The sequence below is a fragment of the Amphiura filiformis genome, chromosome 11 (assembly GCF_039555335.1).
Source record: "Amphiura filiformis chromosome 11, Afil_fr2py, whole genome shotgun sequence".
NCBI lineage: Eukaryota > Metazoa > Echinodermata > Ophiuroidea > Amphilepidida > Amphiuridae > Amphiura > Amphiura filiformis.
The window spans coordinates 11120624-11264802 of record NC_092638.1 but is presented as its reverse complement, the minus strand read 5'-3'; the positions used below and the strand labels follow the sequence as shown (position 1 = coordinate 11264802).

Genomic DNA, 144179 nt, shown 5'->3' with positions numbered 1-144179 from the left:
TTGATCGTGTATGGGCCCGCCAGGGAATGTTTAATATATACGCTGGAGGTGGAGTGTTAGTTGACAATAAAATCGTCAAAAAATTTCCCATTTAAAGCTAACATTATGCCCTCATGGTTCAAGTAAAAACATTTAGATTACCCCCTCAAGACCACAAAAATATTCGGATTCCCTCAAAAACAAAAACAAAAACAAAAACAAAAACAAAAACAAAAAACAAAAACAAAAACAAAAACAAAAACAAAAACAAAAACAAACCTGCCAACCCTAGCTTTGATCTTTGTGGCTCTAAATAAATTCTAGCAGAAATTTGACACTTGTGTTTTAAATTACCCTTACGCGTATCACCTTTTAATTTTTTAAACCTGACAAATCCATCATTAGACACCTTTGGACCTTAAAATAGGGGTCATTAAATGATAGAGAGGGTGGAAGCTACACCTCCTTACACTCAAAACTATATCAACTTTTCTATATCCGCCCAAAACCAATATCCCCATTTCCTGCGCCGAACTTCGATGAGCATTTCGTGCCTCTTTGAAATAGGCAGTTGCCTCATTTGCGCGCACATTCAACTCAAACACTGGACAATTGTTTTTTAACAAAGAAGCGGAATTGTGCATCATTCTGTCTCTCTAAGATATACCATGCAGCTAATTGGCAAGCGCGACTGAAGTATGAACTCAACTGAAGTTATTTCTCTGCGGAATAATGCTAGTGTTTGCAAGCTCCGACCCATAAACACTTGCCCTACATTAAGAAACTGGCTAGACTACGCTAGTCATTAAATTCTCACGTTTAATTGTGCATTATGAAGCGTTGTGATGCTTAGTTGATATTCAAAGAAGCAACATAATAACATTTGAAGTATGCACAAGATGAATTAATTTGAAGGGATAAGGCGCGCGTAATACGGTCTGGTGGTCAGTTATGTACCTGGTCAATTCCAGCGAAAGCGGACAAAATTCTCTCTATGTTAACTTTCCACTTTAAAATGTCATTAATAAAGGAAATCACGTTATTGATGGAGCATATCATGTCACGTCCAATGTGCTCTCTTTGTGCATATAGGCCTTTACTAGCAAGTCATACCAGGAGACAAGTTATGATAGCGTAAATGAATTGGCGTTACCCACGAATTCAAAGATAAAGCACCATATATGTCATTGAATGTCCTTCAATCAAAATGAAATTATTACCGTTAGAAAGACGTTTGCATGATCTCTCATCATATGTAAAACGATTGAATTCCACCAAAGTTTGTGGACTCTAGAGGCCATTAACTCAATTTGGCTAATAATTTTGTTACCCGCGTATCAAAAATAAAATGATCGTTCTGAAAAATGTTAAATGAATATTCCATATCATGAAACGAAGTTTCGTTCTATAATTCTGAGGTCCAAGTGATTATTTTATGCAAATACGTTTTACCCATAAAATTCCATAAAATCAAATTTGACGTTACCCACGTATCAACTGTTACCCACGAGTCCAGCAAATATAATTGCCATAACTTAAATTAACATTTAATGACTTTAGACACTGAATTTAGTTTGACAAGCGCTTAAAATTGTAAATCGTAAAAATACGTTCACCGCTTTAAAAAAGAATCTACGACGGTTTAAACTTTTGTTACCCACGAATCCCGAATAGATGCTAACCTTGAAAAATAAGGAGATTGTTTATTTTAAGTTTAAATCAGCACATATTCAAGCCATGGGTATGCTATAATTTTGACAGTACTTACAGTTTATACACCTAAGAAACGCAAACCCCAAGCGGTACTATAGTACTTATAGCTTTACCCACGAATTCGGCGTTACCCACGAATCCAAGGATTTACTTGACCCAGTTGATTAAATCGGCGCTAATGTCATCTTATTCCATTTTCATCGCCAGATATGAAACATCTTGGAATGTAAATGAAATTATTTAACTTTTTTCTTCCCGCCATGAGTATTTCCAACTTTGTTTATTTATTTAAATGTTTGTATTTTTGTCCTGCCTTGCCTGCAACCGGAATGGGTTGCAGTAGATCTGGGCTTTATATGTGTTTTTCTTTATGTTGAATAAAGATGATTTATATATATATTCTTATGCATCTTAACATTTTGAAAACATGCGAAATAGGTTCCAAAACAGTCCTGTTTAAAAGCGTTCTCTTGAAGGTATACTGAAGCTGCATCATGAAGTTTTGATTGATTATCCTAAATTACCATTTTGGGGTAAATGCAATTGGTTAGAGAAACGGGAATCATTGAAACACAATGGAGGAATAACCGCATGGTGGTTTCCAACCTTCTGTAATATTTTCTATTTTGCCGCTTACCAATACATACCTTCAAATATGTGTTACCCACGAACATGTTGGTTACCCACGAATCCCTACTTAAATTATAGTTAATAATGTATTGATAGTGTTTTTAGTTCATAGGAACTGTCAAACACGAGTTAATAGAATATTGCTGCATGAAAATATGGAATGATTTTACTAAAATAATAATATAAAACTGTTTGCTCTGTCTATTTGAAAATGGCAACTTCATTATTCTCAAAATTTTTATACCCAAAATGCCATAATGATCCAATTTAAATATTCCATGTAGTCTGTATTTTGATTAAAATTCATTTTAGTGCCATTGCAGCCTGAATTATTGACATACGGAAAAGTATTTTTTATTTTTATTTAAAAAAATTAATAGGAATTGCTATTTTCCAGACGCTGTTACCCACGAATCCATCCGAGATTCTCATCCTGCGACGAGATACAAAATCTAACTTTATATTTATATGAAGCATTTATTGTAATCTTTCGAAATAATACAGTAATGTTAAATGACAGCCACTTTGGAAAGAGTTCGAAGAATTGACACAATCTTAACTGTACACCTGGTTCTTTCTTAAAATTTGTAATAACCAAAATATTTCTTTGTAGATATATGTAATAAAATTCTATTTTACGTTCAAAGTCTTCACCGATTTCTAGTGTATATGAGTCACACATAAAATATTGAAAGATATTAAAGAAAGTGAAATTTTATGGCGTACAACAGGTGAAAAATGCTTGAATTCGTGGGTAACATGCATATGCGCATTTAACACTTTATTGTCTAGCAAGAAAAGTTATTTTTCAATCCGATGGCACTTCCACCTGATGATTCACTAGACATGATCGTCTCATTTGATAAGTCTAGAATTGAAAAGGAAAACATTTTCAAAATGGCCCCAGAGAGAATTTTGGCCCGCTTTGGCTGGAATTGACCACCTACTGTTTTCCTCGTCAAATGCAATAGAAGTTTGCCAAGTTTTAAAAATGCAATTCGTAAACATCTCTCCAACAGCTATTTCAAATGACGTCCTTCAGCTGGTGTATTTTTGATGTTTCCTTTTCTCACCTACTTCTCACTATATTGTTTATTACCGTTTTGTTGTCGCTCTGTTGCCCTATGACCCATATTTAGCTGCTTCCATTATTAGTATATTTTGGAAAGCCAAGGAACTCATTGAATAAAGCTTAAAGGCTTCCTTGAGTTCTACGGGTAATTTTTCTTATGCCTTCATAGTAATAATAATAATAATAATAATAATAATAATAATAATAATAATAATAATAATAATAATAATAATAATAATAATAATAATAATAATAATAATAATAATAATAATAATAATCATAATAATAATAATAATAATGCCGCGCAAGTATCCCTAAATATTTACGTATAATAGTAGTTTTTAAAAGACCGAAAGCAAACTCCAGTATCAAAATTATACATAGCATAATAGCGTGACTATTCCAAATTAGTCTTAACCTTGCTTTCAAGAGAGTCATCCTTCATACAGCCTTAATCAACAATAATGGCATACGCATACTACCAAAATTAATTTCGTAAGCGAAGAAGCTTTTTAATTATACTACGGTGATTAATTTTGATGTGGTTTACATCGTCAGATAAAACAACCGGGTAATCAAATTTAATATGAAAATACTAACCTGGCGAATTTAATTGTACGGTATATGTTGCGCAATATAATTTAGTAAATGCGGGGGAGCAGGAGGGGGACGTAGGAGGTGAAACCCGAATCATCTACGATGTAAACTACAAGTTAATGACGGCTGTTGACTGAAGGGGCAATTAATCCCCCGTTCCATCACGGGAAAATATTTTGTCGCAATAAGAAGTATAATCAAATTAAGTAATAACATGAACTTTAATTCGACATGATGCTTTAAATGGAAGCCTTGAGAGGTTAATATTTAATGAAAGTTAGCATAACAAAAAAGAAATTAAGGTGAGTATTATACAAAAGATATATTTGTAATAAGTACATTAGAATTATGTGCATTTGATTAAGATTGTGTCAGATTAAATGTTCGTGTTATGGAAATATGTAGAAAGATATTTATAAAATCACGTTAACTCTTTGATATTCTATTTTACTATTATTAAGCCTACTTCACGATAATCATCATCTGGTCTTCCTTTTAATTCATGAATATAATATTAAGTTCTCCAAAATGCACTGGTCGGACATTATTTGAAATAAAACACGAACGGTATATGCATGCCGCAAAACAGTACAATAATGTAAATAAAAATATTAAGTGGTGACATTAAGATAGGGATACAAATCCTGCTTATAATTACTAAGAACACTTTATTAAAGATTGTGGACACCTGTACAGTTTATTGAACTTGCGTTTCATAACTTTGTTTACAGTACAGAACACCCTGCAGACTTGTTTGGCAAACTTGTGATTGCTTTAAAGCACCAAGTGGAATTGCCCCTGATGCTATCTGAAATCCAAAAGTTTTCACAAGTCCTCCTGCAGATCGCGATAAACTCCACAGACACATAATTGCACAAGTTGACATTCAGGCAGCACCGACCTCTCATAAGACGTGGCGTGAATGCCATGTTGAGGAGAGCTGATATCTGCGTATAGAGGAATGGTGGCCATGCCCTGGTGGCCACGTGGAAGACTAAGACTGTCAATTACTGTAACGAAAGTGGTCAAACATGTGATTTTCATGTTGCTTTCATTATTGTTGACTTTGCGCAACTGCATTTTTTACTCGGTTTACAAAATTAGCCGCCACAAAGTCTAATGCTTATTCCCTTATCCCCAACAATAAGAACATATTCCTGAATAGTAAATCGGAGGTTGAATTTGTCCAATCGGCAAATGAACATCATTACCTATGTATACCGTTGGCTCCATGATTTTCATTTTTTATGAATTGACTTTTCAAAAGTCGTCAAATATTGACCCAGTTTCCACAGAACCGTGATGCTTTACTCTGAACATCTTTTCCTGACAAGATTCTATACTTCAAAAAGCTCCCACTGCTCCTATGTTTGTGATTTATAATGCTCACTGAAATGGATGATGTATTTTATTAAGTTACGTTTTTAAATGTCAACTCTCAGTATACAGCCTGTTTTACGACGTGAAATAATCACCACTCTGATGTATGAGAAGGATTTGTATTTCATATTGGTAATCCTCGTATGATTTATTGCTATATTTTTGTGTCGTAGGCGACAGTATATTGCTTCCAACTCTTTCTTTTCTGTGGGTTCAAACGTGAATATAGTAAAATAGAACTACATTATGGGCTTAAAATTGCTCTCACCTTTTGAAGTTAAAGTAACGTTTTGGGGAAAAAACACCCTTAATACCATGACAACACGCTCGATTTTCAGTGAAATAATAACTTTGATACATACTGGTGAATAATAATGATAAAGTAGTTTACATTTATCTATATCCTAGCAACGAGTAACTCTAGGTAGTATTAAAATTACATTTTTGGAGAAGTCGCGTGATAATGTAAAATAGTCTATTTCCAATAACTATATTTTGTCCTTTAAACACTAACACTAAAGTCCGACTCCGTGTTCAGAAACGAGTCCTCAATGTTTTCACACAAAAGACACCGACTTTACTACCCATATCTTAGACATATTAGTCCAGCTGCCAAACGTAACTTTTACACAAAAGCTTGTTTTGGTGTCCATAGTTTGTTTTTTGTGGATTTTGCTTTTCAAGACCAGAAGTTTTAAACATAAATTTACTGGATCTCTTGTCAGCATTGAGCATTTGGAGATATGGACGGTCAAAGTTTATATACGGAGTTCAAAATTCAAAAATGCTCAAATGTTATTAAAAGTTAACCAAATTATTCCTCTCGTCATAACGGTCCAGGAAAGTATATTTTTATCTATCTGTGACATACTCTTCGGGATGTATAAGTGAAAAGGTCAAAGGTCACGATTCGACCTCTACATTGGTAAAATCTAAAAACGTTACCAACACAGCAGCATGGATACTGATATTGGACTCTGTCATTCTTGACATTTGCTTAAAAAGCTACCTTGTTCAGAGTCTTGGTTAGCAGCGACGTAACTTGCGACACCATTACGGCGTCTTCATTCAGCGCAGTGTTTACAATTACAAACACAAAATCTATCCAACAACCGAGGAAGTACCTAAAGTGTACGACACTCCTAAAATCCATAAACTAGATGCTCCACTTCGACCAATAGTGTCTAGCATTGGTAGCTTGACATACAACGCAGCCAAAGTCCTTGCAGAAATTTTCAGTCCCTTGGTCGGCAATACTGAACACCACATTCACAACAGTGATGAGTTCGTGGACAAAATTAAGAACTTAGAAGTACCACCTGGACAAAAGCTGATATTGTATGATGTCTCGGCCCTGTTCACAAGTATATCCGTACCGGACGCGATTGAAGCAGTCAAGGATAAGCTGGAGAAGGACGCCACGCTAAAGGATCGCACTCCTCTCAAAATCAACCATATCCTGGAGCTCTTCACTTTTTGCCTCAATACCACTTACTTCGTATACAAAGGACAATACTACAAACAAACCCATGGTGCGGCGATGGGTTCCCCAGTCTCCCCATTGTAGCCAATCTGTACATGGAGCGTTTCGAGACCAAGGCTCTTGCTACGGCGCCTCGCCCCCCGTCGAAATGGTTTCTGACAACAGGAAACGAGCCACGTTAAAACTGCACTTAAGGCAAACGGCTACAAGTCCTGGATGTAAACCCCCAAACCAAAGAAAAAGAAAGATCGCAAGGAAACAACTGGACAGTATGAGCGTAAAATCAACGTCCCCTTGCCATACATCAAAGGATTTTCTGAGAAGTTATCTTACATTTTCCGTGACAACGGGGTCAACGCTTATCACAAACCGGTCAATACCATCAGATCTTTTTTAGTACACCCGAAGGACAAGACCCCTAACACCAACAAATGTGGTGTAATTTACATAATCAAAATGCAATGAATTTTAATTTTGTATGACCATAGTTTCGAGTTATAGTTTTGGTTCAGTGGTCTCTTAGAATATTTGATTACGAGAATCAATGATGGTTGAGCCATTAGCATTTTGCAATTAAATATAAATGTATCAATTTACATCAATAGCAAAACTTAAGGTTATCTCATGTATCTAATCACCGACAAATTATTTCTTAGAAAGAAAATCAATAATTAAAAGACAAACATGGTCGCTCAAAATACCAGGTGCTAAAAGTGTGTAGTCTTAAGATGAAAAGAGAAGTAAACACCTTTTCCAAATGATGATCATTTGCACAAATTTAATTAAATTGATATTCATTGCAATGACAAAAAACAGTTCTATCAGATCGATTTGACTCTGCATCTCTTTGTGCTACAAACGATCATGTTCATAAATTTCCAATTTGTCGTTAATTGAATAGCGCGGACATAACTAAGTCTTATTGATGTGGTGTGTGCTAGGGACTCAGTATTATAGATACATAGGCAGACAAGATACATACAACTACGATGCAAGTGAATCATTTCCTACTGAAGGTGCCCCTTGTGCGTGTGTTTGGTGCACACATTTTTGCAAGATGACAAAGTTAGGTAATAACCCAACACATGTTGTAAAATTTTCTTCGTCAAACGCAGGTCGAACATTTTGACGTTTAAATTATCGTATATTGCATTTATTATATCTTTGTAGCTAGAAAACCTCTCGAAGGTCGGAATGCCATACGTGATGTCATGTGATACTAAATCGATGCAGTCGTCCAAGGACGCGAGTAAACGCAGAACAAATCAATGGCACAATATTGCAAGCGGAAACACTTTTAATAAGTCAATTTTTCAAGACTCAAGTAAACCATTTACAGGTAGCTGTCATTTTTGCGTTGCCTTTCCATCAATTAAATTGCAGGGGAAAATAAAATCATGTATATTGAAAGCTAATAGCCTGAAGGTATGTTATTCTTCTTGACATGGACTGCTTAATTAACGACCCCAGGGTAAATGTGTAGCACCTTAGAACCTTAAAGTAAAATATGGCAATGTTTGTAAAGTAAACACGGTTATTTGGTCATTAAACCCTAGAATAATACGTGCATTTTACTACGATAACCTAATTAAAGGTATTTGACCGAATGAATAGTATCATCGTCTACCTAAAATATACATCAATCAGATAAAAGCATTTTTTTGCCTGAAATTTGAGGCGTGAGTTATGTTACGGTTTAGGCGGTATGAATAAGAACATATGGTAGTGGGTTTTTACCACCTGAAAGTCGCATACTATTCTATTGCCCACAGTGACGCACACTTTTGCCTTAAGAATACAAACCACAGGGAAAATGTAATCAAATCTAAACCGGGAATAAACATTGTTTGGGTAATGGGCTTCATAGCGAGTTAGAATGTGTTCCAAATGGCCACCCACCTTTAAGACACTATATTTTGTCGGGGGGGGGGGGGCAGTCTTCCCCTTGCCCACTTGCTGCCTTCGCTACTGCGGTTTAGGCAACACCTTTTAGAACACACATGTGTGGTAGTTGGTGGTTACCAGCTGGAAGTCGCATACTATTCCATTGGCTACTATGACGCCAATTTTCTAGAATACAAAACGCAGGAAAATCTAGTAAAATATTAACCGGGAATGACAATGTTTTCGTGATGGGCCGCAACGTGAGGTAGAAAACACCATGTGTTATAAATGAACCATTAATTTATGTGCAAACAATACAACAAACATTACCTTTAATGAACGTTTGTTGCACTTGTAATCAAAGAAAACAATGTAAATTGCATCATTTTTTACAGTTGGGAGCGTATCAAATATACTTTGCATGCTTCCTTCTAACCCAGTTAACCTCATTGCCTCTCTGCTTGTACAGGATTGTTTTCATTTAGGTCTCCATGGTTTAGGCTGATAATACAAAAAAAAAGGAAACGACGGTAGGATTTCAACAACGAATGATGGTAGAGGATTAAAACGTTGTCGTATTATATTAAATAAGGTTATAATACCAAGTATTTTTCGATCATCATTTGATATTATTTCTTATCCATTCAACATTGTTTGTGTGAGTGTAGTACGCTTGGAGCAACCTTGGACGACACGTATCGATGAAAACACATCTCTGTTTAACATTGGCCAAAATAAAGCGATATATTATCATACCTTGCGTCAGGAAAATACTATGATTTTACTGGTATTTAAATTTAGCAAAACTAAAAATATTGAAACAGATGAAACGGTCCATATTCCATTGATTATTCACTGAGACACGCACGCCAGGAATAGGTTAGAACAACAGCATACTATTTATTAGCTCGGCTTGTAATGATTTTCCGTATCAGACTAAACACACATATGTATAAAAACGTATCCATTTCATGAAGTGTATGGAGAACCCGAATTTAAATATCACAAAATACGGTTATAAACGTTTCCCAACTCACCCAATAATCTATGTGATTATCAAACTATACAGACAGGTCATTGCTGTTCCTTTCCGTTTCCTTGTATTTTCGCCTGTGATCTAAACATTAATTTACCACACATTTTCAGTCACGACCTTTAAGTAGTAGCATCTTACTTCGGTATCAGCGACAGTTTGGACAGTTGACTCCAATCCCGAGTCTTACGCTTTTCGCAACCTGTTGGACCGGATTTAGTTGAGAACAGCTCCTAGAACCTTTTTGGAAGTGTCACAAGATAAAATTGAACTAACAGCTCACCAATCATGTGCTGATTTGAAAGGTGTGTAAAAGACACCCCTACGCCATTTTGTTCTTATTTTTTTCGGCATTTAAAAAAAGTTCTTTTGTTCAGTCCGTGCATATTTCTTTAAAGTGCTATAAAAAAAAAACCCACCCTAATCATTTTGAGATTGTACTTAGTAGTATAGGAGCGGGTATAGGAAAAGGTCTATTTTGGCATAATGTCTCGCGAATCACAACCCCTGTTGAGCTGATTATATTACTATTTCGTAGATCTTCTTTTAATGTTTTACGTTTTTTTTTCTTCATTCTGCATATTTGAATTCCGACATTTAAATATAATAAAAGCTGTACAGAACCCGTTGAATAGCTACAACAATTTCTATACCGGCATGCTGCTTCATCGGGCATAAGCAATTATCTCTATATTCATACTCCTGCCGCTCTGTATTAGTAGATTACCTAGAAAGATATTGCCTGATCATGCTGATTGGGACCTTAAGACATTGTTTATCTAACGATGAACTTAATCTCGTGTGATATCGCGCAAAGCTGCGATACTATACCAAAGTTAAAGTAAATCACCTGTTCTCGTGGTTTTAATTCATTTGGATAGCTTCGATTTGATCATAAATGCAAATACAATATGATATTAAAATAAATGATATATTGATCTATTTCAATCAACCAAGCATATTTTGTTAGAGTAAAAAGAATAACCAATTTGACGATTTCTAAATGGTCGATTTGTAGAGAAATTATCGCTGTAGAAATAAGAACCTTTGAAAGTAGGTCATCCAATACAACAAATACAGAATGTCTTCTACCTTTTTGAAAGAATGTTAATAAATATGTAAACGTACAATTATTCTTAAACCTAGTTTCACTGCAAAGGTATTAATAATGACGAAAAGGTTATTTCAACCCAAATTGTTTTCAATGTTAATATTTGATCTTTACATGTTTTTTCTAACAGTATAACAATATATAAGCTTTCGAAATCCGTCAGGAGCCATAATATCTTGAGCACCATGGGCATTTGAGCCTGTAATTCCTCTAAGAAAGCACGGTTAATCTTGTCATTCAATCAAATGTCCACCTCAGCGGATAGGATCACTGGAGCAATCCCTTGTCAGTCCGCGTTAAGTGTGTGGACATGTATATTTGTTTACGCTAAATGTGTTAATAGGTAGACAATTTAAATTGTGAAATTTCGTTGATATTTAACCTTCAACAATCATTTTTGAACGTAATGACCAATTTCTAATGATATTTGGTCCTAGTGCCTTAGCATATGTAAATTGTGCTTTGATTTGTCGATCGTCCGCAAATACTTGATACTTTGAATATGTTGATTAAAAAATCTGACAGCAAATTGTTTCGACGCCTGTTGACATGATGTCATATGATGTAAAATAATTTTCAATCCAGTAAAATCACTTATTGATATTTTTTCAATGGTGATCATCCCCAGTGTTCAATTAGTACCACTAATTAAAAAAATTGTCACTTACAATGCTTAACAAAAAAGTATTTGATCTTTGCATTCATCAGCGTGGTAGCTTCAATCGAAACGTTTCTGACGCTCAATATTATTTTGTAAGTAATTCGTGCTAAATCATGCAACTTGTTAAATCAGCTAACATAACATAATAAGATATCTAATGACTTAGCTACATTTAAGATACATTGTTGAACGATCATATAATACATAATTTGATATGTTAATGATTTTTAAATTAACTCCTAAACGATCGATACGTTTACATACTTAAATGGCATTAAACATTAAATTACTTCTTAACGATCAATAAGCTAAATATATGCAGTAAATGTACAACACAAATAACTCTATTAACTATTTTAATTGTAAGAGAAAACCAGTAGCAGCTAGGATTAAATGGATCCATGGATTTAAATAAATTGAACAACCACCAAAAATGTTCACTGTTTGGTAATATTAAAATATAATGGTTTTTTTTTAATTATATACATGGCATTTCAGAAGGGGATACAAGTTATGCTTTCGCGGTAATGCTCCTCTTAAAAATAATTTAAAAAAATCGGATTTAATCTTGGTCGTAACTATGCATAGTGATAAGGTAGTTGGTCCAATATGCTTATTAAATCAGACCTATTTTATTTAGTACGTTGAATATTGGGAATTTAATCGTATAGATAAATGAGCATCTTTGATCTTCTTAACAATATTTACGTACTGCTGTCATTGAGTGCTGCTGAGATAATCAAAGAAGAAAATCTGATTTGTGTCTATCTTTCAAACTTTAATATCCGCAAAATACCATTGGTATATTTCTAAGCATTGGTGATGATTGAGAAATTCAATATCAGGCGAATAAAATTACATTTAAAAAACCCTTTACGTGGTTAAAGGCGCTATCAGGATATTGAATTATGAGAAAATTGAGGAAAATAGCAGTAGTGTAAAACAAACGTAAGCTCGCTTCCCATTATATGTAGATATAAATGTCCGTACCGATAGACTCCTTCAGGATTACTTTAATACTCTACTCTAGTAATGACATGTCAATATCCAAATGGCTACCTTACTGACATCACTAAAAATGCACTGGCATTGAACCACTTGCTGTATCACATGTAACAGCGTGGACATTACGGCAGCGCGTAAAGCACTTTTTAAAGTTAAGAGCACGTGAAGAAGTCAAAACAAATGAAGGTAATCGTGAGAGGGTGTTGGGCGCACGGGGTGATATGTGTCCGTGTCCGCCTATGTCGGGGTGTCTTTATGTTCGTTGGGTACTAGTGTTATTTTTGTGAGGCAATCATGAGACAGGAAAGTCCACATTGCTGTTACAATTGCTTTACACACACATCAAATGTGGTCCAGGAAGCTGATCCATGTCAGGGCATTTTGCTGTTGTGCCAGTTGTGCAACTCCTTGGTTACTGAATGTGTGTAGAGTAGAGTATTGAAGTAATCATGTGTGTAATTTTGGTTCATTTTGAAGGACATGATTATAATTGTAAGTTTCTTTTTGAGACCATTTTTTTTTTAATGGGTCATCTTTTATGTCTAAGTATAATACTCTAGTCAAAAATTTGTCAAAATAAATGATGTATTTATTGTGTGTGCAGCGATTTCAGCCCCCCGGTGTCAAAACATGCATCATGCATATTCACTGTCAACCTCACTTCATCAAAGTTGTATACATTGTTGCTATATATAATATACCGGAAGCTAAAGAAATTTGGATGTTCAAAATGAAGTGGGTCTGCTTTATCAATACGTTGACAAGCTTGACATGCAATGGCGAGACATACTACGGAGGATGTTGACACGCACCAATGAGAGGAAACAGGAAAATTGCTTTAGTCTTCACGTAATTGTCTTCCGTTTCAGAAACGTATACCCAATTCAGACCGCAAGGCATACATGACCATTTGATGGATAGTTTGACAGAAATGCCCTCAATATCTGAAGATACCTATTCAACGAGGCATCGTGCAAATTGAGTGTGCTTACTTTAGGACTGAACTTGCAGTTGTCTGTTACATGCTTTACCCAGTGTCATATCACTACTTTATGGTTCACTTACCTCGTTGGTGTATCAAATAATGTATGATCGGGCACCAGTGACTACAATCGGGTAACGATAACTTGATTTACCTTACTGAAATTCAATGACGTATATGAAAAGAGGCTAGCTCTATTGCTTGAAATGTTGTTTACACCAATTGCTTCAGGTTGAATTTTAACAGCCTATTTGGAATTTATAAATATTGTGGATGAAGTGGATAGCCATTGCGGATCTAAACACCATCATTCGGGCCACATTTTAATAACATTCATGGATACTAATTTGTCAACCTATTAAATGCAAGAAAGTAAACACACAAGCAAAGTAAATAAGTCGGATGTATGTAGTAGTCTTCAATAGACCAAGCTATCTTGCTGTGATATGGATTCTAATAAAAGTGCAAGCCAGGCTTAGTCAGGGTTACACATCTTATGTTATAACTAGTAATATATCTTGAAGTGGTCATCCTCTATCTGAAAACAAACATACGTCGCATATTCCTTAGTTGGCATGCAAATCTTGAATTTTCAGTAGAAGGTTTATTGAAGAATTTGACAGATAAGAATAAAGTTGACACAGCTTTCAGTGTTATACAATTAAGCACCGTAATTTGCCTGTTAGCCTTTTATTTGGATGTTGGTTTCATAACATCGTTGTTTTAGGGTTTTTTTCTTCGTCAGGGAAATACAATTCGCCTTCCTGCCTTTTCCGCCATATATATATTTTGTGTTTCTTTTGTACTTTATTGTAATTGATATGTGTTTTATGTTGTTGTATATTTTATACATGGAGATAAACCAATGAATGAATGAATTATATAACGCGCTAGCATATCAGGATTTGTTTGGATTAAATTTTGTATTTGACCCTTGCCGATTCTTCTTCTTCTTCCGGTACTGTGCAAAACCTCAAAAGAGTATTGACGCACATTGGTTGATTTGCAAGCATACAAGCGCACAACATGCTCCACTTGAACAGCATATGTACAGGATAAAAAGTTTGATGTGGAAGAGCATGGAGCCTACTGCCCATCTAGCGCCACCTGTAAAGAAAGTAAACATACTTATGAGACCATTTGTGGACCATAATGCACATAAGGATTAGTGATTACACTGACAAAATTTCATCGATATAGCTCCTTCACTTCAGGGTGATTTCAAAAACTTTTGGATACCCCTCGTAAATAAAACTGGTTGTAGTAGGCTTCAATATACCAGGATGCTGTAATATGGGTTCTATTTAAAGTGCAATATTATGCCAAAAACGATGAGGAATTGGTAACGAATAACTTCGATGAACCATCTTTACTTAGCCAGGGTTGGCCATCTCACGTTATAATTAGTATACTATTTTCTTGAAATGATCATCCTCTGAAAACAAACATACGTCGCATATTCCTTAGATTAGAAAATAATTATCCTTTTTGACATCTTGAAATTTTCAGCACAAAGTTTATTGAAGAAATGGTCTAAACAGTCCATGTTTGACAATATTGTGCTCTTAACGTATGGACGCTGGACCAAATAGAATTTTGACCTCCAATAAAATTACACATCTCTCACACTCTGAAAATTCTAATAAATTTGCCACTCCTTTGTACCACTGATATATGTTTGGTGTGAAACCAGTTTTAAAATTTAAGAAAAAGTATCAACATTTTTTATATTACGTTTTTGAGACAACATGTATTATTAGTATCATTCAACGTTGATGATACAGCATATTGCTTTTTCTTTTCTTTTTATTTACATTCACGAAACGGATACAGAGAGAATAAGAAGCCGGATTTCGTAAAGCATTTTTCTACTTGTATACCGTGAAATTGACCTAAGATTACGGATTTACTCAGATGGTATATCTATTTTTTTTCTTAGAATCCTCTCGAGACTTTCCTTGATATCTCGATTTATCACCATGTGGCCAACAATTATGGATGACCAGCTGATGGCCTTATTTAGGAATCAAATATTTAGATATAATTGACTTCTCTCTGCCCCCAAGCCGACATATAAAACAGTGGGAAGCCCTAGGTGATGAAAAGGTGGTACTATTTTTACTGTATACATTCGCTTATTACATTATTTAATCTGACGGTATTTGTTTGTCCTTATCACCCCGGCTTTTCATCTTTGGTCTTTGATATTCTTTACATTAATGTTTCGTACAGGTTACTTACGATGAGTCGTAGATGGTTGAAAGCTGGTGCCAAAGGCATTACCATTTATTAGTCAGCATTTGCAAATCGAGGGCTTAAAGCCACAATTTAACGATACTAAGATTGACCCCACCTCTTTAGCATATTAAATTTGAATAGTTTGCTGCACCAGAGGTGTCTATGTGCTATGTTTAAAAATATTACACGAAGGCAAAATGAAGAATTGTGTTTTTTGCTGGGATTTTTGACTTCCAAAAGAATCAGATGTTTAACTGATTTTTGTACACTTGTATTTAGTTTTAAAATTACCTTCATAAAAAATACCCGGGTATGTATCGCTATTTTCTTATACACTGGATGTAGCAAGAATAAGAGGCGGATTTCGTAACCCTCTTTGTTTCTGTACCGTGTGTAACAGTGGATTGACCTAAGTGATAATAAATGAACACTTTAACCCTTATCCTACACATGTTTTAAAGCCAATGCATAATAAAAAATAGTAAAAGAGTAAAATAAGTATTCTTATTGATTGTGTGTCCCACTTTGCTCAATCATCTTCATCAATCAAGAATATGACACTTCATACGAGAGTAAACTCTACGCATCTACTTTGAGAGCTTATTTCCGACTTCCGTTTCATCTCATTATAAAAATGTTGGTCTTTGTCTTTAGAAGAATTTTGCATCTGCAACTCAATTATGCAATATAATATATAATATTTGTGTCATGGTATGCAAATATATAGAACTCGGAATATTTATAAAAGACTAAATTGACCGCAATAATAAGAATAAGTAATTGAATCGTGTAACGGCTGACTGAGTTTGTGGACATGTGATACTCCCTTCGGAGCACAACGAAACTGATGTTTACTGTGTCTTAATTGTATAGTGTCATGGAACTTGATTCTTTGGTCTTAAGGGAAGGGGTATGAACGTTTGGACAGTATTTATTGTGGGACATTAGAGCACATCAGACATATCGAATTGCATTCTGAATACGAAGAATGTCCTTCTGATATCAAATAATTTTGATTTTTGAAATTCGCAATGTAATACACATTTTATGGCAAATCATTAAAATTGATATTTTTGATATTTAACAGTACTTGAAGTAAACTTTATAAATCTGATGATTTATACTTAAAGTGTATGTAGGTGGGATGAAAAGCCGACGATCAATTGACAATTTTGACCTTTCGTATTGAAGATATGGATTTTTTCCCCAAAACACCACAAAAAAAAAGGTCGTTTTGGGAAAAAATTCCATATCTTCAATATCAAAATTTTCAATTGATCGTCGGCTTTTCCTCCCAGCTACATACACTTTAAGAATATATCATTAGATTTATAGAATTTATTTCGAGGACTGTTATATATCAAAAATTTGAAAAATATCAAATTTTAATAATTTGTCATAAAATTTGTATTATATCGTGAATTTCAAAAATGAAAATTATTTGATATCAGAAAGACATGCTTCGTATTCAGAATGCAATTCGATACGTCTGAGGTACTCTCATGTCCCACAAAAAATACTGTCGAAACGCCATAAACGCTCATTCCAGATCCCTTAAACATAACTAAATAAAAGATGTGGTTGAGGAATAAATCAGCTATATCAATTTTTGGATTTGACAGTTAAGAAATATAAGAATATAAGAATATTACGAAACCGTCTCATTTTGAAATATCAATCAGGAGTATCAATCACTGAGCATGGGGCCAGTTTTATCATTGATTGGAATTTAACTTCTTCATATTTCTAGAACGGAGTAGTCGATTGTCTAAATTAAAAATGTATGTAATGATTGTCTTAATTCTTAGCCACGTCAAATTTGTAGCTTTGCTTGGTTGACTGGACATTAAAATACCAAATAATGAATGTTTCCGACAATACACGTTTTTCAGGGACAACTTGTAGGTATTGTTAACGGATTACATTTGAAACCCTACCGTTCTCGGCACTTCTGTCTGACTGAGTAGGGTATGTCTCGTATGGAATTAGTCCACGATGTACCCCAACAATCTAGTTACTTATTCTGCATACCCGGAGTCATTCGATATGTACCTATGAAGTGTTCCAGTCACCGTATAGCACAATGACCGAGTAGTTTCACACATTCTCTACAAGTGAGATAGAGTTAAGGGAAAGGTGTTATCTGAATTAAAGGAAGGATCATAATGTACTTTATAAGTTTTAAGTAACGAATTGAAAGTGAGTACCAATGGTTATAGCCGTGAAAATATTTTTTAGTCATATCGTTGATACAAGTAAGTTAAATGAAAAGTGTTGACCGAAGTAAAGACAAAAATAATATTTTAAATTCAAAGGAGACGGTGTATACGAGTACGTGGCACAATACCTAATGTGGTATTGTTTTCGTTGTTGTAAACTTTGTTGCTAATTTTCTATATTGTACGATCAAGTCAAATGTTATTGTGGAACGTATGTATTGCAATGAATCAGGTCAGAAACAACGTCGCTAATAGCCACATCCCCAGAACTCAATATTTACCGGAAGTGGTATAAGTTTTGGTATCAAAAGAAAGATATTAATTTTTTTCATTCACCCTGTTAAATTTAGGGTTCAAAGATATTTAGTTTGGATGTAATGAATGGAAATGTGCACCTCTTTGGTCGACCACAGTGTTCCTATGGGGCTAGAAAATTACATTTTTAGCTCTCATACCAAAATGATTGAAACATCGGTACGGCGTAAGGGGATTGGTGGTAAGGTCATTCAATCAAGTAGAAAACTTCATATATTCAAATCGGGCCATTAACCTTTAATTCCAAAAATCTATATATGTATTACTGATTTTTAAAATTAGAAGCTATAAATTAACAAATTCTGTCAATACCCCCTTTCCGAAACACATTACACTACTTAACAGAAAAGACTCTCAATGAATTATTTAAAACGCCTCTTGTAAAATAGGTCAATGAGGCCATCTATTACGTTTGGGCAATCCCTAGATACTGAAGTATTCTAGACGACCCCATTTTTGCGACGGAGCATACTACTATTATTTATACCACCAAGCGAGTGTTTGGAGTGTACTAGAACAGGTAGACTCAAGTGTCAAAATTTAAAGGCCACCGAGGTAATGTTATTATACTGAATGCCACTAATGCGTAAATCTTGGTTAGATTTCGTTTGTTTGCCTCAGATCTTAAGAGCCACTGAAACGATGCTTGACATTTTACTTGTAATCTTTTAAAATTTACATTTTGAAAATAGCAGCATGACAAAAGGAAAAATTTATTGCGTTATGGACACAAGAATGCAAAGTTTTATTGCAACATATCCGAGTCGGTTCCCCAAGCTAATAAATGGACTCGGTTATCTATGATAAGCGTGAATGTTGAGACAAATCAAATTATTTCTATTTTCCGGGTCGATTAATACCGGTTTTGTAATCGATCAATGGAAATGAGACCTTTAAATACCTTTGGTGAATGAAGACAGTGATGAAGTGAACGCCGTTCAAATTCTTGGAATGCGATATACGAACCGTTTAATCTAATTTAAGACTGTAACCGAATTCTGTACCAGAAAACCTAAGCTTAATTTTAGTATTGCTTATAACCTTAAGCGGAAAAGTATTTTAAACTTACAGGTGACCATATATTAAACGACATTTTTAAGGTAAAAATCAATGATTAAAGTTGCAAATTATTATTACTTAAGACCAAATTCATTGAACATATTTAACTCTAGTCTCAACGGTCGGGGGGATTAACTCAACTTTTTTTAGAAGTGTGTCACATGCCTGTTCCGCACATGAGGTATAGGGATATGGTCGGGTAAGGTGGGTATAGGGAACTGATCGACCGCCCAAAAAGGTGGTATTGAATTCTCATCGGGCGCCGATTTGATTTTGATTCTTTTCAAAAATTGTCCACTGACTCAACTATACCGCCCTTTAAGCAATGACATTAACATTTCAGCGAATCTGAAAACTATGCTCTAAACATATTAAAATTAAAATTCAATATAAGTTCAGATAAAGAAGGCTCTAAATCATTTTCCTAGTAGATCTCCTTCTTTTTTTATTTTGCAGTTTCATGTTTGTTGGGCGTCCCTGCGAGGGAAAAAAACCTACAAATAAATGGTGAAAACCTTTACTGGAAGCAATCAACGTAGCTTTCTCTGTTTCTGGAATGCTTGATAACATGGATATGAAATGCCAATACATTTATCTATCCTGTTTGCATACACTTTCGTAGCTGCATCTGGAAATATATAAAACTGTGGAATACGAAGATATCATCAATATTTTAACAAGCAATGAAAAATGCAAAAATATTTAGCAGTTGTAGGCGATTTGAGGTCCTTCTCATGTCATGTGTCAATATCATTGATATCATGTGTCAGATGAGGGATTAGTATGTACTGACAAATTACATTTAACTTCCGATACACTGCAAAAAAGTGGGTCAAATTTTTCTACCTATTTGGTTGGGCAAACTCTTTTACTTATTTGTTGGTCTCAGCTTGCCCAATAATAGTTTAATCTAAATTCTTATTGGGCAACCTCTTATTTTGACCATTGATTTGTCTTTATTTTACTATGAGAGGAGTACAGTTGGTTAAGTTTTTGGACACGTAATTTATATACGACTGTTGTGCTAAATAAATCACATCAGTTGGGCAACTTTGTAGTAAATTGCGTGAATTACAAGTTGTTGGGCAAAAAGATGTAAAATGTTGAGCAAAGTTTTCGATCATGCGCACTGTTGTCTTTTCATTGAACAACAGTTGGTCAACATTCGCGCGGTTCGGTTCTGGAAAGCACATTTTCGATCTTATCGTAAAATGGCGGATGACACAATGACATGGGTGCTGGCAGAGTGGGGGGCTGAGACAGCTATTTGACACCTTTAAATGTGAGTTTTCTCTAAATTAATTATAAATACATACATTATTGCACGGTGTTACTTGCCTCATTTCATTCTGACCACTGTGTATGAAAAAAATACTGAGAAATTTAGTGAAGTTGTTTTACGACATGTACGAGTCAGGCACCCGTGATATGCACGCATAGCCATGCATGCATGATGACAGTCTGCACTGAGCAGTCAATAAGCTTACGTATAAATTTTTATTAATCAATCAAGTATTTGAAAACAACTGCACTGAATTTCTCAGTATTTTTTCATACACATTGGTCAGAATGAAATAAGGCAGGTAACACCGTGTAATAATGTATGCATTTATAATAAATTTAGAGAAAACTCACCTCACAATTGAAGAATATTTGCCCAACTATGTTTGGCAAATATTTTGCTTAATAGTTAAGCAAAAAATAAACCAACGTATGAACCAATAATGTGTAAAATGCCCAACAGTTTAATCAAATTGTGTCCAACAATTGGTCCAATCAACTAGATTAGTTATTTTGCCCAACAGTTTTATCAAATAGGCCTTGCCCAACAATTAGTGAAAAATATTTACCCAACTATGTTGGTCAAATATTTTGCTTAACAGTTATGCAAAAAATAAACCAACATATGAACCAATACCATGTAAAATGCCCAACAGTTTGATCAAATTTTGAACAATAATTGGTAAAAAATATTTGCCCAACTATGTTGGTCATAATTTTTGTACAACTTTTGTTGGTCAAATTTTGACCAACTGTTTCATGTGTTGTATATAGACCAAACTGTTGGTCATTTTTTTGACCAACATTTTTTGCAGTGTATGCATTGAATGTCGGATCAAGTTGTGACGATACCTTACACTATTAAGGCACACAAAAAGTTGCATTTACCTGCGTGTGATAACACTGTAAAGCTCCCTATTTGACGAAGCACTGTTTTTCGTCTTTTTAGAATGCCATTAAGAGTAAATTAAAGTTAAGGTAATCGCGACATTTAGTTTCAAGAGAGTGTAAATACTGAATACTAAAAGAATTATATTGTATTTTTTGTTGTTACAGGTGATGTGTTTCTACTGGTGTATGGTGTGGACAGCAGAGAATCATTTCAAGAAGTTCTAAGACTAAGACAGCATATTATTGATATCAAGCGAAGTAATAAGGGACCAAAAGCAGTACCAATGGTTATAGCAGGTAATAAAAGTGACAAAGTTGAAGAACGTGAGGTCAAATTAGAAGATGTGCGTCGTTCAATAGGATCAGCTCGTCGTTGTACCTGCTTAGAAGCATCAGCACGTGACCACCTAAACGTTGACATGCTATTCCAAGCTTTGTTTGAAAATGCGCGCCTTCCAAGTGAAATGACACCCTCGCAGCATCGAAAAATTAGTGCCTCTTCTTCCCCCGTGCAATCAACACGTGGTTTATCACTACGAAGGCGTAATAGTGATGCATGCGGTGTGATATCTCCGAATGCTAGACGCCCTAGCCTAAAAAGTGATTTGATGCAAGTTAGCGCTAACGCATTGAGAAACGGGCACAGAGACGATGATGATGTTGATGATGACGTTGATGAAAATGGAGAACGCCGAAGAAAACGTGGATGTGAGATTCAATGATGACATTCGCCGTGACATAACATGGTCACGGTTTAACACGCTGTTTTTAAAAAGGATCAAATAAATCGAGGCTGCGAGTATGACGATATCCACTGTCAATCATCTTGGCTGTATATAGCGATGACGCAATCATAGTCACACCTGGATAACATTCCATACATGCTCATTTGAGCCGAATGCATTGAGGTATTCCAATCTGGACGCTGGAGTGACAAAAGGCTGACAAGCGCTGTTGGAAAGATATCTAATTCGAGGCAGTATGAAAATTGTATCTTACAAGCAATTTGAAACTTAATGGCAGCTTATTGTCAATTGTATCAGCAATAATACAACGTTCAGTTAAGATCATGGACGGAATTTTGTATAAGCTTTAAATCGTGGACTCTAATAGGAGGGCATAAGAGGACAACTAAAAAGAGTACTATCTACCGGACTGAGATTTTGAATGAGCCTGATGGGTTGTCCTAAAATGAATTGATAAAAAGACGCTTTTCCTAACACTTTTCTCACTGCCCAAGATCTATCAGTGCTATTAACTTCAATAATCACAATGTCAAATGAGATACTGCGATGTCTTCTAAAATGTTTGACATACAGTGATGCAAGATATTTTGATGCATCGAGTATAAATTGCAAATGCGGTGTTAAATATTAGTCCATGAACATGCATTTAAAACGGATTTTTAACGGATATGGCCCATGTACGTACTACATGTATTCGCCGTAGAAGTGATGATGTAACAGGATTAACTATCATATCAATAGGTTAAAACAATTTTTGAATATATCGCAGTGAAGTTCGCGACACCTGCATTGAACCATAGATGTCAAAGAACAGGGATAAAAAAACAGGATCGTAATTCTATCCGTATCATTCTGATCAATCGCACCTTGTGTTTTTGAAAAGAGAGGTATTGCATTCAATCTATGATTGCAGACATACACAGGTGATGAGTGCAATCTGCGTGTAGTGCAGGGCGCTATATTTAAAAATTATTATAACCTATTGCTATGATAGGTAATCATGTTACATCAAAGCATTCTACGGCGAGTGCTCATACCCTGGCTACCTTGCCAATTCAGGCTCAAACATGACTGACTGGTCCCAGCCATTGTCCTATGATTATAATTATGCAATGTTCATGTTCCACATTTGTCACTCTCTTGGACTGAATATGGAAAGGGTAAGGTGAAGAGGTGAAGGGCAAAGATAGTTCTATGAATTATAAAATATCATATGAAGAGAGAAAGAGGATAGAAGGTTTGGGTACACTTCAATACCATTTGAATCATATCGTCGGTCGCATCACATACTGATCTATCTTGAAAAACACGCATTTCGAGAAAATCGGAATTGAAAATCTTCGTATGAAGTTAACCTTTCTATAATCTAATTAGACTATGGATTTTCATGAAAGTGGTTTTAAATTAAAGCATATACTTAACAGATTTATTTAAGTGGAATCTTTAATTATATTTACGTATGCAATATTGCTTAAAACTGCACTAAAGTTGTAGTTCTGTATGTGAAATAGTTAATTTCCCGATATCGTATTTAAAGTGCGTTTCATACTGGTCTATCTTGGGGGCTATCTCGATTTCGCGAACAATCATGACAAAGACGTGACTTTAGACGCATCACATACTGGTCTATCTCGAGATAGACCAGTATGTAATGCACTTTCAATACGATATCGGGAAATTAACGATTTCACATACAGAACTATAACTTAAGTGTAGTTTTAAGCAATATTACATATGTAAATATAATTAAAGATTCCACTTAAATAAATCTGTTAAGTATATGTTTTAATTTAAAACCACTTTTATGAAAATCCATAGTCTAATTAAATTATAGAAAGGTAAACTTAATACGAAGATTTTCAATTGCGATTTTCTAGAAATGCGTGTTTTTTCGAGATAGATCACTATGTGAAAATACGTATTTTGAAAAAATCATAGATAGTTTAAATTTAACATTTTATAACTAATTATCTAGGAAAAATTGAGGTCTGTAATTTGTTGTAATGGAAGAGCTCCGTAAAAAAGAACTATATACCAATTTTCTCAAAAAAGTCAAAAATTCAAGATAGACCAGTATGTGATGCACCCGACGATATGTGTCTTTCCTTACTTTGTTAGTATTGTATAAATCGAGTTATCAGTGCTCATCTCAGTCACACAAAGTACATTAAATCGCCTTTTATAGTATAGATGGTTAACCAAAAATAGCAAGAATCATCAAATATCACAGATGAAAAATATTGATCATGTGCTTGCAAAGAAGGTATATTTGTCATGGATTAGAATCGGAGAGGATCGGTGCTGAAATCTGATTAGCAATGACGTTGATGGGTTGGAATTTGCTTTATATTCTCCCAGGTGATACTTCAGATGCACATGATGCACAAAGTTTGCACAAAAACTGCGTCTACGAAGTGAAATTTTTGTATTTCAAGTATGCGGAATTTGAGATATGATTTGTGAACTTTTTTCTCTCTTGCTCGAGAGGCTAACAATAAATGTTCACTAGATTTGTAATGAGTGACCTTCTATACCTTAAATAGCTTTTTAGCCTTGATTCAGCGTTTTACTTGTATCTACGTGTATCTACGCCGAGAGGCCATTAAACACACAAACAAACAAACAAACAAACAAACAGAATAGAAGTGCGTTGGTTCATCTCTGAAACCAGAAACAGAAACAAGAAAAGATTTCCCACCTGTAGTTATTATGATCTACCAACTTTACTTGTTTAAACAATGTTATGTCATTTTATGGAAAATTCTTGCTGCAGAGCAAATATCCGTAAAATCTGCTGTATAACTGCGTAAATGAGAATATTATGAAAAATTTCATATTCTTACTACAAATTAGGTATTTATACAGAGCATTTTTACAGAACAATTCCTACAACTCTGCTGCAGGAAATGTACATGAATTTACAGTATATTTGTTACAGCGCATGTGTCATTATCAGCTTAATAAGACGTTGTTTTACACATTGTACAATTCTAAAACCATGAACATTGGTATTTAATTCCAATGTACAAGCTGTAATGTAGCTTTAACATGGATCATGAATGGTGTGTCATGTGCTGAACATCAAGTCGATTTCAGTTCTTCCTCAAGGACACATTATGTGAAAAATAGAAAAGACTCCGAGATGTAAATCAAATTACCTAAAAAGGAAAATGAATGAAAGTGTTACAGCACTCAATCTAGTATCACGGCAATATACTAATAAAAATAATCAAGTCAGCAGTGTTTTGCTGTTTAAAAAGTGTAAGGTTTGTTGATACCAAGAAATATAAAATGAAGATAACTGAGGAGCTAACGACATTGACACCCTGCACAGTTGATACGCGTATTGGCCTCAAATTCATGTTACAACTGCCGACTATTGGCCCCGTACGGTGCGTCACTTATCTCTTTGTGTGCGGGTGTATAGACATTATTTGGTTGCGAAATCCTGAGAGAAATTATTTTATTTCCAAATGTTCGTGATTATACCGGCACACCATTGTGCATTCAATTATTGCAATTATTCCTTCTCTACTATTGAGGGTGACGAATTTTGATTAAATTATTCTGTACACGTCTTGGTTTAGCCAGACCACATTATCATTTCTTACAAAATAATGTTACACGGAGTACAAATTCTACCACAGCAATATGATAAGTAAGGGTCGGTTTCTAAACTCGACCGCCGGTTGATGGCGGTAGAGCCGCAATCCATTTTTTTTTCAACCGGGCGGAACCGGCGGGCGAACGAGAGTTGAGTTTTGAAGCCGTCCCTAAGTTTGAATAAGTACAATTTTGTATAAAACCCAAAGTAGAAATTTAATTGAATTCATTTCGGCTATTAAAAATAAACTAAAAACGTAGTAAAGCCAATCTTCTTTTTATGACAGAGAGGCAAAGGGTAAAATACAATACAAGCTGATACAAAAATGCACAATTGATAAAATAGTACACGCGTTGCAGCTAGAGATTGCTATCATGGGCATTATGCCACAGTGCAGATGCAATTGATACTACATATCGAATAGTATTCATGAAAATGCTTGAGGTTGTCAATAAGGCATCGTGGAGATATGCTTATAAAAGCCATGACTTTTATTTTTGCTGTAGATCACTCGACATTGAGAATACTTATATTGAGCGCGTCGTGTCTGGTTTTATTATGTTCTTTATCACATTGGAATATGTAGAATTGGCACAAATAGGTTTATGTACTTGAACATGGAGAAGGTATCAACGACTAGGGGAATTGTAAGGGGCTTACAAAAGGGTATATAGTATGACTATAGTAGAGGAACAAAACAAGGTAGTGTTGTAATTTATGTTCAAACAACGTTCTTGCCGCGTACTCATCCAAACTGTTATTAATTTCATCCAAGAGTGTTTATTTTCACTTATCTTGTTCGTAACATTTTATATTATTCTAGTTTACAGATGCATGATTGTTTTAGGTTTAAATATTGGTACTTAATCATCTTGGTACTGTAAGATTTTCCATTGATATAAAATCATTTCTCTTCCATGGCATGTTGAATAAATGTCCGTTCTTTACTTGTACTGTATTTTTAGAATATAAAGCTTCATCATTACGATCAGTATCAGATACATGTCGTCGTCTTTTACTTGTTTCAAATCTTCTAATTAAAATAACTATAGACATGGTGAAATACAAATGTAATCAGACAATAAAGATTTATAACTTAGCTGTAGAGGGCAAAGGTTTAATTTCGTGCTTACTATGAATTTATAATCTTCACTTGTGACCGTGCATACAGAATAAAAGTTATCCGTTTTACAAAGATGTGGCATGGAGATACCACGTGCAGTCATATTTTTGTCATTCTAGCCTTATTGAAGGTCACACACAACTAAGCAAAACTCTTACCAAGCTACAATTCCAAAGCTATAAACCACCAGTGCTCTTTGCCTAAGATATTGATAATGACTATTAAACAATAATATTATAAGCAATTCTAAGCTATATAATAAGCTTTTCGGGCTTTTTACACTGCCATTCTTGATATTCTTTCAAAGCAAAGTAAACTGGCCTCAAAAAGAAACTTATAATTTTTCACAAGGTCATATCTTAAAATCCTCTCCATATAAATGAACAAAAATTGCACACAGGATTACTTCAATACTCTACTCTAAACACATGTCAGTAACCAAGCAGTTGACCAACTGACACAACAGCAAAATGCACTGACATGGAACACCTTCCTGGACCAAAATTCACAGCCCAACAGATTTCTTTTCTTGGGTTCCAATTATTCGCCTGTGAAGGTGGTCCCGGAAGCTGTTCAGTGTCAGTGTATTTTACTGTTGTGTTAGTTGGACAACTGCTTGGTTACTGACACGTGTTTAGAGTAGAGTATTGAAGTATGGAGAGGATTTTAAGATATGACCTTATGAAAAATTATAAGTTTCTTTTTGAGGTCAGTTTATATGAGATAGATTATGTTACATACGTTGTAAGAAATTCCCTATATTGGATTGTTACGGCAAAGGTCAAGGGTTAAAGTGACGGAGTTCGCTATTGTTCGGTTTGATTAATTCACTTCACTCAAACGGTGCAAAATTGTGTCATAGAAAGATCACTTTCTACGTGAATTATATTCAAACTCTGCGTCTTCTATTGATTGTTTTTTTTAATACTACGCTTTGCATAGTGTAATTTGAAAACTAGTATATGGCCGAAAGGGTCTTGGTAATCTTTGAGTATTCTTTTGTTCCCAATATGTGAAGGTCTAATATTGCTGTTAATATGGCATCAATTACTTTTAAAATATTGTATGCCCCTTTTAATCAATAAAGTTGTACAATCTGGATCAAAAATGTGGTGCAGATGGCCTTAAAAGATACCACCCAACCGTCTTTCTTCGATATCGTGTTCACCTCTTTGTGCTTTTTGTGTGTCTTTAATCATGTTATGGTAAATTTGAATACAGAAATATGTTATTGTAAAGAAACAATCCTTGTAGCTTATAACCAGACTATAAATATTATGGATTTCAGAGTAATATTTCTAAAAGGCCAAACATTATTCTATAAATATGGTTATTTTTAAGTCCCATAAAAAGTAAAATGGCAAATATTAAGAAAATCCGAAGTCTTCTTTTAGAAGTGTTTGTGATAAATAAGTGATTTCAGCATTTTAATTCCCAATGCATTTTGGGACAATTTGGATACTCGAATCTGTCAGAATGGGTTAAAAGTTTCTTTTACAATAATTGATAAATCAATAAATATTTAAGATTGTTTTTCTGATATGTCAGAGTTCAGCTGTCAAACTGTGCCACAATGCTTTGCGAATTTGTAATGCTGATATCGCTTTAGGACTAACTCTTATTTCATGTTGCAAGTATATTTTGTAATAGCTATTTAAATAGTTTAATTATCACGCTAAAGTTATATTTTGAGGAACTGCAAGAGAGAGTATAAATATCATGATTATTTCAATTCTGATTCTCTTTACGCTACATTCTCAAAGGAATTCTATGCAAAATGATTGAGATAATCAGTTTGCTTCGTCTATATTTAAAAATACGTATTTATAAATACGCCTGTGACCACATCCGCGCTACCATAACAGCTTGCTGACAATAAGTCTTGAAGTGACCTTCTACACATCGGTTGGTCTTCCTGTACATTTGAATGCAAACAACACGAGACTACTCTGCAGCAAAATTGTGTATTTTGTTCAACTTTGTGATTGTATTACAAACGTTTCCGTCGATAAATATTTTTTCCGACGGCAAATACTTTCAAAATGTTGTTTCCGATAACATATTACAAATCCGTTTTTTCCACCATTTTTTGCTATTCAATTAATACTCAAATGTGATGATATTTATCTAAGAGTTCCTACCCTTTTCTGTATAGTGGTCAATGGCACGAGGATTTGGTCACGCTTGCTGGTCTTGGTATGTCGTGCCCATTGGTCACGTGCGTATTGTAAATCCGTATAATATAGTCAAAGCATACTGATAATGAACTAATTTTTTCCAGACATGTAATATTATTGGCTTTGTTTTAATTTGAATAATGATTCTATGCCGGTTTAAACATCCTGTCAATGTAGTGCAAGGCGGCCATGATGACCATGACCAATGGGCACACTTACGTGTGTTATAGACAAGAATGACTTCGTTTATTATTAGAAGATTTAAGCATTTAAAATATTTTGATATAAGGTAACATACAAAATGCGTAATTTAAAGAAACAGACCCTTAGGTTTGTATGCACAAAAGAGTTAGACATGGTCTAAAGTTAGACCTGGTCTAAAGTAGAATTTAGTCCCAGGAGAAAGGACATTTTCCTTTACATTTGCTTAAGTTGTTATGTATTATTTTTGAACACTGCATTTAAATCTTTAGAGTTTGTTAGCTACTCTAGGAAGGAAATAAGAGTAAAGGACCATTCCTGATGGAACTAAATTCCACTTAGACAGGTCTAACTTTAGACCCAGTCTAACCCGGTGCATACGGACCTTAAGATGTAATCTGTGTGCTTTGTGAATACTTGCCGTATAATAAAAAAAATCAGCAATTACTTTAATTTTTTGACAATTGCCATAATTATAAGTTTTTCGCAAATCATTTATATCTAACAATATAAACGTTTATACCTTTGCTATGCAATTTTTTAAAGATCTTAAATTTGTTTGTAATTGCTCAAATAGAACATAATTAACTGAAAACCTACTTTAAATTAGGCAGCTGAGAAACATTAATTTATTGACATATCGCCGTATCTGATAAAAACTACCTTAATGGTAGAGGGTGCTAGTCTAAATAAACATTACTGTTCTTTAGAGGTTGCTTCCTCTTCAAGTGGGATTAGTCTTGGTCTTTCTTGTTTCTATCGTACGTGCTGTTTTATCAGAAGATGAAACTGATTTTCAGGTATCTACATATTCTCATTATGGTTATGGCAATTGCTGTAACGGATAAAATAATTATACTACCTGCATTCACAGGGTAGATGTCACATTATGCGAAACGTTGAATATAGTAACCTGTTTATGTAAAGGAATTAAACAATTATTATGTTTGAAGCTAAGTAAGAGAAACAGATTAATGCTATAGATATTTACTCATATATGTACAAAATAAAACCAAAGTGTGATGTGAATAATATTAACTTTCCAAGACATAATTTTATGATCCTTATTCTCCAAGATGTTATAAAATAAAGTCAATTTTGAATATTGTGTGAAAAAAAATACCAACTAGGTTAAATTAGTATGATTGTGTCTTTTTTTGTCGTTGTTACCCGTGGTTACTGCGTATGCATGACAAATGTGTAACTCGTCCTTGTGCAATAAAACATCCTATATGCGCTTTCACGGTTATCTAGTTGACAAATACAAAACATTTCAAATATGTTTCAGAGGACATACAGGCTGAGTCAAAAAGAAGTAAACTCATGTTTGAGGGGCTGTAACTCAAGATCTGCAAGGAATCTGCTAAAAATGAAAATACCACTGAAAAGAGCAAATTCTACACGTCTAAATCAAAAAGGAATTGTTGCAATTGCAGACAGCAAACTCGAGTTATACTCATTTAAATACAACCACCCATTTTTGTTGCTGCACACGGTTTTACCTCCCAAGTAGGGGTATACCTGTTATATTGATTGGTAAGGCGCGATATTCAAATGCAAATAAAGGTGTGGCAGGTGTGGTTTCGATCAATAATTCCTACATGTTAAAGGGCTCTTTTCAATATTAATTTTACCTCATTGCACTACATTTTAAAAAAACGGGCCAAATGACAACATGGCACCACAATTTACCGCACGGGAGCGCACATTTCTGTCGACGAAGTATCATGAAACTAAGAGTCCCACTGAAGTTCAGCGTCTTTTTCGTCTCCAATTTCCTACAGCTAACCGGGTTTCATGTAAAGTAGCAGTATATAAAAATGTGAACAATCTTAATGTGCATGGGACACTAAGGAACAGACAGCCGGAAGCTTCGGGCAGATCACGAACAGCTAGATCACAAGTGACCATTGCTAGAGTTAGACATGCGTTACAGCAAGACCAAAGATCAGCTCAATGCTTTACCCAACATTCCCCAATCAAGCTTATGCTGGATCGTTCGTAAAGACTTGAATTGGTATCCCTACAAACTATAGTACCGTAATGGACTTTGTTGAATATTAATTAAAAGCAAAAGTTGTCTTTTCAACAATAAATCCTGTTAGCACTTTGCTGATTCGTCGAGATTGAAATGGATGAAAATCAATCAGCCGTATGCAACTACAAAATGGGTGGTTGTATTCAAATGAGTATAACTTTAGTTTGCTGTGAGCAATATCAACAATTCTTTTTTATTTAGACGTATAGAATTTGCTCGTTCCAGTGGTATTTTTATTTTTAGCAGATTCTTTGCAGATCTCGAGTTGCAGCCCCTCAAACATGAGTTTACTTCTTTTTGACTCAGTCTGTAACATACATTATTTAATACAACTCAATCCTTTGAATGCTACTTTTTGCGTCCATTGCAAAATAAAAATTGATTTGATGTGTTGTTACTGCTCCATATTTGCCAAATAGGTAACAGTGGAAAATGCACGTAGCATGTTTTTCCTACCCAGAGACAAAAACCGTCTATTTCGTGATATATATGATTTTTCCGAAAATGAGATGGCCCTTTATGTGACCATAACCATGCATGCAACCACAAGGCCACATAGCTACAGCCACGTTATATATATATATATATCTCCATTCCCATTCAGATCCAGCTTACTGGCCCGAAAAATTATTTGCCGACTGGCATAAGGCGGCAGGGGAAAGAAACAGGTCGAAAGGGAAACATTTCGGTCAATATAAATTCAACTTCATTCGAGTGAAATTTTTTTTTTCAATTTGGGATAGCACTGCTACCATTAAATGTTTTTTTTTTTTTTTTTTTTTTTTTGAAGTTTTTATTCCCTGTTCTTGGAACTGGTGGAGGGAGAAAAAACATACATATAGACCAGGTTAAAACTGAGCTAAGTACCACTTGGAGAACCAGAAATTCTCATATGGTTTATCTGGACCAGTTTTGCATGGGGAACAAGAATTTTTTGTTTAAAAAGCACGTAACCTGAGAACTTTTCCGTGAGGGCGCTTTTTTCAAAATGGCCGCCAAAATCCAATATATATGGTTAAATTAGTCACTTTAGGGCATATTTAACCAGATTGTGGATTTTTATTGATAGCAATAATGTACTATTAAGTCTGGTTATTAATATGAAGGTGACAGGAGGTTACAGCTGAGGGCGCTTTTTTCAAAATGGCCGCCAAAATCAATGAAAAACATATATATGGTTAAATTAGCCACTTTAGGGGCATATTTAACTAGATTTTGGCTTTTTATTGATAGCAATAATGTACTACTAAGTCAGGTTATTAATATGAAGGTAACAGGAGGTCACAGCTGAGGGCGCATTTTTCAAAATGGCCGCCAAAATCAATGAAAAACATATATATGGTTAAATTAGTCACTTTAGGGGCATATTTAACCAGATTTTGGATTTTTATTGATAGCAATAATGTACTACTAAGTCGGGTTATTAATATGAATGTAACAGGAGGTCACAGCTGTGAGCACTTTTTTCAAAATGGCCGCCAAAATCAATGAAAAGCATATTTTTAAATTAGTCTTTTTTTAAAAAGTGGTATACTTCATCAGATTTTGGATGTTATGTTATTGATAGCGGTAAAGCATTACTAGGTCATTACTAGATTATTAATACGGAGGTAATATGATGTCACAGGCAAGGATGCTTTTTTAAAAATGGCCGACAAAATTGAAGGAAAGTATGATATCAACGAAAAAGCGTCAGGAAATGTTACTTAAGTTGAAAAAAGTAATAGCTGTCTGTGACTTTTTGCGTGAAGGATATGAAGCGCCAGCGCCTGCTTACATGGCGGTAGTAAGGATATATCTGCAATCTTTTTATCTTTTGAAAACGTTCGATCAAAGATATCATATCTTGCTTCGTTGAAATCTTTGCCCTTCACTCCGTATAGAAGTGAAACGTTCTCCTTTAGCTCTTTGCATAAACTTTCTATCGGAAAATCTAATACTCCAATGTTGCAGAATGTGTCCACACAATTTGGCTTTGACTCCAGCACTAACGTTTCCCCTTGCGAAAAAAGCTGAGTTTTAATCATTGCCAGTGAATGCATGAAATCCAATCAGGGATGACTTCTGAGCTGCTGTTAAGTCAATATCGCTCAATTTAAAGGCCTTTGTGTCACAAAACAAGATGCTATTTTGATTCCCGATCTTAGCAGTAATCAGGAAGAAGATTACACAAATGTCATCTTGCATGCAAAGCATTCAGTGAGGAATAACAACGAGGGTATAGCAATCATCCGTTCACATGCGGGAGACATAGACATTGCAGTCATTGCTTTATCCCATTTCATTCATGATGGAGACAGAGTAATTCTGGACACAAACACTGGCAAATACAGGAAGGCATTGGAGTATTCGATTTTCCGTCAGAAAGTTTATGCAAAGAGCTAGAGGAGAACGTTTCACATCTATACGGAATGAAGGACAAAGATGTCAATGAAGCAAGATATGATATCTTTGATCGAAAGTTTTCAAAAGATAAAAATATTGCAGATATATCTTTACTACCACCATGTAAGCAGGCGCTGGCGCTGCATATCCTTTGCGCAAATTTCATTGCAAGAGAGTGGAGACAATGGGTGGAACGAAAATATGGAACCTAAGTGGGTTGAAACGGTAATGCCTGAGGACGTCCACGACTATGAAGGTTTTTCAGATAATAGCGATTTGAGTGATCATGAGGATTAAAACAAAGATAAATGCATCAGTGAAATCATGCAAAAAACGGACAATTTATAACACTGTAAGCAACACTTTTGCGGCATTCTAGTGTACAAGTTGCCTTTTTGGGGTCTTATTTAATACATAAAGGCAATTCTGGTAGTCATCATTGCAGCCATTTTAAATCAGAATTACCACCCTGAAGTACTTCATTATAAGTTCAAAAGGCAAAGACAACTATTACTTTTTTCAACTTAAGTAACATTTTATGACGCTTTTTGTTGATATCATACCATTTTGAAAAAAAAAAACACCCTCGCCTGTGACATCCTATATTACCTCCGTATTAATAATCTGACCTAGTAAGGCTTTACCGCTATCAATAACACATCCAAAATCTGATGAAGTATACCACTTAAGTGACTAATTTAACAATATATATGCTTTTCATTGATTTTGGCGGCCATTTTGGAAAAAAAAACGCCCACAGCTGTGACCTCCCGTTACCTTCATATCAATAACCTGACTTAGTAGTACATTATTGCCATCAATAAAAGTCCAAAATCTGGTTAAATATGCCCCTAAAGTGACTAATTTAACCATATACGGTATATGTTTTTCATTGATTTTGGCGGCCATTTTGAAAAAAAAAGCGCCCTCAGCTGTGAACTCCTGTTACCTTCATATTAATAACCTGACTTATTATACATTATTGCTATCAATAAAAGCCAAAATCTGGTTAAATATGCCCCTAATGTGGCTAATTTAACCATATATATGTTTTTCATTGATTTTGGCGGCCATTTTGAAAAAAAGCGCCCTCAGCTGTGACTCCTGTCACCTTCATATTAATAACCTGACTTAGTAGTACATTATTGCTATCAATAAAAATTCAAAATCTGGTTAAATATGCCCTAAATTGACTAATTTAACCATATATATTGGATTTTGGCGGCCATTTTGAAAAAAGCGCCCTCACAGAAAAGTTCTCAGGTTACGGGCTTTTTACCCAACAAATTCTTGTTCCCCATGCAAAACTGGTCCAGATAAACCATATGAGAATTTCTGGTTCTCCAAGTGGTACTTAGCTCAGTTTTAACCTGGTCTAATAATGGGCCACCAGTTCCCAACGATCATGAATTAAATCATAATATTATAGTCAAAATTTTTAAGAACAGGTACAAAGGACAATCACAAAAGAGACAAAGACGATGGACAAAGAGAACGTTCACTCTTACAAACAAAACACAAGCACCAGTCTTGTGTCAAACAAGTGCACACATTACTTGGTTACACCATCTTGATCCTGCCATAATCAGTTTGAAAATAATTGAAGAAAAGGACAACAATTTAAGATGCTTCAAGATCAATGGTCCATTTTTTGAAATGGAGCCGCAGTTTACCTTTACTTTCAGCAATTTTATACTCAATTTTCTGCTTCAATTTGACCATATTCAGAAAAGCATTGAAACTAAGGTTAGTCTGTTTAAATCTGCACTTATGAATGTAAAATTTAAGGCACAGAAAAAGGAAATTAATACAAAGGTCATGTTCTGAGGTATCCCTGATACCAAACATTTTATCAAATTTGGAAAATGTAAAAGAATCCCCAGTGACACTGTTGATATAAAACATAGTTCATCCCACATGGGAGACACATTCTTGCATTCACAAAATAAATGCAAAATTGTTTCGGGCAATTCATTACAAAAGTAACAATTGGGTGAATCCACCCTACCAATTCTGTGAAGAAAATTATTTGTACAAATTGCCCTATGAAAACTTTAAAATAAAAAGATCGTAACTGGGTTTCAATAGTACATTTAAAATTGCTACTATGCACACAGTTCCATTCAATTTCATCAAACACATCGAGACAATCAACCCATTTGTTTTCAGCTTCAACAGTGGCTTGGTTCCTAAGAGTTGAGTAGGCATGTTTTGAAACCTTCTCTGCATCTAAAAGGGAAGCAGAAATAGTATCAAAAATGTTTTCTTGAATGTTCTTAGGGTTCTGGAACCAATCCAAATAAATCCCATTCATTAAATAATTGTATTTTCTCCTGTCTTTAATGGAAATATCAAATTCTAAAACCAAATCTTCAAAGGTTTTAACTAAATTGTGACCCATATAAAGATCTGAAATGCAATGGATCCCTTTTTCATCCCAAGTAGGGTAAAAGAAAAACTTTTTTGTTTTTTAACCGAACATCTTTGTTCCACCAAATTGGGTCCTGGAGATGGAAATCAGACCAGTTTAATTTTTCCTTCATCTTGCATTTGTATAAATACCATAATTTGATAGTCTCAATTAGCTGACAATTTGACAGGGTATTTAAAACACAATCTGGAGCATCTGTCTTCAACAAGACAGTATAATCTGGATAAAAAGAAGATAAAACAGAAAGTTCAAGGGATTTCCAAAAACTAGAATAATTAGGATCAAGCAGCTGCTTAACCCACACAAATTTTTGAGCCTGTGAGAACACAAGAAGGTCAATCATCCGAAGACCACCATTATCATAATCATTACACATGACATCCCTCTTAACTCTGTCATTCCCTCCATTCCAAATGAATTTATAAAACATACTATTCAGTTTCTTGAAAAAACTTTTTGGAATGTTTATACAAAGAACAGAAAAGAGATACAAGAGCTGGGGTAACAACAGGGATTTTACAACTGTAACTTTGCCCAAGAGAGATAAATATCTACTCCTCCAGCAATTGAGTGTTTGCTTAATTTGATGAAGTTTAGGGGTAAAGTTGAGCTAAAAAAGAGCATGTGTATTAAGAGAAAAATTAACACCTAAGATTTTAAAGGTGTTTGTCTTCCACTTCAGCCCAATATCTTCAAAGGGATGGAAATCAGAACCTTTTAAGCTGCCAATATGAATGGCCTCAGATTTTGACATATTGATTTTGCAACCTGAAAAGGAAGCAAATTTATCAAGGATGTTGAAGAGAAATTGGAAAGATTCTAAATCCCCTTGTAAGAAACATGTGGTATCATCAGCCAGCAAATTAATCTTCTTTTCTATGTTACCCACTTTAAGACCTTTTATTTTTTCATTACTGCGAACTGCGATAGCCAAAACTTCAATGGAAAAGAGGAACAAAAAGGGTGAAATAGGACAGCCTTGAAAAATTCCACGAGACATGTCAATAGGATTGCTGAGAAAACCATTATTGATAACATAACTTTTCCGGCAATTGTAAAAAGTTTTGACCCACTGAATAAAATTATCCCCAAGATTAAACCGACTTAAAACCTGAAATAAGAAACTGTGTTCAACGCTGTCGAAAGCCTTTTCTATATCTAACAAGACAATAGACCCTGGGATATTATTCATATCGGAATATTCAATCAAATCAATAATGTTACGAATGTTACAACCAATATTCCTACCCTTCATGAAACCAGTTTGATCATCATGAATAAGATCCTGAAGAACAAGTTTGAGACGATTAGCCATGGTCTTTGCAATAAGCTTATAATCAGTCGTCAATAAGGAAATAGGACGGTAATTTTTAACAAAAATAGGATCACGGTCCTTTTTAGGAAGCAAAGTAACTGCGTTCGTATTTCTTAGGCAATATACTTGTATTATTCATGGAAATAACCTGGTGTAAATATTTTTATCTTATTTGTTATTGTCTAACGGTTGAGCTGAAAGTGTCGAGATATTTAAAATTATGAACAACATTAAAGCCTGATTAGGAGATAAATTCATTGACGGTATTCGGCATTTACAGCTCTACTGACGCATGTCACTTTAAAATACCCCCCCCCCCATTTTTTAAAAAATAGGAAAACGTTTAAATTTTTAGTAATTATAAAGGTTGTCAAACATGCTAACATGATGTTATTTAGTGTTGACAAAATATATATTTTGCACAAATGTTTACCTAAAATATTTTTATTACATAAACTATTAAACATTATAAAAGTTTTATATAAAGTTTTTCATAGATGTCGACACACGATATGTTATAGCGCTATTTGATATACAGACGTGATATAGCCTTTTTTTCCTGTCAACAGCTTAATCAATTATTCATACATCATATCTGTTCTGGAATGTAAGCTATATGGAACATTGTGCTGACTTAATCTCTGGTTTTATGGTTCATTGCAATGGTTCAAAGCACAATATGTATGGTTTGCTTGACAGAAAGCATTGATCTTCATAATTGTGTTGCGCACACCACCATATGTATATTTTAATTCCCAACACATTAAATAATTATACAGTATCTTAGCTTGATCAAACAACCGGAGTGGCAAAGGCAAAGCAATTAATTTGAACTGGCTTTCTACTAATGGCTCGACGTTACCATATATAATACATGAAAATTCGAACCTCAAGAGTAGCGTACGCACTGAATTAACGATTGGTGGTTATTATGTACATACACTTATCTGTTTTATTTCTCAAGGGATTACCTCAAACTGACAGTAATTCAAAAACCATTTTGGTTTTATGTGAATGATTAATTAACATTAAATGAAGAAGGTTATGATACATCGTTTCAGCAACCGGTTTCTGATGCTACTATGCATCACATGCTATACAATCTCCAATAAACATGTGTGCCCACAGATATTCCCCGCAGTAGCAACAACCTCTGGGTGAATCTCATGCGGTGGATTTTTAAAAATATTTTGAGCAAAAAATAATGCAGCCAAGGCACACCTATTGTATTTTGATTATGGCTAAATTAATTTAAACATACTTTTAACATAAATTTCACCTGTAAAGGTCAATTACTACAATAGCTGCGTCCAGGAAAAGCAACAACAACAAAAAGAAACAAAACAAATAAACAAACAAAACAAAAAACAACCTACAATGAAGCACTGTGTATTAATTTTCGATTTCAGCACAATTATGCACTTGTGTTGTAGTGGCATTATAATAGGACAGTTGTAAGGGATGGAAAATAAAAAGAAATCCTGGTAGTATCATTGTAACTCTACTCTCGATCGCGCAAACAAGGCCAGGGGTCTATTTCACCCCATTTGAAATTCACGCTAATTTAGCCCAAAATCAAAGCGTTGAAAGATTTTTAGAGAGAAATATCAGTCTAATTCTGTCCGGTAGATAGAGATGGCCAGCCAAGGGTAGATCCATCCTGGAGGCTTATGTTCTTTCTGCAACCATAATGGGCCGCAATATAACTAATATAACCGCATAGTCAGAAGGTTAGGTTTAGGGTTAGGGTTAGGGTTGGGATTAGGGTTAGAGCTAGGGTTTAGGGTTAATTATATTCATTGGTATAATTATACTGGTCATATATCGTATGTATGCACTTTATTCCGTAATCAATAAGTACGGTAAACAAACGCCTCTCTGGCAAGATGACTCCTAGCATAGCGGTAAAGCCTGTAGACTATGGATCCATAGATTGTGGGTTTGAACCCCAGTTAAACCCCAGTATAATTGTGATTCTAATAAATATCTTTTTTTTTTGTTAAGAAAGAGGAAATGTTCATGGTAATAAACCGTAATAAAGCGTAATAAATCTATGTTATATCTAGCCCCATATACTTATGTACCATGTTCCATCGCATTGCGGCCCATTATGGTTGCAAAAAGACATTACCCTTCCGGGAGAAGCACTCTGCCCTATGCCCTCGCCTTAGCTACTAAAAGTGCAAGTAACTTATTGCTCAAATCAACAAAAGAGTCAAGGTCATGAGGTACCAGCTGAATTAATTAATAAGCTTACAATATTCTGATATATAGGTGGAGATTTGTGTCAAAAATTAATTTATCTGCAGACTGACACTAGCTTATAAGTAATATATAAAACGTTTAAAGAGCTCTATATTTACATTATGATTGTGCAAAGATCCAGTTTTTAGGTCCAAACCGTGGTTTTTCATCAGCTAGGGTTATGCACATTTTAATTAAGATTCAAAATAGCCATATGAACGAAAAATTATTTGAACTTGTCAATACCTTCAATAGTAAAAACAACTATATTGTAGTATCAGTTAATAATATTGATTGAACACTTGGAATTTCAGGTGGTGAACTCAGGTTGTCATATTTGGCATGTACTCGATCATCGAGGCCACTTATTTCCGGCGCCTATTTATAGATCATTTTAAACACAGCAATAAACCCCGATGTAGTATTATATAAATATGTTTGATAATTTACAAAATCTTTGAAGTAATAGATAAATGATTGATAGGCATACAGAGCCAGAAAAACACCACATGTATATAAAATACACAGGCAACTAGAGACGCTGTACTCAATTTGTTTGCCTACGTCAGGGGCGTAGCGGGGGGAAGGGGTGGGCCACTGACGAAAACATTCCCGGTTGCATTATCTTGACCCGGTATTATCGGTGAGATATATAATACACATACCGTTTTTTAGAGAAACTGTACATGCTAAGTCTACTAGCTTCAAAAAACGATTTATTGGGACAATGTGCACGAGTATTACAGTATTTAAGCGTATGATCGGGGTGAATTTTGGTGGAAAATGGGCTCATTGCCCTTTTTACGTCAACAGATGATGGAATTGTATTACTTTTGTTTGAAATATTAATTAATAAGTTGGAATGCACTCTTTTGAAATGAAAGGTGTGAAAGACTTCTACAAAGTTTCTTATCTCCTCCACCTCGTCAAGTAAGAAGTAAACAAAACAATGAAAAACATCCGCTTTAATCGAAGGAAGAAGAGGAGGGACCGTACGCTGTTAAATGTTACCAAAATCAACCCGTAGATGACGATTTAGCTTAATGAAAATTTAGCTGTGACTGCATCTACAACCCATTAAGACAAATAAAAATGAACATGCGGGCATACGTATGTGTTTAAACAAAGCCAGTACGCTTTTCTTACTTATTTCAAATAACAAACTGTATGACAAATACTTATGTTCAGGAATTATGCAATTGAAATTTTTAAAATCAAATGTCAGCTTAACATAAGTGGAATTTTAGAGGTTCCGAACTGAATTTGGTATACCTAACAACAATTTTCTGGACTTACATATTTCTTCTTCTTCTTTACCAATTAATGTTTAAGTATTAGCAAATACGATTAACTGGGACGTTTCAGCCTCTACCAGAGAAAGATAGTATAGTTTATAATATTTTCTCAAATAAAAACATGTCGATAAAGTCGGTGGGTGTGTTTAGTGTATTTCGGTTTAAGCTCATAACATAATATCACCAATGAAAGCAAATATTGCTTTACGTAGCCAGATGGTAGTATCATTGACTTTACATACTTATTGGTTTCCACAGGGCGGGCAATGTATATATGATCTTTAAATATCAAAATAGATCACATCGGTGATATGGTATGGTAATCATAATAATGTGGACCAAAAATGATGGCATTAATCAGAGCAAAGCAAGATAAATGGAGGCAAACCAATGTAGCCTTGATTAGAATGGTTAATTGTACTACTAAATAACAGGAAATGATAACATTGAAAAATAGTAATATTAAATCAATCGCTTTTGAGAACTCGTTTGTTACAGCGAGGAGGAATATTATACATTGAGTGCATATTAAAATAATTGGTCCCCATCATTGTTGAACTGCCTGTTCCTTCAAAATGCTACATTGGATCCACTTGAAATAACCATATATTTATTGTTATATAACTCTTTATGACATTAATTATCAAATTATGCTGATCCTATGTTGCATTTTGCTGTGGTAGTCATGTATATAGTCGCTGAAATATGATGGGTACCAATCATTTTGATACATTATACATGTACTTTGATACAATTCTAAAGTCTTAAGATATATGTGTCTATTTTAGTTAAAGGTTACTAAGTTTTAGTTATATTTTTCACAGACAATATTTTGGTAAAGGATTACAAGAAATGAAATGCCAACTTTAGAAACTGAACTTGGTCCATGATTGTGGGAGATGTATGGGACAGTTTAAGATATCGTGATCATGTCAATACAGGACAAGCCCACAGAATAAAGAGTTTTAGTAATTATGCTGAGTTTCAAATTTGACTGTTTTGTTTGTTGGTGTAACACGAAAGAAGTGATCTACACGGGGGAAAGCATTTTCATCCCAGTTCTAAATTACGATTTTTGGACTCTTCATGATAGTTATACTACATTATATCTTGCCTCAACATCAACTTGAGTACATTAATTGAGTATGTCGAGTGATCGCTAGGACAGTAAATGTCAAAATATAACAGATATATTATTATCTGCAACAGGTTGCATATTGAAATGCATCATGCATTATATAGTTTTACTGTGTAACGAGCAGAGACTACAATCGGTTTGATGTCTTTTTGCTTTGAAATGTCACGACCATCTATTTGGGTATAAAGTCGATTATCGTTAAAGTGATACTGGTGAGTAGAATCGTGCATGAGCATTGTAAAGTATCACATGTATGTTGTGGCATTCGGAGGGAACTTTCATGTTGTTTCATGTTGTTTACACAGCTTTACAATTCGACACATAATATTAAATTTTTTCTTTTTTCTTTCTTTTCATACTATTCATTGGCACATTTGTGAACATGATTCGGAACTTCACACATAAATTGAAGAAAGCTAATGACAACATGTTACCTTAAAGTTTAAAATGACTAATTTGTAGTATTCTGTCAATATTTTATGTGTAATATTTACGGGTTGATTTACAAGTACGGTGAAAAGATTACTACAACAAAGCTTTTTATTAATACTTGTACCAGATGACGGTCTACTCATTAATTCAGTTGGAATAGTATTTATTGTTGAAAATTTACAATCGAAATTTCCGAGTGCTGTGTTGGCCTGTTTTGATGTCTTACTCAGTTGAATCAATCACAATTTACTATGGTAATCAGGACAAACAGCCAAGTGTTACCATAATCGGAACATGGTGCATTCATCATTCAAGGAAACTGTCTCACAAATCTATCTGAATTAAAGAAAACAGTGTTACTAACGGGATGGTAAAAGTAATGTTCATGAGGATAAAGTCTAGATATCTGCCAACCACCAAGAATGTGTATCTGCAGTTTATGTCAGAAAAAGCTAACGGCATTCCATCTAATGTTTCATAAAAATAAGATGTGTGTTCATCAGCAAAGCTTGTGAAGCTCTGTTCCGTAGTCTCAGCTGGCGATGGGCGATTCCTTATTCGCCAATGATGGCGTGGCACATTCTTGATAATTAAATAGCCAGGTTGCTACAGTAATCAGTAGTTATCCATCGCTAGCAATTGAACTATAGAATAGGGTTTGTGGTTTACCAATTCCATCAGACACAAGACAAATGCGTATAAAATGGAATCAAGAAATAATAAATTTAAAAACTTTTCATCAACACAGCTCTAGCAAGTAATGATTTATAACTTATGCACAAGTTAAGTTTGGATACAATTTCATCAAACATTTAAGAAATATAATTTTATGACCCAAGGTTCTGAGGTAAAGTGATATGATTAAAAGTGTACTTAATGGGCCCAGGTTTTGTTAGACGTATCGTCTCTGCTTGCCGAGTTGTGTTGTGACAAATAGCTGTAATTTGTGATATTTCTTACTTGTTCTAGACTATCAAATTAGGTTCTCCTAGTAAGAAGATTAGATTTACCGACGCCATATCTTACATCAATTACAACTGCATAAAGCCCATGGAGTTACATTTTTTTCGAAGCAAGCCTGTCTAAGTATATTTTTAAATATTCATATAGCATTAGCGATGATTTATGCCATCAAGTTTTCTAGAATATTATATCTTTTATTTTTGGACACCTTTTTAATAAGTGGAACATATCATTTTTCAGATGAAATTACCTATCCTGATGTTGCGATAGTATATTTGTTATTACACTTCTTATGCTTTTGGTGATTATAAACTGAAGTTTTCTAACCTATTAAATCAGAATTCTTTGAAAAAACAAAAACATGACAGTTATAACAACAAAGAAACAAAGAAACAAACAATCAAAAAACAAAACAAAAAACAGTCGTGACTTTAAGTGACTTATGTCAGCAACTTTCGCGCAGTAAAATATAGCAGCCTTTTTTGAAAGACTCTGATCTGCCTGGAGTATGAGGGAAACCAGTGGCATATGATATATACATGTGTATGGTATAGTAAGTTACGATGGTGAGCGAGCTCAATATTGACAATTTCACTCTCTATAGGGCTCTATAACCACTCAACATCAAATCAAACACAGCAAACTAAAGTATGTAATGGACCACTACCCCGACAATTAAAGGCACTTTTGATACAAAATTAATTGAAAAGCTAGATTATTCATTCATAAACTATACCTTTTATTTTTTCTCAGAATTAAGGTTGTTTCATTATCAACTTAATCCAAATGGTTCACCTAATGATTATATGACCTTAACATCCAACATTGTGAACTCTTTTTGTCAGCTTCATGTACAAAATTAAATAGGGAATACAAGTGCCAATCCATGTCTAGCTGTTCTTTAATAACCGGAGACTTCAGAGTGTGCTTTCTTCAGTGTACATGCAAAAAGCACATATAAAGCAAGAGCGTGTAAAGTTGTAGCTTGTGGCATGTTAATAATGTATAATAATACACTTGTACATGCAAAGTGATTAGATGTTTTGAGATGATATATATATATATCTTCATTTCCCACAGCAATTACCAATTTATTATTAAGAAGTTAACCTTAAAGCTGTATTTAGTTATACACGGCAGTGATAAAAAAAAGAGACACATTGATACAGACGACGCACGTTATTCGTTAATCATTAATGCATAACGCTATTCATATTAAAGGCTAAAAAGGTTTTTCTCCTGTTCATGTAGTACGTCGCTAAATGCAAGTCATGCTGTTTTACATTTTTTGAAAGGCAAACATTTACTGAATTGAAAAGACCAGCAGATATTTAAGAAAACATAGAAGAGCAATTTCCGTAATACAAAAATGTTTGCCTTAAATCATTAATTTGTGTCTACACCATTTCGAATACAGTATTTTGTTGATTGCCAAATGGCATAGACTAATTATAAAACACTTAAGTCACTTAAGTAAGCATGGTAAACATTGCGTTTCGCATTAGGGCTCATCTCTGTATAGTTGCTTACTAATATCTACTCAACTACGATGCGAGGTAATTAAAGCGGATATCACTTGGTACCAAATACTTTATATTGTATTTTGGTTCACTGTCAATTGATATTACCTAGATCGTCGGATAAATGTATACCCTTGCTTGCTGTGTTAGTTATGTAATAAGTCAGCTCCGTGGCTCAAATTTCACTTCACTGTCTTTTTGCTTCAGCAGCGCTTTGCTTCAGCACCATATATTCGTCCTGCTGTTTAGTTCAACAATCATCTTAGTCATTTCGCATCATCTGTTCTTATATTACATTTCTCACATTCATGCTGCCCCAACATGCTTAAACGAGTTATTGACATTTTTGGCAAAAGTGACTTTTTATATATTTGAATTATGTTACACTATGAAATATCCCAAGAGCTAGATATCAGCATGTGAAAAGAGGTTAATTACATCATTTACCTCAGAAAACCATGACATAATAAATTAATTGACAAAACTTGTGGTATTTTACACTTAACAGCCCATTGAGTACTACTGATTATTACACAATACTTGAGCAATCTATAATGCGGTCTCTTATTCCAAACATCAACATTACAATGAACTTGTTTTGCCGTGGTGAGCAGCATATATCTCCTCCCAAATTCTACTTCCTGTTCCTGATGTTACTATTTATCTTAATAATTAACAATTAAGGATAGCTTAAATATTGATGGAGAAGAAAGGTTAAAACCCTCTTCTTTATCTGTATTTAACCCATCCTTATTTGTCCCTTTGTCTTTTCCACTACTTGTCCCATTCGTTGCCAAACAAAACACACGTCATGCCAGTAAATCATATTACCTTTAAACTGGAGCTTCGTACTTTACATTCAAAGACTGCTACACTGCTAGTGACCTTGCCCACAATGATGTGTGAAGAAAATGAATTGATGCGAACATAGGAGACATGGACTCATATTTTGTCAGCATTTAATTGGATTGAAGGAGACTCTATCATGCAGCACTGTTGCCACATTACGAAAGAAATAGATTTGCAATTTAAAATTCAATGATATGGTTTAAAAGGTTTACAACTGTCTTGATGCTATATGGAAGAAGTTATCTGAGGTTCAAAAAGACATAATAATACTAGTATAGAACATAAATTATAATCTTCACCTAAATGTTTTTATTCAATTGTAATGTTGTGTCGTTTTATGGCGACTATGACAATTAACAAAAAATAATAAATAAATACACATTTGTGACATGACACTCTTGCTTAGAAGTACATTTAGTATTCGACTTTTATTGCGGCAGTAATCCTGTAAAGTATGTAACAATAAATATTGTATGAAACCCCGTGGCAAACCCGATTTAGAGTCCACTAAATAAGATGACAGTTTAAATCTACCATGAAACATTTAGAAGTAAAACCTTGAAAAAAACCTGCGGCAAACTCGATTACGGAGTACACCTTGTATGTTTAATAACGTACTATTTAAGTTTAAACGTAGATGCACACAGGTAAGTGCACGTAGAGCTGATTGGGCTAGACACACCTTGGGGCAAACCTGAGAACGGTCGAGTATTCTATCAGAAGTTTCAATGGTTATCTTGACACTCAAAAGCAATCTTGTTTGGAATTACATTTTGGTATCGGCATTTTGTACCCAAATTATATCGGGCTAGTCAACCCTTGAAGAAAGCGATTAGGAATACGCTTCAAGCTGTATACCAGAATGTGTACTGTTATATATGAATTGAAATATCTATACTATACATGTAGTAGAACATGATTGTTTGCGATACAAGAGTGGGTACCCTAGATACAAGAGTGGGTACACATGAACATCAATAGTGTACAATGGGAAAAACAAAACAAAACAAAACAAAAAAAACCTGCCAACCCTAGCTTTGATCTTTGTGGCTCTTAAATAAATTCTAGCCCGCTTGAAATTCGACACTTGTGTTTTAAATTACCCTTACGCGTATCACCTTTTAATTTTTGAAACCTGACAAATCCATCATTAAACACCTTTGGACCTTAAAAATAGTTAGGGGTCCTTAAATGATAGAGAGGGTGCAAGCTACACCCCCTTACACTCAAAACTATATAATCTTTTCTATATATATCCGCCCAAAACCAATATCCCCGTTTGCTGCGCCAAACTTCGATGAACATTTACACCAACGCTGGACTTGGCGTGCCTATTTGAAATAGGCAGTTGCCTCATTTGCGCGCACATTCAACTCAAACGCTGGACAATTGTTTTAAAAAAAGAAGCGGAAATGTGCATCATTCTGTCTCTCTATATACCATGCAGCTAATTGGCAAGCGCGACTGAAGTATGAACTCAGCTGAATTTATTCCTAATAAATAATAAAAAAAATACATTTATATAGCGCCTTTTTCCAGCTAGATCTTGAAGGATTCAAAGCGCTGTAATTTCGCTGCCAGGGTGAATCATCACAATCAGATCGCATCATCTAGGCCAGTTGCAACCGAACCTCAGGCGCAGACCTATCCGGCCTTAGATTGTGACATCCACCAATTATCTGTGCAGCTCCCCAAATTCCATTGGGTGAAGGAAGTTTTTGATAACCAAACAACTAATCACCGATTTTTTTTTTTTTTTTTGGAAACCGGAGATCCCGGAGAAAACCTGCGAGAGCGAGCATGGAATCGGGATAAACCAAGTGCACATGAGTCCTTGGGCCGCGCCGGGGCTTGAACCCGGGACCTCAGTGGTGCAAAGCGAGGGAACTACCGCTGCGCTAACTCGCACTCTGTGGAATAATACTTGTGTTTGCAAGCTACGACCCATAAACACGTGTCCTACATTAAGAAACTGGCTATACTACACTCAGTTATTAAATTCTCACGTTTAATTGTGCATTATGAAGCGTTGTGATGCTTAGTTGATATTCAAAGAGGCAACATAATAACATTTGAAGTATGCACAAGATGAATTGATTTGAAGGGATAAGGCATGTGTAATACGGTCTGGTGGTCAGCTATGTACATACTGTTTCCTCGTCAAATGCAAATGAAGTTTGCCTAGTTTAAAAAATGCAATTCGTAAACATCTCCCCAACAGCTATTTCAAATGAGGTCCTTCTGCTGGTGTATTTTTTGTGTTTCATTTTCTAACCTACTTCTCACTATATTGTTTATTACCGTTTTGTTGTCGCTCTGTTGCCCTATGACCCATATTTAGCTGCTTCCATTATAGTATATTTTGGAAAGCCAAGGAACTCATTGAATAAAGCTTAAAGGCTTTCTTGTGTTCTACGGGTAATTTTTTTTTTTTTTTATCAAAATTGCTTCTAATGTAATGTATGTAACATTACATAATGTATTCTATATTTTGACAACTTATTTTGTGCAATGCCTTGTGCAATAATAATAATAATAATAATAATGCCGCGCCATGTTTGCCGTATTACATCACAAGTATCCCCAAATATTTACGTATAATAGTAGCTTTTAAAAGACCGAAAGCAAACTCCAGTATCAAAATTATACATAGCATAATAGCGTGACTATTCCAAATTAGTCTTAACCTTGCTTTCAAGAGAATCATCCTTCATACAGCCTTAATCAACAATAATGGCATACGCATACTACCAAAATTAATTTCGTAAGCGAAGAAGCTTTTTAATTATACTACGGTGATTAATTTTGATGTGGTTTACATAGTCAGATAAAACAAACGGGTAATCAAATTTAATATGAAAATACTAACCTAGCGAATTTAATTGCACGGTATATGTTGCGCAATATAATTTAGTAAATGCGGTGGAGCAGCAGGGGGACGTAGGAGGTGAAACCCGAATCATCTATGATGTAAACTACAAGTTAATGCTGTTGACTGAAGGGGCAATTAATCCCCCGTTCCATCACGGGAAAATATTTTGTCGCAACAAGAAGTATAATCAAATTAAGTAATAACATGAACTTTGATATGAAACATTAATTCGACATGATGCTTTAAATGGAAGCCTTGAAAGGTTAATATTTAATGAAAGTTATCATAACAAAAAAAAAGAAATTAAGGTGAGTATTATACAAAAGATATATTTGTAATAACTACATTAGAATTATGTGCATTTGATTAAGATTGTGCCAGATTAAATGTTCGTGTTATGAAAATATGTAGATAGATCTTTACTCTAACAATCACGTTAACTCTTTGAATAGATTAAACGATTCTCTTTTACCATTAAGCCTACTTCACGATAATCATCTGGTCTTCCTTTTAATTCATGAATATAATATCTCCAAAATGCGCTGGACATTATTTGAAATAATTTTGAAACACGAACGGTATATGCACGCCGCAAAACAGTACAACAATGTAAATAAAAATATTAAATAGTGACATTAAGATAGGGATACAAATCCTGCTTATAATTACTAAGAACACTTTATTAAAGATCGTGGACACCTGTACAGTTTATTGAACTTGCGTGTCACAATGGTATTTTATACAACTGAGCGACCATTGGCGTATAGTTACTTGGTATTATACAGGGTGTATCATAATAAAGTATGCGGCTGAAAAACGTCACTAAAGAGTATGATGTATTTGGCCAAAATGCTTTAGTTGATAGCTGAATCAACATCCTATACTCCCACAACCGTAAACTTACTGATGTGTGATCAATATTCAGGACTCATTGACTATTTTTGTGAGCCGTAAAAAATCCAGTTGCGCGAAGTCAATTAAAATGTTCATAAAATCACAGTTTCATAACTTTGTTTGCAGTACAGAACGTCCTGCAGAATTGTTTGGCAAACTTGTGATTGCTTTAAAGCACCAAGTGGAATTGCCCCTGAGCCCATACGCGGGGCTGGTATCTATTTCTGAGATTGGGTTTGTATGATCAAGAGATTAACTTTATTGGTATTGGTAAGAATGATTTTTTTTTAACTTTTTGAGGTGGAATGTTTTAAAATTATTGTTATTCGATTTGTAAGGAAAAGTAAGTATGTTTTGCCGTTACAACGGATGAAAACGAGTGAGTATTACCAAAGTTATGTTTGAACTAATTATGACTTTAAAAGTTCTAGATATAGGCCTATAAAATGTAACAATAATAGTTAATATACCGCATCATATGGTCAGCAGAAGAAAATTACATCACCTATGATGTCATATCAGTGTCCTTGACCGGGGTCCTTACTCCTTGACCACTGAACAGCGTGATATCATGTTGATAACAGATCTATAGAATAAAAATCTTCATCATATCACAGATTCTCAACAATCTCATTCTGTGGTCATATGGACCATATTGATGTGAAATGAGTTATCTATCATATCCTGTGTCGTTTTATGGATAACAAGAAATGTCTTTAAAAAGACAACACCATGGATGAAGATGAAATGGTTGCTATCATAAACATCAGTTTTGTCTTTTTAACGGAACAAATCCGATGCAAAATAAAGTTTTTAGGGCCTAGCTATAATATGGGCATAATTTATGCATATAGTATTGAACAATGTACCCCATTTGACATGCACTTATAAATTGTCTTACTTTATTAATTTAATAACTTCTTTATTATAAATAAAATGACACATAACTTATGTGAAGTCACTTTCTATCTTTTTTATTTGATTCATAAAATTACATTCAATAAAATGATTGAAGAGAAAACACACAAGGCACTAAGGAAGACTGTTATAGAATGGAGTAGGTAAGATGCCATGTCCATAGCTTCGCAGGAGTTTCCGACTAGCAATCAACATGATCAGCACATTCAGAAAACCACAGTTTAAGAGTGAAGATTGTAGTGAGTAATCAGTCCTTTATAAATGTGGCCACTATATATTATAATATAGTAGGCTTAAACTATACATTGCGAATTAATATCAAGTTATTTTAAAATAAAATGTACATGTACGTTAACTCAAACCGGCAGTGTATTTGTGACATGGTATATCGAAAGCAGTGAAATCGGACATTCCTAAGCGAAGATATTGAGTTCGTAAGTTCTGGTATTCCAAAATTGGAAATTGAGATATCGTGGGTAAAAAGCTGAAAAGACAAAAAAAAAAAAAAAAAAAAACAACAACAAAAAACAAAAACAAAAAAAAACAAACAGACCAGAACAATTTGGAGTAATGAATTAAAGAGTTGGCATGAGATTAGGAATTAATGTTTTCTGCTGTTTCAGTGTACATGTTCTCATCGTTGATGGTTTGTGGACTGTCATGTAACATGGATGTAAGCGTGATCCTAAAAATGCCTCTCACATTGACCAAAACTAATTACAAGACCTCTTCTACATTGAGGCTGGCTTTCCCTTTAAAAGGGAATTTTTATTTACTCGGTTTTCAAAATTAGCCGCCACAAAGTCTAATGCTAATTCCCTTATCCCCAACAATAAGAACATATTCCTGAATAGTAAATCGGAAGTTGAATTTGTCCAATCGGCAAAGGAACATCATTACATATGTATACCGATGGCTCCATGATTTTCATTTTTTATTCCAGTAAATGTCATCAAATATTGACCCAGTTTCCACAGAGCCGTGATGCTTTACTCTGAATATCTTTTCCTGACAAGATTCTATACTTCAAAAAGCTCCCACTGCTCCTATGTTTTTAAATGTCAACTCTCAGTATACAGCCTGGTTTACGACGTTAAATAATCACCACTATGATGTATGAGAAGGATTTGTATTTCATATTGGTAATCATGATTTATTGCAATATTTTTGTCGTAGGCAATAGTATATTATTTCATTTCTGTGGGTTAAAAAAGCTCAAAAGTGAATATAGTAAAAAAAGGTTTTAACTGTTAGCTTAAAATTGCTCTCACCTTTTTTGAAAAAAATAATCATGTTAAAGTAACGTTTTGTGAAAAAAAACTCGATTTTCATTGAAATAACAACTTTGATAAACACTGGTGAAAAACAATGATAAGTAGTTTACATTTATCTATATCCCAGCAACGAATAACTCAAGGATGTATTTACATTGCAACGCGTATTAATGTAAAATAGTCTATTTTTATTAACCATATTTTCTCCTTTAGCATGAAAGCAACGCCTTGACTTAAAAGTTGTCATATTAAGGCCAGGAAAGAGTGTTTTTACGATATGTTTCCCAGAGAAACATAATTCAGTCGTCTATGAACACACGAATGTTTAACATCTGTAATTGTTTGGGTTATGCACAATTTGAAAAGTCAGTTGAAGTCAGATATTGAATAGACTTTGTATTGTAAGACTACGAAAGAGTATTTTATACAAGAAGCAGAAGAAATAACGGCACGTATCGTTTAAATTGTATTTTTTAAGGTCGAGTACTTTGGTTGGCGATATTGCATCGATTTCTCTTTTTGTTGCTTTTATGGTCAGTTGAATGTCCGACTTCATGTTCAGAAACGAGTCCTCAATGTTTTTACACAAAAGACACCAACTTTACTACCCATATCTTAGACATATTAGTCCAGCTGCCAAACGTAACTTTTACACAGAAGCTTGTTTTGGTGTCCATAGTTTTGTTTTTGGTGGATCTTGCTTTTCAAGACCACACATTTCAAACATAAGTTTACTGGATCTCTGTCAACATTGATCATTTGGAGATATGGAGGGTCAAAGTTTATATACGGAGGTCAAAATTCAAAATGCTCAAATGTTGTTAAAATTTAACCAAATTATTCTGTTCGTCATAACGGCCCAGAAAAAGTATAATTTTACCTATCGGTGACATACTCTTCATGAGTTAAAAGCAAAAAGGTCAAAGGTCACGATTTGACCTCCACAGGGGTCAAAACCTGAAAAATGTTCCGAACTTTACCAAACTAGTCTCAAATTGTTCATCACAGAAAATCAATGCAGAAAAATAATAGTTTGTATTCTGTATGATGTTTGCTTTCATGGGTAACCATGGTAACATAACAAAAAAGGATCAGGTCTGTACGATTTAATGGACATTAAGCTTGGTCACAATGGAAACGAAACATCCTAGCGATGGCAGAAAAAAAACCCCACTGACAGCCGGACTATTATATCGCTAAACGTATATATTCATTTGAATGAAAGTACAATATATTTGGTTAGGAAATGGATTCTAGGTGACATGCCATTAGTTCGTTAAATTAGTCAATCAATGTTCATTATAACGTTTTCTATACATGACACATATAGTGACAAAATTAATATGCTAACAAATTATCAGCATGTCCTAAATTTCCCAATGTAGGCCATTAAAAGAATTGATCGGAACTGCTGTTCTGTTGTTTTAAAATTCAATGAATTTTAATTTTGTATGACCATAGTTTCGAGTTATAGTTTTGGTTCAGTGGTCTCTTAGAATATTTGATTACGAGAATCATTGATTGTTGAGCCATTAGCATTTTGCAATTAAATATAAATGTATCAATTTACATCAATAGCAAAACTCAAGGTTATCTCATGTATCTAATCACCGACAAATTATTTCTCAGAAAGAAAATCAATAATTAAAAGACAAACATGGTCGCTCAAAATACCAGGTGCTAAAAGTGTGTAGTCTTAAGATGAAAAGAGAAGTAAACACCTTTTCCAAATGATGACCATTTGTACAAATTTAATTAAATTGCTATTCATTGCGATGACAAAAACAGTTCTATCAGATCGATTTGACTTTGCATCTATAAATTTCCAATGTGTCGTTAGTTTAATAGCGCGGACCTAACTAAGTCTTATTGACGTGGTGTGTGCAAGGGACTCAGTATTATATACAGATACATAGGTAGACAAGATACATACAACTACAATGCAAGTAAACACTTTCCTGCTAAAGGTGCCCCTTGTGCGTGTGTTTGGTGCACACACTTTTGCAAGATGATAAAGTTAGGTAATAACCCAACATATGTTGTAAAATTTTCTTCGTCAAACGCAGGTCGAAAATTTTGACGTTTTAATTATCGTATATTGCATTTATTATATCTTTGTAGCTAGAAAAACCTCTCGAAGGTCGGCATGCCATACGTGATGTCATGTGAAACCAAATCGATGCAGTCGTCCAAGGTCGCGAGTAAACGCAGAGCAAATCAATGGCATAATATTGCAAGCGGAAACACTTTTAATAAGTCAATTTTTCAAGACTTAAGTAAACCATTTACAGGTAGCTGTCATTTTGTGTTGCTTTTTCATCAATGAAACTGCAGGGGAAAATAAAATCATTTATATTGAAAGATAATAGCCTAAAGGTATGTTATTCTTCTTGACATGGACTGCGTAATTAAGGACCCCAGGGTAAATTTTGTATCACCTTCTGCTACGTTTGTGAATTTAGATCCTTAAAGAAAAACATGGCAATGTTTTTAAAGTAAACCATGTTATATGGTCATTACACTGTAGAAAGATACGTGCATTTTACAAAAGCCTAATTAAAGATGTTTCGACCGAATGATCACGTGTCCCTTCAAAATACAGATTTTGGTATGAGGTAAAAGCAAATATTTCTTGCCTGAAATTAGAGGCCTGAAATATGTTTTGGCGTTATGAATAAGAACACACATGTGTGGTAGTAGGTGGTTACCAACTGGAAGTCGATTACTATTCTTTTGGCCACTGTGACGCACATTTTTGTTTCTAGTAAAAAAATCTAGTAAAATATTAAACGGGATTTGACTCGATCAATACGTTTACATACTTAAATGTCATTAAACATTAAATTGCTTCTTAACGATCAATAAGTTAAATATATTTAGCAAATGTATAATACAAATGACTCTATTAACTATTTTAATTGTAAGAGAAAGCCAGTAGCAGCTAGGATTAAACGGATTCATGGATTTAAATGAGTTGAACAACCAGCATCAATATGTCACAATACTGAACTACACGTCTGAAAATGTTCTCCGCGTGGTATTATTAAAATATAATGTTTTTTGTTAATTATATACATGGCGTTTAAGAAGTGGATACAATTTATGCTTTCGCGGTAATGCTCCTCTTAATAATAAAATACTCGGATTTAATCTGGGTCGTAACTATGCATAATTATAGTGGTAAGGTAGTTGGTCCAATATGCTTATTAAATCAGACGTATTTTATTTAGTAAGTTGAATATTGTGAATTTAATCTTATAGATATATGAGCATCTTTGATCATCTTAACAATAATTACGTACTGCTGTCATTGAGTGGTGCTGAGATAATTAAAGAAGAAAATCTGATTTGTGTCTACCTTTCAAACGTTAATATCCGCAAAATACCATTGGTATATTTCTAAGCATTGGTGATGATTGAGAAATCCAATATTTTATCCATGAAAATAACATTAAAAAAAACCCTTTACGTAGTTAAAGGCGCTATTGGGATATTGAATTATCAGAAAATTGTTGAAAATAGCAGTAGTGTACAAACGTAAGCTCTCTTCCCATTATACGTAGATGTAAATGTCCGTACCAATAGACTCCTTCAGGATTACTTCAATACTCTACTCTAGTAATGACATGTCAATATCCAAACGGCTACCTTACTGACATCACTAAGAATGCACTAGCATTGAACCACTTGCTGTATCACATGTAACAGCGTGGAAATTTCGGCTGCGCGTAAAGCACTTTTTAAAGTTAAGAGCACGTGAAGAAGTCAAAACAAATGAAGGTAATCGTGAGATGGTGTTGGGGCGCACGGGGTGAATAGAGAGCTTGCGAAATGGAGTTACTTTAACTTTAACTTTAACGTCTAGAGGATTATAGAGGATTATGTATTCAAAACCACTCTGCCATTAAAGCCGCTTGAAGTTAAAGTTAACGCCAGAATCTATAGTGTGCCGTAAATTATGATGAAAATACGTCATAATTAAAACAATGGTTTGCATATTTCCTCATAGACTACATAATTACCACTTATTGGAAATCTAATTTGGTTTGGGTAAAAAACATGCCACATGATGCTAAAAATTACTGATTGAATTAGATCAAAATAAATTTTGTTCCAAACGTCACACTTGATATACATTTGTGTGTGCTCATGACGTACACCAAATCAGCTTGCGGAACCAAGTTTTTGGCTTGACTTCAACGCCAAGGGGATTAAGTTCCAGTAAAATGGACTGATTTTACGGGACCCAGCAGTGTAGTGAACTTCTGCGAATTGCAGCTACTGTGAACATTTTTTTACAACGTTGCGTGTCTTATAATTACACCTCTATATAACCAAATATGTTTGTACTGTTCAGGTATTTTATTTAATTATTATTTTATTCATTTAGGCCTACATTATGTACCCCAATTCAGCAGAAAGCTGGTCTAACATGTGCCACGCTATTATACGCATATTATAGGCCTATGGGTATTGTATGTCAACCAAATTATTCATTATTAAAAGAGGAGGCCTATTTGTTACACCAAATAAGAATGTCAGAAAAGGAGCATCCAGAAATATGTTGGTTGAAATTCAAAATTCTGGGAGTTTTTAAAGAACAAAATGAGGATCATTCGGGGAGATATATTTAATTCGATCAGAATGCAAAGAGGAGTCCTTGCCCTCCTAAAAGAAAACTCCTGGCAACGCCACTGGGGAGTGGGAAAGTGAGGATAGATGAATAGATGGAGGGAGGGGTTGATATGGAGAGGTGGTGATGGTGGTGGGGGGGGGGGGGCTAGGGAGAGCAAACAGATAAAATGGGCTTGTGTCCTGATGGAAATATAAAATTGACAAAGCTGACGTTTAATGGAATAATAATTGAGCTTTTATTATAATAATCCGGGACAATAATATAGGCATATCACAAGAATATTTAATTGAAACATGTTTAGAAGTATAATATTAGCGTATAGCTCATAACATAGGCCTAATTCCCATTGCATTGGTCATCGCCAAGAGATGTAATCCATGTTTATTCATTATTATGTTTTTATGGATCCAAGTGTGTGAAAATATTGGATCCAACACATAATAATGATAAAATTGGATGCTTTACGCTCAATATTTATTGGTCTCGCTATGAGTTGTAAAATATTGAACTCGACTACGTCTCGTCCAATATTTTAAAACTCATAGCTCGACCAATAAATATGGGCTCAATCGATCCAATTTTATATCAAACTAAGCGCCTATTGTAATAAGTGTTACCAACAAACCACTTCAGCAAACAAAAGGGAGAAATTTGATGCAGTCGCTTTTACATACCCTTCTTTTGATCACCCATTGATACACTTCCCTAGTTTTAACAACAAGACGCTGTTGGTACAGAAACCAATCTGACGTTCGCGTTGAAGTGAAGTTGAGCAAGAAATCGAATCGATATTTTTGAAGTTGCCGTTAAAGTTCCAGTAACTTCATTCCGCAAGCTCTCTAATGTGTCCGTGTTCGCCTATGTCGGGGTGTGTTTATGTTCGTTGGGTACGAGTGTTATTTTTGTGAGACAATCCTGAGACAGGAAAGTCCATATTGCTATTACAATTGAATACATTAATACAAAAGCCACCTAAGTCCATGCGAAGTTATTTTGAGAGAAAAACCCGTGTATCATTTTAATTCCTTCAGTTAGATTTACCTGGTCAATATGGTAAGTTTTACGTGCAAATGAGTGGATTAACCTGTATTAGGTATGACGATTAGCATTTCAGGGACTTCGTGGGGTTCATTTTAAATTTTGGACTTTTGGTTTTTGAATCATATACAAAGACAACAATGTTAGAATGAGATTACCACTAGTAAGATGATACAAAATAAAGCACACAGGTATGTATAATGTTGATAAGCATTCTGCCATGTAATATAAACCACACACTTTCCTTTATTAAACCCATTTTTTGTTCAAAAGTCATTCTCTAGCAATGAATGTGTTACAAGTGGACTTTTATACATACTGGATTTCAATCAATGTGTTACAAGACTTATTTTTCACATGCCCAATAGACACAGAGAATGAATTTGAGTTATTCTTTCATGCATATGACAGGCCTATGTATAGCAACAATTTTCCATGCTTAACTCAATTTGACCAAAGTATGGACTTAGGTGGCTTTTGTATTCATATATTCAATTGCTTTACACACATCAAATGGGATTTGAAATGTGGTCCAGGAAGCTGTTCCATGTCAGGGCATTTTGGTGTTGTGTCAGTTGTGCAACTGTTTGGTTACTGGATGTGTATAGAGTAGAGTAAGTAATCATGTGTGTAATTTTGGTTCATTTTGAAGGACAGGATTATAATTGTAAGTTTCTTTTTGAGACCATTTTATATACGCACTGGATCTGGATAAATCTTTTATGTCTAAGTATAATACTCTAGTCACAAATTTGTCAAAATAAATGATGTGTTTATTGTATGTGCAACGATGATCAGCCCCCGGTTTCAAAACATACATCATACATATTCACTGTCAAGCTCACACACCGACACCGCCTGGCTAATAATTATTTGGTGGAGCAGAGACACTAAAATGAATACACGGGATCGATACACGTGAATTGCTATGCACGATTTTGATATCAGACGAAAATCTTCCGATACTGGGTTAGAAATTGATGAATATCTCCCGCAAATGAATTTTTCTCAAGAAACCAGATGTGGTCTCATACACTTGAAAATACCTGTTGAACAGATATGATAGTCGCTAGAATGCGCTTTGAAAATTGGCCGTGCGCTTTGAACTCAAAATTTGACCATTTTATATTGCGTTGGTCCTGTAATGGACTACAGCGTGCAGCGTGTAGTACAGCTGCATTCACTGTAGGCAGTATAAAGGTCGATGACCATTGACCTCAATGGGGTATACAAGCTTATTCGCGCACAACCAAGATCAATTACCTGGCTATTGTGAGTAGCCTTAGTTATGTCCCTCGACTAATTATTAGTTTTAAAGAGCTTTAAAGGTTTGAACCAAATGGCTAATCGTGGCTGTGGATTCAACCTACCATAGCGATTCCTGCCATGAAGATATAGGGTCGATGACACTGTGGCTCACTTCATCAAAGTTGTATACATTGTTGCTGTATATAATATACCGGAAGCTAAAGAAATTGGGATGTTTAAAATGAAGTGGGTCTGCTTTATCAATACGTTGACAAGTTTGACATACAATGGCGAGACATAATACGGAGGATGTTGACACGCACCAATGAGAGGAAACAGGAAAATTGCTTTAGTCTTCACGTAATTGTCTTCCGTTTCAGAAACGTATACCCAGTTCAGTCCGCAAGGCAAACAGGACCATTTGATGGATAGTTTGACAGAAATGCCCTCAATATCTGAAGATACCTATTCAACGAGGCATCGTGCAAATTGAGTGTGCTTACTTTAGGACTGAACTTGCAGTTGTCTGTTACATGTTTTACCCAGTGTCATATCACTACTTTATGGTTCACTTACCTCGTTGGTGTATCAAATACTGCATGATCGAGCACCACTGACTACAATCGAGTAAAAATAACGTGATTTTAATTCACTGAAATTCAATGACGTGTGCAAAAAAGTGTAACTCTATTGCTTGAAATATTGTTTGCAGTTTGCACCAATTATTTCAGGTTGATTTTTTAACAACCTATTTCGAACTTTTTCGATAAATATTTTGAATGGCCATTGCGGATCCAAACATTTTCATTCGGCCGACATTCTTAATAAAGTTCATGGGTATTAATTTGTCAACCTATCAAAAGCAAAACAGTAAACACAAAAGCAAAGTAATAAAACCAGTTGTATGTAGTAGTATTTATTTAATTTAATAGATCAAGTTGTAATGTGGGTTCTATTATAATGCAAGATTATGCCAAAACGGCGAGGAATTGGTAACAAATACACTTCGATGACTAATGTTTGTTTAGCCAGGGTTGCACATCTCATGGTATAACTAGTAATATTTCTTGAAGTGATCATCCACTGAAAACAAACATACGTCGCATATTCCTTAGTTGGCATGCAAATGTGTTTACTTTATAAAATATCACCCAATGTTTGCATTCTTAGAAGGTGCAATCCTTGGTAACTAGGTATTAAGAATTTGCTACGGCAAATGATCATTTGTGCCATCTTGCAATTTTCAGTACAAGGTTTATTGAAGAATTTGAAAGATACGAATAAAGTTGACACAGCTTTCAGTGTTATACAATTGAGCACCGTAATTTGCCTGTTATAGCCTTTTATTTGGATGTTCGTTTCATAACATCGTTGTTTTGGGTTTTTTTCGTCAGGGAAAGACAATTCTCAGGCCTTATTGACCTTCCTGCCTTTTCCGCCATATATATAGTTTGTGTTTCTTTTGTACTTATTGTAATTAATATGTTTTTTACGTTGTTGTATATTTTATACATAAACCAATGAATGAATGAATTATATAATGCGCTAGCATATCAGGATTTGTTTGGATTAAATTTTGTATTTGGCCCTTGCCGATTCTTCTTCTTCTTCCGGTACTGTGCAAAACCTCAAAAGAGTATTAACGCACATTGGTTGATTTGCAAGCATACAAGCGCACAACATGCTCCACTTGAACAGCATATGTACAGGATAAAAAGTTTGATGTGGAAGAGCATGGAGCCTACTGCCCATCTAGCACCACCTGTAAAGAAAGTAAAAATACTTTAATACGAGACCATTTTTGGACCATAATGTACATAAGGATTAGTAATTACACTGACAAAATTTCATCGATATAGCTCCTTCACTTCTGGGTGATTTCAAAACTTTGGGATACCCCTCGTAAATAAAACTGGTTGTAGTATATAGTCTTCAATATACCAGGATGCTGTAATATGGGTTTTATTTAAAGTGCAATATTATGCCAAAACGATGAGGAATTGGTAACGAATAACTTCGACGAACCATCTACAATAGGCACTTGACAGATTATGACTTCAGTGATATAAACACTATTATACACAGCTCTATTTATGTGCATTTCGCATGACGGAAGATCAATATCATAGAAAGCTGGTTTAAACTAACTTTTATTCAATTTATTTATTGGAGAACAGAGAGAGAGAGAGAGAGAGAGATAGAAGAGATCGCCAGGGAAAGAGGGTATGTGTGTGTGTGTGTGAGAGAGGGGGGAGGGGGTAAGGGTAAGGGAGAAAGAGAAACAGAGGGGAGAGAGCATTGGAAGCGGGAAGGGAAGGAGGGGGAGAGGGACAACTTGTAGGTATTGTTAACGGATTACATTTCAAAACCTACCGTTCTCGGCACTTCTGTCTGACGGAATAGGGTATGTCCCGTATGGAAATAGTCCACGATGTACCCCAACAATCTAGTTACTTATTCTGTATACCCGGAGTCATTTGATATGTACCTATGAAGTGTTCCAGTCACCGTATAGCACAATGACCGAGTAGTTTCACACATTCTCTACAAGTGAGATAGAGTTAAAGGAAAGGTGTTATCTGAATTAAAGGAAGGATCATAATGTACTTTATAAGTTTTAAGTAAAGAATTGAAAGTGAGTACCAATGGTTATAGTCGTGAAAATATTTTTTTAGTCATATCGTTGATACAAGTAAGTTAAATGAAAAGTGTTGACCGAAGTAAAGACAAAAATAATATTTTAAATTCAAAGGAGACGGTGTATACGAATACGTGGCACAATACCTGATCTGGTATTGTTTTCGTTGTTGTTAACTTTGTTGCTAATTTTCTATATTGTACGATCAAGTCAAATTTTATTGTGGAACGTATGTATTGCAATGAATCAGGTCAGAAACAACGTCGCTAATAGCCACATCTCCAGAACTCAATATTTACCGGAAGTGGTAAAAATGTTGGTATCAAAAGAAAGATTTTTTTTTTTCATTCACCCTGTTAAATTTCAGGGTTCAAAGATATTTAGTTTGGATGTTATGAATGAAAAATGTGCACCTCTTTGGTCGACCACAGTGTTCCTATGGGGCTAGAAAATTACATTTTTAGCTCTCATACCAAAATGAATTGAAACACCGGTACGGCGTAAAACTTCACAGATGGGGATTGGTGGTAAGGTCATTCAATCAAGTAGAAAACTTCATATATTTAAATCGGGCCATTAACCTTTAATTCCATGAATGAATAATAATAAACTATCTATCGATTTTTAAAATTAGAAGCTATAAATTAACCAATTCTGTCAATATCCCCTTTCCGAAACACATAACACTCCTTAACAGAACAGACTCTCACTGAATTATTTAAAACACATCTTGTAAAATAGGTCAATGAGGCCATCTATTAGGTTTGAGTAATCCCTAGATACTCAAGTATTCTAGACGACCCCATTTTTTGCGACGGAGCATACCACTATTATCTATACCACCAATAGAGTGTTTGGAGTGTACTAGAACAGGTAGACTCAAGTGTCAAAATTTAAAGGCCACCGAGGTAATGTTATTATACTGAATGCCACTAATGCGTAAATCTTGGTTAGATTTCTTTTGTTTGCCTCAGATCTGAAGAGCCACTGAAACGATGCTAGACATTTTACTTGTAATCTTTTAAAATTTAAATTTTGAAAATAGCAGCGTGACAAAAGGAATATAATTTAGACCATTTGACAATCATTTTTGAAATTAATTATAGACACAAGAATGCAAAGTTTTATTGCAACATATCCGAGTCGGTTCCCCAAGCTAATAAATGGACTCGGTTATCTATGAGAAGCGTGAATGTTGAGACAAATCAAATTATTTCTATATTCCGGGTCGATTAATAATCGATCAATGGAAATGAGACCTTTAAATACCATTGGTGAATGAAGACAGTGATGAAGTGGACGCCGTTGAAACTCTTGGAATGCGATATACGGACCGTTTAATCTAATTTAAGACTGTAACCGAATTCTGTACCAGAAAACCTAAGCTTAATTTAGTATTGCTTATAACCTTAAGCGGAAAAGTATTTAAAACTTACAGGTGACCATATATTACACGACTTTCTAAGGTAAAAAGCAATGATTAAAGTTGCAAATTATTATTACTTAAGACCAAATTCATTGAACATATTTAATTCTAGTCTCAACGGCGGGGTGGGGGGATTAACTCAACTTTTTAGAAGTGTGTCACAGCCTGTTCCGCACATGAGGTATAGGGATATGGTCGGGTAAGGTGGGTATAGGGAACTGATCGACCGCCCAAAAAGGTGGTCTTGAAAACTCATCAGCCGCCGATTTTTGAAGGATTTGATTTTGATTCTTTTCAAAAAATGTCCACTGACTCAACTATATCAGGATTTTGGAAAACCAGTTGAATCCAAAAATGCAAATTTGTATGTGGCATTTACTGAAAAATATAACTATAGTAACAGCAATAGACAAAGCCCCATAAAGCTAATCTATCTTAAATGTGTTTTCCTTTTCCTTAAAGCAATGAAATGAGGGATTAGTGTGTACTGACAAATTACATTTAACTTCCGATATGCATTGAATGTCGGATCAAGTTGTAACGATACCTTGCACTATTAAAGCACACAGAAAGTTGCATTTACCTGCGTGTGATAACACTGTAAAGCTCCCTATTTGACGAAGTTAGCACTGTTTTTCGACTTTTTAGAATGCCATTAAGAGTAAATTAAAGTTTAGTGCTATATTTAGTTTCAAGAGAGTGTAAATACTGAATACTAAAAGAATTATATTGTATTTTTTTTTGTTACAGGTGATGTGTTTCTACTGGTGTATGGTGTGGACAGCAGAGAATCATTTCAAGAAGTTCTAAGACTAAGACAACATATTATTGATATCAAGCGAAGTAATAAGGGACCAAAAGCAGTACCAATGGTTATAGCAGGTAATAAAAGTGACAAAGTTGAAGAACGTGAGGTCAAATTAGAAGATGTGCGTCGTTCAATAGGATCAGCTCGTCGTTGTACCTGCTTAGAAGCATCAGCACGTGACCACCTAAACGTTGACATGCTTTTCCAAGCTTTGTTTGAAAATGCGCGACTTCCAAGTGAAATGACACCCTCGCAGCATCGGAAAATTAGTGCCTCTTCTTCCCCCGTACAATCAACACGTGGTTTATCACTACGAAGGCGTAATAGTGATGCATGCGGTGTGATATCTCCGAATGCTAGACGCCCTAGCCTAAAAGTGATTTGATGCAGGTTAGCGCTAACGCATTGAGAAACGGGCACAGAGACGATGATGATGTTGATGATGATGTTGATGAAAATGGAGAACGCCGAAGAAAACGTGGATGTGAGATTCAATGATGATATTCGCCGTGACATAACATGGTCACGGTTTAATACGTTTCTGGCTGTTTTTAAAAAGGATCAAATAAATCGAGGCTGCGAGTATGACGATATCCACTGTCAATCATCTTGGCTGTATATAGCGATGACGCAATCATAGTCACACCCGGATAACATTCCATACATGCTCAATTAAGCCGAATGCATTGAGGTATTCCAATCTGGACGCTGGTGTGACAAAAGGCTGACAAGATATCTAATTCGAGGCAGTATGAAAATTGTATCTTACAAGCAATTTGAAACTTAATGGCAGCTTATTGTCAATTTTATCAGCAATAAAAAGAGTACTATCTACTGGACTGAGATTTTCAATGAGCCTGATGGGTTGTCCTAAAATGAATTGATTTTGTGTTGGAAGTGAAAGACGCTTTTCCTAAGACTTAACCAAATTGTTTGGCTATGCCTCCTAAGAGTAAACAAACTGGAAGGTTATCTACCATAGTAACGGATATGGCCCATGTACGTACTATATGTATTCGCCGTAGAAGTGAGGATGTAACAGGATTAACTATCTTATCAATAGGTTAAACAATTTTTGAATATATCGCAGTGAAGTTCACTTTGCACTTGTGCGTTGATGACCATAAATGTCAAAGAACATGGATAAACAACCAGGATCGTAATTCTATCCATATCATGCTGATCAATCGAAACTTTTTGAAAAGAGAGGTATTGCATTCAATCTATGATTGCAGACATACACAGGTGATGAGTGCAATCTGCGTGTAGTGCAGGGCGCTATATTGAAAAATTATTATAACCTATTTCTATGATAGTTAATCATGTTACATCAAAGCATTATACGGCGAATGCTCATACCCTGGCTACCTTGCCAATTCAGGCTCAAACATGACTGACTGGTCCCAGCCATTGTCCTATGATTATAATTATGCAATGTTCATGTTCCACATTTGTCACTCTCTTGGACTGAATATGGAAAGGGTCAGGTGAAGAGGTGAAGGGCAACGATAGTTCTATGAATTATAAAATATCATATGAAGAGAGAAAGAGGATAGTAGGTTTGGGTACACTTCAATACCATTTGAATCATTGTGTGTCTTTCCTTACTTTGTCAGTATTGTATAACAGGAGTTATCAGTGCTCATCTCAGTCACACAAAGTACAATAAATCGCCTTTTATAGTATAGATGGTTAACCAAAAATAGCAAGAATCATCAAATGTCACAGATAAAAAATATTGATCATGTGCTTGCAAAAAAGGTATATTTGTCATGAATTAGAATCGGAGAGGACAGGTGCTGAAATCTGATTAGCATTGACGTTGATGGATTGGAATTTGCGTTATATTCTCCCAGGTGATACTTCAGGCTTAGCAGAGTTTATGATGCACAAAGTTAAAGGCAAACTGCGTCTACGAAGTGAAAGTTTTGGTAGTTAAGTATGCGGAAGTTGAGATATGATTTATGAACTTTTTTCTCACTTGCTCGAGAGGATAACAATAAATGTTCACTAGATTTGCAAGGAGTGACCTACTATACCTTAAATAGCTTTTTAGCCTTGATTCCGCGTTTTACTTGAGCCTAATTGTTCCATCAGAACCCAAGTGTGTATCTACGCCGAGAGGCCATTAAACACACAGACAAACAAACAAACAAACAAACAAACAAACAAACAAACAAACAAACAAACAAACAAACAAACAAACCGATTAGAAGTGCGTTGGTTCATTAGTAATCTCCGAAACCAGAAACAGAAACAAGAAAAGATTTCCAACCTGTAGTAATGATCTACCAGCTTTACTTGTTTAAACAATGTTATGTCATTTTATGGAAAATTCTTGCTGCAGAGCAAATATCCGTAAAATCTGCTGTATAACTGCGTAAATGAGAATATTATGAATAATTCCATATTCTTACTAAAAATTAGGTATTTATACACAGCATTTTTACAGAACAATTCCTGCAACTCTGCTGCAGGAAATTTACATGAATTTACAGCATATTTGTTACAGCGCATGTGTCATTATCAGCTAAGACGTTGTTTTACACATTGTAAAATTCCCAAACCATGAACATTGGTATGTAATTCCCTTGTACAAGCTGTAATGTAGCTTTAACATGAATCATAAACGGTGTGTCATTTCCATGTGCTGAACATCAAGTAGACTTCAATTCTTCCTCAAGGACAAATTATGTGAAAAATAGAAAAGACTCTGAGATGTAAATCAAATTACCTAGAAAGGAAAATGAATAAAAGTGTTACAGCACTCAATCTAGTATCACGGCAATATACTAATAAAAATAATCAAGTCAGCAGTGTGTTGCTGTTTAAAAAGTGTAAGCTTTGTTGATACCAAGAAATATAAAATGAAGATAACTGAGGAGGTAACGACATTGACACCCTGCATACTTGATACGCGTATTGGCCTCAAATTCATGTTACATCTGCCGACTAATTGGCCCCGTGCGGTGTCTCACGTATCTCTTTGTGTGCGGGTGTATATAGACATTATTTGCTTGCGATATCCTGAGAGAAATTATTTTATTTCCAAATGTTCGTGATTATACCGGCGCAGCATTGTGCATTCAGTTATTGCAATTACTATTGAAGGTGACGAATTTTGATTAAATTCTTCTCTACACGTCTTGGTTTAGCCAGACCACATCAAAATTTCTTACAAAATAATGTTACACGGGGTACAAATTCTACCACAGCAATATGATAAGTAAGGGTCGGTTTCTAAACTCGACCGCCGGTTGATGGCGGTCGAGCCGCAATCCATTGTTTTTTCAACCGGGCGGAACCGGCGGGCAAATGAGAGTTTAGTTTTGAAGCCGTCCCTAAGTTTGAATAAAAAAAAGTGTTCCTAGTACAATGTTGTATATAATCGAAAGTAGAAATTTAATTGAATTCATTTCGGCTGTTAAAAATCAACTAAAAACGTAGTAAAGCCAATCTTCTTTTTATGACAGAGGGGCAAAGGGTAAAATAAAATACTATACAAGCTGATACAAAAATGCACAATTGATAAAACAGTACACGCGTTGTAGAGATTGCTATCATGGGCATTATGCCACAGTGCAGATGCAATTGATACTGCATATCGAATAGTATTCATGAAAATGCTTGAGGTTGTCGATAAGGCATCGTGGAGATATGCTTATAAAAGCCATGACTTTTTTTTTGCTGTAGATCACTCGACATTGAGAATACTTATATTGAGCGCGTCGTGTCTGGTTTTATTATGTTCTTTATCACGTTGGAATATGTAGAATTGGCACAAATAGGTTTATGTACTTGAACATGGAGAAGGTATCAACGACTAGGGGAATTGTAAGGGGCTTACAAAAGGGTATATAGTATGACTATAGTAGAGGAACAAAACAAGGTAGTGTTGTAATTTATGTTCAAACAACGTTCTTACCGCGTACTCATCCAAACTGTTATTAATTTCACCCAAGAGTGTTTATTTCACTTATCTTGTTCGTAACATTTTATATTATTCTAGTTTACAGATGCATGATTGTTTTAGGTTTAAATATTGGTACTTAATCAGCTTGGTACTGTAAGATTTTCCATTGATATAAAATCATTTCTCTTCCATGGCATGTTGAATAAATGTCCGTTCTTTACTTGTACTGTATTTTTAGAATATAAAGCTTCATCATTACGATCAGTATCAGATACATGTCGTTGTCTTTTACTTGTTTCAAATCTTCTAATTAAAATAACTATAGGCATGGTGAAATACAAATGTAATCAGACAATAAAGATTTATAACTTAGCTGTAGAGGGCAAAGGTTTAATTTCGTGCTTACTATGAATTTATAATCTTCACTTGTGACCATGCATACAGAACAAAAGTTATCCGTTTTACAAAGATGTGGCATGGCGATACCACGAACATGCATATTTTGTTGTCATTCTAGTCTTATCGAAGGTCACACACAACTATTAAAGCAAAACCCTTACCAAGCTACAATTCCAAACCTTTAAACCATCAGTGCTCTTTGCCTAGGATATTGATAATGACTATAAAACAATAATATTATAAGCAATTCTAAGCTATATAATAAGCTTTTGGGGCTTTCTACACTGCCATTCTGGATATTCTTTCAAAGCAAAGTATATGAGGCAGATTATGTTACATACGTTGTAAGAAATTCCCTATATTGGATTGTTACGGCAAATGTCGAGGGTTAAAGTGACGGAGTTCGCTATTGTTCGGTTTGATTAATTCACTTCACTCAAACGGTGCAAAATTGTGTCATAGAAAGATCACTTTCTACGTGAATTATATTCAAACTCTGCGTCTTCTATTGATTGTTTTTTTTAAATACCTATACTACGCTTTGCTATAGTGTAATTCTAACACTAGTATTTGGCCGGAAGGGTGATCCTAAGAGGTGATGGTCTAATATGGCTGTTAATATGGCATCATTTACTTTTAAAATATTGTATGCCCCTTTTAATCAATAAAGCTATGTAATCTGGATCAAAAATGTGGTGCAGATAGCCTTAAAAGATACCACCCAACCGTCTTTCTTCGAAATCGTGTTCACCTCTTTGTGCTTTTTGTGTGTCTTTAATCATGTTATGGTAAATTTGAATACAGAAATATGTTATTGTAAAGAAACAATCCTTGTAGCTTATAACCAGAATATAAATATTATGGATTTCAGAGTTATATTTCTAAAAGGCCAAACATTATTCTATAAATATGGTTATTTTAAAGTCCCATAAAAAGTAAAATGGCAAATATTAAGAAAATCCGAAGTCTTCTTTTCGAAGTGTTTGTAATAAATAAGTGAATTCAGCATTTTAATTCCCAATGCATTTTGGGATAAATTGGATACTCGAATCTGTTATATTGGGTTATAAAATATGTTAAAAAGAGATTTTATTAAAAAAATGATTATTTAAAAATAATATTTTTTTACAATAATTGATAAATCAATAAATATTTAAGATTTTTTTCTGATATGTCAGAGTTCAGCTGTCAAACTATGACACAATGCGTTGGGAATTTGTAATGCTGATATCGCTTTAGGACTAACTCTTATTTCATGTTGCAAGTATTTTTGTAATAGCTATTCAAATAGTTTAATTATCACGCTAAAGTTATATTTTTAGGAACTGCAAGAGAGAGTATAAATATCATGATTATTTCAATTCTGATTCTCTTTACGCTACATTCTCAACGGAATTCTATGCAAAATGATTGAGATAATCAGTTTGCTTTGATTATATTTAAAAATACGCATGTGACCACCTCCGCGCTGCCATAACAGCTTGCTGACAGTAAGTCTGGAAGTGACCTTCTACACATCGGTTGGACTTCCTGTACATTTGAATGCAAACAACACGAGACTACTCTGCAGCAAAATTGTGTATTTTGTTCAACTTTGTGATTGTATTACAAACGTTTCCGTCGATAAATACTTTTTCCGTCGGCAAATACTTTCAAAATGTTATTTCTGATAACATTATTACAAATCCGTAATCCCCCATTTTTTGCTATTCAATTAATACTCAAATGTGATGATATTTATCTAAAGATTTCCTATCCTTTTCTGTATAGTGGTCAATGGCACGATGATTTGGCCACGCTTGCTGGTCTTGGTATGTCGTGCCCATTGGTCACGTGCGTTTTGTAAATCCGTATAATATAGTCAAAGCATACTGATAATGAACTAATTTTTTCCAGACATGTTATTATTGGCTTTGTTTTAATTTGAATAATGATGCTGTGCCGGTTTAAACATCCTGTCAATCTAGTGCAAGGCGGCCATGATGACCATGGCCAATTGGCACACTTACGTGTGTTATAGACAAGAATGACTTCGTTTATTATTTGAAGATTTAAGCATTTAAAATATTTTGATATAAGGTAACGTACATAATGTGTAATTTAAAGAAACAGACCCTTAGGTCTGTATGCACAAAAGAGTTAGACTGGGTCTAAAGTTAGACCTGGTCTAAGTAGAATTTAGTCCAAGGTCCAAGTTACATTTGCTTAAGTTATTATGTATTATTTTTGAACTCTGCATTTAAAGCTTTAGAATTTGCTAGCTACTCTAGGAAGGAAATAAGAGTAAAGGACCATTCCTGATGGAACTAAATTCCACTTAGACCAAGTCTAACTTTAGACCCAGTCTAACCCGGTGCATACGGACCTTAATATGTAATCTGTGTGCTTTGTGAATACTTGCCGTATAATAAAAAATCAGTAATTACTTTAATTTTTTGACAATTGTCATAATTATAAGTTTTTCGCAAATCAGGTCATTTATATCTAACAATATAAACGTTTATACCTTTGCTATGCAATTTTTTAAGATCTTAAAATTTGTTTGTAATTGCTCAAATAGAACATAATTAACTGAAAACCTACTATACACTAGGCAGCTGAGAAACATTAATTTATTGACATATCGCCGTGTCTGATAAAAACTACCTTAATGGTAGAGGGTGCTAGTCTAAATAAACCTTACTGTTCTTTAGAGGTTGCTTCCTCTTCAAGTGGGATTAGTCTTGATCTTTCTTGTTTCTAATCTATCGTACGTGCTGTTTTATCAGAATATTCCAAAGATGAAACTGATTTTCAGGTATCTACATATTCTCATTATGGTTATGGCAATTGCTGTAACGGATAAAATAATTATACTACCTGCATTCACAGGGTAGATGTAACAATATGCGAAACGTTGAATATAGTAACCTGTTTATATAAAGGAATTTAACAATTAATATGTTTGAAGCTAAGTAGTAGAAACAGATTAATGCTATAGATATTTACATATATGTGTACAAAATAAAACCAAAGTGTGATGTGAATAATATGAACTTTCCAAGACACAATTTTATGATCCTTATTCTCCAAGATGTTATAAAATAAAGTCAATTTTGAATATTGTGTGAAAAATAAACCAACTGGGTTAAATTAGTATGATTGTGTCTTTTTTGTCGTTGTTACCCGTGGTTACTGCGTATGCATGCCAAATGTGTAACTCGTCCTTGGGCAAAAACATCCTATATGCACTTTCACGTTTATCTAGGTAACAAATACAAAACATTTAAAATATTTTTCAGAGGACATAACAGACATTATTTAATACAACTCAATCAATTAAATGCTAGTTTTTCGGTCCATTGCAAAATAAAAATGATTTGATGTGTTGTTACTGCTCCATATTTGCCAAATAGGTAACAGTGGCAAATGCACGTAGCATGTTTTTCCTACCCAGAGACAAAAAAAACCCCGTATATTTCGTGATATAGATGATTTTTACGGAAAAGTTCTCTGGGAACCATTCCAAAAATGAGATAGCCCTTTATGTGACCACAACCATGCACGCAACCACAAGGCCACATAGCTACAGCCACGTCATATATATATATATATATATATCTCCATTCCCATTCAGATCCAGCTCACTGGCCCGAAAAATTATTTGCCGACTGGCATAAGGCGGCAGGGGAAAGAAACAGATCGAAAGGAAAATATTTCGATCAATATGAATTCAACTTCATTCGAGTACCTCAAGGTGACGCTGTTGCGTTCGTATTATTCATGGAAATAACCTGGTGTAAATATTTTTATCTTATTTGTTATTGTCTAACGGTTGAGCTGAGAGTGTCGAGATATTTAAAATTATGAACAACATTAAAGCCTGATTAGGAGATAAATTCATTGAGGGCATTCGGCAGTTACAGCTCTACTGACCCATGTCACTTTAAAATCCCCTCCCCCATTTTTTTAAGTAGGAAAAAGTTTAAATCTTTAGTAATTATAAAGGTTGCCAAACATGCTAACATGATGTTATTTAGTATAAGTTTTTCATAGATGTCATAGACGTTTAAGCATTTTGACACACGATATATTATAGCGCTATTTGATAAACAGACGTGATATAGCCTTCTTTTCCTGTCAACAGCTTAATCAATTATTCATACATCATATATGTACTGGAATGTAAGCTGTATGGAACATTGTACTGACATAATCTCTGGTTTTATGGTACATTGCAATGGGTGTCATTTTGACTACCCTCTTCAGTGCTATAGCTAGATTTTCTATGGTTTATTCTTGACTCACAAGAACATGACGCTGGACACATCAAGGGAGTTACCAAGAATCAGACATACAGGAATACGACTACGACAGGGTACCGCGACAGATGAGACCATTCTTTATATTAGTGAATCACTCTGATTTATTATGTAGAAACGTTATATTATAGATTGGCGTGATAACAAACAACAGGTGTTCTATTCGTCGCATCTTTCATTCAATTCAGTAGGAGCTTGGGTTTGTTGAAGTATCACCGTCTGTGCACTATTGGGCTATTCCAGAAAATAGATGCACACCCCCTATAGAGGGGTTCGGATGTCCGAACTTTTTGCCCAGTCGCGACTATTGGAAATCCATACTTTTAAAGTGTAAAAGGCGAACAATTCCAGCAGAATAATAGTTCAAAATCAGAAATCCTCAATTTGAGAGCTCATTTTGGACATTTACGTGATTTTTCCTTCATTTAATTTGATTTCCAGGCTTCTTCAAGTGACATTTGCAACTGGAATTCCAGTCGTTTTAGAAAGCAGACCTGGGGATTCAAACATTTCTTTGATTGAAATGTTACTCCTCTACAGGGGGTGTGAATATATTTTCGGGAATAGTCCATTTACAGACATTAACAGTGCACTCTTAAGTTTAGCAACGTACTTGATATTCACTTTATAAAGGGAATACACTCAAACAAATTGTTTTTTGAATTGTTGCTTAACCCGTGTATTGCCTTTGTTTTACTGGAAGCACCACACAAATTAACATCAGCTCACCACCCTATCCACCTCCAAATGTAAAAAGAATGTTCTTTTTGACAAGTGCTTACCTGAAAATACCAACAAAAAGAACATTACCTGAAACAGACAAGACAATTACATTACCAATATCATTGTACGAACACTGTTTCAAATACACATTGAAGTGGACGATGACCAACCTGCGGCCTGCAGTTAACATAATCCCTCGATGATGCGAAATACGTATCGTAGAGGGGTGTATACAAAGTACTTTAATACCAGACCAGGCTAAGCCAGTTCAGGCTAGGTTAATCACATATATAGGGAATAAGCACCATGCCACGTAACAATGTCTACAGGACACTGCTGCAGATTATTCAGTTATGTTGTTTATTACAAACTACTATTGTAATTCATGGTGGGAGGATGTTACAATGTTACAACACTGGAAGTATTAGCCAGGACAACTCCTGGAGTCAAACCGAAGAGGGACTGAACTATTATCATATATGGTATCATGTACAGCAGGGAAGGCTTTAACATCCTTGAACATGAATTTTCCAAAAGTAACCGGAAGACGTATACGCATTGATTTGATAATACATCGCTCAAGATGTAAGCAAGTAAATTATTAATTTTCTCTTCACACAAAGCCAGTTATAAAAAGATGCTTCAACAGCCAGACAAAAGGGCGTTATCATATAGTCTATCTTGCATGGATAACACAAGTGCCCGCATGGCATTACTAGATGCTTCCTCAGTGTCAAACCTACGAATTATCCCGGCGAATTATGGAAACATTTTGAAAATTATCCTTTGTACGGGAATACCCGCTGGTCATTGAAAAGTGCCCCCTTCCCCGGTACTTGATCAATGTTGATATCATCTCGATCTGTTGGTAAGTAGGTCAGAGGTAAGGTTTCTCAAATAAACCTCTGATAGCGGTTAGCTAAGGATATTACCACATGAAGTAATTAGTTCAAGTCAGAAGGTCGCTTATCTCAGGAATTCTGCTCTTAGACGAGGCTAAAGCCTTGCCAATGTGTTGCACGAGCCTTTAAGATGCTGCAATTAGAGCTATCACAATCTGATCATACACGCAATTCCTGAATGTCATCAAACTCGTTGAAATTATTAAAACACTTGAGCGACTAGACTCGGTTAATTATACTCAGGCGACTTGCTTATACAAAAGGTTTAAAAGAGTTATTGAAATAAGCTGCTCGAATTTAAACATCTTAGCTTATACCTTGACGCTGTTAACACCTGTTATCATTGATGGGCACGTACGAAAACAATTCAAATATTATTTCAACTGTTGCTGAAAACATCCAGGGTATTTTAAATAACACAAACTGACTCACGGTTTGCAATTGAAGATAAATCGAGTCTATCACAATCTAGGTACCGATCAGTAAAAGGGGAACTACTTTTATTTGATTAACAATACAAAGCACAATATATATGGTTTGCTTGACAGAAAGCATTGATCCTCAGAATTGTGTTGCGCACAACACCATATGTATATTTCATATTAAATAATTATACAGTCTCTTAGCTTGATCAAACAACCGGAGTGGCAAAGGCAAAGCAATTAATTTGAACGGGCTTTCTACTAATGGCTCGACGTTTACTATCATATATAATACATGACAATTCGAACCTCAAGAGTAGCGTACGCACTGAATTAACGATTGGTGGTTATTATGTACATACACTTAACTGTTTTATTTCTCAAGGGATTACCTCAAACTGACAGTAATTCAAAAACCATTTCGGTTTTATGTGAATGATTAATTAACATTAAATGAAGAAGGTTATGATACATCGTTTCAGCAACCGGTTTCTGAGGCCACTATGCATCACATGCTATGCAATCTTCAATAAACATGTGTGCCAACATATTTTCCCCTCACACAAAATTGATGCAGTAGCAACAACCTCCAGGTGAATCTCATGTGGTGGATTTACAAAAAATATTTTAAGCAATAAAAATGCAGCTAATGCATCTAATGTATTTTGATCATTCACTGGTCACATCTACCAGGATTTATTAAATATAGGATACAGTCACTCCACCTTTCTTGAAACATACTTAACCTAAATTTCAGTTATAAAGGTCAGTGGCTACACTAGCTGAGTCAAGGAAAAAACAACAAAAAATAAACAAAACAAATAAAACTAACAAACAAAACAAACAAACAAACAAACAAACAATTAAACAACAACATAGTACAATGAAGCATTATGTGTTAATTTTCGGTTTCAATACATACAATAATTATTATTATGCACTTGTGTTGCAATAGTATATAACAGGACAGTTGTAAAGGACGGAAGGATAAAAAGAATCCTGGTGATATTTTAACTCTGCTCGCGAAGCGCGCAAACAGAGGTCTATTTCACCCTGTTTGAAATTTTACGCTACTTTAGCCCAAAATCAGAGCATTGAGAGGGCTACAAAGAAGATTTTAGAGGGTTATTTTAGTCTAATTCTGTCCGGTAGATAGAGATGGCCAGCCAAGGGTAGATCCGTCCTTGAGGCTTAATTTCTTTCTGCAACCATATTGGGCCATAATATAACTAATATAACCGCATAGTCCGAGGTTTAGGGTTAGGGTTAATTATATACGTATTTATTGGTATAATTATATAATACTGGTCATACTATATCGAATATATGCACTTTTTTTCGTAATCGATTAGTATGATAAACAAACGCCTCTCTTGCAGAACAACTCGTAGCATAGTGGTATATCATGTGGACTACGGATCCATAGATTGTGAGTTCAAACCCCGGTTAAACTACAGTAGAATTTTGATTCTAATAAATATCTTTTTATTTTGTTAAGAAAGAGGAAATGATCATGGTAATAAACCGCAATAAACCTATGTTATATCTAGCTCCATATACAGGGTGCCCCAATAAAAACAAAACTCTCATTGCGTCCTCTTTTTCTCATGTTTCTGAACAGTTGATCAAATACTTTTTGCTATGTAAAGACACCTTAAATTGTTAGCTTTAATAAACTAAAACAATTTTTTTAATCGGCTCACAATATTTGAAGATATGCCCGCTTTAGGAAATGTACCCGTTTTTCACTCTGTCCATGGATGAGGTTTGGCTACATCAACGATTAAAATGAAACACGGTTAATGGCATGGACAGTTAATATCATTAGGTTTTGGAAAGCATTCACTATGAGCGAGGATCACTAAACATCTTCGCCGTATTAGTGGTGCATTCGCAAGTATACGGCGCACAAGGAGAGTACGTAATGCAATTGATGCAATGAGGACCAGGGCTGAATCCTGTATTCGTCAAAGGAGGTAACCAGGTAGAGGGCAAAGCAGCACAGAGTATATAGCAAGAGAAGTCCCATCCCACATCCATTTTGCCGACAAGTAATGACACTTAACACAATCCATGACCATAGGCCCACCGGTAAAGCCCAATCCCTAAATAAAGTTTATTTTATAAAATTATCATTGAGGAATGCTTGATATTCATGCATGGTACGTGTACTCCTTTTCAATCTTTGTAGTAGCTAAACCTCCTCCGTGGACAGAGTGAAAAAATGGTACATTTTTTGAAAAGAACACATCTTCAACAGTTGTGAGCCGATATGAAAGCTAACAAATAAAGGTTTCTTTACATTCCAAAATATATTTGATTAACCTTTCAGAAATAGGGGAAAAAGAGGGCGCAATGAGGGTTGTGTTTTTATTGGGACACCATGTACTTGTGTACTATGTTCCATCGCATTGCGGCCCATTATGGTTGGAAAAAGAAATTGCGCTTCCGGTAGAAGCACTCAATCTGCCCTATGCCCTCGCCTTAGCTACTGAAAGTGCAAGTAACGTTATGCTCAAATCAACGAAAGAGTCAAGGTCATGAGGTACCAGCTGAATTAATTAATAAACTTACGTGTACTCTGATATATAGGTGGAGATTTGTGTCAAAAATTAATTTATCTGCTGACTGACACTAGCTTATAAGTAATATATATATTTAAAACGTTTAAAGAGCTCTATATTTACATTATGATTGTATAAAGGTCCAGTTTAAAGGTCCAAACCGTGGTTTTTCATCAGCTAGGATTTTTTCATACTCCTTGTAAGGTAAGAGCTGTAGTTTTAAAAAACAAACAAGATCACAACAATGCAGGAGTGATTATACATATTATGCATATTTTAATTAAGATTCAAAATAGCCATATGAACGAAAAACTATTTGAACTTGTCAATACCTTCAATAGTAAAAACAACTATATTGTAGTATCAGTTTATATTGATTGAACACTTGGAATTTCAGGTGGTGAACTCAGGTTGTGACATATGACATGTACTCGATCATCGAGGCCACTTATTTCCGGCGCCTATGTATTTATAGATCATTTGAAACATAGCAATAAACCCCGATGTTGATGTAGTATTATATAAATATGTTTGATAATTTACAAAATCTTTGAAGTAATAGATAAGTGATTGATACAGAGCCAGAAAAAAACACCACAGGTATATAAAATACACAGGCAACTAGAGACGCTGTACTCAATATATTTGCCTACATCAGGGGCGTAGCGGGGGGGGGCACTGACGAAAACATTTCCCGGTTGCATTATCTTGACCCGGTATTATCGGTGAGATATATAATACACATACCGGGTTTTTTTTAGAGAAACTGTACGGTACATGTTAAGTCTTCGAACTTCAAAAAACGATTTATTGGGACAATGTGCGCGCGTATTACAGTATTTAGGCTTATGATCGGGGTGACTTTTGGTGGAACATGGGCTCCTTGCCTTTCTAAACGTCAACAGATGATGGAATTGTGTAAATTTTGTTTGAATTATTAATTAATAAGTTGGAATGCACTCTCTTGATATGAAAGGTGTGAAAGACTTCCACAAAGTTTCTCTCCTCCACCTCGCTAAGTAAGAAGTAAACATAAAATGAAAACATCAGCTTTATTCGAAGGAAGAAGAGGAGGGACCGTACTCTGTTAAATGTTTCCAAAATCAACCTGTACATGACGATTTAGCTCCTCGTGGACAGAATTTAATGAAAATTTAGCTGCGACTGCATCTACAACCCATTAAGACAAATTACAATGAACATGCAGTCATACGTATGTGTTTAAACAAAGCAAGTACGTATTTCTTACTTATTTCAAATAACAAACTGTATGACAAATACTTATGTTCAGGAAATATGCAATTGAAAATTTTAAAATCCAATGTCATCTTAACATAGTGGTATTTTAGAGGTTCCGAACTGAATTTGGTATACCTAACAAGTATTAGCAAATACGATTAACATTTACTGGTACATTTCAGCCTCTACCAGAGAAAGATAGTACAGTTTATAATATTTTCCCAAAAAGAAAAACATGTCGATAAAGTCGGTGGGTGTCTTTAGTGTGTTCAGATTTAAGCTCATAACATAATATCACCGATGAAAGCAAATATTGCTTTACGTAACCAGATGGTAGTATCATTGCCTTTACATACTTATTGGTTTCCAAAAGGGCGGGCAATGTATATATGATCTTTAAATATCAAAATAGATCACATTGGTGATATGGTATGGTAATCATAATAATGTGGACCAAAAATAATGGCATTAATAAGAGCAAAGCAAGGTAAATGGAGGCAACCCAATGTAGCCTTGATTATAATTATTAATTGTAGTACTAAATAACAGGAAATGATAACATTGAAAAATATTAATATTGAATCAATCGCTTTTGAGACTCGTTTGTTACAGCGAGGAGGAATAGTATACAATGAGTTGGGTTGATTATACCAGCTGCTTCAAAATAATTGGTCCCCGTCATTGTTGAAATGCCTGCTCCTTCAAAATGCTACATTGGATCCTCTTGAAATGACCATACTTTATTGTTATATAACTCTTTATGACATTAATTATCAAATTATGCTGATCCTATGTTGCATTTTGATGTGGTAGTCATGTCTATAGTCGCTGGAATCTGATGGGTACCAATCATTTTGACACATATTATACATGTACTTTGATACAATTTTAAAGTCTTAAGATACATGTCTATTTTATTTAAAGGTTACTAAGTTTTAATAATATTTTTCACAGACAATATTTTGGTAAATGATTACAAGAAATAAAATGTCAACTTTAGAAACTTACTGAACTTGGTCCATGATTGTGGTAGATGTATGGGACAGTTAGAGAGATCGTGATCATGTCAATACAGGACAAACCCACAGAATACAGGAGTTTTAGTAATTATGCTGAGTTTCAAATTTCAAACAGTGTTTTGTTTGTTGGTGTAACACGAAAGAGGTGATCTACACGGGGAAAAACATTTTCTTCTCAGTTCTAAATTACGATTATTGGACTCTTCATGATAGTTATACTACATTATATCTTGCCTCAACATCAACTGGAGTACATTAATTGAGTATGTCGAGTGATCGCTAGGACAGTAAATGTCAAATAATATAACAGATATATTATTATCTTCAACAGGTTGCATATTGAAATGCATCATGCATTATATATCTTTACTGTGTAACGAGCAGAGACTACAATCGGTTTGATGTCTTTTTGCTTTCAAATGTCACGACCATCTATTTGGGTATAAAGTCGATTACCGTTAAAGTGATACTGGTGAGTAGAATCAGTAATCAGTAATTATCCATCGCTAGCAATTGAACTATAAATTAGGGTTTGTGATTTACCAATTCCATCAGACACAAGGTAAATGCGTATAAAATAGAATCAAGAAATAATAAATTTAAAAACACTTGATCAACACAACTCTAGCTCTCTCAAGTAATGATTTATAACTTATGCACAAGTTAAGTTTGGATACAATTTCATCAAACATTTCAGAAATATAATTTTATGACCCGAGGTTCTGAGGTAAAGTGATATGATTAAAAGTGTACTTAATGGGCCCAGGTTTTGTTAGACGTATCGTCTCTGCTTGCCGAGTTGTGTTGTGACAAAAAGCTGTAATTTGCGATATTTCTTACTTGTTCTAGACTATCAAATCAGTTTCTCCTAGTAAGAAGATTTGATTTACCGACGCCATATCTTACATCAATTACAACTGCATAAAGCCCATGGAGTTACATTTTAGTGTTCTTCGAAGCAAGTCTGTCTAAGTATATTTTTAAATATTGATATAGCATTAGCGATGATTTATGCCATGAAGTTTCCTAGAATATTATATCTTTTATTTTTGGACACCTTTTTAATAAGTGGAACATATGATTTTTCAGATGAAATTACTTATCGTGATGTTGCGATAGTATATTTGTCAATGTTATTAAATATCTTATGCTTTTGGTGATTATAAACTGAAGTTTTCTAACCTATTAAATCAGAATTCTTTGTAAAAACAAAAACATGACAGTTGTAACAAAAAACAAAAAACAAAAAACACAAAAACAAAACACAAAAACAAACAAACAAACAACAACAACAACAAAACAGTCATGACTTCAAGTGACCTATGTCAGCAACGATTTTTGAAATTCGTGCAGTAAAATATACCAGCCTTTTTGAAATACTCTGATCTGTCTGGAGTATGACGGATATATAAATATGTATGGTGTAGTTAGGATGGCGAATGAGCTCAATATTGACAACCTCACTCTCTCTAACCACTCAACATCAAATCAAACACAGCAAACTATAAAATGGAACACTACCCCGGCAATTAAAGGCACTTTTGATACAAGAAGTAATAGAAAAGCTAGATTATTCATTAATAAACTATATCTTTTATATTTTTTCAGAATTAAGGTAGTTTCATTATCCACTTAATCCAAATGGTTCACCTAATGATTATATGACCTTAACATCGTAAAGTTGTAGCTTGTGGCATGTTATTATACCCATATAGATACATGCACATGTACATGCAAAGTGATTAGATGTTTTCAGATGATATATATAACTTCATTTCCCACAGCAATTACCAATTTATTATAAGAAGTTAACCTTAAAGCTGCATTTAGTTATACACGGCAGTGATAAAAAAGAGACACTTTGATACAGACGACGCACGTTATTCGTTAATCATTAATGCATATCGCTATTCATATTAAAGGCTAAAAAGGTTTTTCTCCTGTTCATGTAGTACGTTGCGAAATGCAAGTCATGCTGTTTTACATTTTTTGGAAGGCAAACATTTACTGAATTGAAAAGACCAGCAGTTATTTAAGAAAACATAGAAAAGCAATTTCCTTAATACAAAAATGTTTTGCCTTAAATCATTCATTTGTGTCTGCAACATTTCGAATACAGTATAGTGTTGATTGCCAAATGGCATAGACTAATTATAAAACACTTAAGTCACTTAAGTAAGCATGGTAAACATTGCGTTTCGCATTATGGCTCATCTCTGTATAGTTGCTTGCTAATGTAGTATTATCTACTCAACTACGATGCTAGGTAATTAAAGAGGACATCACATGGTACCAAATCATTTCATATTGTATTTTGGTTCCCTGTCAATGATAGTTCCTAGATCATCGGATAAATGTATACCCCTGCTTGCTCTGTTAGTTCTGCTGTAATCAGTCAGGTCCGTGGCTCAAATTTTACTTCACTATGTTTTTGCTTCAGCAGCGCTTTGCTTCAGCTCCATATTCGTCCTGCTGTTTAGTTCAACAATCATATTAATCATTTCGCATCATCTGTTCTTATATTACATTTCTCACATTCATGCTGCCCCAACATGCTTAAACGAGTTATCTGACATTTTCGGCAAAAAGGACTTTTTATATATTTGACTTATTTGGTTACACTATGAAATATCCAAAGAGCTAGATATCAGCATGTGAAAACAGGTTAATTACATCATTTACCTCAGAAAACCATGACATAATAAATTAACTGACAAAACTTGTGGTATTTTACACTTAAGGGTAGACGAGGTATTGTTGGTCGAAGCAACCTAAAAATCTATTCTCATTATCTAGATCAATATATTATTGAAATATAACACCTTGATGTTTTGCAAAAGTTCATTCTACAAATCGCATACTTTGCAAACTTGCTTAATTTATTGTTGTTAATGAGTTATGTACGTTTTACAAAAGTGTTGTTGTTTCAGCCCTCTTTACAACGTAACTCAAGAACCGCAGCACATATAAAAGTATATCTGTGATATTTTAATTCTTCTACACACTCGCTATGAATTGAGCAATGCAGTTTTTGCCAAAGCTCACTACCATTCGTAAGATGCTGTGAACTACCAAATCACAACAGTTTAAAATAATTAATAACCTTAACAGTCCATTGAGTACTACTGATTATTACACAATACTTGAGCAATTTATAGTGCGGTCTCTTATTCCAAACATCAAAATTGCAACGAACTTGTTTTGTCGTGGTGGGCAGCATATATCTCCAACCAAATTCTTCTTCCTGTTCCTGGTGTTACTATTTACTTTATTAATTAACAACCAAGGATAGCTTAAATATTGATGGAGAAGAGAGATTAAAACCCTTTTCTCTATCTGTATTTAACCCATCCTTATATTGATGGAGAAGAGAGGTTAAGACCCTTTTCTCTATCTGTATTTAACCCATCCTTATTTGTCCCTTTGTCTTTTCCACTACTCTTTACATTTAAAGACTGCTACACTGCTAGTGACCTTGCCCAAAATGATGTGTGAAGAAAATGAATTGATGCGAACGTAGGCGACATGGACTCATATTTTGTCAGCCTTTAATTGGATTGATGGAGATTCTATCATGCAGCACTGTTGCCACATTACGAAAGAAATAGATTTGTAATTTATAATCCAATGATATGGTTTAAAAGGTTTACAACTGTCGTGATGCTATATGGAAGAAGTTATCTGAGGTTCAAAAAGACATAATAATACTAGTATAGAACATAAATTATAATCTTCACCTAAATGTTTTTATTCAATTGTAACATTGTATCGTTTTATGGCGAATATGACAATTAACAAAAAAATAATAAATAAATACACATTTGTTACATGACACCATTGCCTAGAAGTACATTTAGTATTCGACTTTTATTGCGGCAGTTATCTTGTAAAGTATGTAACAATAATTATTGTATGAAGCCCCGTGGCAAACCCGATTTAGAGTACACTAAATAAGATGACAGTTTAAATCTACCATGAAACATTTAGAAGTAAATCCTTGCAAAAAACCTGCGGCAAACTCGATTACGGAGTACACCTTGTATGTTTAATAATGTACTATTTAAGTTGAAACCTAGATGCACACTTTATACCAAGAGGTAAATGTACTTATATCTAAAGACCGAATTAAAAAGACTAGTTTGCGTCTGACGTCAGGGCAAAGGCGCGACGTGATTGGGTGCTGACCTGCGCAGTACGGCATTTTGGTCTAGTTGACAGGACGTCATACGCAAACTTGTCTTTTTAATTCGGCCTTCAATAATAGAGCTGATTGGGCTAGACACACGTTCGTGGAAGGAAACCTTGCGGCAAACCTGAGAACGGTCGAGTATTCTATCAGAAGTTTCTATGGTTATCTTGAAACTCAAAAGCAATCTTGTTTGGAATTACATTTTGGTATCGGCATTTTGCACTCAAATTGTGTCGGGCTAGTCAACCCTTGAACAAAGCGTTTAGGATTACGCTTCAAGCTGTATACCAGAATTTGTACTGTTAAATATGAATTGAAACATCTATACTATACATGTAGTAGAACATGATTGTTTGCGATACAAGAGTGGGTATCCTAGATACAAGAGTGGGTACACATGAACATCAATAGTGTACAATGGGAACATTTGCATCCACTCCTGGCTCTAGGGTCCCCAATATTGATCAATAAAATTGATCGTGTATGGGCCTCATCAGGGAACGTTTAATATTTACGCTGGAGGTGGAGTGGTAATTGACAATAAAATCGTCAAAAAAATTCCCATTTAAAGCTAACATTATGCCCTCATGATTCAAGTAAAAAAATTCAGATTACCCCCGCAAGACCACAAAAATATTCGGATTCCCTCTACAAAACTCCCACTCCCTCCGTGTAAATATTGAAGGTTCCTTAAGGGATCTAAAATGAGCGTTTATTGCGTTTCGACAGTATTTTTTTTGTGGGACATGAGAGCACCTCAGACCTATCGAATTGCATTCTGAATACGAAGCATGTCTTTCTGATATCAAATAATTTTCATTTTTGAAAATCACAATATAATACAAATTTTATGACAAATTATAAAAATTGATATTTTTCAAATTGTTGATATATAACAGTTCTTGAAGTAAATTATATAAATCTAATGACATATTCTTAAAGTGTATGTAGCAGGAGGAAAAGCCGACGGTCAATTGAAAATTTTGACCTTTCATATTGAAGATATGGATTTTTTCCTAAAAGACCTAATTTTTTTGGTGTTTTGGGAAAACAAATCCATATCTTCAATACGAAATGTCAAAATTTTCAATTGATCGTCGGCTTTTCATCCCACCACATACACTTTAAGTATAAATCATCAGATTTATAAAGTTTACTTCAAGTACTGTTAAATATCAAAAATATCAATTTTTAATGATTTGCCATAAAATGTGTATTAAATTGCGAATTTCAAAAATCAAAATTATTTGATATCAGAATGACATTCTTCGTATTCAGAATGCAATTCGATATGTCTGATGTGCTCTAATGTCCCACAATAAATACTGTCCAAACGTTCATACCCCAGCCCTTAAAGTATTCTTCTCGTCTCAAGGATTCAGAAAAAAAGTATAGTACGACCTACTTATGACATACTGCTCTTGAGTTATAGGCATATGCACGTTCAATTTGGTTGATCAATATCAGCAAAGCTGAGGGTGGTCAGTTTTGTCGGTCACACTGGGGTCAAAAATTAAAAATACAACAGCTGATGTTAACGAAACTGGTCTCAAATAAAAAAAGTTATTCTTTGCCATGTAAATTTAAGTCAAATAAGGAATAATTTGCGCTGTCTAGAATGCTTTGTTACTGATAAAATCAGGCAACAAAAGTTGTTGGTCATGACCTATTATGTGATGTTTCTAAAGTAACGATACATCTTAGATGGTGATAACAATACCTGATATTACATGGCGAACCATTTGATACCATTTCCGTTGAAATTATTTTTTTTTTCATGTTTGACCTCTGTGTGGTAAAAAACAAAACAAAACAAGACAAAACAAAACAAAACAAACCAAAACAAAACAAAACAAAACAAAACAAAACAAAACAAAACAAAACAGAACACCCTTATGCGCACACCGACATCGCCTGGCTAATAATTACTTGGTACAGCAGAGATACTAAAATAAATACCCGGGATCGATACACGTGAATTTGCTATGCACGAGTTTGATATGAGAAGAAAATCTTTGGATACCGGTGTAGAAAATGATGAATATCTCCCGTAAATGATTTCGAAACCAGATGTGGTTATTTGCACATGAATATATATTTTGAACAGATATGATAGTCGTTAGCTTGCGCTTTGAGACAGTAGCTTGCGTCTTGAGTCAAAAACTGACAATAATTCTGCAATAATTCTGATTTATATGTGCCGAATGATATAGCGCAGTGTATAGGCCAATCGTGAAGGTTGTCTAAAAGAATATGACCTATGGCATACCATGCTTGCTTGACTGACACACAGCGAGGTTAGTCACCGAGCTAATCGGGGCTATTGTCAGTAGCCTTAGTCAGATGTCCTTCAGCCTATGCGACTCAAAACTATTAAACAGGTCGATATGTATAATGGCCATGCGTGGCGGTGGATTCAATCTACCATGGCGATTTCTGCCATGAAGATATCGGGGCGATGACACTGTGACGCGTATCACCTTTAATTTTTGAAACCTGACAAATCCATCATTAGACACCTTTGGACTTTAAAAATAGGGGTCATTGATAGAGAGGGTGCAAGCTACACCCACTTACACTCAAAACTATATAACCTTTTCTATATCCGCCCCAAACCAATATTCCCATTTGCTGCGCCGAACTTCGATAAACATTTACACCAACGCTGGACTTGGCGTGCCTCTTTGAAATTTGCGCGCACATTCAACTCAAACGCTGGACAATTGTTTTTAACAAAGAAGCGGAATTGTGCATCATTCTGTCTCTCTAAGATATACCATGCAGCTAATTGGCAAGCGCGACTGAAGCATGCACTCAGCTGAAGTCATTTCTCTGCGGAATAATGCTAGTGTTTGCAAGCTCCAACCCATAAACACTTGTTCTACTTTACGAAATTGGCTAGACTACGCTAGTCATTAAATTCTCACGTTTAATTGTGCATTATAAAGCGTTGTGATGCTTAGTTGATATTCAAAGAGGCAACATAATAACATTTGAAGTATGCACAAGATGAATTGATTTGAAGGGATAAGGCGCGTGTGATACGATTTGGTGGTCAGTTATGTACATACTGTTTCCTCGTCAAATGCAATAGAAGTTTGCCAAGTTTTAAAAATGCAATTCGTAAACATCTCTCCAACAGCTATTTCAAATGAGGTCCTTCAGCTGGTGTATTTTTGGTGTTTCCTTTTCTCACCTACTTCTCACTATATTGTTTATTGCCGTTTTGTTGTCGCTCTGTTGCCCTATGACCCATATTTAGCTGCTTCCATTATAAGTATATTTTGGAAAGTCAAGGAACTCATTGAATAAAGCTTAAAGGCTTTCTTGAGTTCTACGGGTAATTTTTCTTTTGTTTGTATCAAAATTGCTTCTAATGTAATGTATGTAACATTAAATAATGTATTCTATATTTTTACAACTTATTTTGTGCAATGCAAGTAGTAATAATAATAACAATAATAATAATGCCGCGCCCTGTTTGCCATATTGCATCACAAGTATCCCTAAATATTTACGTATAATAGTAGTTTTTAAAAGACCGAAAGCAAACTCCAGTATCAAAATTATACATAGCATAATAGCGTGACTATTCCAAATTAGTCTTAACCTTGCTTTCAAGAGAGTCATCCTTCATACAGCCTTAATCAACAATAATGGCATACGCATACTACCAAAATTAATTTCGTAAGCGAAGAAGCTTTTTAGTTATACTACGGTGATTAATTTTGATGTGGTTTACATCGTCAGATAAAACAACCGGGTAATCAAATTTAATATGAAAATACTAACCTGGCGAATTTAATTGCACGGTATATGTTGCGCAATATAATTCCGTAAATGCGGGGGACCAGCAGGGGGACCTAGGAGGTGAAACCCGAATCATCTATGATGTAAACTACAAGTTAAAGACGGCTGTTGACTGAGGGGGCAATTAATCCCCCGTTCCATCACGGGAAATATTTTGTCGCAACAAGAAGTATATTCAAATTAAGTAATAATATGAACTTTGATATGAAACATTAAGGGGTTAATACACCCATGTAGTTAATTTGTGACTATTTTTGCATTTTTCTCAAAAAATAATTACACTGGTAACAAAAGTTATGTATATTATTGGGGCAAGGTATCCAATTACTACACTGAAATTTCAGTGACTCAAGAAAAGCGATTCAGTGTATATGATAGGAAACGAGGTACATACTAGCAGTACCTTATTTCTGATCATAAATAACAAACCGCTTGTCTTGGGTCACTAAAATTCCAGTGTAGTAATTGGATTCCTTGCCCCTATAATATACATAACCTTTGTTACCACTGTGTTATTAGTTTTTGAGGAAAAATGCAAAAATAGACACAAATTTATCGAGGGGTGTAGTACCCCCTTAATTCGACATGATGCTTTAAATTGAAGCCTTGAAAGTTTTCATAACAAAAAAGAAATTAAGGTGAGTATTATACAAAAGATATATTTGTAATAACTACATTAGAATTATGTGCATTTGATTAAGATTGTGCCAGATTAAATGTTCGTGTTATGAAAATATGTAGATAGCTCTTTACTCTAACAATCACGTTAACTCTTTGAATAGATTAAACGATTCTCTTTTACCATTAAGCCTACTTCACGATAATCATCTGGTCTTCCTTTTAATTCATGAATATAATATCTCCAAAATGTGCTGGACATTATTTGAAATAATTTTGAAACACGAACGGTATATGCACGCCGCAAAACAGTACAACAATGTTACTAAAAATATTAAATAGTGACATTAAGATAGGGATACAAATCCTGCTTATAATTACTAAGAACACTTTATTAAAGATCGTGGACACCTGTACAGTTTATTGAACTTGCGTGTCACAATGGTATTTTATACAACTGAGCGACCATTGGCGTATAGTTACTTGGTATTATACAGGGTGTATCATAATAAAGTATGCAGCGGAAAAACGTCACTAAAGAGTATGATGTATTTGGCCAAAATGCTTTAGTTGATAGCTGAATCAACATCCTATACTCCCACAACCGTAAACTTACTTATGTGTGACCAATAACAAGGACTCATTGACTATTTTTGTGAGCCGTAAAAAATCCAGTTGCGCGAAGTCAATTAAAATGTTCATAAAATCACATTTTCATAACTTTGTTTACAGTACAGAACGTCCTGCAGAATTGTTTGGCAAACTTGTGATTGCTTTAAAGCACCAAGTGGAATTGCCCCTGAGGCTATCTGAAATCAAAATGTGTTCACAAGTCCTCCTGCAGATCGCGATAAACTCCACAGACACATAATTGCACAAGTTGACATTCAAGCAGCACCGACCTCTCATAAGACGTGGTGTGAATGCCATGTTGAGGAGAGCTGATATCTGCGTATAGAGGAATGGTGGCCATGCCCTGGTGGTCACGTGGAAGACTAAGACTGTCAATTACTGTAAAGAAAGTGGTCAAACATGTGATTTTCATGTTGCTTTCATTATTGTTGACTTTGCGCAACTGCATTTTTTACTCGGTTTTCAAAATTAGCCGCCACAAAGTCTAATGCTAATTCCCTTATCCCCAACAATAAGAACATATTCCTGAATAGTAAATCGGAAGTTGAATCGGCAAAGGAACATCATTACAAATGTATACCGATGGCTCCATGATTTTCATTTTTTATTCCAAAAGTCATCAAATATTGACCCAGTTTCCACAGAGCCGTGATGCTTTACTCTGAATATCTTTTCCTGACCAGATTCTATACTTCTAAAAGCTCCCACTGCTCCTATGTTTATGATTTATAATGCTCACTGAAATGGATGATGTATTTTATTAAGTTACGTTTTTAAATGTCAACTCTCAGTATACAACCTGTTTTACGACGTTAAATAATCACCACTCTGATGTATGAGAAGGATTTGTATTTCATATTGGTAAACCTCGTATGATTTATTGCTATATTTTTTGTGTAGGGGACAGTATATTGCTTCCAACTATTTCTTTTCTGTGGGTTAAAAAAACTCAAACGTGAATATAGTAAAAGAGAACTACATTGTGGGCTTAAAATTGCTCTCACCTTTTGAAAAAATAATCATAAGTTAAAGTAACGTTTTGTGAAAAAAACACCCTTTACTACCCATATCTTAGACATATTAGTCCAGCTGCCAAACGTAACTTTTACACAGAAGCTTGTTTTGGTGTCCATAGTTTGTTTTTGGTGGATTTTGCTTTTCAAGACCACAAATTTCAAACATAAATTTACTGGATCTCTGTCAGCATTGAGCATTTGGAGATATGGAGGGTCAAAGTTTATACGGAGGTCAAAATTCAAAATGCTCAAATGTTATTAAAAGTTAACCAAAGTATTCCGCTCGTCATAACGGTCCAGGAAAGTATAGTTTTACCTATCTATGACATACTCTTCGGGATTTATAAGTGGAAAGGTCAAAGGTCAGGATTCGACCTCTACAGTGGTCAAAACCTGATAACGTTACCAAGTTGTTCATCATAGAAAATCAATGCAGAAAAATAATAGTTTGTATTCTGTATGATGTTTGCTTTCATGGGTAACCATGGTAACATAACAAAAAAGATCAGGTCTGTACGATTTAATGGACATTGAGCTTGGTCACAATGGAAACGAAACATCCTAGCGATGGCAGAAAAAAAACCTACTGACAGCCGGACTATGATATGGCTAAACGTATATTCATTTGAATGAAAGTACAATATATTTGGTTAGGAAATGGATTCTAGGTGACATGCCACTAGTTCGTTAAATTAGTCAATCAATGTTCATTATAACGTTTTCTATACTTGACACATATAGTGACAAATATGCTAACAAATTATCAGCATGTCCTAAATTTCCCAATGTAGGCCATTAAAAGAATTTATCGGAACTGCTGTTCTATTGTTTTAAAATTCAATGAATTTTAATTTTGTATGACCATAGTTTCGAGTTATAGTTTTGGTTCAGTGGTCTCTTAGAATATTAGATTACGAGAATCAATGATTGTTGAGCCATTAGCATTTTGCAATTAAATATAAATGTATCAATTTACACCAATAGCAAAACTCAAGGTTATCTCATGTATCTAATCACCGACAAATTATTTCTAAAAAATCAATAATTAAAAGACAAACATGGTCGCTCAAAATACCAGGTGCTAAAAGTGTGTAGTCTTAAGATGAAAAGAGAAGTAAACACTTTTTCCAAATGATGATCATTTGCAAAAAATTAATTAAATTGCTATTCATTGTTATGACAAAAAAACAGTTCTATCAGATCGATTTGACTCTGCATCTATTTGTGCTACAAACGATCATGTTCATAAATTTCCAATTTGTCGTTAATTGAATAGCGCGGACATAACTAAGTCTTATTGACGTGGTGTGTGCTAGGGACTCAGTATTATAGATACATAGGCAGACCAGATACATACAACTACGATGCAAGTGAATCATTTCCTACTGAAGGTGCCCCTTGTGCGTGTGTTTGGTGCACACACTTTTGCAAGATGACAAAGTTAGGTAATAACCCAACACATGTTGTAAAATTTTCTTCGTCAAACGCAGGTCGAAAGTTTTGACGTTTAAATTATCGTATATTGCATTTATTATATCTTTGTAGCTAGAAAACCTCTCGAAGGTCGGAATGCCATACGTGATGTCATGTGATACCAAATCGATGCAGTCGTCCAAGGACGCGAGTAAACGCAGAACAAATCAATGGCATAATATTGCAAGCGGAAACACTTTTAATAAGTCAATTTTTCAAGACTCAAGTAAACCATTTACAGGTAGCTGTCATTTTTGCGTTGCCTTTCCATCAATTAAATTGCAGGGGAAAATAAAATCATTTATATTGAAAGAGATTAGCCTGAAGGTATGTTATTCTTCTTGACATGGACTGCTTAATTAACGACCCCAGGGTAAATGTGTAGCACCTTAGAACCGTAAAGTAAAATATGGCAATGTTTGTAAAGTAAACACGGTTATTTGGTCATTAAACCCTAGAATAATACGTGCATTTTACTACGATAACCTAATTAAAGGTATTTGACCGAATGAATAGTATCATCGCCTACCTGAAAATATACATCAATCAGATAAAAGCATTTTTTTGCCTGAAATTTGAGGCGTGAGTTATGTTACGGTTTAGGCGGTATGAATAAGAACATATGGTAGTGGGTTTTTACCAGCTGAAAGTCGCATACTATTCTATTGCCCACAGTGACGCACACTTTTGCCTTAAGAATACAAACCACAGGGAAAATGTAATCAAATCTTAACCGGGAATAAACATTGTTTGGGTAATGGGCTTCATAGCGAGTTAGAATGTGTTCCAAATGGGCCACCCACCTTTAAGACATTATATTTTGTCGGGGGGGGGGGCGGGGTCACTCCCATTGTGGCCTGTACACCATCCCCGATAATCAACTTTTGAAAAGCACCCTTAACAAGGATTTAACCCTTGGCTAAAACGACACCCAAAACAGAGATTTCATTCCTAACATCAAATTTTCATTATCGCGGATGGTGTACAGGCCACAATGGGAGTGAACCCCCTTCGGGGCAGTCTTCCCTTGCCCACTTGCTGGCTACGCTACTGCGGTTCAGGCAACACTTTTAGAACACACATGTGTGGTAGTAGGTGGTTACCAACCCAACTGGAAGTCGCATACTATTCCATTGGCTACTGTGACACAAATTTTTTCTTCTAGAATACAAAACGCAGGAAAATCTAGTGAAATATTAACCGGGAATGACAATGTTTTCGTGATGGGCCGCAACGTGAGGTAGAAAACACCATGTGTTATAAATGAACCATTAATTTATGTGCAAACAATACAACAAACATTACCTTTAATGAACGTTTGTTGCACTTGTAATCAAAGAAAACAAATGTAAATTGCATCATTTTTTATAGTTGGGAGCGTATCAAATATACTTTGCATGCTTCCTTCTAACCCAGTTACCTGATGTTTCATTACGACCTGCCTGTTAACCTCATTGCCTCTCTGCTTGCACAGGTTTGTTTTCATTTAGGTCTCCATGGCTTAGGCTGATAATAAATTCAAAAAGGAAATGACAGTAGAATTTCAACAACGAATGATGGTAGAGGATTAAAACGTTTTCGTATTATATTAAATAAGGTTATAATACCAAGTATTTTTCGATCATCATTTGATATTATTTCTTATCCATTCAACATTGTTTGTGTGAGTGTAGTACGCTTGGAGCAACCTTGGACGACACGTATCGATGAAAATACATACACACATCTCTGTTTAACATTGGCCAAAATAAAGCGATATATAATCATACCTTGCGTCAGGAAAACAGTATGATTTTACTGGTATTTAAATTTAGCAATACTAAAAATATTGAAACAGATGAAACGGTCCATATTCCATTGATTATTCACTAAGACACGAACGCCAGGAATAGGTTAGAACAACATCATACTATTTATTAACTCGGCTTGTACATGTTGTAATGATTTTCCGTATCAGACTAAACACACATATATAAAAACGTATCTATTTCATGAAGTGTATGGAGACCCCGAATTTAAATATCACAAAATACAGTTATAACCGTTTCCCAACTCACCCAATAATCCATGTGATTACCAAATTATACAGACAGGTCATTGCTGTTCCTTTCCGTTTCCTTGTATTTTTCGCCTGTGATATCAACATTAATTTACCACGCATTTTCAGTCACGACCTTTATAAGTAGTAGCATCTTACTTCGATATCAACGACCGTTTGGACAGTTGACTCAATCCCGAGTCTTACGCTTTTGACAACCTGTTGGACCGGATATAGTTGAGAACAGCTCCTAGAACCTTTTTGGAAGTATCACAAGATAAAATTGATCTCACAGCTCACCAATCATGTGTTGATTTGAAAGGTGTGTTATAGACAACCCTACACCCGTTTGTTCTTATTTTTGTGGGCATTTTTTAAAATTTCCTTTTGTTCAGTCCGTGCCTTTTCTTTAAAGTGCTATAAAAAAATACCCTAATATTTTTGAGATTGAACTTGCTGTATGTTTTACTCGGAATATGTCATTTGTAGATAACACATAGAGTAGTATAGGAGCGGGCATAGGAAAAGGTCTATCTTGGCACAATGTCTTGTGAATCACAACCCCTGTTGAGCTGATTATATTACTATTTCGTAGATCCTCTTTTAATGTTTTATGGGGTTTTTTTTCATACCGCATATTTGAATTCCGACATTTAAATATCATAAAAGCTTTACAGAACCCGTTGAATAGCTACAACAATTTCTATACCGGCATGCTGCTTCATCGGGCATAAGCAATTATCTCTATATTCATACTGATGCCGCTCTATGTGAGTAGATTGCCTGAAAGATATTGACTGATCATGCTGATGGCGACCTTAAGACATTGTTTATCTAACGATGAACTAACGATGAAAGCTGCGATACTATACCAAAGTTAAAGTAAATCACCTGTTCACGTGTTTTTAATTCATTTGGATAGCTTTGATTTGATCATAAATGCAAATAAAATATGATAAATAAATGATATATTGATCAATTTCAATCAACCAAGCATATTTTGTTAGAGTAAAAAGATTGATATGATTCTCGAATTCTGTATGGAAGTATTCTCAACGCTGACACCGCCACGTCAATGGGTTACGAATGTAATCATTCCTCTACCAAAGAAAGGTGACCTCTCTCTCATGACAAACTACCGTGGTATTTCGCTTATGTCCATTGCCGCAAAAGTGTACAACAAGATCCTTCTGAACAGGATCCGACCCCACATTGATCCTTTACTGAGAAGCAACCAGGCTGGCTTTAGATCGGGTCGCAGCTGTGCTCAGCAAATACACATTTTGAAGAGGATCATGGAAGGCTTCAAGGAGTACCAACTTCCCTTAACAGTCACTTTTGTGGACTTCAAAAAAGCCTTCGACTCCATCAACAGGTCCGTCATGTTTTCAGTGCTTCGGCATTATGGAATACCAAAGGTTGTGGTCAATGCCATTCAGGTGCTCTACATGGACTCCAATAGTGCCGTTATGGTAGATGGCAGTATCTCAGAGCCTTTCCAAGTAACAACTGGAGTGTTTCAGGGTGATGTGTTGGCACCATTCCTGTTCATTATCCTGGTAGACTACCTTCTGATGAAATCAACTTCTGGAATTGACGCTGGAATTGTTACCTACCCACGTCGGTCAAGCAGGTATCCTGCCAAGATGCTGAATGACCTGGATTTTGCTGATGATATTGCCCTGCTGGAATCTTCCATAGACCGGGCCCAGTCACAGCTTACTAGGACTGCAACTGCAGCAGCAGATCTAGGCCTTGTCATCAGCGCACCTAAGACAGAATATATGACTGCAAACTGTAACGCCCAACCAGCACTTGAAGTCTATGGTAGTACCATCAACCATGTTACAGACTTCAAGTATTTGGGTTTCAAGATGGGCTCTAGTGTTGGAGACCTAAAAAGAAGAAAGGCACTAGCCTGGGCAGCGTTCTGGAAACTGGAACGCCTTTGGAGAAGCCCGTCCCTGCCAATCGAAACAAAAATCAAGCTGTTTCAGACAACGTGTGTTACTGTCTTTCTGTACGGGTGCGAGTCATGGGTAATTACCAAGGACATCGAAAACAAGATCAATGCATTTGCAACATCTTGCTACAGAGTCATGTTAAACATCAAGCGTGTGGATCGGATTCCAAATGAAACCATCTACAACCTGACCGACACCACTCCACTGGTTGCCAGAGTCAAGATTCGTCAACTCAAATTTCTCGGCCATATACTGCGTCTTGAAGATGACGAGCCTGTGGAAACATATGCGCTTTATATTCCACCACATGGGAAGAGGAAACCGGGACGGCCGCGGTCACTGTACTTACAGTATGTCCAGCACCACCTGGGAGATACTGAAGGGATGCTGCAGCCAAACAAAATTGTTTCGCTTGCCCAAGATCGCATTAGTTGAAGAAAGCTTGTAGTCGCCTGCTCCGCAGCCGACTGATGATGATGAAAAAGAGTAACCAATTTGACGATTTCTAATTGGTCGAATTGCAGAGAAATTATCGCTGTAGAAATAAGAACCTGTGAAAGGAGGTCATCCAATACAAGGAATACATAATGTCTTCTATCTTTTTGAATGAATATTAATAAATATGTAAACGTACAATTATTCTTAAACATAGTTTCTATGCTCAAGGTATTAATAATATTATTAACGAAACATGTTATTTCAACCCAAGTTGATTTCAATGTTTAATAATATTATTAACGAAACAGGTTATTTCAACCCAAGTTGATTTCAATGTTTAAACAAAATACAGTTATAACCGTTTCCCAACTCACCCAATAATCCATGTGATTACCAAAATATACAGACAGGTCATTGCTGTTCCTTTCCGTTTCCTTGTATTTTTCGCCTGTGATATCAACATTAATTTACCACGCATTTTCAGTCACGACCTTTATAAGTAGTAGCATCTTACTTCGATATCAACGACCGTTTGGACAGTTGACTCCAATCCCGAGTCTTACGCTTTTGACAACCTGTTGGACCGGATATAGTTGAGAACAGCTCCTAGAACCTTTTTGGAAGTATCACAAGATAAAATTGATCTCACAGCTCACCAATCATGTGCTGATTTGAAAGGTGTGTTATAGACACCCCTACACCATTTTGTTCTTATTTTTGTCGGCATTTTTTAAAACTTCCTTTTGTTCAGTCCGTGCCTTTTCTTTAAAGTGCTATAAAAAATACCCTAATATTTTTGAGATTGAACTTGCTGTATGTTTTACTCGGAATATGTCATTTGTAGATAACACATAGAGTAGTATAGGAGCGGGCATAGGAAAAGGTCTATCTTGGCACAATGTCTTGTGAATCACAACCCCTGTTGAGCTGATTATATTACTATTTCGTAGATCCTCTTTTAATGTTTTATGGGTTTTTTTTTCATACCGCATATTTGAATTCCGACATTTAAATATCATAAAAGCTTTACAGAACCCGTTGAATAGCTACAACAATTTCTATACCGGCATGCTGCTTCATCGGGCATAAGCAATTATCTCTATATTCATACTGATGCCGCTCTATGTGAGTAGATTGCCTGAAAGATATTGACTGATCATGCTGATGGCGACCTTAAGACATTGTTTATCTAACGATGAACTAACGATGAAAGCTGCGATACTATACCAAAGTTAAAGTAAATCACCTGTTCACGTGTTTTTAATTCATTTGGATAGCTTTGATTTGATCATAAATGCAAATAAAATATGATAAATAAATGATATATTGATCAATTTCAATCAACCAAGCATATTTTGTTAGAGTAAAAAGATTGATATGATTCTCGAATTCTGTATGGAAGTATTCTCAACGCTGACACCGCCACGTCAATGGGTTACGAATGTAATCATTCCTCTACCAAAGAAAGGTGACCTCTCTCTCATGACAAACTACCGTGGTATTTCGCTTATGTCCATTGCCGCAAAAGTGTACAACAAGATCCTTCTGAACAGGATCCGACCCCACATTGATCCTTTACTGAGAAGCAACCAGGCTGGCTGGCTTTAGATCGGGTCGCAGCTGTGCTCAGCAAATACACATTTTGAAGAGGATCATGGAAGGCTTCAAGGAGTACCAACTTCCCTTAACAGTCACTTTTGTGGACTTCAAAAAAGCCTTCGACTCCATCAACAGGTCCGTCATGTTTTCAGTGCTTCGGCATTATGGAATACCAAAGGTTGTGGTCAATGCCATTCAGGTGCTCTACATGGACTCCAATAGTGCCGTTATGGTAGATGGCAGTATCTCAGAGCCTTTCCAAGTAACAACTGGAGTGTTTCAGGGTGATGTGTTGGCACCATTCCTGTTCATTATCCTGGTAGACTACCTTCTGATGAAATCAACTTCTGGAATTGACGCTGGAATTGTTACCTACCCACGTCGGTCAAGCAGGTATCCTGCCAAGATGCTGAATGACCTGGATTTTGCTGATGATATTGCCCTGCTGGAATCTTCCATAGACCGGGCCCAGTCACAGCTTACTAGGACTGCAACTGCAGCAGCAGCAGATCTAGGCCTTGTCATCAGCGCACCTAAGACAGAATATATGACTGCAAACTGTAACGCCCAACCAGCACTTGAAGTCTATGGTAGTACCATCAACCATGTTACAGACTTCAAGTATTTGGGTTTCAAGATGGGCTCTAGTGTTGGAGACCTAAAAAGAAGAAAGGCACTAGCCTGGGCAGCTTTCTGGAAACTGGAACGCCTTTGGAGAAGCCCGTCCCTGCCAATCGAAACAAAAATCAAGCTGTTTCAGACAACGTGTGTTACTGTCTTTCTGTACGGGTGCGAGTCATGGGTAATTACCAAGGACATCGAAAACAAGATCAATGCATTTGCAACATCTTGCTACAGAGTCATGTTAAACATCAAGCGTGTGGATCGGATTCCAAATGAAACCATCTACAACCTGACCGACACCACTCCACTGGTTGCCAGAGTCAAGATTCGTCAACTCAAATTTCTCGGCCATATACTGCGTCTTGAAGATGACGAGCCTGTGGAAACATATGCGCTTTATATTCCACCACATGGGAAGAGGAAACCGGGACGGCCGCGGTCACTGTACTTACAGTATGTCCAGCACCACCTGGGAGATACTGAAGGGATGCTGCAGCCAAACAAAATTGTTTCGCTTGCCCAAGATCGCATTAGTTGAAGAAAGCTTGTAGTCGCCTGCTCCGCAGCCGACTGATGATGATGAAAAAGAGTAACCAATTTGACGATTTCTAATTGGTCGAATTGCAGAGAAATTATCGCTGTAGAAATAAGAACCTGTGAAAGGAGGTCATCCAATACAAGGAATACATAATGTCTTCTATCTTTTTGAATGAATATTAATAAATATGTAAACGTACAATTATTCTTAAACATAGTTTCTATGCTCAAGGTATTAATAATATTATTAACGAAACATGTTATTTCAACCCAAGTTGATTTCAATGTTTAATAATATTATTAACGAAACAGGTTATTTCAACCCAAGTTGATTTCAATGTTTAAACTTGAATGCATGCTAATATTTGATTTCTAAATGGTTTTTTTTAGTAGTGTAACAAAAATATAAGTTTTCAGAATCTGTCAGGTGCCATGATATCTTGAGCACCATGGGCAATTGAGCCTGTAATTCCTCTAAGAAAGCACGGTTAATCTTGTCATTCAATCAAATGTCCACATCAGGGGATAAAGATCACTGAAGAAATCCCTTGTCAGTCCGCGTTAAGTGTGTGGACATGTATATTTGTTTACGCTAAATGTGTTAATAGGTAGACATTTTAAATTGTAAAACTTCACTGAAATTCGTTGACATTTAACCTTCAACAATCATTTCTGAACGTAATGACCAATTTCTAATGATATTTGGTCCTCGTGCCTTAGCATATGTAAATTGTGCTTTGATTTGTCGATCGTCCGCAAATACTTGATACGTGATTTTTACTTTTATCATTTGCTTTGATTATGTTGATTAAAAATCTGACAGCAAATTGTTTCGATGCCTGTTGACAGGATGTCATATGATTTAAAACAATTTTCAATGCAGTAAAATCACTTAAGGTAAGTACCACTAATTTAAAAAAAAATGTCACTTACAATGCTTAACAAAAAAGTATTTGATCTTTGCATTCATCAGCGTGTAGCTTCAATCGAAACGTTTCTGACGCTCAATATTATTTTGTAAGTAACTTAATTGTATTATCATCTTAACGAATTAATTCGTGCTAAATCATGCAACTTGTTAAATCAGCTAACATAACATAATAAGATATCTAATGACTTAGCTACATTTAAGATGCATTGTTGAACGATCGTAGATTGCGTTAATACATAATTTGATATGTTAATGATTTTTAAATGAACTTCTAAACGATCGATACGTTTACATACTTCATTAAACATTAAATTGCTTCTTAACGATCAATAAGCTAAATATATGTTGTAAATGTACAATACAAATATATCTATTAACTATTTTAATTGTAAGAGAAAGCCAGTAGCAGCTAGGATTAAATGGATTCATGGATTTAAATAAATTGAACAACCACCAGCAATATGTCACAATACTGAACTACACGTCTGAAAATGTTCACTGTTTGGTAATATTAAAATATAATGTTCTTTTATTATATACATGGCATTTAAGAAGGGGATACAATTTAAATGCTTTCGCGGTAATGCTCCTCTTAAAATATTTTTTTTTTAAATCGGATTTAATCTTGGTCGTAATTATGTATAGTGATAAGGTAGTTGGTCCAATATGCTTATTAAATCAGACTTATTTTATATAGTAAGTTGAATATTGGGAATTTAATCGTATAGATAAATGAGCATCTTTGAACTTCTTAACAATAATTACGTACTGCTGTTATTGAGTGCTGCTGAGATACTTAAAGAGGAAAATCTGATTTTTGTCTATCCTTCAAACGTTAATATCCGCAAAATACAAAATACCGTATATTTCTAAGCATTGGTGATGATTGAGAAATCCAATATCAGGCGAATAAAATTACATTTAAAAAAACCTTTACGTGGTTAAAGGCGCTATCAGGATAATGAATTATCAGAAAATTGAGGAAAATAGCAGTAGTGTAAAACAAATGTACGCTCGCTTCCCATTATACGTATATATAAATGTCCGTACCGATAGACTCCTTCAGGATTACTTTAATACAATGACATGTCAATATCCAAACGGCTACCTTACTGACATCACTAAAAATACACTGGCATTGAACCACTTGCTGTATCACATGTAACAGCGTGGAAATTTCGGCAGCGCGTAAAGCACTTTTTAAAGTTAAGAGCACGTGAAGAAGTCAAAACAAATGAAGGTAATCGTGAGATGGTGTTGGGGCGCACGGGGTGAATGTGTCCGTGTTCGCCTATGTCCGGGTGTATTTATGTTCGTTGGGTACGAGTGTTATTTTTGTGAGACAGAGACAGGAAAGTCCACATTGCTATTACAATATTGCTTTACACACACATCAAATGGGCTATGAAATGAGGGCATTTTGGTGTTGTGTCAGTTGTGCAACTGTTTGGTTACTGAATGTGAGTACGTGTAGAGTAGAGTATTGAAGTATTCATGTGTGTAATTTTGGTTCATTTTGAAGGACATGATTATAATTGTAAGTTTCACCGTGAGAGTGAGAGTGTATGATAAGGCATACAGGCTCCAACTTTTTTTTGCTAATGGGTCATCTTTTATAAGTATAATACTTTAGTCACAAATTTGTTAAAATAAATGATGTGTTTATTGTATGTGCAACGATTTCAGCCCCCGGTTTCAAAACATACATCATGCATATTCACTGTCAACCTCACTTCATCAAAGTTTTATACATTGTTGCTATATATAATATACCGGAAGCTAAAGAAATTTGGATGTTCAAAATGAAGTGGGTCTGCTTTATAAATACGTTGACAAGCTTGACATACAATGGCGAGACATAATACGGAGGATGTTGACACGCACCAATGAGAGGAAACGGGAAAATTGCTTTAGTGTTCACGTAATTGTCTTCCGTTTCAGAAACGTATACCCAATTCAGTCCGCAAGGCAAACATGACCATTTGATGGATAGTTTGACAGAAGTGCCCTCAATATCTGAAGATACCTATTCAACGAGGCATCGTGCAAATTGAGTGTGCTTATTTAAGGACTGAACTTGCAGTTATCTGTTATATGCTTTACCCAGTGTCATATCACTACTTTATGGTTCACTTCCCTCGTTGGTGTATCAAATACTGTATGATCGGGCACCAGTGACTACAATCGGGTAAAGATAACTTGATTTACCTTACTGAAATTCAATGACGTATACGAAAAGAGGCTAGCTCTATTGCTTGAAATGTTGTTTACACCAATTACTTCAAGTTAAAGGCCCTTTCAGTGATTTCACAGGAACATTAAAAAAAATGGAAATTTGTCAGAGTTGCTTAGAAATAAAGAATAAGTCTACAGAATTTCATTAAACCACTTTTCCCCTGAATACATCGACAAATTAGTCAAAAAACAGAAGTTTTAGAAAGGTTTTCTACTTCAACTCAGATCGACTCGAGAAAATCGAGATTTTCGTACAGTGCGCCACCAATCGACTGGAAAAACTTCCTAGTCCAGTGTTTCTAACACGGGGAAGTAGAGTCTAAATTGATTTAAAACAGACGCTTAATTTTTGTAGTAGAAAACAAAATAAGCAATTAAACGTCACCGAGGCAAACTAACGGTCAATTCAAATATGAAAAACAGTTAAAATTGTGTATTTTGTTTAAAATAGTAGCTACTGATGTAATAAGTAGTAGAAACAATACGCAACGCGTGTTGGTATGGTGGCGTGGAGAGTGAGCTTCTTTCGATCTCGAGTCGGACTTTTGTACTGTCAGTATCAAAAGTCCAGATTCATGTAAATGCTTTATTTTGTTTAAAATACACGGCTTTCGACCGAACCACTAGCAGGCTATGTTAGCACATCTATGCCAATTACAAAGGTACCAAAATCTGAATTTTGATGATTTTACGGCTGATCGTCCGGATGAGCAAATCACTGAATGGGCCTTTAAATTTTAACAGCCTATTTGGAATTTATAAATATTGTGGGTGAAGTGGGTAGCCATTGCGGATCCAAACACCATCATTCGTGCTACATTTTAATAACATTCATGTATACTAATTTGTCAACCTATTAAATGCAAGAAAGTAAACACACAAACAAAGTAAATAAGTCGGATATATGTAGTAGTCTTCAATAGACCAAGCTATCTTGCTGTAATAATGGGTTCTAATAAAAGTGCAAGCGAGGCTTATCCAGGGTTGCACATCTTATGTTATAACTAGTAATATATCTTGAAGTGGTCATCCTCTGAAAACAAACATACGTCGCATATTCCTTAGTTGGCATGCAAATCTTGAATTTTCAGTACAAGGTTTATTGAAGAATTTGACAGATAAGAATAAAGTTGACACAGCTTTCAGTGTTATACAATTGAGCACCGCAATTTGCCTGTTAGCCTCGTTGTTTTAGGTTTATTTCGTCAGGGAAATACAATTCTCAGGCCTTATTAGCCTTCCTGCCTTTTCCGCCATATATATATTTTGTGTTTCTTTTGTACTTTATTGTAATTGATATGTTTTTTATGTTGTTGTATATTTTATACATGGAGATAAACCAATGAATGAATGAATTATATAATGCGCTAGCATATCAGGATGTGTTTGGATTACATTTTGTATTTGACCCTTGCCGATTCGTCTTCTTCTTCTTCTTCTTCTTCCGGTACTGTGCAAAACCTCAAAAGAGTATTGACGCACATTGGTTGATTTGCAAGCATACAAGCGCACAACATGCTCCACTTGAACAGCATATGTACAGGATAAAAAGTTTGATGTGGAAGAACATGGAGCCTACTGCCCATCTAGCGCCACCTGTAAAGAACGTAAACATACTTATGAGACCATTTTTGGACCATAATGTACATAGGGATTAGTGATTACACTGACAAAATGTCATTGATATAGCTCCTTCACTTCTGTGTGATTTCAAACACTTTTGGATACCCCCTCGTAAATAAAACTGGTTGTAGTAGTTTTCAATATACCAGGATGCTGTAATATGGGTTCTACTTAAAGTGCAATATTATGCCAAAAACGACGAGCAATTGGTAACGAATAACTTCGATGAACCATCTTTACTTAGCTAGGGTTGGCCATCTCACGTTATAATAATATTAGTATACTATTTTCTTGAAATGATCATCCTCTGAAAACAAGCATACGTCGCATATTCCTTAGATTAGAAAATAATTATCCTTTTTGCCCTCTTGAAATTTTCAGCACAAAGTTTATTGAAGAAATGGTCTTCTAAACAGTCCATGTTTGACAATATTGTGCTCTTAACGTATGGACTCTGGACCAAATAGAATTTAGACCTCCAATAAAATTACACATCTCTCACATTCTGTAAAATTCTAATAAATTTGCCACTCCTTTGTACCACTGATATATGTTTGGTGTGAAATCAGTTTTAAAATGTAAGAAAAAGTATCAACATTTTTTATATTACGTTTTTGAGACAACATGTATTACTAGTATCATTCAACTTTGATGATACAGCATATTGCTTTTTTATTTGTTTTTATTTACATTCATGAAACGGATACAGAGAGAATAAGAAGCCAGATTTCGTAAATCATTTTTCTACTTGTGAAATTGAACTAAGATTACGGATTTACTCAGATGGTATACCTATATTTGTCTTATCATTTTATGTGCGCCTACTTTCCTTACCTGACAAAATCATTTTATGTGCGAGGTAAGGAAAAAAATTCTTACCTGACAAAATCAATTTTTATTCGAGGTAAGGAAAAATCCTTACCTGCCCAAAAAATATCGAGGTAAGGAAATAAATCCTTACCTCTTTTCCTTACCTGACAAAATCATTTTTGTTCCAGGTAAGAAAATAAATCCTTACCTCTTTTCCTTACCTGACAAAATCATTTTTGTTCATTGATGGTAAGGAAACCAGGTAAGGAGCCAAATCCTTACCTGTAAAGCGCGCTTCAGACTCCAGTATTGTACGTACAATATTGTATGTACAATATGTACGTTATTTAATCTATTGCCATTCTATTTCCAGTAATGTTTAAGTTCTAACGAATGTTTGATGACGAAAAATCGATAATATGTTGCATACAATATCTAGCAGATATTATATTATCGATTTTACGTCATCAAACATTCGTTAGAACATAAACATTACTGGAAATAGAATGGCAATAGATTAAATAACGTACATATTGTACATACAATATTGTACGTACAATAAAAAGTCTGTATACTGCTTAACTTTTGACCCTAAATCGTGCCATAGCTGTCAAAATATTTCCACAGACATTACAATAGGCACTTGACAGATTATGACTTCAGTGATATAAACACTATTATACACAGCTCTATTTATGTGCATTTCGCATGACGGAAGATCAATATCATAGAAAGCTGGTTTAAACTAACTTTTATTCAATTTATTTATTGGAGAGAGAGAGAGAGAGAGAGAGAGAGAGAGAGAGAGAGAGAGAGAGAGAGAGAGAGAGAGAGAGAGATCAGAGGAGAGAGAGGAGAGATGTGGGAAAGAGGGTGTGTGTGTGTGTGTGGGGGGAGGGGGTAAGGGTAAGGGAGAACGAGAAACAGAGGGGAGAGAGCATTGGAAGCGGGAAGGGAAGGAGGGGAGAGGGACAACTTGTAGGTATTGTTAACGGATTACATTTCAAAACCTACCGGTCTCGGCACTTCTGTCTGACGGAGTAGGGTATGTCCCGTATGGAAATAGTCCACGATGTACCCCAACAATCTAGTTACTTATTCTGTATACCCGGAGTCATTCGATATGTACCTATGAAGTGTTCCAGTCACCGTACAGCACAATGACCGAGTAGTTTCACACATTCTCTACAAGTGAGATAGAGTTAAAGGAAAGGTGTTATCTGAATTAAAGGAAGGATCATAATGTACTTTATAAGTTTTAAGTAAAGAATTGAAAGTGAGTACCAATGGTTATAGCCGTGAAAATATTTTTTAGTTATATCGTTGATACAAGTAAGTTAAATGAAAAGTGTTGACCGAAGTAAAGATAAAAACAAAAATAACATTTTAAATTCAAAGGAGACGGTGTATACGAGTACGTGGCACAATACCTGATCTGGTACTGTTTTCGTTGTTGTTAACTTTGTTGCTAATTTTCTATATTGTACGATCAAGTCAAATTTTATTGTGGAACGTATGTATTGCAATGAATCAGGTCAGAAACAACGTCGCTAATAGCCACATCCCCAGAACTCAATATTTACCGGAAGTGGTATAAATGTTGGTATCAAAAGAAAGATTTTCAGGGTTCAAAGATATTTAGTTTGGATGATATGAATGAAAATGTGCACCTCTTTGGTCGACAACAGTGTTCCTATGGGGTTAGAAAATTACATTTTTAGCTCTCTTACCAAAATGAATTGAAACACCGGTACGGCCTAAAACTTCACAGATGGGGATTTGTGGTAAGGTCATTCAATCAAGTAGAACACTTCATATATTTAAATCGGGCCATTAACCTTTAATTCCATGAATGAATAATAATAAACTATCTTTATATGTATTACTGATTTTTAAAATTAGAAGCTATAAATTACCCAATTCTGTCAATATCCCCTTTCCGAAACACATAACACTATATACTTAACAGAACAGACTCTCACTGAATTATTTAAAACACATCTTGTAAAATAGGTCAATGAGGCCATCTATTAGGTTTGAGTAATCCCTAGATACTCAAGTATTCTAGACGACCCCATTTTTGCGACGGAGCATACCACTATTATTTATACCACCAATCGAGTGTTTGGAGTGTACTAGAACAGGTAGACTCAAGTGTCACAATTTAAAGGCCACCGAGGTAATGTTATTATACTGAATGCCACTAATGCGTAAATCTTGGTTAGATTTCTTTTGTTTGCCTCAGATCTGAAGAGCCACTGAAACGATGCTAGACATTTTACTTGTAATCTTTTAAAATTTAAATTTTGAAAATAGCAGCGTGACAAAAGGAATATAATTTAGACCATTTGACAATCATTTTTGAAATTAATTATAGACACAAGAATGCAAAGTTTTATTGCAACATATCCGAGTCGGTTCCCCAAGCTAATAAATGGACTCGGTTATCTATGAGAAGCGTGAATGTTGAGACAAATCAAATTATTTCTATATTCCGGGTCGATTAATAATCGATCAATGGAAATGAGACCTTTAAATACCATTGGTGAATGAAGACAGTGATGAAGTGGACGCCGTTGAAACTCTTGGAATGCGATATATGGACCGTTTAATCTAATTTAAGACTGTAACCGAATTCTGTACCAGAAAACCTAAGCTTAATTTAGTATTGCTTATAACCTTAAGCGGAAAAGTATTTAAAACTTACAGGTGACCATATATTACACGACTTTCTAAGGTAAAAAGCAATGATTAAAGTTGCAAATTATTATTACTTAAGACCAAATTCATTGAACATATTTAATTCTAGTCTCAACGGCGGGGGGGGTTAACTCAACTTTTTTAGAAGTGTGTCACAGCCTGTTCCGCACATGAGGTATAGGGATATGGTCGGGTAAGGTGGGTATAGGGAGCTGATCGACCGCCCAAAAAGGTGGTCTTGAAAACTCATCAGCCGCCGATTTTTGAAGGATTTGATTTTGATTCTTTTCAAAAAATGTCCACTGACTCAACTATATCAGGATTTTGGAAAACCAGTTGAATCCAAAAATGCAAATGTGTATGTGGCATTTACTGAAAAATATAACTATAGTAACAGCAATAGACAAAGCCCCATAAAGCTAATCTATCTTAAATGTGTTTTCCTTTTCCTTAAAGCAATGAAATGAGGGATTAGTGTGTACTGACAAATTACATTTACTTCCGATATGCATTGAATGTCGGATCAAGTTGTAACGATACCTTGCACTATTAAAGCACACAGAAAGTTGCATTTACCTGCGTGTGATAACACTGTAAAGCTCCCTATTTGACGAAGTTAACACTGTTTTTCGTCTTTTTAGAATGCCATTAAGAGTAAATTAAAGTTTAGTGTTATATTTAGTTTCAAGAGAGTGTAAATACTGAATACTAAAAGAATTATATTGTATTTTTTGTTGTTACAGGTGATGTGTTTCTACTGGTGTATGGTGTGGACAGCAGAGAATCATTTCAAGAAGTTCTAAGACTAAGACAACATATTATTGATATCAAGCGAAGTAATAAGGGACCAAAAGCAGTACCAATGGTTATAGCAGGTAATAAAAGTGACAAAGTTGAAGAACGTGAGGTCAAATTAGAAGATGTGCGTCGTTCAATAGGATCAGCTCGTCGTTGTACCTGCTTAGAAGCATCAGCACGTGACCACCTAAACGTTGACATGCTTTTCCAAGCTTTGTTTGAAAATGCGCGACTTCCAAGTGAAATGACACCCTCGCAGCATCGGAAAATTAGTGCCTCTTCTTCCCCCGTACAATCAACACGTGGTTTATCACTACGAAGGCGTAATAGTGATGCATGCGGTGTGATATCTCCGAATGCTAGACGCCCTAGCCTAAAAAGTGATTTGATGCAGGTTAGCGCTAACGCATTGAGAAACGGGCACAGAGACGATGATGATGTTGATGATGATGTTGATGAAAATGGAGAACGCCGAAGAAAACGTGGATGTGAGATTCAATGATGACATTCGCCGTGACATAACATGGTCACGGTTTAATACGTTTCTGGCTGTTTTTAAAAAGGATCAAATAAATCGAGGCTGCGAGTATGACGATATCCACTGTCAATCATCTTGGCTGTATATAGCGATGACGCAATCATAGTCACACCGGATAACATTCCATACATGCTCAATTGAGCCGAATGCATTGAGGTATTCCAATCTGGACGCTGGTGTGACAAAAGGCTGACAAGATATCTAATTCGAGGCAGTATGAAAATTGTATCTTACAAGCAATTTGAAACTTAATGGCAGCTTATTGTCAATTTTATCAGCAATAAAAAGAGTACTATCTACTGGACTGAGATTTTCAATGAGCCTGATGGGTTGTCCTAAAATGAATTGATTTTGTGTTGGAAGTGAAAGACGCTTTTCCTAAGACTTAACCAAATTGTTTGGCTATGCCTCCTAAGAGTAAACAAACTGGAAGGTTATCTACCATAGTAACGGATATGGCTCATGTACGTACTATATGTATTCGCCGTAGAAGTGAGGATGTAACAGGATTAACTATCTTATCAATAGGTTAAAACAATTTTTGAATATATCGCAGTGAAGTCCACTTTGCACTTGTACGTTGATGACCATAAATGTCAAAGAACATGGATAAAAACACAAGGATCGTAATTATATCCATATCATGCTGATCAAACGTAACTTTTTGAAAAGAGAGGTATTGCATTCAATCTATGATTGCAGACATACACAGGTGATGAGTGCAATCTGCGTGTAGTGCAGGGCGATATATTTAAAAATTATTATAACCTATTGCTATGATAGTTAATCATGTTACATCAAAGCATTATACGGCGAATGCTCATACCCTGGCTACCTTGCCAATTCAGGCTCAAACATGACTGACTGGTCCCAGCCATTGTCCTATGATTATAATTATGCAATGTTCATGTTCCACATTTGTCACTCTCTTGGACTGAATATGGAAAGGGTCAGGTGAAGAGGTGAAGGGCAACGATAGTTCTATGAATTATAAAATATCATATGAAGAGAGAAAGAGGATAGTAGGTTTGGGTACACTTCAATACCATTTGAATCATTATGTGTCTTTCCTTACTTTGTCAGTATTGTATAAAAGGAGTTACCAGTGCTCATCTCAGTCACACAAAGTACAATAAATCGCCTTTTATAGTATAGATGGTTAACCAAAAATAGCAAGAATCATCAAATGTCACAGATAAAAAATATTGATCATGTGCTTGCAAAAAAAGGTATATTTGTCATGAATTAGAATCGGAGAGGACAGGTGCTGAAATCTGATTAGCATTGACGTTGATGGATTGGAATTTGCGTTGTATTCTCCCAGGTGATACTTCAGGCTTAGCAGAGTTTATGATGCACAAAGTTAAAGGAAAACTGCGTCTACGAAGTGAAAGTTTTGGTAGTTAAGTATGCGGAAGTTGAGATATGATTTATGAACTTTTTGCTCACTTGCTCGAGAGGATAACAATAAATGTTCACTAGATTTGTAAGGAGTGACCTACTATACCTTAAATAGCTTTTTAGCCTTGATTCCGCGTTTTACTTGAGCCTAATTGTTCCATCCGAACCCAAGTGTGTATCTACGCCGAGAGGCCATTAAACACACAGACAAACAAACAAACAAACAAACAAACAAACCGATTAGAAGTGCGTTGGTTCATTAGTCATCTCCGAAACCAGAAACAGAAACAAGAAAAGATTTCCCACCTGTAGTAATGATCTACCAGCTTTACTTGTTTAAACAATGTTATGTCATTTTATGGAAAATTCTTGCTGCAGAGCAAATATCCGTAAAATCTGCTGTATAACTGCGTAAATGAGAATATTATGAATAATTCCATATTCTTACTAAAAATTAGGTATTTATACACAGCATTTTTACAGAACAATTCCTGCAACTCTGCTGCAGGAAATTTACATGAATTTACAGCATATTTGTTACAGCGCATGTGTCATTATCAGCTTAATAAGACGTTGTTTTACACATTGTAAAATTCCCAAACCATGAACATTGGTATGTAATTCTCTTGTACAAGCTGTAATGTAGCTTTAACATGAATCATAAACGGTGTGTCATTTCCATGTGCTGAACATCAAGTAGACTTCAATTCTTCCTCAAGGACAAATTATGTGAAAAATAGAAAAGACTCCGAGATGTAAATCAAATTACCTAGAAAGGAAAATGAATAAAAGTGTTACAGCACTCAATCTAGTATCACGGCAATATACTAATAAGAATACTCAAGTCAGCAGTGTTTTGCTGTTTAAAAAGTGTAAGCTTTTTGATACCAAGAAATATAAATTGAAGATAACTGAGGAGGTAACGACATTGACACCCTGCACAGTTGATACGCGTATTGGCCTCAAATTCATGTTACAACTGCCGACTATTGGCCCCGTGCGGTGTCTCCCGTATCTCTTTGTGTGCGGGTGTATATAGACATTATTTGCTTGCGATATCCTGAGAGAAATTATTTTATTTCCAAATGTTCGTGATTATACCGGCGCAGCATTGTGCATTCAGTTATTGCAATTACTATTGAGGGTGACGAATTTTGATTAAATTCTTCTCTACACGTCTTGGTTTAGCCAGACCACATCAAAATTTCTTACAAAATAATGTTACACGGGGTACAAATTCTACCACAGCAATATGATAAGTAAGGGTCGGTTTCTAAACTCGACCGCCGGTTGATGGCGGTCGAGCCGCAATCCATTGTTTTTTCAACCGGGCGGAACCGGCGGGCATACGAGAGTTTAGTTTTGAAGCCGTCCCTAAGTTTGAATAAAAAAAAGTGTTCCTAGTACAATGTTGTATATAATCGAAAGTAGAAATTTAATTGAATTCATTTCGGCTGTTAAAAATCAACTAAAAACGTAGTAAAGCCAATCTTCTTTTTATGACTGATGGGCAAAGGGTAAAATAAAATACTATACAAGCTGATACAAAAATGCACAATTGATAAAACAGTACACGCGTTGTAGAGATTGCTATCATGGGCATTATGCCACAGTGCAGATGCAATTGATACTGCATATCGAATAGTATTCATGAAAATGCTTGAGGTTGTCGATAAGGCATCGTGGAGATATGCTTATAAAAGCCATGACTTTTTTTTTTTGCTGTAGATCACTCGACATTGAGAATACTTATATTGAGCGCGTCGTGTCTGGTTTTATTATGTTCTTTATCACGTTGGAATATGTAGAATTGGCACAAATAGGTTTATGTACTTGAACATGGAGAAGGTATCAACGACTAGGGGAATTGTAAGGGGCTTACAAAAGGGTATATAGTATGACTATAGTAGAGGAACAAAACAAGGTAGTGTTGTAATTTATGTTCAAACAACGTTCTTACCGCATACTCATCCAAACTGTTATTAATTTCACCCAAGAGTGTTTATTTTCACTTATCGTGTTCGTAACATTTTATATTATTCTAGTTTACAGATGCATGATTGTTTTAGGTTTAAATATTGGTACTTAATCAGCTTGGTACTGTAAGATTTTCCATTGATATAAAATCATTTCTCTTCCATGGCATGTTGAATAAATGTCCGTTCTTTACTTGTACTGTATTTTTAGAATATAAAGCTTCATCATTACGATCAGTATCAGATACATGTCGTTGTCTTTTACTTGTTTCAAATCTTCTAATTAAAATAACTATAGGCATGGTGAAATACAAATGTAATCAGACAATAAAGATTTATAACTTAGCTGTAGAGGGCAAAGGTTTAATTTCGTGCTTACTATGAATTTATAATCTTCACTTGTGACCATGCATACAGAACAAAAGTTATCCGTTTTACAAAGATGTGGCATGGCGATACCACGAACATGCATATTTTGTTGTCATTCTAGTCTTATCGAAGGTCACACACAACTAAGCAAAACCCTTACCAAGCTACAATTCCAAACCTTTAAACCATCAGTGCTCTTTGCCTAGGATATTGATAATGACTATAAAACAATAATATTATAAGCAATTCTAAGCTATATAATAAGCATTTGGGGCTTTCTACACTGCCATTCTGGATATTCTTTCAAAGCAAAGTATATGAGGCAGATTATGTTACATACGTAGTAAGAAATTCCCTATATTGGATTGTTACGGCAAATGTCGAGGGTTAAAGTGACGGAGTTCGCTATTGTTCGGTTTGATTAATTCACTTCACTCAAACGGTGCAAAATTGTGTCACAGAAAGATCACTTTCTACGTGAATTATATTCAAACTCTGCGTCTTCTATTGATTGGTTTTTTAAATACATGTACTACGCTTTGCTATAGTGTAATTCTAATACTAGTATTTGGCCGGAAGGGTGATCCTAAGAGGTGATGGTCTAATATGGCTGTTAGGGTGATTCACAAAAAATGAAATTGGTATTTTTCAACGGGACACCCCCTCATTTTGTTCATTTTGGTAATAAAATTATACCTGCAAAATATGAAACAAATTCAAAAAAGTTTAGGGGGTGCTACCGGTCAATGAACTTTTGTACACAAAGTCAATGGGATTTTTTGTCAAAAATTTCAAACGCTTATTTCAGGGCCTAAAAAGTCTACCAGGCTTGCAAAACTGAAGTAAAAGTTCAATGATATACCTAACTTTGTGAAAACATGGGTTTTTACCAAATTAAAGTTCATAGTTGACTGTAATAATAAAAAATGTTTCAAAAGTGACAGAGGGAGTGTAGCTCAAGAAAAGAATACCCTGGGATATCCCCTGGAATCCCACCAGGCACCCCAAATTTATACCTTATTGAACTGAACTGTTGATAAAAAAAAAGATCAAAATTCTTCACATATTAGTTTACCCCAATGGTGATACCAGCTTTTGAAATCTTATGTAATAGTAACTATCAAAATCCATACATCTGTATCAGGGGTGGTCATTATGGCCATACCTGATGAAGATTTGTATTGTTTGAATTGAATGACCACAGGAAGGATTAGATTCACCATGGTTGAAAAGAAATGTATATAAATTGGGGTCACAACATTGGATAGTGGCCAGTTCAAAACTACACCTTGTGCAAGGTACTTGTGACAAGAGCTAGAGTGGCTAAGACACATTTACTACTGGATTACACATTAAACATTACACTACACTTACATAAAATTACAAAACTACACACATTCAACACTTGAATAACATAATTTACAGTTAAACAAAACAAAGCAAAAACAAACAAAGAAACAACAACAAAAAACATTTAAAAAAAAAGAAAGAACTAGAGCCCCATAAACACAACTTTATATTAGCCGAGTACCATAATATTTTGGCTGTTCCAGCAACTGCCTTGCCCCAAATGTAACAGTTTTCACAAAATGCAATTTTCTGGAAAGCGGGTTAACATTTTACAATTTTCTTTAGCATTTATTTTAAGGACATTACTCACACTATGATCAAATATTTTTGGCACAATCAGGGAAAATTAACATGGCTTTTTTGTGTTGTAAAGAAAATGGCTCATAAATCCCATTGACTTTGTGTACAAAAGTTCATTGACCGGTAGCACCCCCTAAACTTTTGTGAATTTTGTTCATATTTTGCAGGTATGATTTTATTATCAAAATGAACAAAATGAGGGGGTGTCCCGTTGAAAAATACCAATTTCATTTTTTGTGAATCACCCTAATTGGCTGTTAATATGGCATCATTTACTTTTAAAATATTGTATGCCCCTTTTAATCAATAAAGCTATATAATCTGGATCAAAAATGTGGGGCAGATGGCCTTAAAAGATACCACCCAACCGTCTTTCTTCGAAATCGTGTTCACCTCTTTGTGCTTTTTGTGTGTCTTTAATCATGTTATGGTAAATTTGAATACAGAAATATGTTATTGTAAAGAAACACTCCTTGTAGCTTATAACCAGAATATAAATATTATGGATTTCAGAGTTATATTTCTAAAAGGCCAAACATTATTCTATAAATATGGTTATTTTAAAGCCCGTAAAAAGGAAAATGGCAAATATTAAGAAAATCCGAAGTCTTCTTTTAGAAGTGTTTGTAATAAATAAGTGAATTCAGCATTTTTTTTAAATTCCCAATGCATTTTGGGACAATTTGGATACTGGAATCTGTCAGAATGGGTTAAGAGTTTCTTTTACAATAATTGATACATCAATAAATATTTAAGATTGTTTTTCTGATATGTCAGATTTCATCTGTCAAACTGTGCTACAATGCTTTGCGAATTTGTAATGCTGATATCGCTCTAGGACTAACTCTTATTTCATGTTGCAAGTATATATTGTAATAGCTATTTAAATAGTTTAATTATCACGCTAAAATTATATTTTGGGGAACTTCAAGAGAGAGTATAAATATCATGATTATTTCAATTCTGAATCTCTTTACTCTACATTCTTAAAGGAATTCTATGCAAACTGATTGCGATAATCAGTTTGCTTCGATTATATTTAAACATACGTATTTATAAATACGCATGTGACCACCTCCGCGCTGCCATAACAGCTTGCTGACAGTAAGTCTGGAAGTGACCTTCTACACAGCGGGTGGTCTTCCTATACATTTGAATACCAACAACGCGAGACTACTCTGCAGCAAAATTTTGTGATTGTATTACAAACATTTCCGTCGATAAATATTTTTTCCGTCGGCAAATACATTCCAAATATTGTTTCTGATAACATATTACAAATCCGTAGTCCCCCATTTTTTGCTATTCAATTAATACTCAAATGTGATGATATTTATCTAAAGAGTTCCTATCCATTTCTGTATATTGGTCAATGGTACGAGGATTTGGTCACGCTTGCTGTCGTGCCCATTGGTCACGTGTGTATTGTAAATACGTATAATATAGTCAAAGCATACTGATAATGATAACTGATAACTAATTTTTCCAGACATGTAATTATTGGCTTTGTTTTAATTTGAATAATGATTCTATGCCGGTTTAAACATCGTGTCAATGTAGTGCAAGGCGGCCATAATGACCATGATCAATGGGCACACTTACGTGTGTTATAGACAAGAATGACTTCGTTTATTATTTGAAGATTTAAGCATTTAAAATATTTTGATATAAGGTAACGTACAAAATGCGTAATTTAAAGAAACAGACCCTTAGGTTTGTATGCAAAAAAGAGCTAGACATGGTCTAAAGTTAGACCTGGTCTAAAGTAGAATTTAGTCCCAGGAGAAAGGACATTTTCCTTTACATTTGCTGAAGTTATTATGTATTATTTTTGAACACTGCATTTAAATCTTTAGAGTTTGTTAGCTACTCTAGGAAGGAAATAAGAGTAAAGGACCATTCCTGATGGAACTTAATTCCACTTAGACCAGGTCTAAATTTAGACCCAGTCTAACCCGGTGCATACGGACCTTAAGATATAATCTGTGTGCTTTGTGAATACTTGCCGTATAATAAAAAAATCAGTAATTACTTTAATTTTTTGACAATTGTCATAATTATAAGTTTTTCGCAAATCAGGTCATTTATATTTAACAATATAAACGTTTATACCTTTGCTATGCAATTTTTTAAAGATCTTAAATTTGTTTGTAATTGCTCAAATAGAACATAATTAACTGAAAACCTACTATACACTAGGCAGCTGAGAAACATTAATTTATTGACATATCGCCGTGTCTGATAAAAACTACCTTAATGGTAGAGGGTGCTAGTCTAAATAAACCTTACTGTTCTTTAGAGGTTGCTTCCTCTTCAAGTGGGATTAGTCTTGGTCTTTCTTGTTTCTATCGTACGTGCTGTTTTATCAGAAGATGAAACTGATTTCAGGTATCTACATATTCTCATTATGGTTATGGCAATTGCTGTAACGGATAAAATAATTATACTACCTGCATTCACAGGGTAGATGTCACATTATGCGAAACGTTGAATATAGTAACCTGTTTATGTAAAGGAATTAAACAATTATTATGTTTGAAGCTAAGTAAGAGAAACAGATTAATGCTATAGATATTTACTCATATATGTACAAAATAAAACCAAAGTGTGATGTGAATAATATTAACTTTCCAAGACATAATTTTATGATCCTTATTCTCCAATATGTTATAAAATAAAGTCAATTTTGAATATTGTGTGAAAAATAAACCAACTGGGTTAAATTATGATTGTGTCTTTTTTTGTCGTTGTTACTGAGTATGCATGACAAATGTGTAACTCGTCTTTGTGCAATAAAAACATCTTATATGCGCTTTCACGTTTATCTAGTTGACAATACAAGACATTAAAAATATTTTGCAGGGGACATAACAGACATTATTTAATACAACTCAATCCTTTAACTGCTACTTTTTGCGTCCATTGCAAAAAAAAATGATTTGATGTGTTGTTACTGCTCCCTATTTGCCAAATAGGTAACAGTGGCAAATGCACGTAGCATGTTTTTCGTACCCAGAGACAAAACACCGTATATGTTGTGATATAGATGATTTTTACGGAAAAGTTCTCTGGGAACCATTCCGAAAATGAGATGGCCGGTTATGTGACCACAACCATGCATGCAACAACAAGGCCACATAGCTATAGAGTCATGTCATGTACATAAATTTATATATATCCATTCCCATTCAGATCCAGCTTACTGGACCGAAACGTTATTTACCGACAGATCGAAAGGGAAACATTTCGGTCAATATAAATTCAACTTCATTCGAGTACCTCAAGGTGACGCTGTTGCGTTCGTATTTCTTAGGCAATATACTTGTATTATTCATGGAAATAACCTGGTGTAAATATTTTTATCTTGTCTTGTTATTGTCAAACGGTTGAGCTGAAAGTGTCGATATATTTAAAATTGTGAACAACATTAAATCCTGATTAGGACATAAATCCATTGACGACATTCGACATAAAAAGCTCTACTGACCAATGTCACTTAATACCACCAACCCCCCGTCCCCCATTTTTTTTTAAATATGAAAACGTTTAAATCTTTAGTAATTATAAAGGTTGCCAAACATGCTAACATGATGTTATTTAGTATAAGTTTTTCATAGATGTCATAGACGTTTAAGCATTTTGACACACGATATATTATAGCGCTATTTGATATACAGACGTGATATAGCCTTCTTTTCCTATCAACAGCTTAATCAATTATTCATACATCATATCTGTTCTGGAATGTAAGCTATATGGAACATTGTACTGACATAATCTCTGGTTTTATGGTACATTGCAATGGTTCTTTAATGTGGTGTCATTTTGACTACCATCTTCAGTGCTATAGCTAGATTTTCGATGGTTTAATATTAACTCACAAGAACATGACGTTAGACACATCAAGGGAGTTACCAAAAGTCAGACATGCAGGAATACGACTACGACTGGATACCGCGACAGATAAGAACAGGTGTTCTATTCGTCGCATCTTTCATTCAATTCAGTAGGAGCTTGGGTTTGTATTACCGTCTTTGCACTATAGGGCTATGCCAGAAAATAGATGCACACCCCATATAGAGGAATTCGGATGTCCGAACTTTTTGCCCAGTCGTGACTATTGGAAATCCATACTTTTAAAGTGTAAAAGGCGAACAATTCCAGCAGAATAATAGTTCAAAATCAGAAATCCTCAATTTGAGACCTCATTTTGGACATTTACGTGATTTTTCCTTCATTTAATTTGATTTCCAGGCTTCTTCAAGTGACATTTGCAACTGGAATTCCAGTCGTTTTTAGAAAGCACACCTGGATATCCAGACATTTCTTTGATTGAAATGTTACTCCTCTACAGGGGGTGTGCATATATTTTCGGGAATAGCCCATTTACAGACATTAACTCTTAAGTTTAGCAAAGTACTTGATATTCACTTTATAACGGGAATACACTCATACAAATTGTTTTTTAATTGTTGCTTAAGGGGGTACTACACCCCTGGCCAATTTTGTGCCTATTTTTGCATTTTTCTCAAAATTACAGCGCATTGGTGACAAGTAAAATATGTATATTATAGGGGCAAGAACTATAACTACTGCACTGAAAATTCAGCAACTCAAGGCAAGTAGTTATTAATTTATTGATCAAATAATGGTTTTCCCTCATTTTTGACTGTAACTCCACAACTGTTGTCTGTGCTGAAATAAAATTTCCAGTGCAGTAGTTGTAGTCCTTGCCCCTATATTATACTTATCTTACTTGTTACCAATGCGCTATAATTTTTGAGAAAAATGCAAAAATAGGCACAAAATTGGCCAGGGGTGTAGTACCCCCTTAACCCGTGTATTGCTTTTGTTTTACTGGAAGCACCACACAAATTAACATCAGCTATTACCTCACCACCCTATCCACCTCCCAACGTCAACGTGTGTGTTAATTCAGAAACTTAAGAATGTTCTTTTTGACAAGTGCTTACCTGAAAATACCAACAAAAAGAACATTACCTAAAACAGACAAGACAATTACATTACCAATATCATTGTACGAACACTGTTTCCATTGCACATTGAAGAGGACGATGACCAACCTGCGGCCTGCAGTTAACACAATCCCTCGATGATGCGAAATACGGCTCGTGGAGGGGTGTATACGCTGGCGAAGTTACGTAATTAATCGGATTAATTACCATAGCAATAGGTGAAAACAATTTTGAACATACCGCGCTGCACTACAAGCAGGTTACACTCATCACCTGTGTATGTCTGCAATCATAGATTGAATACAATACTGGTCTTTTCAAAGATACTAATCTTACAGGTGCAAGTAATCAGCATGATATGGTTCAATGAAGAGGTACCGCGTGAACGTATCAGTGCAGCGCGGTATATTCAAAAATTGTTTTCACCTATTGCTATGGTAGTTAATCCGATTATTGCGTAACTTCGCCAGCGTATACTAAGTACTTTAATACCAGACCAGGCTTAGCCAAGCCAGGTCAGGCTAGGCTAATCACGTACATAGGGAATAAGCACTATGCCACGTAACAATGTCTACAGGACACTACTGCAAATTATGCAGTTATGTTGTTTATTACAAACTACTATTGCAATTCATGGTGGGAGGATGTTACAATGCCTCATTTCAAATATTTAGTTTTAGTTTTGGTTTTGGTTTTGGTCACGTGGTTTCCTATTGTCCTGCCTAACCACTTGAATCACAAGATATCGAACTCTTTGTTTCTACCTTTTGTTTAAAACTAAACATTTGTGACAGGTAGTTTCGGTTTTGGTTTCAGTTTCTTATAAGTGGTGTGACGAGTAAAATTACAGGATTTTCGAGTTACCTGATCTAAGTATACAAAAGAAATGTTTAAATTTCGCAGTGCAATATTCACGAGCAGAGAAGTCGAACAAAGCAGTCTACATTTGAAAGCATTGATTTAGTTTGAAAGCATTGACTTGAGACTACGAAAAAGCTGATTTCACTGTGAAAATATGGGGGAAGGGTAAGGAGAAAGAGAAACAGAGGGAGAGAGCATTGGAAGTGGGAAGGGAGGGGAGAGGGGAGCTCAAGAGTGGAGTGGAATAATAGGGAAGAGTCGTTATCGGGAGGGAGGAGGTTATATATAGGTGGCGGAGGGAACATAGGTAAGAGGTATGGGTTGTGCTTTCCGGGGAATAATCTAATTCATAATCAAATCATCTACATCATCATGCATCGTTTATATTTCAGACAAATAAACAAAACACACACCCCACCCTCTCAATATATGCACATGATTTCTACATGTAGGCCTCGTATCAGAACTCGGGTGTAATTATAAGGTGTCATGGAAGTGTGCCACCTACGGCAGAGAGCATCAACTGTCGCCCGCGTTGATAGATATCGATAATGAAAATGTTAGCACAATAGGCTATTATATACGTATGGTTATAGGCCATTATACTTTTGATTATATATACCCTCTTGTGTCCTCCCAGCACAATAGTGTTATGATTGCAGACCAGTTCATCTCCACTTTTTAATCCCTTGATTTTTGGTTTCTGAACAAAAGAGAAACCAAAACTAATGATTTGAAATGAGGAAATGTTACAACACTGGAAGTATTAGCCAGGAAAACTCCTGGAGTCAAACCGAAGAGGGACTGAACTGTTATCATATATGGTATCATGTACAGCCGGAAGACATAATACGCATTGATTTGAAAATACACCGCTCAAGATGTAAGCAAGTAAATTATTAATTTTCTCTTCACACAAAGCCAGTTATTTGAGACACAAATCCCTGATTATACAACTACAATAAAAAGATGCTTCAACAGCCAGACAGAAGGGCGTTGTCATATAGTCTATCTTGCGTGGATAACACAAGTACCCGCATGGCATTACTAGATGCTTCTTCAGTGTCAAACCTACGAATTATGGACAAGCTCCACAAGAGAATGATTTTGAAAATGATCCTTTTTACGGGAATATTTATTCGTGGATGATCCCCCGTGGTCATTGCAAAGTGCCCTACTTGATCAATGTTGATATCATCTCGATCTGTTGGGAAGTAGGTCAAAGGTTTCTCAAATAAAGCTCTGATAGCAGTTAGCTAAGGATATTACCACATGAAGTAATTAGTGCAAGTCAGATGGTGGCTTTACCATAAGATCTGCTCTTAGACGAGGTTAAAGCCTTGCTAATGTGTTGCACGAGCCTGTAAGATTCTGCAATTAGAGCTATCACAATCTGATCATACACGCAATTCCTGAACTCGTTGAAATTATTAAAACACTTGAGTGACTAGACTCGGTTAATTATGCTCAGGCAACTTGCTTATACAAAGATTTTAAAAGAGTTATTGAAATAAGCTGCTCGAATTTAAACATCTTAGCTTATACCTTGACGCTATTAACACCTGTTATCATTGATGGGCACGTACGAAAACAATTCAAATATTATTTCAACTGTTGTTGAAAACATCCAGGGTATTTTAAATAACACAAACTGACTGACGGCTTAATTGCAATTGAAGATAACATCGAGTCTATCACAATCTAGGTACCGATCAGTAAAAGGGGAACTACTTTTATTTGATTAATAATACAAAGCACAATATATATGGTTTGCTTGGCAGAAAGCATTGATCTTCATAATTGTGTTGCGCACACCACCATATGTATATTTCAATTCCCAACACATTAAATAATTATACAGTATCTTAGCTTGATCAAACAACCGGAGTGGCAAAGGCAAACCAATTAATTTGAACTGGCTTTCTACTAATGGCTCGACGTTTAATACCATATATAATACATGAAAATTCGAACCTCAAGAGTAGCGGACGCACTGAATTAACGATTGGTGGTTATTATGTACATACACTTAACTGTTTTATTTCTCAAGGGATTACCTCAAACTGACAGAAATTCAAAAACCATTTTGGTTTTATGTGAATGGTTAATTAACAATAAATGAAGAAGGTTATGATATATCGTTTCAGCAACCGGTTTCTGATGCTACTATGCATCACATGCTATACAATCTCCAATAAACATGTGTGCCCACAGATATTCCCCGCAGTAGCAACAACCTCTGGGTGAATCTCATGCGGTGGATTTTTAAAAATAGTTTAAGCAAAAAATAATGCAGCCAAGGCACACCTATTGTATTTTGATTATGGCTCCCCGATGCAAGTCATTCACTGGTCACATCAATAAGGAATTAATAGAGATAGGATGTAACAACTCCACTTTTTTTAAACATACTTTTAACATAAATTTCACCTGTGAAGGTCAATGACTACAATAGCTGCGTCCAGGAAAAGCAACAACAACAAAAAGAAACAAAACAAATAAACAAACAAAAAAAAAAACAACCAACAATGAAGCATTGTGTATTAATTTTCGGTTTCAGTACAATTATGCACTTGTGTTGTAGTGGCATTATAATAGGACAGTTGTAAGGGATGGAAAATAAAAATAAATCCTGGTAGTATCATTGTAACTCTACTCTCGATCGCGCAAACAGGGCCAGGGGTCTATTTCACCCCCATTTGAAATTCACGCTAGTTTAGCCCAAAATCAAAGCGTTGAGAGGGCTACAAAGAAGAGTTTTCGAGAGAAATATCAGTCTAATTCTATCCGGTAGATAGAGATGGCCAGCCAATGGTAGATCCATCCTGGAGGCTTATTTTCTTTCTGCAACCATAATGGGCCGCTCTATAACTAATATAACCGCATAGTCAGAAGGTTAGGTTTAGGGTTAGGGTTAGGGTTGTGATTAGGGTTAGAGCTAGGGTTTAGGGTTAGGGATTGTGTTAGGGTTAGGGTTAATTATATACGTATTCATTGGTATAATTATACTGGTCATAGTATATCGTATGTATGCACTTTATTCCGTAATCAATAAGTACGGTAAACAAACGCCTCTCTGGCAAGATGACTCCTAGCATAGCGGTAAAGCCTGTAGAATGTGGATCCATAGATTGTGGGTTCGAACCCCAGTTAAACCCCAGTATAATTTTGATTCTAATAAATATATTTTTAATTTGTTAAGAAAGAGGAAATGATCATGGTAATAAACCGTAATAAAGCGTAATAAATCTATGTTATATCTAGCCCCATATACTTATGTACCATGTTCAATCGCATTGCGGCCCATTATGGTTGCAAAAAGAAATTACGCTTCCGGTAGAAGCACTCTGCCCTATGCCCTCGCCTTAGCTACTGAAAGTACAAGTAACTTATGGCTCAAATCAACGAAAGAGTCAAGGTCATGAGGTACCAACTGAATTAATTAATAAGCTCACATGTACTCTGATTTAAATAGGTGGAGATTTGTGTCAAAAATAAATTTATCTGCTGACTGACACTAGCTTCTAAATAATATTATTTTTCAAATGTTTAAAGAGCTCTATATTTACAAAATGATTGTGCAAAGGTCCATTTTTTGAACCTACGTGGTTTTTCATCAGCTAGGACTTTTCATACTCCTTGTAAGGAAAGCTGCTGTAGTTTTTAAAAACAAACAATATCACAGCAATGCATGAGTGATTATAAATATTGTGCATATTTTAATTAAGATTCAAAATAGCCATATGAACGAAAATTATTTAAACTTGTCAATATCTTCAATAGTAAAAAAGCTATATTATAAATTTAGTATCAGTTTATATTGATTGAACACTTGGAATTTCAGGTGGTGAACTCAGGTTGTGAGTTTTGGCTTGTACTCGATCATCGAGGCCACTTTTTTCCGGCGCCAATGTATTTAGAGATAATTTTAAACATAGCAATAAACCACGATGTAGTATTATATAAATATGTTTGATAATTTACAAAATCTTTGCAGTAATCGACAAATGATTGATACAGAGCCAGAAAAAACACCATAAGTATATAAAATACGCAGGCAACTAGATACACTGCACTCAATTAGATACATTTGGTATCGTCAGGGGCGTATAGCTGTGGTCATTATCTTGACCCGGTATTATCGGTGAGATATATAATACATATACCGTGTTTAGAAAAACTGTACATGTTCGAGCTTTAAAAAACCCTATTTATTGGAATATTACAGTATTTTGGCCCATGATCGGGGTGAATTTTGGTGGAAAATGGGCTCCTTGCCTATTTTATTTTCTCCCCGTTTTCTCTTTCAGTTTTTGTCAGTGAGGCACCTCCCTCTTTCATTCCCATCTCCCCACTACCATCCGCTGGTTATGCTACTGGTTTACGTCAATAGATGATGGGATGTGTAACGTTTGTTTTAATTATTTATTAATAAGTTGGAATGCACTCTTTTGGTATGAAATGTGTTACAGACTTCCACAAAAACACTATTAAATGTTTCCCAATACCAATACTGCAAAAGATGATTTAGATGTATCCTCATGGACAGAATCTAATGAAAATTTAGATATGTCTGCACCTATATCCTATTGTATTGACATAAATTACAATGAGGTAAAGTGATATGATTAAAAGTGTACTTAATGGGCCCCGGTTTTGTTAAACGTATCGCCTAAGCTTGCCGAGATGTGTTGTGACAAATAGCTGCAATTTGCGATATTCCTCACTTGTTCTGGATTATCAAATCAGTTTCTCCTAGTAAGAAGATTAGATTTACCGACGGCATATCTTACATCAATTACAACTGCATAAATGCCATGGGGTTTCATTTTAGTGTTCTTCGAGGCAAGCCTGTCTAAGTATACTTTTAAACATTCATATAGCATTAGCGATGAGTTATGCCATCAAGTTTCCCAGAATATATACATCTATCATTTTGGGACACATTTTTGGGACACAATAGTAAGATGTTATCTGTCTTAGACAGTCATGCTCCTGAAGAAAGTAAATCTCGCACTATAAGGCCGAGATACCCCTGGTACAATAACTCCATAAATGATCAAAGGCGTTTGCGTAGAAAATATGAAAGAAGGTGGAGAAAGAGTCATTCTCCGGAAGACAAAAAGATGTATGTTAATCAGAAAACCCTTGTTAACCAACTTATTGATATGGCAAAAACAGAGTACTATAAGGTCAAGTTGAATGCTAGTAATATTAAGGGAGTTTTCCAGACTGTAAATACTCTATTGAACAAAAACATCAAACGTTTGCCTACTGGTTTCTCAACAGAAGTGCTGTGTGACAAGTTTGTCACCTTTTTCAGGAACAAGGTTCTCAAAATCCGTCAAAGTCTTGATGAGGAAACTCATAGTAGTGATAATAGTGTGAGCAATGATTATGATGATATTAATATGTGTAGAAGTAGATTTGACCAATTCAGTCAAGTTTCTGAACAGGAAGTGTGTAAGTTGATATCTGGTTCACCGTCAAAAACCTGTAAACTCGACTGTGTACCAACTTGGTTAGTGAAAGAGCATTTAAATGTATTCCTTCCGTTTATTACTCATGTCATTAATAGTTCCCTTTCATCCGCTATTTTTCCCAGATCCATGGGCTGTGCTCTTATCACTCCAATACTTAAAAACCATCCCTGGACTCTAATGAATTTTCCAATTATCGGCCTGTGTCTAACATCAGCTTCATGTCCAAAATAATTGAGAAAGTTGCCAGCAATCAGCTCAAGGAATACTTGTGTCAGAACAATCTTATTGAGTTGTATCAATCCGCTTATGTTTCCAATAGGAGCACCGAAACTGCTCTCCTCAAAGTGCAAAGTGATATCTTGAATGCTGTAGACAGGCGAGAGGTTGTTTTTCTTGTGATGCTTGACCTGTCTGCAGCATTCGATACTATTGATCATGTTTTGTTATTGCAACATCTTGAAAGCAATTTTGGGATTTCTGGTAAGGCTCTCCAATGGATGAGATCCTATTTAGAGAGTCGTGTGTACCAAGTTCAGATAGACGGTGTTTACTCTCATATGCATAAACTGGACACTGGGGTCCCCCAGGGCTCTGTACTGGGCCCATTGGGTTTTATTTTATACACATCTCCTGTTGGTAATATCATACGTAAGCATGGACTTAGTTTCCATGTTTATGCTGATGACACTCAATTGTATATTTCGTTTGACCCTAGAATACCAGAAGCATGTAATACTGCTCTATCAAAACTTGAATTGTGTATCACTGAACTCAGCAATTGGATGACTGTGAATAAATTAAGACTCAATCACAGTAAAACTGAATTTTTCATTGCTGGAACCACCCAAGGACTGAACAAACTCTCTCCTGTTGAACTCAAAGTTGGTAATGAACGGATTAAGCCCAGCACTTCGGTGCGCAATCTGGGGATGATTTTCGACGATCATATGTCCATGACTAAGCACATCAACAGTCTTATTTCTTCTGTCAACTTTCACTTACGGAACATCCGTCGCATCGCTAAATATCTTGATCAGGACACAAAACATCATGTCGTTCGCTGTCTTATTCTCTCACGCCTGGACTATGGCAATGCACTCCTGTATGGAGCCAAATCAAAGGACCTGGACCGTTTACAATCTCTCCTAAACAAAGCCGCTAAACTTATTTTCTGTGCTGACAGACGTGATAGCCCATCACCTCTCCTGGACACTCTACACTGGCTGCCCATACGGGAGCGCATCAAATTCAAGATATGCATGTATGTTTTAAATGTCTTCAGGGTAATGCACCAGTTTATCTCACAAACTTTCTCACTCATAAACTCAAACCTGCTACAGGACCCATGACACGTTCATCTTTCGATACTACTCTTCTCACCGCTCATGTCGGGAAAAATCGCATTGGAGATAAATCATTTTATGTTTCGGCACCCACACTCTGGAACAGCCTCCCAAGAACCATCAGGGAGGCATGCACACTGCCTAGTTTCAAGAAGGTGTTGAAGTCTCATTTTTATCCATCATATTGACTCTGTTTTTGTTATTGCTTTGTTTTTACGGCGCTTTGATCAAGTTGGAAAGGCGCCTTATTAAATGTTGTTTATGTATGTATGTACAATAAGTGGAACATATAATTTTTCAGATGAAATTACTTATCCTGATGTTTCGACAGTGTATTGTCAATTGTCGAACATACAGGGTGTCCCAAAAAAAATTACCGGGTGAATATATTTGGACATTAGGTCGAGAAATAGGCATCAAAATCCGACAATTGAATAACCAGCGTATAGCTCATCTTAGTATACATATATGGTAATTTACGTGAATCGGTTGACTGATTACGCGCTGCATTTTAATATTTTTATTCTAATGTCGATTTCTCGACTTATGACCCAATTCATTCACCCGGAATTTTTTTTCTGGGACACCCTGAGTTACTGAGGTCGTGGCATCAAGTCAGCAACGGTTTTTGAAATGCGCGCAGTAAAATATGTCAGCCTGTTTTGAAAATACCATGACCGGTCCGGAATATGACGGAAACCAGTGTCATATGATATGTGTATGTTGTAGTTACGATGGTGAGCGGGCTCAAAACAGTATTGTCAACCTCACTCTCTGTAGGGTTCTGTAAACACTCAACATCAAATCAAACACAGCAAACTAAAGTGTGTAATGGAATAATATTGCGACAATTAAAGGTACTTTTGATACAAGAATTAATTGAAAAGCTAGATTATTCATTCATAAACTATATACCTTTTATATTTTTTCTCAGAATTAAGGGAGTTTCATTATCAACTTAATCCAAATGGTTCACCTAGTGATTATATGACCTTAACATGGAACATTGTGCACTCTTTTTGTCAGCTTCAAAATTAAATAGGGCATACAAGTGCCAATCCATGTCTAGCTGTTCTTTTATAACCGGAGACGTCAGAGTGTGCTTTCTTCAGTGTACATGCAAAAAGCATGTATAAAGCAAGAGCGTGTAAAGTTACAGCTTGCGGCATGTTAACAATGTATAATAATACACTTGTACATGCAAAGTGATTATATGTTTTTAGATGATATATATATCTACATTTCCCACAGCAATTACCAATTTATTATAAGAAGTTAACCTTAAAGCTGCATTTAGTTATACACGGCAGTGATAAAAAAAGAGACACATTGATACAGACGACGCACGCTATTAGTTAATCATTAATACAGGGTGAGTGAAAAAAGTGCAATAGAGCAAAACATCGATATTTATGTAAGAACCAAGTTGAACTTTCCAATTATTGAAAGTTTTTATAAATGCCACACTCAATAGCCACCTTCTGTTGCGATACCCATTTCATTATTTGTCCACGAGGTACCATGTATTTAGAATGAGAGCACACAATGCACGATAAAGGCACCAGCTCTGAAACTGACTTTAACTTAAATAAGGTTGATTTCTGCGTTACTTTAATTTCTTTTCTTTTTTCTGTTCAAACAAACTTTTTAACATCACTTTAAGTCCTTCATACCTCACTCGACTCCAACTCCAGTTTTTTTATCCCCAATATGTCAAACTTACTGGATATTTTGTAATTCACTCCACTTCAATTTGCGCGCATTTCATTTCGACATTTGAAAAACCCGCCTACAAATTTATATGTTTTTGATACATCTTTAAAGTAAAGGGAAAATCAAAATAACAACAAATAATGTTTCTTCTATTTAAACAAAACCAAGGACAATAATACTTTGGGTGCTCCATTTTATTTCAATGCCAATGAGGTTAAGAAATTGGCAGTTCCAAATCTACCTTACACAGAGTGGGCTGACATTCAAATTTTAGATGCCTCTTGGACAAACACTAAAATTGGGTATCGCTATAAAATGTGTCATTAAAACAAAACGGTAAATGCTAATTCCTTGATTTTGTCACACAAGATCACTAATGGATATGTTATTTGAAAAATGTTTTAAAATCTAAAAGATTCAACTCGGTTCTTAAATAAAAATGGATTATTTTCTCTACTGCACTTTTTTTTTTTATCTTGTACATATCGCTATTCATATGAAAGGGTGAAAAGGGTTTTTGCATTTTATGAATTAAAATTTTTGTCGGAGGAGGTACTCTGCCCCCCCACCCACTCCACTCCAGCTGTCTACGCTACTGCGTATACAAGGTCATCTGAATTAATATTAATTTAGCACTGGCAACCGGCACTGGCAATAACCATCATCCCTCGCAATATCGAGTGGCTGCTTTGCAGTCATACACGGTCCGTGTGCTTTATTCAAGGGCATCGCGATCAGAGGAATTGAACTTCTTTATGTAAAAATTGCTTTAGAATTCATATGTCTCATTCCACAGCAGCAGATAGGTGTATCCCATCATGCTCTGCAGTACCACAGTAAACATTAAACTGCACATGCCATAGAAAGTGTACACAAAATCCCTCACTTCAACTTTCAATGACTCGCTTATATCAGGGGAGTTAAGACTTTTGTTTGAAAAAAAATATGATCTCCAAAGTATTGTGAAACTATCCATACCTCTCAATATCCAAGCCGCTCTTACTTATGTTTTGTATGTATTTGCTATGGAGTAAGCAGATGCATGATGGGATACTCCCTTCAGCTGCTGTGGTCTCATTCAATGAGAATAGTTGAAGGACTTAATGTTTAATCTGCTTAAAGCCTTTTCTAGAATGTGTGATTTGCTCCACAGAAACGCCCTCAATTTTCCTCGAATTTCTACTTTTTGCATGATTGTAATGCACAATGGTGTACCAATACCATGTGAAAAACTAAACCCGAAGTGGTTTAATTACAGTAGAATTTAGAGTGTTTTTATAATAATATAATGTCCCCCATAGTACTCACTTTAAATCTTTATTGCTGCAGAAAATGATCAGGAAACCTGCTTGAGAGCAGCTGTTACTAATAATGTTATAATTCTTGGCAAAGATTGAAAACATGTGACCAAACTCATAGATCATTACTTTAATTGGAAGAATAGTATGTAGCCCATCTGAGAAATTCAATCGAGTAAATCATATTACCTGTAAACTGGAGCTTCGTACTTAACATTCAAAGACTGCTACAATGCTAGTGACCTTGCCCATAATGATGTGTGTAGAAAATGAATTGATGCGAACATAGGCGACATAGACTCATATTTTGTCAGCCTTTAATTGGATAGATGCAGACTCAATGCAGCACTGTTGCCACATTACGAAATAAATAAATTTATAATCCAATGATATGGTTGAAAAGGTTTACAACTTCCGTGATTCTATATGGAAGAAGTTATCTGAGGTTCAAAAAGACATAATAATACTAGTATAGAACATAAATTATAATCTTCATTTATATGTTTGTTTCTATTTCTATTCAATTGTAACATTGTGTCGTTTTATGGCGAATATGCAATTCAACAAACAAACAAACAAATAAATAACACACATTTGTGACACGCGGAATTGTCAGTTAGGGGTTAATACAGATCGAATACACACATTTTGGTGTATTCGTGACTGCAACGTAATGGCCACTCGTCGCATCTACAAACTAAATTATGGAAATTGAAATTGCGTGAGCTCAAAGTTGTTGCACCAGATGATTAATATCTAATTTGATTTAATGTTCTGAATTAGTGTACAACACATCCTGTAAACACCATACTTATAAAGTCTTCTTCAGATTCCCTTTTACAAATTAAGCGTACTGCTAGCCGTACGCGATGGTTAAGCTGTCAAATGAAATCTGAATAAGACTTTAGTTCTAAAAGTTGAATTTGTTGTACATCGGTACTTAAGTTTCATCTTACAAATTTGATGGGATATATTAAGTTGTAACAAAGTGCTAAGTCTATGCCCAGGACACGTACATAAGTAGCTTTAACTCAACGAGTCTACTGTGACATCCCGAAGTCAAAAGGTACCACTTTAGAGCAGGTGTTACCGTAAATAATGGGGGAATGACCGACGGTAACGTGTGTGTCATTTCTATTTGGGAATATTGAAGAAAATTGTAGTTGAAGAATGCTTCCTTTGATAGATTAGCTCAGACGCCTATATCTGTGTGCGATAGCATCCGTGAAAGAAAAAACAAATACGTTGGGCCTCCCGTTCATGGGTCTATTGTATTGAAGGTACTGGGATAAAAAGTCAAACATATGTTTTGTACTATTACCTTAAGACCATTTAATTGAAGTACATTTTGCATTTAATTGGTATTGGGGCAGTTTTCCTGTATTTTGTATGAAACAATATCGTATGAATACCCGTACATTTTAGGGTACTTTTATTTGACACATCTATGATGTAATAAATTATGTTACATGCCCAACATAACATTTTTACCAAGATTTGTTTGAGTAGTCAAACATTGAATGAAAAATCCGATTACGGAGTACACCTCGTATTCATGCAACAAATGTTTGCCTTTAAACTCAGATCTAAACTTTGAACGTTGGCTGTAAACCTGGCTGTAAACTTCAGACGATACTTAAGGAGACAGAAATTCGTGATCTATTGAACAATCTGTGAAAAATCTGTGAAGTCATTTTTTGCACCGGGATTTTGATCTAAACTGCACCCGGATATGCAAACCTTGAATGAAAAAAATCAGCAAACTTGGTTAGTCGAAGACATACTCTGAGCTGTATACCAGAAGTGGTATACCTTAAATAATGATGCAAATTTGCCTTCATGTATTGGAAAAGTTTGCACTCACATTGCACGGGAAGTAGCATTTTAAAACCATGCGTGCAACCCGTTCGGGATAACTAAGCTGTAAAGTGATTTCTTGTATTTACATTGACACGTAAAAACTCAGATGCATGATTGATCTAATCTTGTTTACACATTATGGTTAGATTCTGAATACGACACGCAATACATTGGTATATATTAGTGTTCACCACAAGAACCCAGGTTATTTTATCTGGTCGCGCACACTATCAAAAGTTGAAATGTCATATTAAGCACCGATATTTTGATCCAAATACCCGGATAGTTAAACCTAGAATAAGGACCAGTGGAAAACTTGGTTAGTCGCAGACAAACTTTTAGTTGTATACCAGAATTGTTTTGTTGTATACCAGAAAATATTGCCATATCACGCCAATCCTAAAGGAACTGCATTGGCTTCCTGTCACACAAAGAATTGTTTTTAAACTTATGTTGATTGTATATAAATGTATTAATGATATTGCTCCGTTATATTTATCTGAACTCCTTTTACATTATGTTCCCACCCGTACGCTTCGATCTGGAAACATGCAACTTCTTCAAGAAAGAAAATCCAACCGCACATGGGGTGACAGATCATTTGCAATCGCAGCTCCACGTCTATGGAATGAACTGCCTATTTATATCAGAACTGCTAAAAATGTAACTGTGTTTAAAAAGTTGTTAAAAACTCATCTTATGTCAGAGACATTCTGTAATTCTTAAGTTATGTTTCTTAATTTAGTTCCAGTTTTCTTTGTCTTGTTAGTTTTTGTTTGTTTGTTTTGTTTTAGTGCCTTGAGCGCTCTTAATTGAGTGGATATGTGCCTTGTCGCTATTATTATTATTATTATTATTATGTTGTACAAGTATTTACCTTCCTTATACCTGTAGCTCAAAATCGCTGTCCTTTATATTCTGGTACAGGGAGTACCTGATAAGCAGTTCTGAATCAACGAGTCATCTTATAGTTGTGACATTTCCAGCCAAGTGGTCCACATCTTAGCAGGTGCAACCGTGAGGAACGGAATAATGACCGACGGTAATGAATTTGTCATATATATTTGAAAACATGAAGAACATTCTCATTAACGTCGCAAAGTATTTCTTAAATGTTTTCTATGACACATTTACTCGGGCGCCTATATCTTTGTGTGATCAGCTGACCGTCAGGTTTTATCAGTGGAAGTAAAATACTTTATTAGGTGCGCAGCTCATGGACATGATTTATTGTATCAGTTAGTATTAAATGTGATAAAAATATCATGTGCTGCTTACTCTGAAATCGCGAAAACACCTGTTTTGTGTTATTTATCATGACACCCTTGCCTAGAAGTACATGTTAATCGACGTGTATTGCGGCAGTCATCTTGGATAGTGTGTAACAATAATTATTGTATGAAGGCCCTTGGCAAACCCGATTAGAGTACACTTTGTAAAAAAAGATGACAGTTTATATCTACCATGACACATTTAGAAGTAAAACCTTGAAAGAAACTTGCGGCAAACTCGATTAGGGAGTACATTTTGTATGTTTAATAATGTACTATTCAACTTGAAACCTAGATGCACACTTACCAAGAGGTAAATGCAGTAAGAGCGGATTGGGCTAGAGACACATTCGAGTATTCTATGTTCTTATTGTTACCTTGAAACCCAAATGCAATCTTGCCTGGTACCGGCATTTTGTACTCAAATTGTATCAATTAGTCAAACCTTGAACAATAAGCTGAGACGAACTGTGGCAAATCGGTTAGGAATACACTTCAAGCCCTATACCAGAATTTGTACTGTTATATCAATTGAAACATTATTGCCTACATGATTGTTCGAGATTGGAACCCCCGCGCTTAACCACTTCAGAAATACTCTTTGTGTTGTATACACGCAGAATACAAATTTTGATTCTTATTTACATTGAAGACGTTGACAACTTGATTGCCAAATATACCTTATTTACCAAGGCATCGGTGTAATGTTTCCTTAGAACCCAGATTGTAGGCAGTGTCAATACAAATAAGGTAAATAAAGAGACCTAACCACATATTGTACATGATACATAGACATGGTCTTAACCCTAATACTTTATCCAAACTTGTACCATAATAGACGGGTACTTAAGAATGTCTATAGCAACCTTTACTATCACCGTCCATAACCATGTCCCAATGAGGGGCGTAACCAGACCTGACCTTGGGCGGGGGTCAAGATTTAAACATTTCCCAATTTCTGAGAAAAGCGTTAAACGGGTGGGTTTCGGGCCAGCCTTAGGTTCCCTGGTGGGGTCCAGCGACAAAGCCCCGGCGGGGGCCCAGGGGGCGGAACCCCCGGAAGCACCTGGTTTTTGGTATATTAGAAGCTAAAAAATCATTGTTTCATAGTACAAATTTCCCTTTCTCTTCTTCCCTCTATTTCTTTCCTTTTCTCTTCTTCATTCCCCTTTCCTCTAATTTCCTTTTTCATATTTTTTCTTTTCCCTTCCCTTTTCTCTTCTTCCCTCTTTTCTCTCCTTCCGCTCTTTTCACCTTTCCTTTTTTTGCTCTTCTTCCCAGTTTTTGTTTGTGTGGGGGTCAGCTTGCCCCCCCCCCCAACCTCCACTGGTTACGCCACTGGTACCAATCAGTTGGACCGGATTTGAATCAACATTTACACCAAAGCTGGACGTGGTGTGTTTCTTTGAAATAGGCAGTTGCATCATTTCCACCCACGCACAATTGTTTTAACAAAGAAATTAAGTTGTGCATTCTGTCGCTCTAAGATAGCATGAAGCTAATTAGTTAATTTACTATCACTCAGCGCTAACAAGCGAGACTTAAGTATGAATCTAGCTAAGGTTATTTCTCTGCGGAGATACTAGTGTTTGCAAGCTACGACCCAAAAGCACCTGTCCTACATTAAGAAACTCGCTAGACTACACTCAGTTATTAAATTCTCACGTTAAATTGTGCATTATGAAGCGTTGTGATGCTTAGTTGATATTTAAAGAGGCAACATATTAACATTTAAGTATGAACAATATGAATTAATTTGAAGGGATAAGGCGCGGGGGATACGGTATGGTGGTAAGTTAATACATACTGTACCCTCGTCAAAAGCAATGCAAGTCTGCCAAGTTCTAAAAATTCAATTCGGAAATATCTCTGCAACAAATTTAATGAGGTCCTTCGGCTCGTTTATTTTCCGTGCTCACTTTCTCACTTATCTAATATTTGTTTATTACTTAATTGTCGTCACTTTTTTGCCCCATGACTCATATTTAGCTGTCCCATTATTAATAATTTTGTGGAAAGCCAAGGAACTCAGTCATTTAATGTAAGCTTTCTTAAGTTCTCCGGGTTATTTTTTTTATCAAAATTGCTTTTATTATATTATAGATATGTAACTTCGTTTTATTTTGGTTAATACCTTCATTTATCGTGTACATGTATCTTTCAAGCGATGATAAATGAAATCAACGAATCACTCGTGGATATGGGAAGAGGTCCACTTGTAGAAAATCGGAGCACCCGGAGGAAAAAAAAAACATGCGAGGACGAGCACGGATCGGCAACCAAACTCACAGTATATCATTTCATGATTATTATTTAATACTATTATTATTATTATTATTTCAATTAGCCATTTTCGCTTTTTACTTAATACTAATATTTCGTCCTACACGTCGGAGGACTTCATCAGATGTGACTATATGATCCACTTTCCCGGGAAACTGACTTCCGGTTGTGATTGGTCTTGTCTCCAGTCTTTAAAAGTGGGTCATATAGTGGGTCGACGTGGTATCGACGTGGTATCCTTGTTTATCAACACCCCAATAAACGAGGCCTTAGATGTGGTTAAACAGAGACTGGTAGATGACAAAGATCTCAAAATGCGCACTAAACTTGAAGTTGAAGACATTATTCTTTGAATTTATTCTCACCACCACATATTATTTTGAATTCAGAGGTGCCATATACAGGCAATGGTTTGGCGCAGCGATGGGCAGCCCATCATATCGAATTTCTTTATGGAATTCCTGGAACAGCAAGCAATCGCGACTGCCCCGATTAATTGTAAGCCACTGTATTGGCGTCGTTATGTGGATGACGTGCTCGAAATCATAAAAACAGGTGAAGTCCAGAATTTAACTGATCATCTAAACCAAGTTGACAAAACAGACAGTGTAAAATTCACGTATGAGGAAGAGAACGAAGGGCAAATACCATTTCTCGACACGCTTATTGTTCGGAAACCTGACGGTACGGTTAAGCTCCTGGTATACAGGAAACCAACCCATACTGATCAATACCTCAGTTTTAATTCAGAACACCCCCTCCATCAGAAAATGGGTGTAGTCCGAACTCTATTTGACCGTATGTATTAGCGTGGTCAGCGGATAGAGTGAAGGAAGAAAAACATGTGCGTGGAGCCCTTAAAAATTGCGGCTATCCTAAATGGGCAGTGGACCAAGTCAAAGCAAAAATGCAACAAAAATCTAAAGCGGCTGTAAAACCTAGCGCAAAGAAAGATCCGAAGAATGAGGACAAAAGCAAGGGGATGGTAGTGCTCCCTTATGTTATTGGAATCTCTGAACGAGTTCAAAGAATTTTCAAGAAGCCCCATCAAACCCTCGAAAAGATACTGGTCCATCCAAAGGACAAGAGAGACAAGCTAAAGACAGGCAATTGTATTTATGAGATCGGCTGCCAAAATTGCGATCTTAGTTATGTTGGTGAAACCTCTCGTTTGTTCGGGATTAGGCTTGCAGAACATCAAGCGGAGGTTAAGAAAGCAAATGAGAAAAAGTTCACTCGGTCAGAACGAAGGGCATCAGAACAAGAACAAACAAAGTCAGCCATATCTGATCACGTCGCTAGGGCAAATCATGTTGTCAACTGGGATGACTCCAAGATACTTGGCAAAGAGCATATCAGAAGATCCGAGAAGTGATGGAGATCAGAAAGAGGGGGACAAAGACCATGAATGGAGAGGAAGGCACTTATTTCCTAAGTCCCGTATATGACCCACTTTTAAAGACTGGAGACAAGACCAATCACAACCGGAAGTCAGTTTCCCGGGGAAGTGGATCAGATAGTCACATCTGATGAAGTCCTCCGACGTGTAGGACGAAATATTAGAGTAAGTAAAAACTTACTGGTTTTGTCAAGCGAAAATTGCTAATTGATATGTTTTACAAACCTGATGAATCTATTCACTGAAATTATTATTATTATTATTATTATTATTATTATTATTATTATTATTATTATTATTATTATTATTATTATTATTATTATTATTATTATTATTATTATTATTATTATTATTATTATTATTATTATCATTATTACAAGTATCGCTACACATTTTACGTATATCATTTTTTAAAAGGCAGGAAGCAAACTCCGGCATCAAAATTATACACAGCATAATACAGTTACGCAATATACTTTCGTAAATGCGGGGAGCAGGAGGAGGATGAATCCCGGTTCTTCTATTATATAAACCATAACTTCAGGACGGATTTCGCCTGTTGAATGAGAAGCTCAATATAGTTGAAAGATTTTGTCACAGCAAGAAGTATAATCAAATTAAGTAATAACATGAACTTTGATATGAAGCATTAATTCAACATGATATTTTAAATGGATGCTTTGAAAGGTTAATATTTAATCAAAGTTATCATAACAAAATAGAAAGGTGGGTATTATACAAAATATATATTCATAATAACTACATTGGAAGTATGTGCATTTGATTAAGATTGTGCCAGATTAAATGTTCGTGTTATGAAAATATGTAGGAAGATCTTTTATACTCTAACCATCACGTTAACTCTTTGAACAGATTAAACGCTCCTCTTTTTACTCCATTACTTAAAGATAGTCATCATCTGGTCTTTCTTTTAATTCATTAATATAATAATAAGTTCTCCAAAATGTGCTGGCCATTATTTGAAAAATTTTTGAAACACGAACGGTACGGATGTAAATAACACAAAACAATTTTAACACTTTCTTTGCAAGTATCTCACAATCAATATCCGACTCATTTCCCTTGATCGTGTCGTAAATAAAGGTATTCAATAATGACATTGAGATTGCGATACAAATGCTATTATATTTATCGAGAACGTTTAATTAAGGATCGAGGACACCTGTGCAGTTTATTCCAGTTGTGTGTCACAATGGTATCTTATAAAAGTGAGCGGCCGTTGGCGTATATTTACATACTGAACATACTTTTGAATAGTGAATCGTAAATTGAATTTGGCCAAAAGGCAAAAGGAACATCAATGTACACCATTGACGGTATAATTTTCATTGAACAGATTTTATTTGGCAGTAAATGAGTTGACTTAAAGGTCGTCAGATATTGACCCATTTTCAACAGAGCCGTGATGCTTTTCTCTGAATATCTTTTCCTGACAATATTCTATACTTCAAATAGCTCCCACTGCTCCTATGTTTGTGATTTATAATGCTCACTGAAATAGATGATGTTTTGTTTTTTATTAAGCTACGTTTTTAAATGTCAACTCTCAGTATACAGCCTGTTTTACGACGTTAAATAATCACCACTATCTATCATATGATGTATGAGAAGGATTTGTATTTAATATTGGTAATCCTCATTATGATTTATTGCTATATTTTTGTCGTAGGCGACAGTATATTGCTTCCAATTATTTCTTTTATGTGGGTTAAAAAAGAATTGTGGGCTTAAAATTGCTCTCACCTTTTGAAAAAAAATTAATACCATGACAATACGCTCGATTTTCATTGAAATAATAACTTTGATAAATACTGGTGAAAAATAATGATAAAGTAGTTTACATTTTTCTATATCCGAGCAACGAGTAACTCTAGGTAGTATTAAAATTACAATTTTTGGAGAAGTCGTGAGTTAATGTAAAATAGTCTATTTCCATTAACTATATTTTATCCTTTAAACCGACGCCTTGACTTAAAAGTTGTCATATTAAGGCCAGGATGGAGTGTTTTTGCGATATGTTTCCTGGAGAAACATAATTCATTCGCCTATGAACACACGAATGTTTAACATCTGTCATTTTTCTGGGTTATGTGCAATTTCAAAACCCAGTTGAAGTCAGACATTGCATATACTTTGTATTGTAAGACTCAAAAAGAGTATTTTATAGAAGTAGCGGAAGAAAAAAACGGACTGTATCTCTAAAACTCTATTTATTAATGTCAAATACTTTAGGGGTGATACTGTATCGAGTTCTCTTTTTGTTGCTTTTATGGTCAGTAGAAAGGTTCAGAAACGAGTCCTCATTGTTTTCACACAAACGCCATTAACTTGACAACATGTACACAGGTGTCCCTGTAAGAACTGTATCGTCGGGAACTGATTTTGTGGGCATTTTAAGGTATAAACCAAACATAACTAAATATAACATAACGATGTAACTGAGAAATGTATTAGCTATCACATACTTTTTGAATGTTGACAATTGACCGCACCGTGTTTGGAATAAAAAATTAAGAAACTACCCCATTTGCAATCCGTTCCACGGAGTCACATCGATTCAAATTTTAAGTCGTGGCAGGGTTTGAAAATAACCAGGTTTCGTAACATCCTTACATTTCAAGAATGGTGTGGTCAATTATCACAATTCAGTTGATAATTGCCTCAACCACGCCGGTTGTGGTGTTAAAATAAACTATAGTTTACGATAATACTGTTCTTTCAGGGACACCCTGTATCTTCCTAGACAATATGTCGGTAAACGTGTGAATTTATTTTAATGGACGTACAATATCTGTGTAATTTGGTTAGGAAATTGAATCTAGGTGACATGACATTAGTTCCTACAATTAGTCAATCAATGCTCATTATAACGTTTTCTATACTTGACACATATAGTGACAAACATGCAAACAAATTGTCACCATGTTTCCAATTTCTCAATGCAGGCCATTAAAAGAGTTTATCGGAACTGCTTTTCTATTGTCCTAAAATTCAATGAATTTTAATTTTGTGTGACCATAGTTTTGAGTTATAGTTTTGGTTCAGTGGTCTCTTAGAATATTTGATTACGAGAATCAATGATGGTTGAGCCATTAGCATTTTGCAATTAATTATAAATGTATCAATTTACATCAATTGCAAAACTCAAGGTTATCTCATGTATCTAATCACCGACAAATTATTTCTTAGAAAGAAAGTAAATAATTGAACGATAAACATGTTCGCTCAAAATACCAGGTGCTAAAATTGTGTAGTCTTAAGATGAAAAGAGAAGTAAACACTTTTTCCAAATGATGATCATTTGCACAAATTTAATTAAATTGCTATTCATTGCAATGACAAAAAACAGTTCTATCATATCGATTTGACTCTGCATCTATTTGTGCTACAAACGATCATGTTCATAAATTTCCAATTTGTCGTTAATTTAATAGCGCGGACATAACTAAGTCTTATTGACGTGGTGTGTGCAAGGAACTCCGTATTATGGATACATAGACAGATAAGATACATACAACTACGATACAAGTGTACCTTTTCCTGCTGAAGGTGCCCCTCATGCGTGTGTTTGGTGCACACACGTTTGCAAGATGTCAAAGAATTTTCTTCGTCAAACGCAACTCGAAAATTTTAAAGTTTAAATTATCATATATATATATTGCATTTAGTATCTTTGTAGCTAGAAAAACCTCTCGAAGGTCGGCATGCCTTCTGTGATGTCATGTGAAACCAAATCGATGCAGTCGTTCAAGGACGTGAGTAAACGCAGAACAAATCAATGGCATAATATTGCAAGCGGGAAACACTTTTAATAAGGCAATTTTTCAAGACTCAAGTAAACCATTTACAGGTAGCTGTCATTTTTGTGTTGCCTTTTCATCAATAAAATTGCAGGGAGAAAATAAAATCATTTATATTGAAAGATAATAGCCTGAAGGCATGTTATTCTTCTTGACATGGACTGCGTAATTAAGGACTCCAGGGTAAATTTTGTATCACCTTCTGCTACGTTGGTAAATTTAGAACCTTAAAGAAAAATATGGCAATGTTTTTAAAGTAAACCCGGTTATATGTCATTAAACCGTAGAAAATCTTAGACGCCTATATATACGTGTATATTACGAAAGCCTAATTTGACCGAATGTATAGTATCATCGTCTATTTTATCCCTTCTAAATACAGATTTTCGTATCAGGTGAAAGCAAATATTTATTGCCTGAAATTTAAGGCGTCAAATTATGTAACGTTTACGATAAAATAAAATTTCATGGGCACAGCTGAAAAAATTGCAGTTGCATCATGTACAACATATACCGGTTTGATTTTTACTGTGGTAGACTGACATGTCTTCGAGCTTCCAAAAGGCCTTATTGTGACGATGTGCGCGCATAGCGTGCAAAATTTTGAATTTGAAGTTATTTTCGGATAAAAATGGCTTTACTCTATTTTGACCCATGATCGGGGTGAATTTTGATGGAAAAGGGGCTCTTTGCTTCTTTTCTTTTCCTTTGCACTCCAGATTTTCTCTTTCATTTTAGGCACTTTTTTCTTTCATTTTTTGTCGGGGGCAGTCTTCCCCTTGCTGGCTACGCTACTGCGGTTCAGGCAACACTTTTAGAACACACATGTGTGGTACTATTCCATTGGCTATTGTGACGCACATTTTTGCTTCTAGAATACAAAACGCAGGAAAATCTAGTGAAATTTTAACCGGGAATAACAATGTTTTTGTGATGGGCCGCAACGTGAGGTAGAAAACGCCATGTGTTATAAATATACCATTTATTTTTGTACAAACAAGACAGCAAACACTACCTTTAATGAACGGTTGTTGCACTTTTAATCAATGGAAACAAAGTAAATTGCATCATTCTACATAGTTGGAAGTGTATCGAATATACTTTGCATGCTTCCTTCTAATCCCAGTTATTTGATATTCATTGCGACCCACCTGTTAACTACATTGCCTTCTCTGCTTGTATATCGAATTACTATTTCAGCTAACGCTTCGATTTCTTTCTAAAGTCTGCACAAAAAGTAACTCAGCTGTTATAAATACGCCTATAGATTCAGAACTAATAATTGTTTTCACAATATTTCAACATAGAGAGAAGCATGATTTATTTACACGCATTTTGATACCCCCATTTAAAGATGGCGGAAACCTTCAAAATACGCCTAAGATAATACGCCTAACCTTAGGCGTCTAAGATGCAATCTTAGACGTCTAAGATGCATTCTTAGGCGTCTAAGATGCAATCTTAGGCGTCTAAGAAATTCGCGGTAGACTTAAATCAACGAATCACAGGACCAGAAATCTCAAACAACCAATCATCTTAGGCGTATTCAATTATTGACCAATGAAATCTTAGACGCCTAAGATTTTACACGCCTAAGAATTCTTACACGTCTAAGATTGATATTTTAGTGATGGACGGTATCACCAATGTGATTTTCTCTGAGGACTTGCAGCAAAATTGATTATTTGGTTTGATTTTATTTTCGTTGGTTTGGTGTGCTGTTTTGGTGTGGCTAGTAGTAGTCAGGTATTAATGTTGATGAGGATGATGACGGCGACGACGACGACGATGAGGATGATGACGATGATGATGATAAATGATGATGATGATGATGATGATGATGATGATGATGATGATAATGATGATGATGATGATGATGATGATGATGATGATGATGATGATGATGATGATGATGATGGTGATGATGATGATGATGATGATGATAATGATGATTATGATTATGATGATGATGATGATGAAAATTAATACACAAACAACAAAGAGGAACAAACATGCCTAGCATATATTTATATACCTCCATGATTCTATTTTTAACATAGAAAAATTTGACCTCTTGTCTTCTTGCACTTTGCAGACTGAAATTATGCATATCTGTTCTCTTCAATTATAAAAGACGGGGCCTTGGCGATAATATGTTACACGCTGTTCGAATTATAAAGACATTGTAATAACTTGACCTCTGAACGTATTGGATATAAACGCATCATACCCTACACCGTCAGATTAACTTTCTTGTTGAATGGAGGTATCGAGGTCTCTTAACTGTGTATTTGGAGATGAGGTCTTTTTTGGCTCAGTCATAGCATACGTGTTAAGAAAAACATATAAATGAAAAGTGAGCAGGGTGACACCATAGACACGTGCTCTTTGTTTAAACATTATAAGTAACATGAGTGGCAAACATTAGTGTTTCATATTGCTTGCAACCCCCTCCTCCCCCCCAATCAATGTTAGAGCCAAAACTAGTCCGTTCCTATCTCAGTATCAAAACAACATTGACTGGGTGGGTGCGAGGGGGGGGGGGTGAAGATTTCATACTAAATTTAATCCCTCATCACTGCCATCATCATCATCACCACGACTCTAATAATCATCTGACATCATTTGTATTATCCATCATCATCATCATCATCATCATCATCATCATCATCATCATCATCATCATCATCATCATCATCATCATCATCATCATCATCATCATCATCAACAACAACAACAACAACAACAACAACAACAACCATAACATCATCATCATCATCATCATCATCGTCATCATCATCATTTACACTATAGCCACACAAATAGAAATCTTACATTAACTGCAAGTCATCAGAAAAACAAAATATTTAAAACAAATTATTGTTTTATCAGTTTGCAACAACAACATCAACTGCTAGATTATGTTCAAATGAAAACAAGCTTATTATGAAATTGTCAAAAGTGGCTGAAAAGAACAAAACAATGGGCCATTGTGCCGAAAGGTGGGAGAACATGTACCCTATCCCCCTCCCACCCCATCACCCCTTTCTCTCTGGGATTGACGCCCATGGCTATGGAGAGAAAAGGAGTTTATTAAAAACACACCACCCAGCCATTGTTCGAAATATTCTCTAACGCACAGCGTCCGTTGTACGTTTTGATCGAATTTGCGATACCGTCCATCACTAGTCACGGTCAAATGGTCAATCTTAGACGTGTAAGAATTCTTAGGCGTGTAAAATCTTAGGCGTCTAAGATTCCATTGGTCAATAATTGAATACGCCTAAGATGATTGGTTGTTTGGGATTTCTAGTCCTGTGATTCGTTGATTTAAGTCTACCGCGAAATTCTTAGACGCCTAAGATTGCATCATAGACGCCTAAGAATGAATCTTAGGCGTCTAAGATTGCATTTTAGACGCCTAAGGTTAGGCGTGTTATCTTAGGCGTATTTTGAAGGTTTCCTCCATCCATACCCATTCGTTAAATGTCGTTCAATATTAACAACACAGCAGTGCCTTTACAGAAAAATACCCGAATTTAAAAGTTGCAGTTTACAGCGATCAATGTTTATAATGCCAGCACTGTAAAATCAATACTTCAAATCAATACAAATACCTGCAACTTTTAAGTTGGAGTATTTCTCTTTCAAAACACTGCTGTGTTGTCAATATTGAACGAAATTGGACAAATGGGGTATCAAAATACGCGTAAATAAATTATCCTTCTTTTTATGTTGAAATATTGTGAAAACAATTATTAGTTCTGAATCTATAGGCGTATTTTAAACAGCTGCGTTACTTTTTGTGCAGACTTTATTTCGTTTCATTGGATGTAAATACAGTTCCGTTTTTCATTGAGGTCTCAATGGCTTAGGATAATACATTCCAAACATGGTAGAGGGATTACAAAAACAAATTATGGTTGCGGATTAATACGTTATCTTATAGGTCTGTCACACTACGACGGACTGGATCAACGTACATCACCGAATACAAAAATATTTTATTCGGTGGAAAAATCACCAGTCCGGCAGAAGATTCGGTGGGATTTTAGGTCCGATTCCCGTTCGTCTCTCTATGCGTTGTGGCCGCTAATAATCCTGCAGGCGTCTTATATTCGATCGTTCAACGTCCGACAAATGACCGGATTTGGGGGTCAACGTCCGACAAATGTCCGGATTTGGGGGTCCGATTCCCGTTCGTCTCTCTATGCGTTGTGGCCGCTAAGAATCCTGCAGGCATTTTATATTCAATCGTTCAACGTCCGACAAATGACCGGCGAATCCGTGGCATGTGGCACCAACAGGGACGTCCACCCTATCAGAAAAGTGGGGGGAGGAGAGGTGTTTGAGAGGGTTTTGACCCCTTAGTGGCAGTGACGTAGCAAGCACTTTTTTCAAAGGGTGAACAAAGTGGGGAAAGACAATTTTTAAGGGGGAACACTTTGACGAAAATGGTCAAATATTGGCTAATAAGTACAAAAGGGCTACAAATCTGATATATCAGGGCAACCAGCGTCCGGGGGCAATAGAGGTGAGAAACCTTTGGACAATGAAGGCCCAATTGAAGCCATTTGTCATTTTTGGATCAATTTTAGCACTATTATTGGGTACTATTTTAGTTTGAAACAGCCGCAAATTGGTGAAACGAAAGCCTAATTGAAGCCATTGAA

General features: G+C 35.3%; 3 protein-coding genes across 3 annotated transcripts; all 3 read left to right on the top strand.

Moving 5' to 3' along the window:
* The first annotated feature begins 18446 nt into the window (after nucleotides 1-18446).
* On the top strand, nucleotides 18447-22255 carry LOC140163484 (GTP-binding protein Rhes-like). Its single transcript, XM_072186799.1, has 2 exons — nucleotides 18447-18483; nucleotides 21699-22255. The coding sequence occupies exons 1-2, from the start codon at nucleotides 18447-18449 to the stop codon at nucleotides 22253-22255; spliced, it is 594 nt and encodes a 197-aa protein (XP_072042900.1).
* Nucleotides 22256-33833: 11578 nt separating this feature from the next.
* LOC140163483 (GTP-binding protein Rhes-like) lies at nucleotides 33834-65310 on the top strand. Its single transcript, XM_072186798.1, is given in 3 exon segments — nucleotides 33834-33930; nucleotides 63689-64117; nucleotides 64120-65310. Coding segments are annotated over 3 exon segments (651 nt in total). The 3' UTR covers nucleotides 64245-65310.
* A 2240-nt stretch (nucleotides 65311-67550) lies between these two features.
* LOC140163482 (GTP-binding protein Rhes-like) lies at nucleotides 67551-110047 on the top strand. The gene is made up of 2 exons (XM_072186797.1): nucleotides 67551-67580; nucleotides 107182-110047. Exons 1-2 carry the CDS (start codon nucleotides 67551-67553, stop codon nucleotides 107764-107766), a joined length of 615 nt encoding a protein of 204 aa, XP_072042898.1. The 3' UTR covers nucleotides 107767-110047.
* Nucleotides 110048-144179: the final 34132 nt, after the last annotated feature.

What these genes read in the sequence shown, in the direction of transcription:
- LOC140163484 (XM_072186799.1), top strand. Translation starts at nt 18,447, where the DNA reads ATGATTGAAACATCGGTACGGCGTAAGGGGATTGGTG. An exon ending in ACGGCGTAAGGGGATTGGTG is followed by an intron (nt 18,484 to 21,698) that starts GTAAGGTCATTC and finishes TTGTTGTTACAG; the next exon opens with GTGATGTGTTTCTACTGGTG.
- LOC140163482 (XM_072186797.1), top strand. Translation starts at nt 67,551, where the DNA reads ATGGAGAAGGTATCAACGACTAGGGGAATT. An exon ending in TATCAACGACTAGGGGAATT is followed by an intron (nt 67,581 to 107,181) that starts GTAAGGGGCTTA and finishes GAATACTAAAAG; the next exon opens with AATTATATTGTATTTTTTGT.